The sequence below is a fragment of the Pseudopipra pipra genome, chromosome 3 (assembly GCF_036250125.1).
Source record: "Pseudopipra pipra isolate bDixPip1 chromosome 3, bDixPip1.hap1, whole genome shotgun sequence".
In the NCBI taxonomy this organism is placed as follows: Eukaryota; Metazoa; Chordata; class Aves; order Passeriformes; family Pipridae; genus Pseudopipra; species Pseudopipra pipra.
The window spans coordinates 81,283,397-81,423,043 of NC_087551.1; the positions used below are offsets into that span (position 1 = coordinate 81,283,397).

The window sequence follows — 139,647 nt, forward strand, 5'->3', positions numbered from 1 at the left end:
CTGTTGACATACGATTTGTTGAAAGTCAAAGCTAGTGGACACCAGTGTTTTACCTCCCCACCCCCACCCCCATTCTGGCATTATATTTGCATAGGGACCTTTACAAGGTTAATTAAACCATAATGGGGAAATCATTCATGGACAATGTGCTTTCCCAGTTTCCAGATTTTATAAACCTCACACCTGTTTTTCTTAGGTTTTTGTGCTACGTCAGCCTATAAATCCTCCTGTATTTCCCAGTGTAGTTTCTTATGAAATAAAACTTTTTTCCCTCCATTTGCTCAACTGTTTTCAATACTTGCAGTCAAGCCTGAAGTTGTCAATCAAGGAACAGCTTATCAGTCTGAGCTTTTCCTTTTCAAGCTTATACTCAGTGACTTTTGAGACCTGTCAACACCCAGTTGATTTTAGCCTTAACAATAAAGTCACACTCTATCTCCCACCTAGTAGCTTTAGATTAAATTCTGATGTCATATACGTCATATTTACATAGTTAAAACTCATAACAAAGCAACCCACAGGCAATAGGATGTAATAACCATGCAACAGAGCCATTTCCTGTCCCCTTTTTTCTCTCACACTATGTTTCGTGTAGTTTATTGGATGTGAATGTTTTGAAAATGAAAATCGTCTGGGAGAAAACTGCTAGCCAGGCGTGAGGTTTAGAAGAATTCAACTAAAAGAATATATAGAGTTGTAAATGCACGGCCACCTCTGGTATTGTAAAATAGAAACTCTTTCAATATTCCTTTCATTTCCACAAGAAGAATAGATGGGAGGCCACAATTATGTGCTTCAGCAGTCGATTTTTAATATCTTTAATTCTGCTCATATTAAAGGAAAACAATTAACTTGGAGTCAGAAAGCCTTAAACACCAAAAGTTTTACAGTTTTCATTTTAAAGCACAAAGGACCAACTTCAAATACAATGCAATGGGAACTTTAACCACGGGCTATGTTTAAAAGACAAATCCACCACGGTACTTTAAACAATCAATTAAGGCAAGTTTAACAATTTTTTTTCAGCCTCGCAAAATAGCCCCATTAAAAGTAAGAATATAAAAACCACTGTGTGCTTCTCTCTCTCTCTCTCACTCTCACATGCACACACACAGAGTATTCTTTAACCACGGTTGTATCAAGAGATTGTGTTTTATTTAAAACTAAAGAAAAGAGTAAGCCTTAAACAGTGAACTTTATGTAGAGCAGTGCAGTACTTTCTGCAAACTGTTGTTTCAAACTGAGAACAATTGAAATGTTGCCATTAATATGGTTATTGCTAGTTCTCTGACTGAAAGTAAAACATCACTTCAAACTACTTATTTTTCACTATACTGATTTATTTTAGAGTTTGAATCTATTGTCCAAATAAGAGACTAGAAAGAGTGAAGGAAAAAAGCCTCTGTTTCTACCAAAAGGCCAAAGAGTCTTCCTTTCTGGTGGCAAGAACCTGTGACTCTTCCCTTATACCCTTGCTGTGCCCTTCTCCATGATGTTCCATCACGGAAATCATGTGGTCCCTTAATGCTGGAGACACTCAAGGGGATCCTCCAATTGCTAAAAGCTTACATGTAGGCTGGGCTTAAATGCACATGTCTGTTTGCATTGCGCAGGGCTTGCATCACAGGTTGTGTGGAGTGGGCTTGCCCAGATGTATGGCCAGCATCCAGATCCTGCAAACCTCGCTGCTTCTGTTTTCCTCACTGCTACAGCTGCTACTATTGTTCCAGCAGCTCTCTTTGCTACAAGGGCCTGGCTAATGGAGGTTAAATCAAAATGGTTTGGGGGCCAGACAGATCTCCATGGGCTTAGGAGAAGTTTTATTTGTGCTGAGTTCCCCAGCTCTTGCTCAGAAAATAATGGTCCATTTCAAAATGAACCATGTGTCAAATCACTGGGTTTCTAGTTTGTCCTGAGTGCTTTATTCCTTAGCAATTGGCAGCTTAAATTCCTTAGGAGGGACAGCTTGTTACAGAGCAGGCCCAACAGAAAAAGGTCCGTATGGGTGACCCTGGCTTAGACATCAAATGTGAATGACTGGTGCTGGGAACTGCAGAAAAGGTGAATGCTGGAGATATAAACAGGAGTGACATTTGTGAGACACCCTTTGGCACACTTGGTGAACTTCTGCTGAAGTATTGAGTCTGGTCTTGGATGCAGCACTTCAAAATTATGTGAAGAGAGGGACTCAGAGACAGACAGTAAGAACAAGCAGAGATTGAGAAAACAAGGAGGGAGAAAAAATTTTGTAATGCTTAGCCGAGAAAAAAAAAGAAAACGGAGATGAGAAATTGTAATAGGTTTTGAAGGCTTTCAACAGCAGCTGCCAAAGGGAAAGGACTTATTCTCGCTTTTTTCACGTCCCTTTAGAAATGACAAGAAGTAACATGCTTAAATTGGAGCAGGGAATAATGAAGTCAGTTATTAGGAATCCGATGATGCAGCCATAAGGATCTTTAAGTACTGGAAGGTGTTCCTGAAGGATATTGTGCAATTTCTAGTACTAGAAGCCTTTTTAAGAAGAAGTGCATCTGTCAGATAGAGTTTCAGCACAGAAACTCTTGAGTCAAGACGATGGATAATGTCCTCCCACGGCTTCTCACACCCTTGTTATCTCAAAGTCTGTGCTTGGCCTTTGTCTATATTCCTGACTAAATCTCTATCAACACCTGTTTCTCCTGCTTAGCCATCCTGCTCAACCCCACCAACCCTCCTAAGGTGAAGTTAATCGTCAGCAGGCAGTAGCACCCATTGGAAGTAGCTACCTCTATCTCTCCAGGTCCTTCTGGTGTTTCCTAACAAGAGCTTACAATTGCAGGGAATGGATTGACCAACAGCAATAGCAGAGAAGGAAAGTCACCGGAGGTCAAGCACCGGTCACCAGCTCAGCACTTATCTTGGGCCTCCTGCGCCCACAGACTTGTGAAACCAGTGGATCACATTATGTCAGTCAACTGGCCTTCAATACCAGGGCTTGGCTATCTCTACAGAAGGAAAAAATATATGGGTATAGTTAACATGTGTAACTCTAACGCATAACACATGTAGCCATATATGTAGCCAGAAGGTGTTCATTGTGCTTGCTGGAGTGATGATTGCCTCAGCTTGCACCACATTTTTTGTGCCACTGCTGCATTTCCTCCATCAATTGCCTGTTTGGCCACAAAGCATGAGTGCTTTTTCCTTCCCACATATGAAACAACCAGTTTCATGCCAGCGTCAAACCCGCTGTGGACCTCCCTGTACCGCAGGAAACTTCAGGATGTCACGCAGCCAGTCTGACATTCAGCCTTGCTAAGCTCTTGCTGAGCTTTTGCACTGCGCACCAAAGTCAGCAATAACAACAGATGTTCAGCAACTTTGGAAATCAAGCCATGAGCATTTGCTGGGGCTGGTCTGATAGCAGAAGGATCCTATTCTGTGTATGTGATATAAAGCCTAAGCTGTAGACTCCTTCTCCTCAAACGTACATGCCATGTACAGTGGAACTGCAATCCAAGTTTCTTGACTGTTTCATTTCATAAGCAAGGATGTTCATATGAAGCCTTCAGAGAAAATATGAAGCCTACATACTGGAGGGCTTGATTGAGTGGACATAGACTACTTGGGCCTGTAGCAGGCAAATTTTTATGGGCAATGAGGCAGACTTGGTTTTTCTTTCATAGAAATTATATGTTCTCATAGAAATACATGAGATGCTGCTCATTAGAGAAGCATGAGGTCACTGAGCAGCATCTATCTCTGGACTCCTCGTGGATTGAGAGTAATGAAGGCGGGGTACGGGAGCTGGTGCCCCTCACAGACACCCCAATTATGACACTGTGGTTCCCATCTTCAGACCTTGCACCAGTCCTGATGCATGTCAGCCACAACCTGCTAAGTGCCAGCCTTGGCACTGGGGTTGAGGTTGTTGACCACCTAGGTGTAAGATACCTACAGGATACCAAATTCTTAAGGACTCAGTGGGGGAGCTTTTCAGCTAACCTGAAGCGGCACATGCATGCATGTGTGTGAGAAACAGCTACTTCTGTTCTTGGTTTTTGATCTTATTTAAGGCAATGAATCCCAACTAGAGCTCAAGTTAATACCTGTGTGTTTCAGTCCATAATGGCAATCAGCCATCGCAGCTTTGCAGACAGAACAATGCTGAGGAACCAAGTCCCTACTGCCCTCTCAGCTAACAGTGACCTGGTGCACAAGGGCTTGTCTCCAGCAGGTGGGACACTGGCCACATCTCTGCACTCTTGAGCCTCAGCTTTCAAAAGCCTCCCACATTGCCTTCTCTTCTTACTAATGAAGCTTTGTCACAACCTTTCAGAGAAAGTATATATTTCTTCTCAGTTTCCTTACCTTTTTGTTTATTTAATCAGAACATTTCCTCTTCTCATTTACCGAGATTTTCATTTGTCTATGATAGAGGCACTTTCTTCTAACATGTCACCTATTTGTAGAGTGGTTGAGACAACAGCGTTCTGAACCACTCCTATTCTTTAAATAATAAAAGTAATGCTGATGATAAGCATAATAAACACTTAAGGCTTTATATCTCAGGGAAACATGAATTGAGAGCTCCATGCTTGCAGGAAATATTGGGAAAATGAAGCTAGTGGTGTAGTAAACATATCCCTACATCTTCTTCTACAAGTGTTGCATCATACATTAGACTTTCTGATTCCTTGGAAAATGAAGTGTAGCACATACAATATGGAAAGAAGACATTGCACATAAGAAGTTTATGGTGGTTACAAAAGCAGAAGCCAGGGTGCAGTGTGAGTTTCCTTCAGCTAGTCTTCTACAAGACAGTCTAATGGGGGGAAATACAGGGTTAAAAAAGCAAGTAAAAGAGAGGAGTAACTGAAATGGAGAAACAAAGCAAACCGACATTCAGCTTGTCTCTATTAGATGTACAAGTGAAAAAATAATCAGGTTAACCAAACAGCCTCAGATACTGCAAACTATTACACAAGTCAACTCTTTGTGTCACATTACTGAGTATTTATGAAAATTAATATGAAACAATGGAAAAGATTAAAAAATGACCTTACAACTTCTTCTACCATTGTTTTCACTACACCCCATGAAACAAAGAACATTTGGAGCCCAGGCCTCTGTTTCATTTTCAGCTTGTCCCAAGCTTGTGATTTGTTTTTGCAATTTTGTCAAGATGCAAGAAAACAGCAGTTGGTTCCACAACCAGCGTCTTCCAGCAGGCTCTATAAGGACTTGCTTCTTTGCAGCAACTGTCACATGGAAGTGAACTGTTTCTTCTCAGAAGAGCATTGCATTCTCTAAAGTGGAACCATGGGTATTCTCTTGTCTTTACTTATGCAGGACAAATCCTGGGTTTTTTCCACTAGGAGCTAGGCCTGCAGACACTTATGTTATGAAATGGCAGAGCAGATGGTTAAAAGCCAATATCAAGGCTCAAGCTCTATCTCTACTGCAGCCGATCAGACCTAAGGACCTTACTTGGTATCATCAGCATTCGTCATGTATCTAGAATTCACACTCAAGGATATCTGAGATTAATATGTTTTTTCTTTAGACTTTGGCTAGAAGATATCTGTGGTCACAGTGAGGTAATGAAGGGTTGATGCTGATTTTCCAGTGACCTGTAAGGATGCTTGTTCTTGATCTCAATTCAGCACTTCTGCTGGTATGTTTTCTTACCCTTTTTTAACTTACAGTCTTGGACTGGCTCCCACACATCCACACTTAGTTCCCTCAGGCTACATGTAGCAAACACTGTACCCTTTCTGCAAGAGCCTTTTTTCTAAATTACAGTCTAGTCTTCAACAGGTTTTACTCCCTTTTTTGTTCACTTCCTTTCTCCCCTTTGTAAATTAGCTTTCCCCACTGAACAGACAGGTCTCAACTTGCCATTCAGCCTTCACTTCCACCTTGGGCTTTCTGCACTTGTTATGCTTTGCCATCCCTTGTCTTTGTCTGGGGGGCTCCTCTCTCCTTCACCATGCCCTGTTCAGGGCCACAGGAGGAAATCTCTGAGCAGTGCCAATTCCTCCACACCAGCTCTTTTGCTGTATCATATCCCATCCTTCCTATTTTCCAGAGCAAAGGATGAAAAACAGAGTTACAAATCATATTCTTGCCTTGGGGTTTTTCCCTCTCATGGTCCTGGCACCTTCCATTCTCCTTTAATCTTATCCATATGTCCTCCTCAAGCCATTTCAGAAGTAAATAAAATATGCAACATATGATCATAGAATCATAGAAGAGTTTGGGTTGGAAGGGACCTTAAAACCACCTAGTTCCTACCACCCTGGCATTGGCAGGGACACCTTCCACTAGACCAAGTTGCTCAAAATGCATCTTTTTTTTGCTTCCTGCTTTTGACAGCTTCCTTGCTCTCAGAATTTAAAGTGCCAGGACTCTCTTTTAATGTCTGAATCTCATTTTTATTGATTCCCCTCTTGCCTTCAAAAGTTTTGGGTGTGCTCTCTGGTCTTTGCCTATGCAATTTATCTTACAGACAATACTTGCCCTTATGAGGATAAAACTGAGATGAATGAAGAACTGGGCAACTGTAATCAAGTGAGAAAACTAATAATTTGAGAAAAATAATAACACAGACTTTTAGGAACTTTTGTGGAAAAAAAGTTGCTCTGCTTTTTACATAGCTCTTCCTTCCAAAGACAGCTGCAAAGGACAGCTGCAAAGACAGCGGGGCTTTTTTGTTTGTTTCCCTGTCTCAAATGGTAGATTTATAAAGTGACTTAAAAAAAGTTCATCTTGGCTTTAGATGCATTCAGTTGTCCCCTACTGTTTTCTCCAGAGATAAACTCAAACCAGTAACACAAGCACAGCTCTGAACACAGGTGGAACCTGAACATAAATCAGACTATGCCCAGCAATCCCAACGCCAGTTCTCCCCCATCTTGGGGTCCCATTGGCATCCCCAGCACAGGCAATGCATGGGGTTTAAATAAAACCAGGAGGGTTGGAGCCAGCCTGGATATTTCAAGTACCTGTTCATATTGCCTTGTGCAAGCTCATTGTCCTCCATAATTGCCATCATATGTTACTACGTGCAATGTGACTGAAAGATAGCTTTATATCCGTTCTGCTATTTGCTTATGCTGCATCACAGTATATACAGCAGAAGTCCCTCACAGCCACACAAGTCAGAACCAAAGCGTTCATAAACGAGCACAATCAGTAGCTTGGACTAATTTTCACTAGCAAGTATACTTTAGTTGTGTGTTTTGTAAGGGAAAATAGTTAAAATCAACTCTCTACTTCTACTGATAATAAATAAAGATATTATTTTCCCTGCCGTAATTTTGTCTCTTCATTTAACTGTAGTTTGGTTAAAGCAAAAGTGGACTATGTCACATTTTAAAGTAACATTCCTGTATTTTTTTTTTCAAATGTAGCAATAATACTAACTTAATATGGTAGGAAAAAAACCCACATTATTTAATTCTTAAAATGCTTATCATGGAATTGAAGCTATGTACATAATTTTTCTCCAGTTGTTTCACACTTTACTGACAATAGTGTTGTTTTTCTCACGTGTTTGTTCATTTTGTTTTTAATACTCTCTAATCTCAAAATTCCTATGAGGAAATTTCACAAAAAATCAGAATTTTTCAATCTCTAAATCACATGATCACCATGGTTCCCTACTTCCTCAACAAATTAATGAGATCCATCAAACAACAAATCTTCCACTGATAGGGAAGATTGTCTCCAGGCTCAGTAAATACATATCAGAAATGCAGTAATATCAAGAAGATCCTGTGTATAAATAGAGATTAGAAGTCACTTTGTCATAATTTTACACAGCATCACCTAGACAAAAGAAAATTTTTCACTGAAATCAAAGGACTTGAACTTTGCATCACTTGGAGAAGCATAGTTCATTCAGCTGGGGAACTGGGGACTTCAGTTGCCATTGAAATATTTATGCCTGCTACCCTGTGCATGGCTAATTATTGCCAAAGTACTCCATTAGACAGAGGTTTTAACTGATTAAACAATTCTGGAGGACTAGACAAACACGTCTGTGTGGATCTCCATCTGCTTCTCTTGGTCAACTCCTTCTAGATTTCAATGGAACTCTTTTCTTTCTGCATCAAACCATCAAAAGAGGCCAAACACAGTCAGGGAATCCATTAGAAACCTCAAATCATGGTCCAACCTGCTAAATATTTATTGAATTTGGAAAAAATGTGAGACAAATTTAGACTGAACTTAGGCTGATTTATTGTGTTTGGCAAAACATTGTTGTTTTGTATGATTATGATTCTCAAACCAGACAAAGCTAAGTGGTTTAATTTGAATGAAACTAAAGCTTAAATCAAAGCTGGAGAGACATTACTGGAACAAAAGATTTTGGGGTTTTGGGGGGGGGGGGTGTTTCTCTTTTTTTCCACAGGAACAAAAGTTGTTTTGGTTTGGATCTTTTTTCATCTTAAGCCAAACTCTATAAAATGTTTTATCTGTGCCTTGTGTCTGCCTGCACATATGCAAATGGAAAATCATGCTGATTTTCAGTACAAGTTTTTTCCTGATCATAATTTACCTATCTTCACCAGAACATAAGAAGTCCTACAATTTTGTCAAAGTTGATATCTTCACAGCAAATAGATTCTTCCAGAACTAAGAACTCTTTTTGCCTAAAATATGCAGAGACTCTCAACTAAAAAGACAGAGGGAAACTCTTATGGTTTCATTGAAAAGGTTAAAAGTAATTACTATTCCAAATGTTAAATTACAGGGAATAGGCATGTGAAAGCAACAATAAAATAGCAACAAAAAGATTAAGGAAAGAGGTTAAGTTTGCTATTCTGGAATTCTCATGGATTGCAAAATTTATAGCACTTCCTTATATCATCATCATTGTTGTTATTTGGAATCATCAAGTGGAATGTTGTTTTCCAGACAGAGATTTTGGAGAATGCAAGTTGCAAATAGTTTTATCTTTGTTTCATTGATATTTTTAAATATTTTTTTTTCCTAGTGAAATAAATATTTTGAAAATTAAATATATTCATATCTTGAAGCTTATGCAGGTACGTAGCCAACTACTCACAAAACCAGATATGAAATAGCAAAATTTAAAGAATTTGGACAGGTAGCACTACATTTTTTCCTCATATGTTTGCACAAAATAATTTTCTTTCAGGTTTGAATCATAAAATTCACCAAATCAAACACAACTTTTGCTCTGAAATGTAGATGTTTTCCTTGACAGAAGAATGCATTTAGTTTAATTTATAATGCAGTTGATGCTGGAATAAACATAGCAGCAGTTGTACTGCAATTTGTCTTAAGACAGAATTAAGATATATTTAATATTTTCATCACTGGAGGCTAAAGAAGAACATTTTCGTATCACCATGGTCATGTAAAGCAGAATATGATGTAATTATGAGTTCATTTACACAACTGGCTGTAGAATCAGGGCCCTTTGGGTGTAACTCTAGAAATTCTTAAGACTATGTTTGGTCTTAAAATCAATAAGGTTTTTATATAGATGATGAGACTGTGCAGAAGTGCAATGTGTAATGCTTAGGAAAGACATGGTGAGAAAAATGTACCTCAGAGCTTCATCCTGGGCTTGTTTATGCCTCTAATTCCATTACCAGAGCATGCCCTTTTTGGAGTTGGACCCTTGCATACAAGCTGGCTATGCTGCCCAAACTTTCCTGTGCTCTCCTGCAAGGCAGATGGGGAGCATGGGCAAGGCATACTGCTGGGACAGGGCCTATAAAATTAAAAACATGGTGTGGCAGTAGGGCCACATGAAGGCCAATGTAAAGAAAAGGCAATTTTATACTCCTCCACAAGTACATCTAAAATAATACCCACTCCCACTGTGGCGGGAGAGGAGGACTAGCTGTAATTAAGCTGCTGAAGTATAGCACTTTCATTCATTAAAAGCAATTCTTTGATTTAGCGCTCAACACAAAACACCCACAGACCACAGGAAATCTCTGGGCTAATTCTCCTGCCCTTTCACCTCTCACACATTCGAGCTTTCTGCTTTCTTCCTCCTGTCCATCTGCTTTAATCATTAGCAATAGCCTTGTGCAACAGCTCTAACAAGTAAAGTCAGCTGTCATCAGAGCATATTTAAACTCTGACTGTTACTTTCCAGTAAAGCAGTTCTATGCCCACAGGCCTCATTAAGCACAGAGAAGGGCAGTGGTGCAGGTCCCAAAAAGCTCCAAGGGGAACCAGCCTTTCCCAGACAAAATTGTGGTCCAAGCAGTCCTCGGACCAGGTTTATCCTTTCCTGAGTTTTCCAATAGCTTTGAAGTGGAAACGCAATTGCTGCAGAAAACAGTCGCTGCGTGATTGGCATGTTGGGGGCAGGTCTGAGGATGGTGGGTTTGCCTTGCAGGCATTTGTGTGCCGAAATATATTATCGTTGGGAGGGAAAAATAAGTGCAGCCCTTGACAGTGGTCTAATAGGGAAAGTACAGAGAGGACTGCAGTACAAGACCTTGAGAGGGCTTGGGAAATGAGCTCCCCTTTCCTAACCTGCTTGTCTTCCACAGCATGATGGCTGTAGGAAGAGAATGAAGGCAACATAAGAAGAAGCTCTTGATGACCATCCAGGAGAGACTCAAATCTCCAAAGAGATTTGAAAAAGTCACGATTTTTGCCCTTAAAGCAGCATTGGCATTCATAATAAAGCACATAATGTGAAGATGTAGTCCTACATTATGAAAACATTTACACAGTTGGATTAGCTGTGATGGAGAACAGCAAATGAAAATTCAGAAATGCAATTGAAACTACTGAATTAGTCCAAAGAAACAACTGGAAGCAAGTAATCAGGCAAGCTGAAGAGGTACCACGGCACTTTAGTATCCATTGTCTTGGAAGAAGCTTTGGATTTTTTTGCCTGTACTTTTAAGTGTACATATATCACAGAATCACAGAATTTGCTGAGATGGAAGGGATCCACAAGGATCATTGAGTCCAACCCTTAGCCCTGCACTGGAATATCCCCAAGAGTCACACCATGTGCCTGAGAATATTGTCCGAACTCTCCTTGAACTCTTTGGCCTCACAAATTTTCTCCCTACAGTGGCAAGCAGCATCTCCAAATTCTTCCCATGTCACTTGACCGTGCTTCCACTGGGCATACACCTTCTTCTTTTGCCTAATTTTCAAGAGAAGATTTCTGTTCAGCGAAGTTGGCCTTCTGCCTTGCCTGCTTGACTTCAGGCATTTGGGGTTTGCCTGCTCCTGTGCCCTTAGGAGGTGATGTTTATTATCTGCTTTGTACATATACTATCCACTGGAGTGTTAAATCAACCATTAGGCAGACCTGGAGAGAACATATCAGTGGAAAAAAATTAAGTAAAAAAACGAGGCATTGGTCCTCCATATTAATTTTAGGTGTATGGATAAGTACACATCTTTGGACCAGGTCCTCAAATGTTGTGCATCTATGTATTAAAATTAGAGAAAATACAAGGACAGACAACCAGAACAATTACACATAGAATCATTAGAATAATTTGGCTTGTTAGAGACCTTTAAAGGTCACCCAGTCCAACACCCCTGCAACAGAAGGGACATCAACTAGATCAGGTTGCTACAAGCCCTGTCCAATCTGATCTTGAATATTTACAAGGATGGGGCTTCCAGTGTTTCACTACCTTCATCGCCAAATATTTCTTCCTTAAATCTAGTTTAAATCTACCCTCTTTTACTTTAAAAACGTTACCCCAGTCGTATCACCACAGACCCTAATAAAAAGTCTATTTTCACAGCTTTCTTATAAGCCCTCATTAAGTATTGAAAGACCACAATAATGTCTCCCTAGAGCCTTCTCTTCTCCAGGCTGAAAAATCCCAGTTGTCCCAGCCTTTCTTCATCAGAAGGGTGTTCCAGCCCTTTGATCATCTTCCTGTCCCTCCTCTGGACCTGCTCCAACAGGTCCATGCCTTTCCTGGGTTGAGGACCCCAGAGCCAGACGCACTACTCCATAGTCACTTCTCTTTACCTGCTGGCCACTCTCCTTTTCATGCAGCCTGGGATATGTTTGGCTTTTTAGGCTGCAAGTGCTGGCTTATATCCATTTTTTCATCCACCAGCATCAGCAGGGCTGCTCTCAATCCCTTCATCCTGCAGCCTGTATCGATATCTGGAGCTGCTCTGACACAGGTGCAGCACTTAGCCTTGTGAACCTCATGATGTTCACATAAGCCAACTTCTCAAGCTTGTCCAGGTCTCTCTGAATGGCATCCCATCCTCTGGTGTGTCAACTGCGTCACTTACACAGCACCTGTCATTCAAGAGAATACATAGGTTACATGTCCTCAGTTTGGAAAAGTGGCAGCTGAAAAGTGGTATTACAGAGCAACCAACATTATGGTAAGTGGCTTGGCAAAGATGAATAAGAAATCATTATTTATTGCTTGAAGGTAGCCACAATGTCTTTGAACCTACTCTTTGCCCTGTTCTACCTGTGAAATTTTCAGATGCTTAAGATGCCTGTAGAGAAGTAGTTTTTAACAGTGCATGTGGTTAAGTGATGGAAGCCAAAAAGAATCAAACAGATTTATGGGAAGTAGGTCTGTCTCAGGTTATTAATTACAGAGGATATCAGTGTAGGGCATCACTAAGGCACTGATTACTAAAGACTGGAAGATTGGTGAAACTCTACATACCTTGTATTCTGTCCCTTCATGCCTGCTGCCAACCACTGTTGGAAACAAGATACGATGCTTGAGTGATCTTCAGCTTTCTGCAATGTCAAGACTGTGTTTATACTCTCTAGAGACCTTAACAACTCATAGGACATCTTGCCAGGCATTGAATCCAGACAATTGAAACAGTAAAAAGCAAACAAATGAATAAGCAGTGAAAACTTTTGTTCCCATTGCAGGATTGCCAAATTATCACCTGGTATCTCAAACAGTGTTTTTAATCTTCAGCATACTTTATTTATTAGCTGGTGCAAGGGTGGCAAGTTCTCAGAGGAAATTACCCTGAGCTTCAGAAAATAAGGTCTGCTTCGCTTAGCAACAGATTCAGGTTACCTGACTATGTCCTCTATAAATGGGTATATTTAATGAAATTACTTTAAATGTTTCAATAAAGTTGAATCACTAGCATTAAAATAAGCATAATTAAAGTTACATCAGCACCTTTGTTCTGAAATTGCATCTTAGAGGGTCAGTTTCAAAAGCATATTTCAGACTGAAGTTTCATCAAGTAAAAAAAAAATAAACCTGTGCTGCAGATGGTCCTAGAGAGACAGCTCCAGAAGGTGCAGCTACACTCACAGCTCCTGACTTCAGGCACCAAGCTTCTGCTCTCCACCTCCCTTTGGAGAAGCCTGAGGCTCTCAGTGGTTAGAGAGTGAAGGAGTGCCTTGGACCAGCCTTCGAATAAAGGCATCCTTCCACATGTCTGCTTAAATGAATCTGACTGTTTTCCACCTTCTTACACCTCTCTAAATGGCCACATTTTAAAACAAACACATACATAGCCCACACAAGAACATTTCACATTAGGCTTTTGCAGTGTAATGGTTTTGCTTTCTTTATGGTATCTTGCACCAGATGTCAGATCGCTGAGACAGCAAGAATGAGCTACCAGTCATCATTGCAGGTTTAGGTGAATAAGATTAAAATTATATCAACCAACTAGCAGAATGATTCTAAGGAGCACTAGCGTTACCTCTTTCATTATTAGCTCCCCCAGCCTAAAACAACATCATGCTTGCTTGGTTCCTCAAGGGAAACAATTCCAGAAAAAAATCTATTATAACAGCCAATAATTATACAATCTATTGTGAAAGTTGTAAGATGATAGCAATTAAAAGAAATTTAAGCCTCTTCACAGCCGAGTTTGGGTCTCTTCACCAAACAATTAGGGAGGTTTAATTGACCTTAGAAATGGTCCACACCACAAACATTAGCAGGCAAAGTTTTAAACTCTATACTGAGGGAAAACTTGGATGTAGGCTGAAAATGCTAGTGAGGATCTGCTTAGTCCTGGTTTACGACGTAGCACAGTGCCCTACACTGCATCCCCTTGCCTTACTAAATATCATCAGTTCCTCATCCCTGCCTGCCTGGGAGGCTCAGCAGAAACAACACACTTGAACTAGCTTTAATCTCACCAGCCTACTGATCTGTGGCTAGAGACCAGCACAGGCACTGTAATGCCTACAGAGAACTTGCTAGGGGTGCAGAAAACACCCACCGCTCTGACATCTGACCTGCTGTGCTGCTATCATCCCTGAGGTGGAGACATGTGGAGGAATGCCTCTTGCTGAGACAGCTGGCCAGAGTCTTTCTGCAGCACACCCCTGGTCCTCCTCCACTTCCTCTGTGTGGCAGCAGCATCAGGTAGTATTGCCAAGAAGCTCGGAGGTGGCATGATGCATACAAGCAGCTGTGGTGGTGCAGAGAGCAAGGTGGCTGCCTGCCCATGGTCTTAGCCAGCCTCTCTGTTGGGTTTCACAGCCCCATCCTCTGGCCTCCTTTCAATACCTCAGCCACCTTGCTTAAAACTGGCTTAAGTATGCCTGCACTGCATCATGCTTCCAGCCGCACTCGCCATCCCAAACTCACCGCAGACAGTCTTGGCTCCAGAGATAACCCACTGCCTGTGGTCATGCACAGAAAACTCTGTTTTTTGAAAGTGTTGACTCAACCCTTCAGGCAGGCATTAGGATCACTTACAGAAGCATACAGAATACTTTGTTTCAGCACTCAATGGTCTGTTTGTGTGTTTACCAACTGGAGGGGGTCATAGATGCAATTTTGCCAAAGCAAAAAGGTATTCCAAGAAGAGCAGCAGCAGCTGTAAGCAGGCTCTGGGAATTAAATAATGGCATCCTATAAAACTTCACAAATTGAGCCAATAAGTGTGCAATAAGTCAGTTTTGAAATTACTGTCTTATATCAAGTTTCTCTAATAAAAGTCAAATTTGTGCTTAGAAAAGCTTAAAGCCCATATGTAGGAAAATTTTATAACTCTAATGGGAGCCATGATAGAGCAGCATGTTAGTAAATACATGTGTAAGCAGCACAGTACAAAGAGAAAAGTAGCAATATGTTAATTATCTCCCTCCTGTATTATTTTTAGTTGTCACTGTGGATGTAACTGCAGTGAAACACATGCACGTTCTGACAGCTGCTCTGTTCCACAAGGAATAAAACGGCAGGAAGACTGGCAATGTGAAAGAGAGAAAACAGAGGCTTTTATTCTATGAGAATTCACTACGTGTACATTCAGAGGTAGAAATAACATCTTTATGTTCTCAGTGACTGATTCAGAGGCAACGTTTTTCTAAAGGAGATATATGCGTTAGAAAAGAAAGCTGTTTGATGCTGAGGAACTGGTCCATAGGGACAGGTTCCTTATTAACAGCCATAGGTTCTCACTTAGCTTGGATCTGTTGCAAATGGCCATGCCAGCATTGAAAGAGGGGTAATGTCTCACGTCCGAAAGGCCTCTGGCAGGTTCACCCAGCGAGCATGGAGCCAGCCTGGAATCCAGTTCTCCACAGATGATAGGTGAGCAAAGCTGATGTTGCTTTGCAGGTGTGAGACTTGGACACTATGCAGAAGATGTGTCCCACCACTGGAGAGGTTCCAGATATTCCGTGCGGAGCACCACTGAGTAATGACAACTCATCCAGTGGCTAACCGAATTTTCCAAATGAGTAAACTTTCCAGTGCCCTATATAGAGGTGAGCAAACTACTTGTGTTTTTCCTTAGCCACAATACAGCACCACTCTGTCCTGTCCAAATGAGGTAACCACTACTCTATCAGTTGAGGTATAATAATAAAAGTTCAGGTGAAATGATGTAGGCAAGGTCTTTGAGGACAGATACCAGTCCTCTCATTTGAGCTTTTAGAGACCAAAAGCACCTAACGGAGCACCAAGCTAACAGATGCTGTGGGCCTTTTTCCACTGAAAGACCACACCCTTAAATAGGAAAGGTGAAAAGACAAAGCACTGAGCAGTTTGACAAGGTGGTTTCACATGCTGAGTTAATCTAGTAAATTGTGGGATAAATAGAGCACATTTCCCATGCAGTCATCCCTGCACCCACCAAACCTCATCAATCTACCACAACACAGAATCACCTTCTCACCTAGAAGACATAAACCATGAGGCAAATAAACACAAATGCTTCCAAAGTTATTAAAATCTACTTTGGCTAATCCCCAAAGCTGCACATAACCGAACCAGAGATGTTGCATTAAAAGGGTGACATTAAAGGCTACAAGTCTTAACGAGTCCAGAGTTAATAATCTAAATTCCACACCAGGATGGGCCTTTAAGACATACCTCTCTCTTCACTATTTCTTAGTTTATATGATTCCAATTCAGCCTACTGGATTTTGTGATCTTGGTTCTCAGGCGGTTGACCCATGCATTCCACTGAACAAGCACCAATATTAATATCTTTATTAGATAGTGCCTAAAATCTGGGCAATTACAATGCCTAATTCTTTTTCAGGAGGTACATTTGGGCTTAATGTAGTAGATCTGGTCACCAGTTTAAATTTTGTTTTATAATTTAGAGTTACTAGACAAAGCCACTTCAAAGATTTCCTTTGCCTTTGAGAAAAAAAAAAAAAGGGAAAAAAAAAGTTGCTTATATAACCTTTCCTTATCACCAGGTCTCCTAAATACCTACTGCTCTTCAAATTATGGCACACTGTGCTTTTGGAAATGGACAAATTATATCCTCTTCCTATGATATGGTGACTAAAACCGTATAAACAAGTGTGTTTCAGATAGTATTGTGTAAACAACATGCCAGGTTGCCCCAGTCTGCAAATATAACAGGAACCCAACATTTGCTGGGCCACAGTGAGGGTGTAAGCAAAGCAATTCCCCAAATATGCAGAAACACTGGACTTGGACATCAGAAAAATCGCTTTACCTGTTATATTCCACATAACTTTGGTCATCACAAGAGTATGCAACTATGGAAGCCTCTTTCCTTAGGATGGTATCTGTAATATACGGCCCATTGTCTGGACAAGAGTTGCAGATGTGGCAGTCATTTATTTTGCTTGGGCTCTTCCTTTGCTTTGCTTTTGGGGTACAACAGAGAGGTTGGGTTTGTTGGAGCAAATGGTCATAGACAGATACCCTGCTCTTTGGTCAGGTGCAGATGATCCTCCTTTCCTGTAATGAGTTATTCCATGGACATGAAAGATCCCTGTCTCTCCAAGAGTCTTCAGGGAGAAGAGCAGCAGTTATCCATAGTCTTTGCTTCCTGGCCTCTTAGCCAGTCTTCTGGAAAACCTGTGCTCAGGTCCTGTCTTTTTTTGAAAACAAGCATCAACACCTTGAACCTGATTCATAACTCAGGGGAAAAACTGTTTTCCTGCCCATCCTTGAGATGGAAGAGCTCCCTACAGCTCCTTGGACCAGATTCGGGAAGCCTAATTTCACATAGATCCCTGCATTTAGGTTTTTCTGTGACTGGCTCTATGCCTTCAGGCATCCAAGGAAATACATAACCACTTAAAAATGGGTTGTGGAGATAAATGAGGCTGACTGACCCTCGGCCTCTAGACTTTCACTCCTAAAGGCATGGAGGGTTTTTCGATGTGTTATTGTACAGCATGATCAAGATGGGCAGGAAGCATCCTGGTTGACAGCAACTTACACAACATCCTGCTGCAACTAGCTTGAGCTAAAGCACTTGACTTTCAGTGGGACTTTCAACTCTAGCACTCGGGATCCAGCTGCTGCTTTTCCATTTTGGCTGCAACACAGCAGCGGAAAGCTGCAGCTTCAGTTGAGTGCAATGAGAGGAGCATCTGGAGATATTTTTGCCAGATGCTGTAAGAAGGGATAAGATAAACAAGAATTGCAAAAACCAGTACCTGAAACAGCCACTCTTGACTACACTTTCACACCATTTTACCTCTGACATTGCAGATTTTTCACTCATCCTCTTGATTTTTTTGTCTGTGCATGTATAGTATGAAATGAAAGAAGGTTCTGGAGCAAATAGTACAGTTTGGTTTTGTATAATAATTCATCCAAATTCATGAAGTTGTAGTAGAATTTGATTTGCTACAAATCATTCTGGTAGTACAATAAATACAAGGTGTTTTCAAAAATATTTATATTTTTCCATGAAAATAATATATTGTTTATCCCTAGCTTTAGAAGCTGTTTTGCCTTTGAGATGCTAACCCAGGAGTTTTTTCCTAGAATGTCACAACATGCTCTCTCCTAAACTGGAAAATATCACTGTCTACATATTTCATTATATTCTGGGGAATATGAAGTGAGCTTTTTTATGGACCAGGGCAGAGGGGCATTGGAATAGCATGTGCTGGAAGTCACAGTGCGACTACTGGGGATATGGTGAGATGCAAAAAACTCACATTTCTACTTACAGTTCTATCTGGGAAGCAATTTCCAAATAATATAAGAAGATATATGGATAGTCTGACCTATTTTTTGTAGAAACTCACTGCAGATGAGTATTTCCTGTACTGACCTGGATCCAATATCATAGAACCTAATAAATCACTTAATATTTCAGGTAACTAAAATATTAAAAGATGCCTTGAAGATTTAACATTTTTCCACACATCACACTCCAGTTTAACAAAGATAATGTGAAACATGTAAAAAGTCCCCTCCTTTTTCATTCTTTTTTTTTCTTGAAAGCTATCCAACTAAGAAAGGGGCAGACATGGCCTTAGAAAGAATTTTTCTCTTTACCAGAGTGTTCAATGTGTGGCACATTTAACTAATACATAATCCCCAGTTCTTCTCCTCAGCCTCTAAGGAATAAAGACAGAACCCCTTTTTGTGGTAAGAACTATTCCCCAGAATACAGATTTCATCTAAATGGTGCATCTAATGTTGCTCCAGTTATTAAACATCCTGTTTAGTTCTTATCTATCCCCAAATAGGGGATTTTTCTCTGTGATTTGACTCAAGAAACAAAATTTTCATTTGTGTCACATAGACTCTATGATGACCCTTCAGTTCTCCTGTGTGTGGGGACTCCACATAAGTATGCCAGGAATAAATACACTTGGAATAGACCCAACTCATTTCACTTTCTTAGGCTCTGCTGACCATGATGTAACTGCACAGGCATTACGCTGCTCAGCCCAGGAGAATCTGTCCATTAAAAACGAAATAAAAATGAAAAAAAAAAGAAGCCTTCTTATTGTTTTCCTAAAACAAAAGGATCACAGTTTCATAGAGCCAAGGGTTTTGTAATAATCCAGCCACTACATTTCCTGGAAGTTCAAGAAACAGTTAATTCAACATGATCTCTTAGAAAGAACCTAGTAGCAGAAAAGGGTTGGCTGAAGTCCTTTTGCTTTACTCAGGGTTTTAATTTTATACACAACAACCAGGATGACATGCTATTATGGAAAACTTCATAATTCATTCCAGTCCATTTGCAAGCCAGGAATTCTAGGATTTGTGTAATTCTTTTGTAAAGTGGCCAATTTCATGCAGAGCATGCAAACACTCAGAATTGCAACTGTCAGGAGACAAAATTTGCCAACAGCCAAATGGAATTAAACTCAAAAAACATTTCAGTTACTGTCTTCTATACTAGATAAGTAAAAAACAAAATTCTACAAAAAAATGGTTGTGACATCACAATATTTTGCCATTAATCCATAGATATGAATTCAACCCAAAATCCATAAAACTCAGGGCATTTTTCATGAACCTCTGATGCAGGTTCTTCAATTTATCCTGCATCTCCCAGCCCTTCAGAGAAACAAGAAAATGAAAAACCCTTTGTATAGCCATAGCTAACAGCCTAGTTACTGATTTTAGGTTCTTTGTTTTTTTCTATTTACAAGTCTACTAAGAACATGCTGTAATTTGAGTGCTTATTTATTTACTGTAAAGTAATTTCAGTTTCATGTTGCAGACTAGACACACAATATTCACTGCAAGTATCAAGCAAAACCTATCTAAGATTTGAGTTAAGATTTCAGGTCATCACTGATAAAGCAATAGACAAAGAGCTAAGTTTGTGTTTCTATGAAATTTAACCATAGTGTCATTATGTTTACAAATGTACCTAATGCTATACGATAAGTAGTTAAGCTTCCAGCTGGATCAAGGGACTTGTCACAGGAGGAACATCAAAATGTTCTTTGGCATTTTACTTTAGAATAATGAATAAAGGGAATTTTTATTGAATTTATTTGTTTTTTGGGGGGGGTTTAATAGATTTGGATCTGACAACAGAAGGTTTACGAACATATAGTTTATGAACACATTTCACTTTAAACAAATTGCTTATATACAGGGAAACATTAAAAAAATTGCTAATTGTTCACAGTGACATTTTATAAAAATATTCCAAAATATCTTTCCTTTTTTTTTTTTTGAAAAGTTTTTAAAGTCCACAGACCTATAGGCATTTCTAATGGTTTAGGATTTTAACTGTGTTATCCACCAAAAATATCTGAATGTTTTAGGTTTGGAGTAACTTCATCCCAACCCTGCCACTCCAGCTCCCCTCAATGCCATTAGCAGGGCAGGTGGTGCCCATGGGCTGCTGGTAGCACCTTCCCATAAGAAGCCAGCCCCCTCAGCCAGCCAGAGCACATGGCTGGGGGGCAGGATCCCCTTCAGCCACTCAATATTATTCCATTGCCACATGTGAGTCAGAGCCTGAAGACTCCCCAGGGCAGAATTGCTATTTCATAGCAACCTACCTCAGTACGCTCTGAATTTGGCTAAGTCAAGCAGCTGCAACCCTACATTAGTTATTTGGCAGGCAGGTTGATCCTGCAATTTGTTGAACACATATAGTAGTGCATTAATGTAGTGCATTAAACAAATCTTGATGCACGTGAAGAGTCCTCACATTCAGTGGGGATACTGCAGCAATTGATTTGGCTTCAAGAGTTCTATCCTTCCCAGTACTGGTCCATTCCCAGTTCGTGGGAATTTTGCCACTGAATTCCACTGGTGTGGTGGGGGGATACTCGAGAGTCAGGTCAACTCTGTAACAACATGAAGGAAAACACGTTTATAACCATGCCATCTGTGGTTTTACCCAGCATTGCTGTTCTGCTACAGAAAAGTTTTCTGCACACAAAATCTGTATTTTCATTTTGTAATGTTGCAATTACAGTCCTTGCAAGTATATGCTTGGATTCACTATGAAAGTGGGATAAAACTGAAACTACTTGAATTAAAGGTAGTTAATTTGGTTAATTTGTAATGGCTTAAAATGCCTTTGTCTCCTAATATCTCACAATCCACATCCTCCTGGTTAATCATGTGACTCCAGGAAACAAAAAGTCACTTCACACAGTCTGTTTCATCTCAATAATGCAGTATCCAGAGGAATTAGGTTTCTGATTCGCAGTTGTTCAAAGGCAGGACAAGTTAATAGTGTCACTGGTGAAGATAATCCAAGGGATTTGAGATAAACAGGAGCTGAAATGTTTCTGGTTTAATGTATAGCTGATATTGCACCTTGGTTTTCTTTCTAAAAATCTGCACTTATAAAGACTGTCAACAGCAATGGATACAGTGGACTTGAGCTTCCTCATATCCACCAGACAATCCTGTTCTATCCCAACTATTATATGTTCTTTGACTTGCAGTTACTTTTCAATGTATGCTGCTACACATCATTGCTGACCTACCTCAATTTTGGTGCACGTGGCTATTGCTGTTCCGTGAGCACTGATAGCTGGCTGGAGGCTCTACTGTGGAGCAGAAGGGAAGGTCACTACTGGAACAGCTTTCCAACTACAGGCCCTGTCTGCAGGGGCAGATTCATCTTCTCACACACGCCCTGCATGCCTCTGCGATCAGGGGGCTCCAGTAGGAGCAGCTGGGTCTACCTGTACGGAGAAACAGACAAAAAGTGCAGATACACCCCTGATAGGAAAGATGGGGAGATGAAGGGGAAATGAAAATGCATTGGAATAAGCCTTGCTCATTGCAAAGGTCTGCAGGGCAGTTTGGGTGATTTTTTTCCTCTGATTTGCAAATTCGTCTTTGAAAAGAACATATGCCATTTAGAAAAAGTGTATTTTAAGGAAGTGATTAAAAGAAAAGAATATGAAGACAAAGCCAGACAGTCACTACAGGCAAATGAGCCCATATTTATCTACGTTTTATTGGCAGAAAAAAAACAATACAATATTGGTCAAGTAATTTCTTCCCACTGAAGACACAAAAAAATTAATTGAATAACTTATGTGACAAAACCCTCTGCTATTATTTAGTCAACTGTAGTTACAGACTAATTTATGTCTGTTTCCAGTCTCATTTTTATGAGAGTATCCCTCAGGAACCAAAAAGGTAAGATAGCACAAAAAATGCTTTCAATTATTTTATTTTATTTTTTGTTTTATTGCCTATACCCAAATACTTGATAATTGTACTAGGTTTTCTCAATATGACAAGAAGACATGCTAAGTGAGAATTTTAATAGCAAAAATTATTTAAGAAACAAAAAATCTTGTTTTCTAAAACTCCCAACGTCTTGGACACCGGCCAATAACTGAGTAGAAGAATGCCAGCCAGAAGGAAGCATTCGTGACCTCAGTGGTACATTAACTGGCTTTAATGAGATGAGTAATGAGATAAGTACCCAGAATCTAGCTGTCTACAGCAAATCTTCCAGGTCATCAAGTTGAGGGTACTTCCAAGTCATAAAACTGAGTCTCTATACAGCAGGCTCTGGGATCCCCATTGCAAAGCATCCCTACAACCTCCTGTTTTCACATGCACACAAGGCACACACATAGTTTTTAAAATGGCCAGAAAAGTAACCATGGTATGAAACAAAAAATACAACAAAGCTGGCAGGTATTTGTGGACACTGGAGCATTTCTTCCCTTTACTGTTTCACTTTCTCCTTCTGCTTTTATTCTCCCCTTCCCCATGGCAGCAACCCTTTCTTGCTCTCCACTCTTAGCTATGCTACCCCTCTGCCACAGCACTCCTCCCACCCATCAAGCATTCTCCTACGTCCCTGTACATCCCTGTGCATTCCCACACATCCTGTGGCAACCAGCAAATACTCAGCAGCTGGCCATGGCCTGGCCACCCAAAAGAGAGCAGCTTAAATATTCCCTCCAGGGCTTCTCTTAAGCATCGCCATCAGGAAACCTGCCGCTGACAAAAGCTCTGTGCTGGCCCCAGGAATCAAACACTGACTGAAGGGCAGGGGCTCTTGCTGTAGCCCAAACACAACTTATTGTAATCCCTTCTGCCTCCTGTGCTTATACAGTACAGACCTTCTTGGATTACAAGACACTTTGAAGATCTCACCTTCTCCCATTACTTGTCTTTTACATAAAACGTCCACAGATGTGAGTCTGCTAGTGTGTCGGAGGGCTGTGGTTAATAATTTATAAACCAATACTTCCTATTGGGCATATTGTTTAACGTAGGGGCGTATGGCAGCGGGATCATGCTGCCTTGTTGCAGGAGCACCCTCTGCTGACTCCCGTGAGGGGCGACAGCCCTGTGGTGGGATGATGGTCACCATGGCTGCTCGGGGAGCTGCCCTCGGCTGCAGGATGCTGTGTCTCAGCTCTGCCAGGGTCATGGAGACTGCTAAACACCTTACTCTGCAGCAAATAGAAAAGCTTAATGTCCCAGCAAAGATCAAATGAAAAGGACTCCAGTGGGAATACACTAACATGTAATCCTCAGGAACCCCTTGTAATGCAACCCCAACTCGTGAAGCAGAAAACACAGCATTTTCATTGTGTGCATGCACTAGCAATCACACTGAAAAGGCTCCACTTGAGCCAAAGGCACAAACAAGTGGTCTAGACATACAACTGAAAATAGGCTATTGTGTGTAATGGTATATTCCTAATTCATCCCAGGTCTGAGTGAAGTATAGGAGAGGATGGGGACCAACTCTCTGTAGGCGGGACTGAAGCTCTGGACCAGCAGTCACAGCCTGAGAAGAAGAGTTCTAGGAATCTGCACTTGGTGGATCTTCAAATCCCTTCCTATCTGTGACAGCTCCAGAGCTGGAAATGCCAGTAATAACGGTGTGAACAGTCGAACAAAATCTTCCGTCAGGGACATGTGGACTAGATCCTCATAAATAAACAAGGTGGCATATCTAGCAATGGCTGCTAATAAAGAACCATTGTGGAGCTCAAGAATGCTGGTGGCAAGTACTTCCTACTCTTAGCACATCTATCTCTATGAACAGTAAGTCTATTTACTGTTTCACTTCTAAAAATATTTTTTTTAATGTTCCAAACACTTTCCAAGTATTTGCTAATTGGTGAGTTAATGGTTATTCACATTATCAGGAATCCATAAGAGATTTTAAAGTGATGATTAATTTCAGATTCCCAAAATGCAATAAGTGGTACAAGTGTTACAGAAAAGCTTTCTGGGGCGCTGTGCAATTTCAATTTGCTTTCAACTTTGCTTACATCTTAGGACACTTTTTTACTAAAAATGATTACAAACCCAAAACATTCATGGCTCTCTAGGCATGCCTTTACTGATCTGAGGAAGGGTATGTCTGTTGGAAGTTTGTCTGCTTTTTCAGACCACTGTAATAAAAGATATTGCCTCCCCTTACAAACCTGGCCTCTCTGATTGATCAAAATGTTGAAAACATCATTTCCAGCAGTGCTTTATTAATCAGATTAGACGGGCAGGTTTAGAAACCTGCACTAAGCTATGTACTAGCTAGAAAACAAACTGACATCCTCCTGCCTGAAACCTGTGACTGCTTATCTCCAATCTGTGGCACAGGAGCCCATTTTTGCTCCAGCAGAAACCATGAACAATTGCTGGACACCCTTCATGGTAGGATGGAGGCCAAGGCTTCAGTGTCTTCTCGCCACGCACCAAAGACCCTGGCTGGGCTGCCTCTCCCTTCACACTGCTGCTTGTGAGCCCCAGACCCTTTCCTGCTGTCCTCATGCTGGGATGCTGATGGTTGATGCACAGTTGGAGGTGTCACTGTGCAGTCTGGGCAAGTGGTGTGACACATGGAAGCTGCTGTGCTGATACACAGAGAACTGTCATAGACTCCTTCATATGCACAGCACAGACCTTCACCTCAGTTAAGGGCTACATGTCTCCACAGGCTGCTACACCACCAGGAATTCCTGCAAGGACTGCTGTTACCAAATTTCATTACACTCTGCTTTCTCAGATTATCATACAACATAGGGGGAATGGCTTCGAAGTGAAAGAGCGTAGATTTAGATTAGGTATTGGGAAGATATTCTTTACTGTGAGGGTGGTGAGGCACTGAAACAGGTTGCCCAGAGAAGCTGTGGATGCCCCATCCCTGGAAGTGTTCAAGGCCAGGTTTTGAGCAGCCTGGTCTAGTGAAAGGTGTCCCTGCCCATGACAAGGGAAGTTGGAGTAGGATGCTCTTTAAAGTCCCTTCCAACCCAAAACATTTTATGATTCTATGATAGAATTTATCTAATTGGTCTGCTATTAACAGGGCAGGGATACAGGCAGATTTGTGGTAAAGGCTGAATTCTTTCCCATTCACTCACCCAGGGACAACCAACACTTTCATGGAGGACAGCCTTGAACTGTTGCAAGGACAGACAGCAAGCCAAGACCAACCGCTATCAGAAATACTGTGCATGTTATACTGCATGGAGAGGCAATTTATTGATCCCTGCTTCTATGTATCAAGATATTTTATATTTTTAAAAGACGTGGAAAACATATAGACAGCCTTCTTCTGCCAAAAAGTACCTGTTAAGAGACCTTGGGCTATACTTAATTGGAAAAATGTTCTGGCTGATCTGACTTTTGGATTTTAATTTCAGTTCTTATTAGTGCATCAAAACCACACATACCATCTCTCTTCCACACCTATTGTGAACAGCCAGTGGTCAGGTATGGAAAAAGGGTCATTTTAAATACACATTGTTTCACTACTGCTTGTTACAAAGCAGTGTCTATTAAACTCCCTGACTCATTCAGATCAGCATCCGCAGAGAATGAGGGGCACACTGTCTGACATAACAACTCCTTTGCAACAGCAGTAAGAGAATTTGTTCTGAAGGTCTTTTATTTAAGAAGAATAGCAAAATGCTAAGAAGTGTCAAGGTTTTTCTTCTGCATATAAATCCCTTCCCTTTTTTTATTTCAGGGGTCATGCATCACTGAGGTATGTGGTGAGGAAATAGCATCTTGAATTTGCCTTATACTGAAAAATGAAACAGATTTTCAATATTCCATGAAGAAGAGGGTGTGCATATTTTCTTGAGAATAAGCCCTTTGTCTCTCTATTATTTTTACAATGCTCTTTAATGACCTGAAAGCATGTGTGTGTCTTCTTAAATCATCACATACAAAACTACATTTTGACTATAAAATATATTAAGAATCTTATAGAGGAAGTTATGCCATGTGTAGGGTTTTTTCCTCTTTTCAAAGATAGGATGAGTTTTGTCTGTATAACAAGGGCAAGCTCCAAAAACTAAAAAACTGAAGTGGGAAGGCCGGTTGTCTTTTTTTTTTTTTTTTGTAAAGAATAAATCCTAGCTCTAGACACCAGTGTTAGAAAAGTCACCCTTACCAGATGGCTAATACAGACAAGGGAAAATAGCCAACTTGATTTCAAATGTGAGAGTGATTTTTAAAATGAATGATAGAAACTACTTCAGATTCATTATTTTAAGCAGGGAAACTCATGTGTTTAGCTTATGGGTCTGGTTTGAATAAAAGTTTGTCTTTCTTGAATGGAAATCAGATGTGATTCCAGGCAGTGGCCTGGACCATTTGCTAATACTAATTGTTGAGGGTTGAAAGTAGGGTAGAAGATTGTTAAAGTCTTCCCTGGCAGTAACTTGATCCATGGAAATGTACTTTACAGGAACTGTGATGAGGTTTACAGCTGGCAGAAGCTTGTGATAGGATGGCCACATAACTTCACATCTCCCTTTTAATAATGGAATAAAAGCACACATGACACAAGTTTGGTAGGTAAAGGATGGCAGGGATAAACTGAAACAGGAATACATATTTTTATAAATATTTCACATCTTGAAAGACACTCAGTGATGTGACTATTTTAAAATAGTATTATCACAATATGCTGAAGTAAAGCTGGCAAGTTAGAAAACCACCAACTGTGGCCAGATGGGCTGCTGAAGTTCTCACATGGAGCACCAGTGGTGAAAAAAAAAGTGTGAGGTTTTAATCGTATCGCTTTGCCTTTGCCCAGTCTCAACAGAAACCTGGTCAGTTGGTAAACACTTCATTTGCTGATAAGAAAGAGCTCTAACCTTAGTTAAATAGACAAAATGTGATTATTCCACCTAATTTACATGTTAGCACCAGCATCCTGGTAAATTCCAGAGTGAAACATTATCTTCTGTTTCTGAAATGCCAGTGTTGCACTATATTCAACCTTCTGCCATAGCCCAGAGTGCAGCATTGCTATTCACATTCACATCCAAGCTAGCTGGATCTTACTGCAGTGTGAAACACCCAGGGCACGATTCGGCTGCCCAGTAAGTCTTGGTGCCCTTCAAAATGCCCTGCTGTGTCTGAGTCATCCCCAGTGGGCTGGCAGATATGGTGCACCACTCACTGCACTCCGTTATGTCCCTGACTCCCAGCCAGCTGCCTTGGGGACATCCTGCAGCATCGCAAACAGAGCCAGACACCAAAGGTTGAAACACTGAATCAAATCCTCTACATGTGTGGTGTAAACTTGCTAAGCCATCTCAGGATCAAGCTCTGCAGGGACCTGTAACAGATTTGTGGCTGGGGGGCAGAAAGGAGCTCTGGCTTTGATGCCTGATGAGATGCCATGGCTCCTTGCTCATGGGCAGCAAGAAAAGCTCAGCCCTGGTCAAAGGGATGAGTGGCTTTTTATAGTGTTCATACCAATATCATGTCATTCATGAGCTCATCCAGAAGAATTTCAGCCTGCAGTTTCAGTCAGAGAATCACACTCTTATTTTCATTGCACATCCAATCCGTATCACTGTGTTTCCTGAAGCTTTGTCATGCTTGGGTGGACAGAAACTATTCTTTTCACTAATGTTTGTATTGTTTCACATCTGGTTCATAATAATTCTCATGCTATTGTCAGTGGAATTGCTCTGCCATTTCCTTTCACGATATGCTTGATGGCTGCTCTGGAAAACAGTTTATTTACAGGTTCAAGAAGATGCCATTGGGTGTATTTTCCATTTGGCAAACTACAAAAGTAAAATTTACAGTTATAAATACCTGCATAAACTAACATATATGTTGCATAACTTTCTTCACAGAGAAGTATACAGCATAAATATCATGTAAACAGCTTTCCACGAATCAAAGTGAACACAGAAAAACGCCAAGACTCTTAGGGAAATAAAAAATACAGAACTGCAAGTTTTTTGAACTTTTTGACTTCCATTCCTTCCCAATCTTAGTCATGGTTACTTCAGATTTTTTCCACTGACTCTCTTTTGAAAGCAGTGAATATTGTGTAGACATTTTATATTCTACTGAAGAATCCCAAACTTTCACAGTCACTGTTTTTTTTAATTCATGATTTTACTTCTTTATCCATTTGCAGAGTAGCAGCTGGCTGTGAAAATGCTCTGTGCTGTGTCCTGTTCTGTGTGGTCCTATAAGAAGTTTCAGTATGCTCTTCTTTGTGAGATGCTGAGCTCCTTGGCTGAGTCACATCCACAGCCAAGGCTGGCACTAAGTTCTTTCACCTCTTGCTGCTTCTCACCTGAGCATTCTCTGGCATTTTCAGGCAGAACAGTGTCCTTGCCCTAAAAACAGCTAATCAGTTTTCAGAAATATTGTTCAGCTGGAAAGCAGATATGTAAATTTTTGAATTAATATTCCTGACATTAAAGGAGTGTCATCAGTCCTGTTGTCTGGCCTAAATCTTGCTCTTCCTTGATGGTTTGTTTGTGGATTCTTGGAAATATCTTGTGACAATGATGATAACCTTAAAACTCTAAAAGAAGACTCTTCTAATACCTTTACAATTGTCAGGTGGAAATAAATGTAATAGGGTGGGATGTACAAGAAAGTCAATATTTCCATTATTCTGATGTGTTTTGAGCAATATATTGCAGCATCACATATGTCTTTCATATCTGAGCACAAAACACTACCCATGCAACTACTATGTTTGGATATGTAATAGTCACTTGTGAATAAAGACTGCAGCACTCATGACTGTGGGGTTTCCAGAAGATTGTACCAAACAGTTACCCACAGTAAAAATACCTGAGAGAAAGTTCACCTCTTACACTTGTAAACCTGACTGAAATCTGCCTCTTGCCTGCATATCTCTTAAAAGGGATGGAGATGATTCAAAGAACAACATCTCATTTATTTACTTGACCCGCATATTCCTGAAGAAATGCACATTTTTTCTCCCTGCTTCTTGTATGTCCTTCAGTCTTCTTCCAATGGAGTCTACGAGGGAAAGAGGCAAAAAGGTCCAAGAAAACTCACATCCCTGGCTGTCGAAGGTGGACTGTTAGCCTGTAGAAATCCTGCCTCAGCTCCTGCACACTTCTAGAAGGTGCAAAGCAGCTCCAGTGGAGTGAAGAGACAGATCAAAAGACTAGCAATTCATAGCTGTTCATTACAGACAGGGCTACAGCATGGACCCCTGGGTAGGATCTTGGAAAGAACTTATTTAACTTAACCAGGTCTCCAGAACTGCCAATATTGTACAGAAGACCACTCAGGCCACTGAAAAGGAGAATAAGATAGAACAAGCCACCCGAGCCCCACACTTTGTAAGCCATGCCTGTGAGAGTTTCTGCACGTGTCAGCCTTTCACAGGCAGTTTGGTACAAACGCTGAGCAAATGTTGGCCTTTGCCAGGAATATGCTTTAGAGAACAGTGTGGACAAAGGCTAAGAAAAGCTTTCACAAACAGCACAGAAAACAGGAATTAGTGGAATTCCTTTCCCAGCTGTAATTCACATGTGTTTTAAGCACTATTAACACAGACAAAAACAAATTTTCAGATAGTTTCTCTAATAGTAAAAGTGGTTGCTATTATAACAGGTTATGATTCAACGTTTCATTTTCTTTTATGCACATTCAGCCATCTTTTAGCTGGCTCTGTCAGCAAGTCCTGACTCCCTGTTAAGCCTCAATCCCTGGCACTCATAACTAAAGCAGCAAGACCAAGTCCTTAAACTTATCCACTAAATGTGTTGGCTCTGAGAGCTTTTTCCAGAATTATGTCAACCCTCCACTTATCACCTATCTTCCTACCTCCTGCATGCACCCCTACTCACAAGACTTTGTATGTAGCCTGGGACTTTCAGAGATCATCATGCAACATATTAAAACCATTCTAATCTGCTGCTTCACACATAGCCCCTCAATCAGAGCTCATATTGATTCCAACCATCAGCCTTCAAAGTCTTCGTAGCACATTAGCCAAAAAAAAAAAAAAAAAGAGAGAGAGAAAATCCATTTTCATTCTATCTTATCCACAACATGTGCAAATATTACCTCATCCATCCTTGAGCTGGCTCCAGAGATTAACCCAAATTCGACATGATAGATGTATAATTTAAAAAATAGTCCATTTCCTGGCAGTGATTTTGTTGTCAGTTTTCAGTTTTGTTTTAAACATCAACTTTGGGTGTGACATTGCTACCAGAATTTCATATTTTTAAATACCATTTCACTTTCAAAGGTTGAAGCCAAGGATGATGTCATGTGCACTAGTAGCTTAGCAAATATCTGCAGCGTGACCTTGAAGATTAAAAAGAAAGTTTTCCTTGCAAAAACCAGAACAGGACACATAGGAAAAAGATTTTTGTATGAAAGCAACGTGACACTATTTAACCTTCTGATTAGGTAAAACATTACATGAGTCTTTTAATTGAGGGAACGTCACTTAAGCAGTTTACTAGGCAGGAAGTGGCTGCTGTGGAAAGCAGGCTGCATGAGGTTTGAAGCAGCACCCTTTGAAGTGAATGGAAAGAGTTTTACTGAGCTCAGTGGAGGTACTCTGCATTTGTACTAATGCAATTCTGAGTAAAATTTGACCCATGGGGATGAAGGGAATTGGCTAAATGAAAAAATAGCATGAATCTTTTGTTTATGTTACAGAAAAGCTCTTATTGTATGCAATATTACTAAGAAATAAAATATCCTTTGCAGTGAAAGAGTTTGTTATTCCTAATCCAGTATTATTGTTACGCATGTGCTAAATCATAGGATACACATGGTTGTAAAAGCTGATTTATTAACTACCTAAAAATCAGAGGCATACACCCAAGCATCACCCAGCATCTGCTGGCACTAATGTCCCTCAAAAATATCCCGTATATCAAGGGGGGTATAGGTTCAGAAAAACACTAATCCCAGCTTGTCAAAAGGAGCAAAAGAAAAACACGTTTAGCTTTATAGACTACAGTATTTTGTTTGTTTTCATTAAACACTCTTACTGATTTTAAACATCTGTATTTGTTAACTTGTCTAGTTCTTTCAAACTTAAAGAGTACAAACAGTGCCATATGTGCTCACTGTTGGCATTTCTGTTCCCCATGCTAACATTTGCCTCCAGAGACTGGCTTATCGCTGACAACTCAGTAAACACAACTCACGATGAAATCCGAACTATGTGAGGTAGTTAGCTGCCTAGAGAAGGCAGAAGGGACACGTGGAAATCCCTCTCTTAAAACCTACGACACCCCCTGTGGCAATGCCGGCTCAGCTGAAGCAAAGCTGACATACGGGGGGACTGCGTGTGGCCAGCTCTGCTGTGGCTGGTCGTCAGCTTTCTCATTGTTTGCGTTTGCTGCTCAGAGTCCACACGAGCAGGTGGAAGGGCAAACTCCAGTGACTTGCACATCCTGCTGTTATATTATCGTAGATGCTGGTTTCAAATGAAACGAGTAGTTTCCCACAGCAAGTCTGCTTGCCTCAAGTCACAGCTGGTCAAGACGTGGTTTGGCTTCAACGTATCAGTACTTTCACGGAGAAGAAATAGAGTGCACTCCAGAGCTCTTTAATCTAACAGCGGATGGTCTCACAAGTGAAAGGCTCAAGCCAAACACATTTAAGTGATGAATTAGATGGGTTCTTAACAAAAGGATAATCATTATTAGTGACCAGAACCAGTTACTAGGGAAAACAATGTCTTTATGGCTGCTTTCCGAAAGGGCAGGTCATAGTCACACAAGTTATCAGTCTCAGTACCGCAGTACTTCCAAAGATGGGACAACAGATCTATATATTCTGGGAATCCACCAAGCTGTGGATATGTTACTCACACTCCCCAGAACTGCAGAGAAATTACAATCATGCTTCTTCTTCCACTATGGGACAAACTGAGAAAAAAAAATTCCTTAAATTCTGCTGATTTTTGGCAATTTGAACAGCCTGCTCAGAACAAAAAAACAACAACAACAACAACAACAACAACAACAACAACAACAAAACAAACAAACAAAAAAAACCAACAAAAAACCATGGACTGCCCTCATTTTGAATAGTCAGGCCACTTTTTGCAACCATTACTCTAATTTCAGGTGAATCCCTTTTCTAGATTATTTTGATTTCAACATTTTTTCTCCCGTGATCAACTTGTCATGTCTCATTTCAGTTTCTATCATATGCCTTCCTGGTAGATATGTAATCTTGGAACCTGGCCTGGAATTATTCAACCTAATTTTTGGCACCTATATTTCCTGCAGAATAGCTAATACAAATAGGCACCTCTTTAGAAATTATTCTTAGCTTCTTTTCCTTAGGTGGTTTGCAGCTTTACACAGAGACTATAGATACTGACATTAAACATCTATCCATGTTCAGAATTACAGAAACATCTATCTTTTTTCCTCAAATGCTGTCCCTTTCGCATTCAAGACCTATATTGCATACTTTGTTTCTTCTAGACTGTGTCCATGCTATTGAAGCACAAGTCCATGCTCACCTCTCCCACTTCATTCTCCATGATCCAGGCAGCCATTCACTCCCCGAGATGGGGTGCACTTATACACAGGAGCATGTGTGTGCACACGTGTCCACACGCATGCACTCACATTTTAAATACATGCACAAGTCTGCCTGCCTCTCTCCAGAAGTGAGATGGGAAATACTGATACTATATAAAAACTTGGGGAGCAGAGGCAGAGAAAGGGGGGGTGATAGATACATGTGTGCATATATTTCCTCAAAGGAGAAGAGGAATGGTTAGTGTAATATATACAGGTTTTTAAATGGGAAGTGAGAGGGAAAAGCAAAGGAATGGCAAAGCTTATTTGTTAAAGGCAGAGGACACAGACAAATTACATTTGTGAACACAGGACTAGGGACAGCTTCTGCTGTTCACGTGCAAGTGTTTATACATGTTGGAGTGAGGGAGAATCAAAATGGGAATAGAGGAAAACTTCTCCTTATCCTCTCTGGACACACCCCATGTGGACCTAACAATAGCTGGATGAAGCAACTAACAGAAGGTGAGGCCAAACAAGTTACAGCCTTGGTTCAGTCTTGGTTCAGGGAACACTTCCCAAAGACAGGAATCCAGTGTTAGAAGAGGTGCATTACAGTCCTTCAGAAGTCTAGTAAACAATCTGTCAGAGCCCCTAAACATCACTACTAGAGACTTTCTGAAGCCTCATTCAACATTTCACTAACAAAAGTGTGTGAGATTGCCTCTTCTCCCCTTGTATGCTTCCCCATGCTTCTTCATACGCACCAGCAATAGGAGCTTATCAGAAATAGCACAGATTTATGTATATATGGTCAATACCTTCTTCTTGTTTTTCTTTTTCTTGCAACATCTCTTTCTCACCACTTCATTCTTTAATATGTATCTTTTTTGGATTATTAACATTTGCCGCCAGGACAGCTACTTCTTGGCACATCAGTAAGAATGGGTATGTTGAACTGACTAGACTTAAAGTCCCCTAAATAGGCAAAACAGCATCTGTTGAGATTATCAGAAGTTTCTAGGCAATGCAATATCTCATGAAATCACGCTTTACTCTCCTGGGTGTGGACTGTGGCTTTGTATACGTTTCTGAAATCAGGGGCAGGTGGCTAGGAATGCTACTGCAAAGAAAATATGCAGGGGGTTCTAATTCGTATCACTTTTCTAAATTTGCACCTCTTTCCACATCCAGCTATTGGGTGGGTTTTATCATTCATTATGTTTTGAACTCGACACTATGAAGATCAAATAAGCAGCCAGTCATCAATTAACTTTCCAGAGCAAATACTTCAATATTCACAACACATATGCATTGCAGGCATAAAGGGGGGTGGAAGGGGTAGCGCTGGGGGAGCAGTGAGGCGTGTGTGCACATGTAGAAAGAACCAGGGGAATGGGCTGCTCAGTTAACACATAGTTTCCCAAATACATGGATTATACATGCTTCTTGCACCGCTTTTCCTCACATCTCTTTCACTCCAAAAGTGGGCAGATACATGTACACACACACACATGCTCACCTTTGATATAAAATTAGGCCTGGCTCTTGCTGTGAATGCAAATTTCTTCTGCTCAGTGGCTCTTTTAACACTCTTCTGTAAGTGGTCTGATGGGGGCCACCAGGTAAGGAGAATTTTGGCCCACCATGTTTTAAATCTCATCATACATTACAGCCAGAAGCAGCAATAGCTTCTCATTGTAAATTGTGTCTGTTATTGTAATTTATCAGGATCAAACAGTTGCTGGCAGTCCTTTCCATGAGATCCGGTTGCAGTGTCTATAACAGCATTGAATAAAATCAAACATGGCTTGCGAACAGAGATTTAGCAAAATATAAATCACTCAAGGAGCTTTAGAGAAACAAGTCCTCACACACACCAATGTTATGGTATTTGTCTTTATTTCTCTTCCAGCTTTCCTTTCTTTTCTTTTTTTTTTTTTAATTTGATTCACAGTGTTCAGATGACATGTGTTTTGCCTTATTCAGCCATTTGGAGTACAGGTGCATGACTGTGTTTTTGATGGAGTGTTGCTATTCTGGAGTGCTCCATCCAAAACACAATCCCACACATGTAATCCAAACTGCAGAAGATGAGTCAACCATCTTCCCTTTTCCATGATAATTAGACATTTTTTTTATTCAAAGTTGCATAGTTATTAGTTGCAGATGCCATGCTTGAATAATATTGCTGAATCTTAGAAGGCTTTCACACTGGGTTATTTTATCCCTCAGAGCAGAGGAAATGAACAAAAAGCCCAAGCTTATCCAAACTTTAATAAAATCAAATATTATTGGACTGCAAGAAAACTGTGACACCTAAATACACTTAGTAGACATGTAAAAATCATATCTTAATATTCTATTAAATAAATATAGCAGCTTGCCAAGAAAGGTTTCTCATAATTAAGGGATTCACGGAACAGCAGCTTCCAGTCTTACTAATCCAGGCAGGCCACACATCTAAGTGTCTTTTCTGTGAAAACATTTCAGTTTCTTATCACATTAAGAAAATGACCACTTCCCAGAAGCCTGAAACAACAAAGAATGTCAATAGGTTTTAAATCCTTAAGCTAGGTATTATTTTCCAGACAAATGCTTGCAAAAGGCTGTTTTCACAGGTCTCAATATACGCTGTCTGAACCCTGGGACTGCTGGTGTTTATTTCTGGCACCTTAAGAGCTAATAGGTGATTAGTGGGGTAGATATGGAGAGAAAGAGAAGACATGGGAATGCAGGTGTCATAGTCCTTTGAGGCTAAGCTTTAAGGGCTATTTTAGTCCTTCGACAAGTCAATCTCTTGGTGGCATTTTCGGTACTAGGTGGGTGGTAGACAGACACCAAAGGTTCCACTGCTGGAAAACTCTAAGTAATGACAGGTGATATCCCTACCTAAAGCACTGTTTATAGAAAAAAAAAAAAATCTGCCTGTCCACATTTGAATTCCAGAGTAGTGAGGTTTTCTGTTCCACAGTACCTATCTGCTGGCTTTTGTTCCCTGTACACAGAACACTCGTTCAGATTACCTTTATTCCCAGATATGGAAAAATTAAACCAAAAAGCAGGCCATGTGCTGACTCCAGAAATATTGCTTCACCTGGTGCAGAATGAGATCTCCTTGTCAAGCTCTGCCAGCACAAGGCAACAAAGGCAGCATGCTAGAAATGTGCTGTAGGTGAGGGATCTGTATCTAATGGAAACATCCCCAAGTAGGCTGCAGAGAAGGAGACCTCAGATTTCCCTGACTTCCCCATCCCCCATGCCTATACTAACAGCATCTGTACAAACAGCGTGGGACTGGGCCCTCTGTCTCCATGAGCAAAAGTATAACAAGTGAGACAGCTACAGTAAATTGACAAAATATGTAAACTTGCTTCTCACAGAGAACAGACTTGCAATACTCATCCTGTCTCCCCCATCAATATTGGGCTTTTGTTATTACACGTGAACCTGGTTCTAAAGGGGTTATTCCTGCACTGGCCAAAGACAAAAAAGGGTATCCATGTCCACTTATCTACCTTCTTCTATTCAGAGGGAAAAAAGGCTTCCTTTGTGTTCACCTGGGCAGTCCATGGATCAGCCAGTGGAGCAGAACTTGTATAGGCAACAATTCCTGACAAGGATCTGGTTTTGCCCCCTCAGGTTTAAGATCTGATGCTCAATTCCCTGTATAGAAATGTAAGACTGAACCTCACAGAGAGATTTCAAAGAAAATAAAAAATGTGGAGCAGATTATTTTTTATGAAATTACAGTGAGAAAAAACTTGAGGAAAAAGATAATAGGGATAAATTTAACACTCCAGCTCTCCTGCCTAAATGTACACCGTAAATACCTCTGCCATGCTGAAAATGCCATAGAAATACCACTTACACGTGCTATTTCACAGGCATACTGTTTATAGCAGAGATGAAGTCAGGAAAACTGTGGATTACAATATTGGTTAAAAAGTTGAATAAAATTTTTGGCAAATAAATAAGTGGTCATTCCAAATTTTCTTTCTAAAACTGTAGGCTAGTATATGGCAAAGCAAGAAATCATCAAATAAAGAAATGACGTTTCAAGCCACTAGAAAATCTTGCCCAGTAATTGACTGCTTAATGAAATAAGTATTACCTTAGCAGCATAACTGCAACAAGCCTTTTGCCAGAAGATGCAAAAACTCATCCATCAAGCTTGAACTCCAGCGCTTACAGTTCCACTGCTCCATTTCAGTGCAAGGAGCCATGCAAGTGGCTGAACACCCTCAGCCTGGCAGCGGGGGCTGAACCACTGGAGCGATGCAAACTGGTATCTGATTAGCGTTAATTACCCTACCTTTATGGACCTACCATTACACACCCCGTCTGTCCCAGGGAAGACAGAGTTACCAGGGAAATGTTGGCAGCTACAGGCAGGGAAAGAGCAGGTTGGAGAGACTGTTCTCATACACCTCTAATAGAAAGAACAAGCAGCATGTTTCTCAGTGGGACACACTTAGTGGTGGGCTTCAAACAGGTAATGCTCCCAGCCTCTAACACAGACAAAGTTCAACATCCTGGATGCACAGCAACTTCAAAAACATTTTGACTGATTTTCCTGAGAAAATGCACAAATCTTTCTTTCAATCTCTTCCAACATAAAATAAGCATCCTACACCGAAAATAGGGAAACATAATCCTTAGCCGAGTGGGTGTTCCAGGGTTCCACCACTCCAATAACATATCATTTTTAAATCAACCTCCAAAAAAACTGAAGACTTCCCAGTTGCATTGAACACAACAGTTTGATCCTTTTTTGGACAGTAGGATGCAATGCAGTGTTATGACTAGCTTTATTTTAGGGAGAAATCTCCTAATGCGGCAATTCTTAAGCTAATTTACTTTCTGAGGAAAATGTTGAAAACTGCAAATCTATCCCTTTAAATCTTATACTGTTTCTGTACTGACAAATGTAATTGCAGTTGCCACACTGTGCTTTTTTGGTTTCTTATCCGTAGAGAAATGATGTTCCTCTAAACCAGCTTTTTAATATAAACACACATGCATGTGCTGTTTATTGTACTTTAAAAATGCAAAAAAAAAAAAAAAAAGTGGAGGCAGAGAAAGTTCTTCAAACTGCATTCGTAGAGTGACCTAAGATGTGGGAAAGTTGTCTATTGCTTATGTTATTTTTTCACCCACTTTTGAGTGCTTTGAGGCTACATTTCCCCTGAGTTATGACAGATATTGCCACCCACCTTAGTTCTTCCTGCCTCTGCCCTAACAGAACCTCTTTGTTGTTTTATCTAATCAGATTCAGAGGCCCTGCTAGAGTTGGCTCTTTCAGACTGTTCAAAGCGGTTATATTTCTTATTTCCCAGGCTTCAGAAGAACTAAAAATAACCAAGTGAAAATCTGAAATGCACAGCTAATATTCCTGCCAGTGTTAAGCAGATATGTTGTCAGGACCAATGAAAGATGTTATGGATCTGCAAAATTTGAATAAATCAAAACACTTAATTTTTCTTTGCAGAATTTTCTGAGTTTAATCTTTCCTAAGCCACCAAGAAATTTTTATAAAAATATTTACCTTAATTTTTTCTAAACCAAACATATGCAGCATGTCTTCACACAAAGAGAAAAATTTATTACAAAACTTTCTATATACAAAGGAGAATATTCATGGCAGAGGGTTTGCAGTTCAAATGACTCTGAGGTGGAAGCGACCCAAGTTGTTTCTCCAGTCCTGTTGAGTGGGATTTGTGATCATGTTGCCTGATGTCAAGAACCGAGAACATTCACTGGCAAAGAAGGACCTACGGTAGGCATAGGACAACATTAGTCTAGTTCAAAAATGTTACAGTTGGTCAAACCAGCTATGTTTGTATCTTTGTGCAACATTTTCCCAGGATTTGTCAAAAGTGAAAGGCTGCAAACAGGAGGGATCTTGCTCCACTAGCTGGATCACACAGTAGAGCAATGTTTTCGAACGAGTTTATGGAGAATCGGGAAATGAAAGGAAGACTAGTGTTAAACATCGGCAAATGCAGTTCTTTTAATCTGAGTAAGTGAGAAGCAGCTTTAATTATTGACTGCAAACATTTACCCTCTTGAAGGCACTTTTAAATGCTTACCGTTGATGATAGGAAAGTTTCCTTTATGATGGTGAAGGTTTTATTCCTGCAGCCACTAATTACAGCAACTTTGCACTCTTCCCGAGGAACTGAAAATTTGGCAGGACAGGGCACAACGTTAAGGCAATTAAACATTTACACAAATAAGACATAGGGAAGATCCACTTTCAAAAAGTATGAGAAACAGTGCATGTCTGTTAACTTGCCGAAAACAGGAAATGGCCAGAAATGTGACAGCCCAGCTTCCAAACTCCAAACTTTGCAGCTCCCTTCAAGGGACACAAGTGGAAATAAGATTCGCGACCAATCTGGGTCTCTGGGATAATTTGAAACACAGCACAGAATTCAGTTCTCAGCCCGTGGAGAAACTGCATGATGGAAAAAACCCGTAGGGTGAGAAGCCAAGTTCAGTCTAGCTACTGTAACACAGTCAACCATAAATCCAGCCCTTGGGATCCGAGGACTATGGTGATCAGTGGTAGAACAAAATAAGACCTGCAGTGAACCAAAAGTGAAAATATTAAAAACGTGCTTTCAAACTGAAATTATAGGGGGGTGAACTATTTTATAACTAATCCTAATTTAACTACCATTTTCTCTCACACAAAATACATTCCACGTGATTTTTCAATTTTCTGTGCAACTTGTAGTTAGGAAATCCTTTTTCTGATGCATATACTGGAAAGGGTTTTTATTGCATTGTCATTTAAGGAAGTATTATCACAGTGGGTATACACAGAGAATGCAGTTTTAACTTCTTAGTTCACCACTGTTTGTTTGCTTTTCATTCAGTAGAAAACTGTTAACCCTTAGAAAAACATAACCAAGAATATGGTTAAATATTTATTATCATAATCTCATATTTCACATATTTGCAAGTTCAGTACTGAAATACTATCTGATGCAAAGCTTCAGCCAAACTGAATGTGGCAGACATTTTTGTTTCTTTTTTATTTGATGTCTTTTTCCCCATTGACATTTATAGATGATACAAAACTGAAATTAGACAACGAAACAAAAGTGTGGATATATTATCCCTTTTAATTTTGCTGTTAATATTTTGAAATTACTATACTAACACATGAAGCCTTATATTTTTGCTGTTTTGGCAAGAAAAACATATGTGCTAAGTGCACGCATGCCACACATTTAAATGAGAAGCTAATGACTACAGCAGTGAAATCTGGTTTCATAGAAGTCAACAAAGGCTTCCCACACATGCCAGCAGAGCCACAATGTTACCTTATAATTTGGGGCTCTGTCCAGCAGGATCTATTTCAGAATTCATGTCCATCCTTCTGCTTTACTAGCATTGCCGCCCAAATTGCCATGTTCCTGGCTGAACTTTGTGGTTAGCCCTGCTCTCCCCTTTTTTAAGCTCCACTGTTAAGAGCTCTTGAGAAAACTGCTCCAACTGGTTGGCATTAGAAGGAAATGAAAATCTTTTTAAGTGGCTATTGTGCATGTTATTTGAATGCACTGGATGACATTTCAACACCAGGCTATGCCTCCTCTCCACCACAGTCATCAAGAGTGGTTTGAATTTTTTTTTTCTTTCCCATATGGGCACTGAGGTTTCCAACAGCATTGATCCCTCTGCACATTTTTCTATACTTTGTACAAGGCTCTTTGAACATATTTCTGCAAATAGAAAAGCTTCAATGTGCAACAGTTTTTTAGCAGCTTGAAGGACCAAGCCCTTGATGTGATTATTTGATCATATATGAAGTAACTCTCATGATCAATGAATGATGTCACAGCTATCACTTTGAAGTTAATAGCAAAATTTGCATTGGCTTAAATCTGAGCAAGGATCAAGGCATGCAGCATCAGACTGACATTCTTTTAATTAATTTCCATATTTCTCTTTAAATGCTCATGCCTCACTCCATGCTTTTTCATGCGACAAAAGGGTAAATGTTGGAAACTGATGTTTTCACCATCAGTAGGCTGTCACGTGTAACAAATTGTTCTAGTATATTAGTTCATGTGGGCGTCCTGTCCTTGATCAGATCCCACATTTTCTGTAGAGAGCAGCAGAAGTTGCCCACAAAGATGAAAAATAATACTTTGCAAATAGAAATACAATACTCCATCTGCAGACAATAGGCTTGATTGAAAGAAGTGCTGCAGCACCTTTAGCAAAGTAATTCCTGTAGACTTGTGTGGAAAATACAGAGCCCATATTTCTTTGCTTCTTTGAATTTAAACTATAATTTATACTAGCATAAAAAAAATCTGGGATACATAAAGACCATATTGGAAGCACTGTCTTTATCTCTCAAGCTAACAGGAAATGAGACAGTAATAGGACTTTAACTAGTTTCTCACTTGCGATGAGTATCCAACACTTACCAAAGAAAACTTCCTTTCAAAATCTTTTTGTTCCAAGTCTGTTGAAGAGAGAATCAAAATGTGTGTGTGTGTGTGTGTGTGTGTGTGTGTGTGTGTGTGTGTGTGTGTGAACAATGTTCATTTGTATTCTTAAGCGAACTTGTTTTATTTTGCCATTTACTAAATGTTGGCATAAAAATTCTTAAAGCAACGTGACTCTCACAACAAACACAACTGACAGTCCCTCACTGGAGAGCACATGCAAGCACAGACTGCAATTGTTCTGTGGTTATTTGAGAGACAGTGGTCAGGGAAACAGGGGTCATTAATTTCTCTGCCTATTTTAAACATTTCCAGAGATGTGCTAAAACGTATTAAAAGCACAAGGGTCGACAACCAAGGCTGAAACATTAGGAAAGCTCTAGGAGGGGATTTCTGTGTAAAAGCGAAAAGGTTTGCTTTGAGTTTGACCTTTGCATTAGGGAAAGCGACACACTTCTAACTTTTTCCTTGTTGCTTTCCCAAAGGATCACTTGAACGACTTCTGGAGAAGCGTGTGGGGTCGAGCCGGAAGGAAGCCCTGTCTGACTGTGTGAGTGTGGGGTGTTGTTGCTGTGGAGGGGCTTCGGTCCCAGCTCAGGTGGTGAGAGTGCGACCACCAGAGTGGCTCCTGGATGCTTGGACAGGGAAGTTTACCCAACACAATCCCGCCGTGGCTGCTCCCGTGGCCGCTCCCGGACCCGCCGGCGCTGCTAGCCCGCCGCCCGCCAGGGGGCGCCGCTCCGCACGCCCGGCCACTTCCGCGACTCCCTCCCGTCAGGGCTCTCCCGCGGCGGGAATGGCCAGTGGAGCCCGTCCCCTCCCGTCAGGGCTCTCCCGCGGCGGGAATGGCCGGTGGAGCCCGTCCCCTCCCGTCAGGGCTCTCCCGCGCCGGGAATGGCCGGTGGAGCCCGTCCCCTCCCGTCAGGGCTCTCCCGCGCCGGGAATGGCCGGTGGAGCCCGTCCCCTCCCGTCAGGGCTCTCCCGCGGCGGGAATGGCCGCCAGAGCCCGTTCGCTCCTGTCACGTGCGTCCCGCGGCGGGCAGAGCCGAGCCGGCAGATTTGGCGGGATCACGTGGCGCGGTCCCTGCTGGCGGGCGGGACGGTGGCCGGGAGGGTTTCCCAGGCAACCGCGCCGCCGGGGAGCGAGGCAGCCGTCGCCGACTGGGCCCGGCGCGGTCCAGGTGCGCTGCCGGGGCAGTGCCCCGCTCTGAACCGCGTCTCCCCCGTCCTCGCCGCTCCCCGGAGCGGCCCCTCGGGCCGCCGAGCCGAGCCGAGCCGAGCCGAGAATTGCCCGCCCGTGTCCGAGCCCCTGCGCTGCCGTGTGCCAGCCTGCGTGTGCTCCAGGGAAAGCCGCCGGAGGATCAAGTCACGGCTGCAATGATTAAAAGGTTACATGAAATGAGTTGGGCTGTTTTAAGCTTTCCCTCATCCCTGTGGTTTAGCCATGCCTCCTCAAAACTACTGCTTCCTGCGCTGCTGTGTTGTAGCATATATCCCAGCAAGTGCCGCCTTTGTTTTGCGCACAAAGCCATTTGTGAGCCTCCGAGTCTAAAAAGTGTATTTGTTAAGGGCAGTGTTTCTGATCTTCTGTTACGGAAATTTTCTGACGTATTTGTTGTCCGTTTGAAAAATAAAGCTTTATAATGTTAGTTTTTATAAAAGCCGTAGTTATAAGGTAGGCAGAAGTACAGATAATGTCAGAAGAATCACTTTGTTTTTCTGGCAAGGCTAGGATGAAGTATTCCCCACTTGCTGAATTAGTTGGCACAGCTAGTAAACTGCTAAAGCATCTTACATTTAGCGTCAAGTGTTCTTTGATGCAAAAGTATAAAAGGGTACTGGATTATGTGTGTCCTGAGAGGGAGCATTCTTAATCTCCTTACCATGTTTTCAGAGATATTGTCCAAATGCTTACATAAGGATATCTTATTCAATTCAAAGTCTGGGCAGTCTGCTATATAACTTTTTTTTTTTTTTAACTGCCAAAGCCAAAGTGTCGGGTGGTCTATGGATGCTTAAGGGGTGAAAGCAGGAAGCAGTTGTCACAGCTCGCCTGTCAAAATCAATTTACTAGGTAGGTAACAGTCCTGTGCACTGAGTGGGCTCCATATTGGGAGAAGTTTTTATTAATGGTAAAAGCATTTCTGCAAATGTTTAGCCCTTTTATGTTTACATAGCACTTCTCAGCCTGGAAGATGCTTGGGTAGTTTAATGCTGCGATACATATGCAGTTTTGAAGGCAGCCATATGTGTTTGAGCAGTGTGATACACAAAAGCTTTGTAGCCTTTTGAGCATGGGGCTTATTTTGTACCTGAAAAATCAATGCAGACTCTTGGGAATGGGAGGGAGGCAAGAGCCACTGGCTTTCTGTGTCACGGTAGATCAAAACAAATCTCATTCTCTAATCTTAAAAGATTTTCATATATTTATTGATAACCAAGTCCTAAGTACAGTAGAGATGATGAAACAAAACCTACAGTGCCAGATGTGTCCAGTCTTGGAGAAAAAAAGAAAGGAATTAAAAGCCCCTAAAATGGATGGGAAATATTACTGCAGAATATTACAAATATTCTTTTTTGATTACGGATAAAATGCTTAACTGTGGGTAGCCAAGAGTGCTGTTTTTTGAAGAAAAATGTAAAGTTGCTGAAGATAATCATATTTTATTTGTCCCTCAAAGTTTAATTGCTGAAGCTGTTGTTTTGGAAATGAGTACTTTGTTTATAAGAAATTTTGGTAATTTAGGTATATCTGCATTGATTGTCTCATTCAGTAAAAGTTTAATATGTCTCATTCAGTTTAGATTAAGGATGGGAGGAATGATGTTTCATACTTCAGGATTTTTTTTTTTTTTTGCTTATAGCTCTCTATTCAAGCAAATCACCAGGTTACATCTAATTTCAGAATGCATTCAATTAAGTTTGTTTTTATTTTAGATTTTAGTTTTTAAACTCAGTTGTGTGGAAGGTAACATCCAGTTGAAGATTATGGCTCATCGATTTTCAAAAGAAGATTTAGATGAGCAGTTTGAAGAGTTTCTGAAAGAGGTATGTTTGAGGGCAAGGTCACATCCCTTTTCTCTGTTAAAATACTGAGAAAATTTGAATCTGGAAGAATATGAAATTGGAGATTCAATGTGCTTTTATCACATAACTTACATAGCGGTCTTATGTGTGGATCTTTGCAAGGTTTTAATTGCTAAACTTAATTCATACTATTTTGCTGTATTGAAGTCAAGAGAACAGTTTTGTGATTAAATAAATATTTTGTAAGTACTAGGTTGTATCTTCAGAAAGATCCTTTGCTTCTTGATTTTTGCTTTGATTTTATTGCATGTGTTACTTAGTAATAGAAGCTTCAAATTGATATATAATTAAAAATGAGGTTTAAAACTCTTCCTGTGTATAGACACAAGCTATGTTTTAAAAATTTCCTTATTTTTCTATGCGATACTTACTTTCACTGAAGTCTAGTTAAAAATTCTTGTATAAAATGAAACACGTTGTAGTAATTAGAAAATTTGAATTAGATTAATTTCCTTCCTCATGGCACTTGATGATTTTGAGTACAGGCAAAATCATGCACGTCTGTGAGTTATGACTTAAGCTAAGACATGACCGAAATGCTCTGACTAGGTATGTTTTTTCACTGCAACTAGACCTGTAATTTCAGAACTAGCCCTCCAGTCTATCAGACAAACAGTGTTTAACTCTAAAATATATATACCACATACATAAGGCCTCTATTAGATTTTATACCTTATATAAGCATAGCTAGTGATGGCAGAGAATATTCTTGGAGTCTGTTATATATAATGTATGCCTGAAGTTTTTCTGATGTAGAGGCTGAGCTACAATTTAATGACTACTAAAAGTTATTTAATTTGATGATGTAGCTGAGTTAACACTCCTGAATTCACTGAAAATTATTAATATTAGTAGATTTTAAAAATTAGCCTGTGCAGTTCCTTCAGAAGTTCTTTACATTCTGTTGTTATGAAGGGAGTTGCTCTGGGGAAGAGAAAAAAGGTTTATTCTTTTATTTGTTTTGAGCATCTGTCAAAAATCTGCATATGATTGCTTCTTGTATTTGTTCCTCATTTTACATGCTCTTCTTGCTCCTCAGCTATTGCCCACATTGAGAATGCTTAAGTTAGAAAAAAAAATCACAATAGCTGTATTAACTTAGTCTAAGTGGTATTTGGCACGTTCCAGGTAATGTAACTTTTAACAACTCGTATCTTCATTTCAAACTAAAACTATTTTAAACCTGCAAAACGAGTCATTAAAAATGTGCATTGTTCTGTGTTTTGCCAGCTGGATACAGACTCACATAACAACGACAGTGTCTACTCTTTGTTACTTTTACACATGCATCCTCTTTTATGTTCCTGTCTTCGCTTTTTTTTTTTTTTTTTAATAAAAAGTGTGTGGCCTTTTAATGTGAGAAAGATGAGAAGCTGATGTGTTCCATTGTTTGAAATCTCTCTGTAGGTGATGTTTGTGTTTAGGGGATAATGGTGGGGAGAGTAATAAAAACTGTTTCTCAGTAATTTGGGGAAGACTTAATATTGTTTAAGCAAATCTCTCAGAAGTTGATTTATTTATTTATTTACTTTTTTTCTGAAGGAAGGGAAAAAATCTGGAAGTTTCACTATCAAGATAACTGACGTGTTGAGAAAAATGCACCAATATTTTTGTGTCAGCATTTCTTTCCCAACTGTCTGCAGTTGACAAGATGGGTGGACACAGAAAGTTTCCAGAACTTGAGACCAACCTGTGGGGGTTTCAGGTTCTTTAGTTACAATACACTAAGGCGTATGAGCATCACTGAAGTTCTGCTTGCAGAGCAGAGGATACTGTTAGTTGTAAAAGAAAGAGCAAGTGATAACAGAGCTTGCTGCAAGCACCTGTCAGTGCTTCTAGTGCAGGAGGCATTCTGACCTTCGGAGACACTGGCATTAGTACTTGTGTGGTGACTAGTGTAAGGAAGTTGTTATTTATAGGATATGTGTTAGGAACGTAAAGCTGTTTTGTTCTATGTCACTGAGCCAACTTAAAGAAATTGCAATATATCCGGTTGTCTAGCAGTTTCATAATTTATTAAAATTGTGTTTTATTAAAATGCAAGGCTCAGAGCACTTTTTTCTTTCTTAGTCTGTATGACAAGCATTTAATTTTCTCAAATGAAACCATAAGCTCTAAAGATGTTCTTGGTCAGAGATGTTAATAAGAATAGAATATACCACCTAAGGAGTTCTTCTGCTGTGCCTTTTGCAATCAGACATGTCTATCTCGTATTGGCCTTATTAGCCACCAGTGTGCCTGTAACAAATGTGGATAGAGCCTTTCCCAAATCTTTGTTCATGAAGCCTAGCCATGATGATGATGATGATGATGATATTATAATTTTTCTTAAATTATTGTTTTATGTAATTGTCATTTGATTTATGGATGTTCTTGTTAGGCATATATAGGTTGAAGCATTAATCATATAGTAAAGGTAGGCTTTTATGGTAGTGCTTTTATGTAATAGGAATCAGGCAGTGGACTGCAGAGGCTTGTTTTAATAAAATATACCCTTATGTTTTACGTATTAAGTACCCACAATCCTGTTGCCTCTAGCATTCTGTTTATACTATCACATTTTCTTATTTGTGACTATTACAAAAGTGAAGCTTTTGAAATTTTGCCATATGATACATTTGATTTGTGAATTTGTTGTTTCTTACTGTTTACGGCTTTTGCTGACTATTCACTGTGTTCTTTAAGACACTATAGGACAATTGGTTTCAGCAGTTATAGCTAAAAATTTAGATTAAAAATATTCCACTCCCCTTAACCCCAGTTTACTGCTCAAGCTTAATGAGTGTATTTCCTTGTTCAGTGTCTGGACATATAATTGTGATGCTGAGCCTGCTGTAGGCCACAAAGAGCTTTAATAAAGGAAAAGAGCAGAGGTTAGTTGTGTTTTCCTTCCTGTTACCCTTCAGTAACTTAAATTCGTAGGATGTTCATACTCATAGACCTTCTCTCCATTGATTTAAGCCATCAGTCAAAATCGGTGTGGATGACTAACACATAGAAAGCTTAATACACAGTTGGGTAGGAATGGCTCTGGCATTTCTATTATATTCCATGAATACGAAGTATAAAATTAATTTCTGAAATATGATTTGCTGGGAGCTAGAGTGTTTATTTTTCGAATATTAATAATGTTCATGTACAAAACAAGGCAAAACTGTTTCTGCTTTACTTTATTATCTTCAGGGATGTAGTCAGGATTTTGGGTTTTATGTGTTGTAACTGACTGAAAAAGAGCTGATTACGCTATTCATTTGAACATATACTCTATATTAGCTTTTAACATATTCAGACTTTGGCAGTGGGGTTATTATAATATTCAGTATTTATGCCACATGCATATAGTTATTCTTTCTTAACCAGCTTTGTCATGCATATACAGCAGACAGTGGGGAGTAAAGAAAGGCATCTGGACTCAAAAGTCCAGAATCGAGTGGCTGAAAAACAGTTAAACAATGTGAAAATATAAAAGCTCTCTTTAACCTTGTATGCAATTGATTCAGTCTCTTTCAGATGATTCACTTGGAAATTCAAAGAAAAAGTCCAGCATCCTTGAGACATTGGGACAGCCCAGGAAAAAAGGAAGGAAGAAAAAGAATTCAATGCCATGGTGGATATCTGAGGAAGATTTGGATGATGGTGGTAATACATAGTTTTGCGATATTTTGGCCACAGGGGGTCAGGCTAGTTCTTTCTCATACTGCATATTAGGCCTGGTTTCAGATCAAGCTGATGCCAGTCAAGTGTTTTAGAACATTACAATGCAAGTTTGTAAAGTATAAAACTCAAATAGAGTTGTATTTTTTAAAAGGGTTCATATTCAAGCTGTGAGCTGCTGTTTTTTTCTGTAGCTTTTGAATTACTGAAACTTTTAAAGAATAAGCACATTATAAATAGTAAAATAATTAGAAAACGTTACTTATGAATTCTGCTAAAATATTGGTAGATATGTTTTGTAGCCAACCTGTTCTTTATACTGCCTTTTTATATATTTCTGTTTTCAAAACTATAGAGGAGAAAGACCAGTTTGTATAGACTTATGCTAACTGCAACATTTGTAATAGGTTGGAAAACCATAGAAAAACTTTTCAACATCAGCTTGATGTATATGTCAGTATCCTCAACATTTGCCTTGCCAAGAGCCATGGCTTAAGGTGAAATGGGCTGTGGTGGCATGATTGTTCAGTACTGACATGGTCATATAGTTCTTGAAGAAAATATATTATTGTTTGCAAGGTCTCTGCCTCTGTTTTTTCATTTCTCCATTGTTTTCTTCTTGGATAGTAAAGTGCATGAGTAGTGAGTTTCCATAGGGTGATTGCCTCTTGTTCTTGTAGTAACTGGGGGCTTCTTAATTTTCATGATTTATATTTCTTATAACTGGAGCTTAACAGAAAGTTACAAAAATCAGTTTTTCATATGACAGAGTTAAAATACTGTTGGTAGTCTCTAATTTTTAGCATAGCTCTGTCCTGTCGGTGTTGTCCTGGTTAGGAATCAAATCCTAGTCACCACTTGTGCCATTTAGGCATAACCCTAATAGGTGGTGCCTGGACTTCTTATCTCTCTCTGGCCTTTTAAGATGTTGCTGTAAAACTCAGATGGATATGAGCAAGTTCTTATCAGGTAGTTATGAGCTTTTCAAAAAATGGAAGGACAGAGTGTTCTTGCTGGGCAGTGTGAGAATTAAGAGGTTAGCATGACCTCATCTGGTGATGTTAGAATTTCAGCATGTTTCCATGGTTTTTCTGAGATGCTTGAGGCAACCCAACTTTGATGCTTCTCATGGTACAAAACACACTGGAATGGGTTCTTAAAAGGCAATTGGAGGGCAATTAGCTTAGAGTCAAAAGAGAGACGTTTGCAGACACGAACTTGGCCACCTTTGGGATAAACTGAGTTTTCCTTGGCAGTTTTATCTGGCTATAACTGAAAATTATGAATTCCATACATAGAGGAGGATTTAGACGTGTGTACACACCACAAACTGTGCTATGATTTTAGTTCATGTAGATACATTTATGGTGTTTTAAATTGACAGGTCAGGTGACGATAAGAAATTCAGCGTGGATAGGCTTATAGAGCTGTTGATATTTTGCTCTGTGTGTCTCTCTGTTTGTCTTTTATGCTTCCAAGTACTTTATCAAATACAGTTTTGCCAGATCTGATATTCTTCTGCAGGTGTATGTTGCGTAGTGTATTGCTTAGATGTATTAATAGTGGATGAAGGCACAGCAGTTTGCAATGTAAGTTACTGCATGGGATGACTGAGAAGATGACAATTTAGATTTGTAGTTCTTCATAAGGTTATTAAATGTCCCCTAAATAGCAAAACAATTGTCCTATGGGAAAAAATAAAAATACTGATGTGATGGTTACAAATATGAAAATAAGCTGAATTTAACTTCTGAAAAGTGTAATGTTGGCATACTTTGAAATTTTGTGGAGATCCATGTGTATTCTCCTAGGCTTGAACCTCCGTGTTGGTTGCAGATAGGACATTATCAAAAATTAGTATAGAATTAGTATTTTTAAAGAGTTGCAGAATTAGTATTTTCAAAGAGTTTTATCATGGTGAATCAAACTTATGTAAATGTATAAATCCCAGCTCCACCCGCAGCGTGGCACTGCATTACAAATACATGCTCCATATCTATCAGTTGGTGTGTTTGGGTGTCACTGTACAGAGATATATTGTTATCCTAACAAAGTCTGTCTAATTAGCTTGTGCAGTACACCAAGCTGATAGGTTGTTTCCAGTTTGAGGTTTTAATTTTGAGTTGCTTTGGTATCTATATCATGCTTTCTTGAAAGGCAAAGAGAATAAGACTAAATATGTGCTGTACATTTATTTTTTGTCTTTTTTTCCCCCAACGCATCTTGTGCCAGGTTTTGTAGATTAATGGTAACACTGTAGATTACTTCTATTCATTTGGCTGAGAACTATAAAGTTCTTTTAAAACAATTCCATTTTAAGATAATTCCACTAGTTATTCTAGGCACATTTAAACTCTGTTCTTCAGCTTTAAACTGAAATGTGCAAATTATGATTCAAGACACTGTCTTCCATATTGGGCACATTAAAGACCTACCTCTAACTAATGTCCTTTCTACTTGCTTTTGTCGTTTAAATGATAAAAAAGAAATTGGATAATAAGAATTCCTGTCCTGTCTTGCTTGCCTGTCTGTTCCATTTGTCTTTTCAAGATTTTCAAACAAAATTTGTTAAAGTGAGAAAAGAGAAGAAACTGACAGAAAAGCATGCTGAAATAGTGGAAAATAGTGGACAAAAGAGTCCCCATTCAGATTCCCAGTCTGGTATTTGATTAAATATGTTTTGATATATTTATTTAGTACTAACCTTGTATTACTACTGTGTTTCCTATAGAAAACCCTTAGCAAATTGTCCATTTGACCATTGTGTTCTCACTGAAAACAAGCTGCCACTTACTTCTTTTGTCATTTCCAGAAAAAACTAATAACTGTGTGAACTTTTGCTCAGTTGTTGTAACATCCTATATCACTACCTATACTGATGTAGTAGGACAGACAGTGTTGAATGTAAGCCTGGGGAAGAGAGGGGGTAACTTTGAAAGTCTAAACAAAAATCTCTCACCTCTAGTAAATACCTGCTTACTAAACTTTCTGTATTACATACTCAAGAAATATTAATATTCATTGTTTTACTTGTTTAATTTCAAAGACCACAGTCAGATAAGCATTTTACTCATTTTCTACTGATGTGGTTCTTTTTGCTCTGCTGACCAGTGTGCTGCTCTGTGCATGCTGCCCCTGCAATGGAAACAGTGATTGGTGTAATAATGACAAACTTGAATTGTTTAATCTGTAGGATTATTTTAGTCAGTGTAACTTCAGATTCTGCCTTTCAAATGAAGTCACTTCTTATGCTATCCAAAGAGAAAGTCCAAAAAATGATTAAAAATTATAAGCATTGATCCATTACTTTTCTCTAAAAGACACTATCAATTAACTTGTACTAGTTTAAACATGGCGTTGGTGTTAAATTCAAGCAGATCAATAATGCTTTGGAGAGCCATGGCAATGAAATATTTGGCACTTGGTCTCTAGATCATGTTGGTGAGCTAGTATATAGCCTGTAAAATATTTCCCTGTGTTAGCTTTCTAGAATGTATGTGCTGCCCTGTTTTCATAAGCCTCACTTTCATAGAATAGCTATAAAGCATCTCGGTCTGGGAGATAAACACTAAAAATTAATATATTTCTCAAATTGGGATTAATATTTGAAATATGAGCAATGGTAAGACTTTGGTAGTTATTTCAAATTACTTTTAAATTTCAAATTACTTTTAAAAGGTGTCAGATGTTTGCATTATGTACAATGGAAGGCATGCTGTCAACGCTTTGTTTCCCAGTAAATGTTTAGTCATCTTCGATGTTGGAGTTGTGTTAGTTTCTGGTCACATATCCCCATGCTCCTGTTTCTAGGTGGCAGAGGTATGTAGCCTAATCTCCTAGACTACTCTGTCTGTTGTGCCAAGGTAAATTCAAAAGACCTGTAACTATGAGTTTTCTCTGAATTAGTCGGTTTAGAAGCCTCTTCCACCCTGACAATTTAAACAAGGAAAAAAGACTTCATACAAATCATCTGGCCAACCTAAGGTATATAAAGGATGTAGTGAGACTATCATCTAAGTTTCATGAGAGCACAGTTTTCAGCATAGGTACTGTTATCTAAAACTTAATTCTTCTAATGTGAATGGAAGGAGCTTGATTGTATTTGCTGCTCAGCAAGTCCCCACAAGGATTTGAGCAAACAGCATGCAGTTCTATACCTGACAGTGATAAAGTCAGTAGTAATTTACACTTATGTACCTATGTTTTTCCACTTTCCTTTGAGCTGATCTAGATGCTTGCTTCCAAAACCTGTTGAAGTAGTTTTACTGATTTCCTTTTCCTTCAGGTAAAATATTGAGCTCCTCGAACAGTATATTTGAATGCAAAGTATACATGGAGCAAGAAGGAATTTCTCTCTTTTAAAAATAAAAGAGAGAGAAAAGAATTTATATTCTCAGAAGTTATAAGTATTAACTTTAATTTTTAGTTATAGATAGAAAAATTAGACACAATTCAATCTACAAGAAACTAAACTGTATTACTTTTTCAGAAGTGTTAATTTGAAGTTTCACATCTTATTTTTCTCTTTATTCCCTGTCCATTGTGCATAAAAATGTTTAAATGTTTATGTACACTTAGAAGTAGTTCCCTCTAAACCTTCTTCTAGTGCATCTCGCAGCAAGGCTTTGTCTAAATTCAAAATATTGGAAAAATTTCATAAGGACAAGAAGGATCCATACTTAAACAAAGAAGAAGGAACCCTTGCTTCTGACAGTCCAGACAATTCTGAGGGTAACAAATCTACTGCATTCTATATGATATTAAAAAAATAAAATGGCTCAGTTCTGACAGTCTTGGTCAAATTGGGAAAAAGTTACTTTTTAAGTAGATATTTGTCATTGTCTGTTTGAGTTCTTTTTATTTGTTTTTCAACTTTTCAAATGTGGTGGTTAGAAATACTTTTCTAAGTGAAACTCAGGTTCTTATTTTAATTAATTACAAGTGGCAGGACTTTAAAAAAAGAATACTGTATATCACTAGCCTTACAAAATGTTGCATTTGAAGTAACAGGTAGGAATCTTTAGAGTTCAAGAAAACTGCTGCTTTAAGAAGTCTTTACAAAAAATAACAAATACCCTTCTCCTCAAAAAAAAAAATCACTCTTGCTAGCTCCCCAGAAACAAGTAGAACTGTTCAAACAGCCAAAACACAGTGAAGTTACTTCAAAATCCATACAAGTTGATATTTTTTTCCAAGTTTGATAGGTTTCTCAAAGTTCAGATTGTGTAGGGTGAAGGAAAACAAACAGTCTTACTTTTATTAGCAACAGTAGAGTCCCCTGTAATCTGGGGTGTGTGTCTGGGTGTTGAGAGTGGCTAAATTGCAAAGTTTAATGGCTACAAAAACAGTATTTGTTTTTCAGATTATTATGGGAGGTGCTTTTTTAAAAAAAACTGATTTGACTCAAACACTGACTGGAAAAATAGTTAAAAATTTTTAGATAGCTTACATAAATCCAAGGAAGCCTTTAAGATCAATGTACATCTGTTCAGAAATGTCATTGAATTTGAGATTATTTAAATAAAACAACACGGGAAAATGTGGGGGGGTTTAATATTTTATTCTATTAAACATTCTAATTGGGTTTTTACTGACTTATATTCACTTCTCCTTTCTTGCAAATCTCTACATAGGAGGTCAGTCACAGTTTATCATTTGATTCTGCTAACATATTCTCATTCAAAAATCAGGTGTTTGGGGTCTGGTGAGATTATGGCTAATCTAAAGCTCTGCAAAAAACTTGTGACCCTGCTGCAAACAGACTCCTATTTGCTGCCTTGATAACTAGAACAGAGTTCCATCTGGGTAAATCGCTTTGAATTACTGCATTTGGCTACCTGAGAAATGGGCTATTTGCAGTTTTTTGCCTCTGTTCAGCACTTTGAGCTTTCCATTTTATACTTTTCAGTGTAGTAGCAATATGTATTTATTTAGGCATTTAGCAGTATGTCTTTATTTAGGCATTAACTTGTATGCGTGTGGAGCATCAGATAATGTCTCTGACATTTATTTGTTGCTTGCAAGGGAAATCAGTCAGAGCTCTGTAGTGAGGACAGAGCTGAAGTTAGATAAAGTAATGTGGATTTCTAAGATATAGAATCTTAGACTCCCAATAAAATATGCAAGGGGACTTTGTCATTGAAATAAAGGAAATAAACCTATTCTACTTCTTAGAATAATCATGCTGAGGGCTGCCCAGTAGAGATGGAAAAGGTGTTGAGACTCTTGCTTTCCCCACATTTTCAGTACCAAAGGGAAAGGGCTCTCTCCATTGTCATGATATAGGCAAGTATGGCATTTTTTAAAAGGGACTTGTATGAACCTCTGTAGAGGACAGAGGAAGAGCCCAGAGCCAAAGCACTTGGTCAGCACGTGGAAGACTGGTTTAGTGTTATTGATGCATGTATCTCCTCCAGTCTCCTGCAGCAGGAAATGACCTGTTGTCAATCTCTTTACCATTCCTGGTATTTTCAGTACAAGGACACAGTCTGAACATCATGTGGCCAGGCAGAACAACAAATTCTGAGTCTTTTACCAACTGAAGATTCATATTGGAAAAGACTGACTTAGATTCTGTTCCCTTCTGTGAGAACTGTTAAATAATTTCATATGTTATTTGATAAAATGCATAAGTAGCTTTTCTCCTACCCGTCCTCCAACAAGAACTTATACAGAATCTGAGTATAAACATGTGTGTTTTACGGGTAAGCAGAAGGGAGTTTTTGAATTAGTAATGTCCTGCAATATCTGGCTTTTAATCTTCCTTAAGGAAGTAGATAAGGCAGTGTTGTGCCTGAGACCCAGCATAAAGTTGGTAAAGTGATGTTGAACGCTCACAAGAATGAAATTACAATAAGGAGAGCAACTGCAAGTTGTAGTTGCATAAACATGGAAGAACTGGGTGTTCATCAGTGACCTTTAAGTAAATGTGAGTACTATTTTTTTCCTTAAAGCATTCAAGCAACGAATGAAATGTAGCTGCTAAGGCAATGGCTACAATTTTAAAAAACCTGTGGGGATCTGAGGTAGTAGATCAAATAAAATTAACAGGCTTTTAACAAAGAAATGTAATTTTTGTATAGGGACCTGTGTGTGTGATTGTCTTCAATGAGTAATGTGACAGTAAGTCAGTTTTTACAGTTTCTGCATTTGCTTCATGCTGAGCTTTAGGTTCATGTGCAGATGTGAAGGATAGGAAGACAATATATATAATAGCTTAATTAATTAAACAAGATTTACATATAGAATTATAGCAGTGGAAATAAGGTGAATGTGATTTGTGAGCCTGCATATCTTTGCAGTTGCAACATGACATTTAAACTGGTTCTGGAAGGTGACCGAAAGACTGAAGTGTCATACAAATAGCTTTTGGATGGTAGTCAAGAATATTGCAACTTTTTTCCTAGGAGTTCTTGGAGCCAATGGAAACTTTGCCAAGATACAGAACACTTCACAGCCTATGGGAGAAAGCTATGAGAATATGCATGTGGAAAAGATGCAGCTTCAGAAAAGTAATGGGGTTGCTGTCTCCTTGAGTAGCGACAGCCTGGAAAAAAATGGTGAGAACTGAGTGCCCAACCATTTCATGAAGTTAGGTATATCTAAATAAATTACTATTAAAAGCAGTTTACCATAATTCATTGCAAGATGGGATTCTTCACTTCCCTCAGCTGGATCTCGTGAAGTCTCCTAGTACTAGTTTGTGATTATTTGATACTGTTAATATTTTATGTCTGTCTGTAATTGTTGCTAACTGTTATGGCTATTCTGTGTGGACATTGAGCATAGACAGAGTTTATTCTTTGTTTTGAAATTTAGATTCAGTTTTAGCTTCTGGGCCTAATCAAAGTATTATGGGAGTTGGATTGGATACCTTGGAAGAAAAAGAAGAAAAAGAGATCTTCTTTGCCAAACTTGAACAGGAAGCTTCCTCTACTATTGATTATTCAAGATTAAATAAAGAGCTGGATTCTAATGATTCTTTCATGCTAGCACCATTTGTACGGTAATGTCAAGGGACTAAAAGTTGTGGGCTGTGTTAGTGGGCATGTGTGACTTGGGTATGGCCACTGAACTTTCGTGGGGACAACATCCTGTATGATTTCCATCATTTTTTTGTTTGTTTATGGAGGTTTGGCGTCTTTTTTTTTTTAAGACGGGGCAGAAATGAGCTTAATAAATAGAAGAAAGGAGTAAGGTGGAAGCACAACTTGGTGATGAGTCAACATAGCTGCACAGTTTGTGCCTAATTTGATAGTAACAAGTCAGTTTAACATTCTTAATTGTAAGGTGTAACTAAATGAAGAGGAAACAACTGATAGCAACAAGGAAATAGATCAGGAAAGATTCTGTGTCCCTTCAGACATAATATTACAAATTAATCTAGAGGAAGGATATAAATTCATGGACTGGGTCACTCCATTTATAATCAGTTATGTGAAAATAATGTCCAAACATCTGTGAGAGAAATGGATGAAAGGGAAGTTCAGGCTGCTGTTGCTGAAAATGGTGAGCTCAAAGGCAACTTCTGATATGAAAACAGTTGAGGGGCAGAATTCGGGAGAGTTTTAGGTAAGGGAAAAACTTTAATTTTATGGGAAAAGGGGAAAGAAAGGAGAGGGTTTATTTTTTATTTATTTTGTTAACACAGAATAAGAAGGTCACAACAGGAGGCAAACCAGATGGTAAAATATTTTTTGAGAAGCTGATGTAGATTGTTGAAGAGAATGCAGAAAGAGAGTGATTTTAAGAGATAGATTGAGAATTTTAACTATGGGTAGTTTTAAAATCTGAAATACTATGTTTTAATAATTGCTGACATTTTTCCACCTTTCTTACGTATGATTTGCTATGTTGGACAAATTCAGTTTTTTTATTTTATTAATAATTGTAAGAAGTATCAGAGTGTAGAGTTCCAAGAAAAAAAGTATATTTATTTGCTGTTCAAAATGAGAGTAGAATTTTCATTTTGTTTCTCAGAAATGAAAAAACTGAAAAAGGAGAAGAAGAACCTGCATATGAAGAGAAATCTGGTAATACAATCATTTTTCTTATCAGTAGTTTTTACATCAGCCTCTTAGTCTGCCTTTACATCATGACTGTGCAGCTGTTATTCAGACACAGGGGCTTGGGTATTAACTTCTGCTTTTGTCCTTCTTTATTTTTAAGTGGATTTTTAATCTGTTGTAACCCAAAACACAAACAAAAAAGAAAAGGAAAAAAAATTGTATAAAACCTCTATCAATCATAAGTGAAAAAAAATACTTTGAATGTTTTAATGTTTACTCCAGTGTCTTAACAGTCATCTGTATTTTTGTGCCATCTTCTCATGCCTGAGTTTAATCTCTGTCATCTGCAGTATTACTCTTATTTTTTTCCTCAAAATTTCCAGGCTAGACTCCTTCCATCTTGCTTATTTGCCTTTCCCTTGTCATCTCCCTTTGTTTCATACTTCATTGATAGCATATGATAGAATGTATTTCTGTAATTTAACAGATTGTATTTTCAAATTCATACATTTAGCTGAACTTTTGAGATGTCCTGTTGTCAGGCTTGTATTTCCCAAACATATTTGTAAACCGTAATCACAGGAAGTCTCCTCTTCTTGAAAACTTGATTACTCTGTCGACTGCAAGAAATCATGATAGTTGTAGCCTTTTTCCTAACAAAACAGTTGAAATTACTTGATTGTTAAGGTTATTTTTATGAAATTGACACTTCTGATTTTTAGGAAAAAGTTGCCATGGAATACCTGGAATTACCAGTCTGTGTGCTGTGCATGGTTTGGTTTAGTCTTTGTCAAACTGGTATTTCATGAAATAGCAAGCAAAATAGTGGGTAATAGGTGTGCAGGAACAGTATAAGCACTGTGTTTGCCTTAAGTCAGTATGAGAAAGCTGTTTTCAGCTGATATTGTGGTCCAAAACCAAAGAGAATGCTGAAATAGTGATTCTTCATAGAGCAGTTTTTGCATACAAATTAAACTGTGTGTCAGTTGTATTGGTGACAAAACACAGAAAGGACACATTATGAACCAGTTTTTTGCAATGCTTCTAGATTTAAGTGTTACAGATAATGCAGACACTGAAGCCTGTAATCACAGGAGCTGAGTGGGAGGGATACAGTAAAAGGGAACTGAAACTTGTGGAAGGATCTAGATAACTGAAGGAAAAGCCTTTGGCTTGCTTCTAAAGTTCATTCCCTGACACACTTGCGTTTTTAAATAATGGTTACCCTTGAGGGTGGCTGTTTGCCCACCACAGCAGGTCAGAAGAAGCCAAATTACAGATTCTGAGCCTAAAAACTGCTGGAGTTGTCAAAGTGCATGTACAGAGTACTTCATCTACTGGGTAGGAATTGCATCATTTTAACCCTAGGTGAGAGAAAGTGATTGAGTAAAAGGGGTCAATTCAAGTACACCTTGAAGAGACAGAGGTAAACCATATCTGATTGTAAAACAAACTTCATTTGAATTTAGAGAGATTATGTGTGACTTCCACTGTAGTTTTAGTATCACACCCAGTTCTGGAACCTTTCTGTTGCCCTTGTAAAAGGAGTAATATTAGCAGTAGCTGTTCTTAGATGGGGTATTGAGGAAAAGGAAACAGCTTGCTCTTGCTGCTTTATCTTCAGTGAATATTCATTCTCTTTGATGTTTATTTTACTCTTCAGGTAGCTACAGTGAAGATTTTGAAGAAACAGATGATAATCCTGCCCTTAAAGCTGAGGGAAATGAAGTGAATCAAAACATCACCTCAGAAGTTGATTTAAGTCCTCAAGAACAGGTATATCTTACCAAATGTTTCTATTACTTGCGTGAATTTTAAAAGCTCTGCAATGTATAACTGTAAATATAGTAAACCTTTATATAATATGTACTGTCTGAAAGAGTATCATTCTATTAAGGATATACTTTTTCTTGTGAGATATCACTGAAAGAGTTAAGTTCTTCATGGGGTTTCCTGCTTACTCCTTTGAATTAAGAAATGTGGATGAGATGGCGTAAATGATGAGCTCAGGTTGGAGACTCAGCCTCAGAATGGGTAGTGAATTATCTCTCTGAGCTGTTAAGGTGGTGTCTATACCAGCAAGTGGTAGACAGATGAAAGTAGTTCTGTACAAAGAAGCACTTTGGGCAGAGGACCCAAAAATCCACCCTGTATGAGATTGCTGTCCACTGGCTTAGTCAGGTGTTTTGATGTATAGCACATGTGGCTGAAGCACATAGGTGCATCCCTCAAGCTCATTCAGATTTGGGTTTTTTACAAAAGAAGTCTATAGAGTACCATGTATTCCTCTTCACTAGGGAAACTTTTTTTTTCTTTTTTTTTAGTTCTTTTTAAGTAAACTTATTAGAGTGCTATTTCTAATAAATGTTTGAAAAGAAAAAGTAGAATGTAAGTAATGTACTTACTGCTACTTTCTTTTCTTTTCTCAAACTATGATAAAAGAAAACTAGGAAGGTGCAAAAATGTTCAATTTATGCAGAGTAGCATTTAATTCTTATTCACTTGTAAGAGGGTTTACAGAGTACAGGAACCTTTTGGCATCCCAAGAAGGGTTTTAGAGAAGTTCATATTCTTGGAGCATGAAGAACTGCTTAGTTCTGAGATCTAAAAACTGTTTTTAGGTTTTGAAACAACTTCTAAAGTTTGTCCATTTTTTTCCCCTGATATTCAAAAAGAGGTTTTTTTCTTTATTTTTGTTAGGAAGAAGCAAACACTGGCATGCTGGCTAAAGGTAAAATATAAACTTTGATCAATGGGAGAAGACTAAATGCAACTTTTTGAAAGTTGCTTATCTGATTTTTACTATTTGGATATTTTTCACCTGATTTTATTGTGTTCTGTGTACTGGAAATCCGTTGGATTCAAGTAATTAAAAAATAATCTACATGTTGACACTTCAGAGTGATCATCAATGTATTTTTATACTTATTATATCTAGTCAGAACTCAGATTTGCAATCAGAGTTCATCAGTTTACCATTAGTGGCATTAGAATAATCTGTATAGAATTTTTTTGTATGTTTAGGACATCAAGATAAGTTTTGGTGTACTTCTAATTCCAATGCAGACAGAGTATAAATAGGAGAATTGTGCTTTAACATTTATCTTCTTGCTCTTAGTTGTGTTACTTGATTCACAAGATTCAACAGAACTTCAGAAGGCCATTGAAACATCAGATGTAGCTCCAGGCAAACATGATCACCCTGAAGAAGTCAGTGGAATTGAAATGAATGATGCAGGTAAAGGGGTGCTTAAAAAAAAAGGAAAAACAAGAAAAAAATCCACCACACAACAAAACCAAAACCCTAAAACCTTACTTTATTATAACAGGTAACTGATGTCTTCATTTGTTCTTAAGTTATTGGGGAACATGAAACCCTTTTAGCAACAAATCTTGAAAGCAGGAGGACATATTTCAGGAAAAAGTCATGTTTCTGCTAAAAAGATACCTTTTTACACTTGATTACTGCAAAGTAGTTTTTGACATTGCAGTTTTGTATTTAAATAGCATCTCCTCTGGTTGTTCATCATAGCTAAAATTCTTCTTTGACTGCATTGAACACAATTATTAAATACATTCTCTTATCAAACTTTGCACAACAGCGTAGGCCACTTACATCCAGAGTATGGCTCTGATGGCTTCTGTTAAAATAGTTATATCACATACACTGTTAGCTTTAGCACTGATAAAATATTGATGTGAGGGAGGATGGTGGAGAGGCATGCAAACTGTAGATGGGACTGTTCAGTAGGTACTGATTACCTTGGCAACTGTTTATAGTAAAATTGAGATTTTCAGGGGATTTTTTAAGTAACTGAAATCACTGTTTTCACTACGATAGACCAAGCTAGTTACTGAAACACAGGTTCCAGTGGGATGTTCCCCAAAACAGAAAATCCAGTAGTGTCTCTTATGAGCCTGCATTTTTACAGGTACTTCCTATGGACAAACCACCAGTGACATCGAAGCGTTACACCAAGCATATCATCATGTTGATCAGTCCTTGGGAGACACTGATGAGCAGAAATTGCACAATTCTGCAATGGCAGTCTCAGAAGGCTTAGGGCAAAGCATTTCACAAAATAATGACATCTACTCAAAAAACATGTCAACTATTGATTCAGGTAAATAGCTGAAAGGAAGGCATGTATTGTACAAGCATGTAGAATGAGTGAGCTAGTAAAATCTTTAACACTCCATTTATGAAACATTTTTAAGTGTTGTCCTTTTAACAAGTATTTTTCCTAAGTTTCTTTGTATTTATTTATATTTATCACTAATTAGATTTACCTACTGTGGAAGAATTGATGAAAACAATTAAAGGACATTCATGTAATATCAGAAGTTTTGATGTGGAACCTGAAAGGTATTTATTTCAAGAAGCATTTTAAGAATTGTAGTAACTTAAACCCACTGTTTGTGGAAAACAGCTTACTAAATAACTCATCTGTCTTTTTTCCTAATTAAGTACTGAAATTTCGTTATGTCATTATGGCATTTGTAGGGAACTGTAAAATGAATATACAGTGTTAATAGGTTTAGACCAGGGATTCCCAAACTTACTTGAGTGATATGCAGCGATGTTTGCCAGATCATTTGGAGGAGTGTTCCTTACTCTCACAGCTAGGATCTTTGCTTTCCCAGTCTTCTGCTCTTTACCCTTCTCCATACATGTATTTCAGCCCACACCCTATCTTAGCTCTCCAACTTTCATAATCTTAAGATCAAATCCTCTTATTTTGCCTACTTTTGTGATTCTTACTGACCTATGCTCCATATCTCCTCCTTGTTTGCTGCAACTGTTGTGTCTAGAGCAGAAAGCACAGGCCTTGGATCTGTTAGAAATACAGGTTATACTTAGCAAATAAGTTTTGGGAACTTGTGGAGCTGCACCCAGCAGAAATTACCATTCATTGGTTTATTAGTGTTTGCATGCTTACAGGTGTTCGTCTGGTAGTCGAGTTTGGTACCTCCACAAAAACAGTCACTGCTGGGAAGTGGCTCTTTTTCCACAGTGTGGGAGCAAATCTGTATGACTAAATCTGCAGGATTGTTCTTAAAAGAAGCCTAGTAGCTCCTTGAAGTTCAGGCAGTCTTTACAGCTGATACCTAAAAAAAAAAAAGCCCTGTTTTTTCCAGAGTGATAGAAAAGCAAATGGCAAAAGTCTTATTATATATGACTTTTATTCATTTCTCTTATAGTCCTGTGAAACTGATAGGCAGCACAGAAAATGACCTTGTCAGCCACTCACCCTTTGAAGACCCCCAGAGTGATACAGTTTGGGAGACAAACTTAGTTGAGAAGTTCAGCAGAGAAAAAAGCATCTTTCTACAGACAAGTGTGAATGATGATAACTTTCAGAGGGTGACTGAGAAAGAAACTCAGACCAGTGAAGTACAGCCTGGCATGCCAAGAGAAAAGGTAGTACAAGACTCTCTGCTTTCACAAGGCAGCAAAACTAAACAAGTAAGTATTATCAGCCAGATTTTTGCTTTGTAGAAGTAAATTTTAAATGTATAGATTTTTAGACTTTGTGTCATTTGATTATGCTCTGATGTTTAGAAATGAGACACTGTTACTCTTTTTCTTGAAACTCTTATGTTGCCATTGCTCTTGTTAGAGATGGCCAAATCCAGTGGACTTCAGGACCAGTGGGATCCTTCCTGTCCCAGCCTAACATGTGCAAGGCTGCTGCAGTGCCATGTTCCCAGCTTAAGCTAGTAATGGGTCTGATCATGTGAACGTTGGAGGGGCATGTATAAACACACAACAGGCTCAGAATAGGGAGCATATGTACATAAATAAAGTTCAATAAGAATATAGGAGAGACTGCAATGATCAGTGTCGAGCTCAGTCAGAAAAGTGTACTGACCAACACCTCGGTCATGTCATCAGCTTTTTTTGTCAGATTTTTCCCTCTATTTCCCAAACTTGCTTCTTTACCTATTTTTTGTTCTTTCCCTAAACTTTCTGCAAGTTTCGCACATTCTTACAATCCTCTCAGACATTCCATAACAAGATTTACACAATCCCAGATCTTCTTCCTGCACCCACAAATTCTTTTCTCTTTGCATCCCCTAAACTAGCTTCACACTTCTTTAGATAATCACCTCTTCTGTCTGCAAGGCATTGCAGGAAGAGAGGTTTGGCTGATTTATCCTGATGGATTTCCCACCAGGGCAAACAGGCTTGGGAGCTGGGTGCTCTGTTTTTGATGATCAAGTTTAGCAGGGTTCCTCTGCCTGCCACTGTTTCTCTCTTCATCGCCAGGTTTCTGTGTTCGCTGTCTTTAGTCATGACCTACCTGCTTTTTTAAGCAAAAGATCCTGTAATGTAATACAATTTCCCAAAACAATTAAACTGTCAGCACAAAATACTTGCCCTATGTGTACTTCTGAAGTAATGCAATTCTGCAAATTTACATACTGGTAATTTGGTTAAAAATAATGCTTCCCATCATCCTGAGTCTTACAGCTGTGTAGTTTTGGTAAATGGTTCTATGGGTTTTTTATTAGTGAAGGCTACCTTGAGATTACAGTAGAACCTAAAGCTTGTTTTAAACAAATGTGTTCTATCACAGGCTCTTCGGTCTTGTTCCTTGAAGAATGAAAGATCAGAATCAACTAAACCAATGTCATACAATATCAGAACTCCAGCACCCTTACATAGAAAGAAACCTTCATATGGTCCTCATGGGCTGGTTAGAAGTTCTGCCTATGGGAAACCCAGTTCTCTCTCAAAACAGTCTTTTCCAGTTAGTGAGAAGAAAACACCAAAAGAAACTTTCAGAAAGACGTGTATGAAAGCCAAAAGTCCTGCAGATAGAGCAAAGTCTAAAGGTAATTCTATGGTAAGAAGTCTTGAGTTTTAAGAGACAGAGATCTTTGCTGGTCATGCTTCACATTAAAAAAAAAAAAAAGGAAAAAAATCCAAATTCCAAATGTTGTAGAAGAAATCTAAACCCTGATGCAGGTAAGTACTGATTATTTTTTTTTTTTATTAGTGTGAAGTTGCTGGGAGAGAGACTTTCAAATAAATCTTTGCATTGTAGTCTTGTTTCATTTCCACTCTCATATACCACCACTATGTTTGAAACTTCTCTACTATTCACTAGTAGGACCAAAACAATAGAAAAAACTGATGTTTAAAAATTAATACCTACAAGTGGCATTTTTCATTACAGTAAAGATTTGCTGACACACTAACTTCTGCGTTTGAAGCCAAATTTCTGTTCTCAGCTTCTTTTGATCTTTGCTATTCTAGAGCACAAAGAAAATACTAAAAAGGAAGTCCTATTTTTTGTTCATGTCTCTTGTAACACTGTGGAGGGGAGAATACCAATATAGTCCTGTGAAAACTGAGTTGCAAGTAAAGGTCTGAACCTTTTTATTTTGGGATAAAGTTTGAAGAGTTTCATGAGATAATTCAGCTTAGCGTCTTTGCAGACGATGTTTGCTATCTCTGAGGCACGGGAAAGTAACTCTACAGATACCCAAGTTTTAGTGCATTTTGAGCATGCAATGCTTTTAAAAACCCTTAAAATAGTGTTGGGAAAAGCAGTTTAGGATTATGTTACCTGTCTTAGGGAGATGCTTCGGTGGCAGCAGTCAAACTGAGGTCCTCAGTGTATTGTTGTGTCATTCCCTGGGGACAGAAGGTTGTACATCCTGGTGAAATTGGTGAAGTGAATGATGAGTACCAAGAAAATCACAGAATCATAGAATGAGGCCACTAGCCTCATTCAAACATGCTCTTCCCTCTCTAGCTGTAACCATTCACCATAGCAATTTCAGGTGATTTCAGAAGTTAATCTCACTTGGCTGCATTCTGCAGGGGCCTCTGTAGCTAAGAAGAGAATGGCATTGAATCAGACAATCCTCATTATCAGCACTAAGGGAGCACCTTTGGGAGGGGATAGTGTGAGAGATGTAAAAAGTATTAAATTTGAAAAAGGATCATTGTCTGGTTTTTTTCAGGTATAGCATTCCTAAGCAGGAGCTCTTTGCTTAAATTAATAGGCAGAAATGAAATGGTAGTTGTAATTACTATCTGTATTTCAGAGAACTGAGAAGTAAATATTTCATTTATGTTAGTTACTCTAGGGTGAACTTTCCTGATTTTTAACTCCATTCAAGTTGCTATTTGATGCAGAAAGTAAATGTTGCATTTCTTTGTATGCTGTCTGCACTCCAAAGTCCATTTTGAAAATTGCTGTGCCTTATCTTCATCATAGCTTGAAATATGTTGTGTTTATGTATACTTAGAGAATTGGCCACTTCTCAAACAGAGAAGTTAACTTTGTTTCATGAAGTATTTATTATCCAGATACTTTTTTCAGTTGTTCCATTTGGTTTTATTTTATCTTGTCATCAGTACAAGTCATTCCTTACTTCAAAAAAAAACAAACCTCCAGTTTTTCCATAGTATCTCATTGCTCTCAAGTTTTTATATTTAATTAAAAATTGATGTTGTAGAATACTTAATTTATATACCTACAGGGTGGATCACATGAACAGATTTTTTCTTTAAGGACATTAAATTCTGTATTTAATTTTGTTCTATTTTACTTTCTGCCTAAATGAAGAAGCCTTATTTGCTACTAGGACAATCAGATCTGCAACGAATGAACCAACTTTGGAGAGAAGTATTAACAGAGTTTTGTCTGGCCAATCAGTTGTTAATAGTCTTGGACACCAGGCTGGGGATTATAAGAGGCATGTAAGTAAAAACCAGTGATGCTCCTAATTATAGTACGTACAGCTTCATTTGCAAGCCTATTTTGTCAAGACTTTTACCAATTATCAAAAGATTGACTAAAGGGAAGTCTTTATTCAATATTTCAGTATTTGCCAAACACCAGTTTTTGCCTTTAAAATACGCAAGTATAATCATACTGGTTTTCAATTGATTGCATAATTCTGTTGCTTGGGTGGTTCTATATAATTAAAGTTGCTTATTAAATTCTAAAAATTACTATTTTGGGGTAAAATAAGGTTAAATAAAACTTCTACTTAAAATATTCTGTTATGAGTGTCAAACAGTACTACTGTTTGGGGTTTTTTCCTATTTGCATTGCATTAAATATTTAATAGTATCTTCTGACTTCTCCAAGATGACTGAATTTTTGGCACCATGATGGAGTTTCATTCTCCCTTATCAAATGTGTAAAAAAAATTATTCATTGAATACCTAAAGCATTAGTGCTTTTCAAAAAGTAAGATGCATAATAAAATAATTCTGGTAGCAATGTAGTGGCCTCATATGCAAGGTATTTTTCTTGTTGGTTTTTTGATTTGTTTTCCTCATATATAATTTGGAAATGAGAAAGTAGCTCAGTAAAGTAAATACAGGATGTCTTGCTGTTAGAATGTTGGGGAGTTTGTGTTTTGAGTTGTTTTCTGGGTTTTTTTTTCAAGTGCTTTATGTGGGTGCTGAGAGCCAGACAAACAAGTTAAGTGAACTTGATGAGCAGAGTTCTGGTAAACAATCAGCTGAGTGTAACATTTCCCTGAATTCTCTTCACTAGGAGTTATCATTTTCTCCTATCAAAAGTTGTGATAAAGAACTGTATTTGTTAAAACGAGTACAAGCTGCAGAGGAGGACCTGAACACAGCTCGTGATTTGATTCAACAACTGTCCAGCAAGGTTTCACAAAAAGAGAAGGAAATGGAGACAAAGATAGTAGAATTGAAAACACAGCATGAAAAAGAACTTTCTCATCTGGGTCAGGAAAATTATGTTCTTCAGAGTAAGGTACTTTATCAGCTTGTATCCTGTCCCTATAGAAGAGGAGGAACATTGCTTCTGAAAATTAAATTATTGTTACTTTACATGAGTCATTCATGAGCAGAAAATCGAGATTTGCACAGACACTGCTACTTTATAAATGCATACCTGCAGTTATATTTATTGCCTTGGTTTTTTTCTTCATAGATAAACTAGGTTATCCTCAGTTCCTTTACTTTGCTATTTTGACAGTTCTACAGCAAGGTTTTTTGCAAATATTTATCTCACTCTCACAGAGATTACCAGATTTGACTTGTTATAAATAAGTACTATATTTTGAGATACTGTTTTTAGTTTTCAATGCATTTTTCAGTGTTGTCTTTTGTCTGTAAGAAATATTCCCAGAGTTATTCCACTATACCCTCCTGTCTAGATACATAAGAACAAAAGAGGGAGTGTAACACTTTAACTTTTCCAAGCATTTTACACCTTGTTTCTGTTTTGTAATGCTTCTGTAAAACTCCAGTAATAAGAGTGGCTCATGGGTCTGCTGTCATACCTTAATGAAGAGATTGAACTATTACTATTATAAAAGTGTAGTCTTGTAGAGAATTCCATATCACTAACAAAAATTTTTTATTGCTTGTGTGTTCCTTTTCTTTCTGAAAGTTAAGAAGCATGGAAGAGATGGCTCAAGAAAAGAGATGGATCCACCATACAGCAACAATTCCTGTAACTCAAGAAAAACTAACACAAATACAAAAAGAAATTGAAGACCAAGAGGTCATTATTCAAGGTTATCAACAGGTATACCACACTGCATGTTGAGCTGTGTTCTAGCCAGTGTCAGAAACAAATTGTTTAATGGTTATTACTTTTACATGAAAACAGTTGTCTTGCTGTCTAAAAAGTAGATGAAATTTGTGTGTGATGGGCAAACATATTGCATGTTTTAAAAGTATTTTACATGTGTCTAGTTTGGGCTCAGTTTTTCCACAGTGCTATGTAAAAATCCATTGTAAAAATCACTGACTTGTCAGTTGAGAACTGGGAAAATACTTTATGGCAAATAAATAGCCACAAGCTCTTTTCCCCAAATGTAGAGGAAAAGTAGTATTTTTAAGCAATATTAGAAATCCAGAGCGTTCTGTTTTTAAGATGTTTTTCTCAAAATCTGAGCAGCTGATTTCAAGGTAACTTTATTAAGGTGTCTGATTCTTATTACTTAGTCAAGTGGAGAATAGACAATGCACGCTTAATAATCCTTTTGAATGCTTGCAAATCCAATAGGTAGTTTAACCACCTTCCAGCTGGTGCTCAACAGAGTTTCTTGGTGTAGAAACAAAGTCTTATCAGTGTGGCTGTGAGCATCTCAAATTGGTGATGGTTTGTGTCCACGAGATTGGAGAATGGGCAGGCTGAGCTCTGGTCTATCAGCACCCACTCATGAATGTGGGTTTTAGAATATAGTTTAGAATATAGTTGGGATAGCTTTGGAGAGGAACTGGCTTAGATCCTCCGGAGCGAGCACATGTTTGGACGAAATTGTAGATAATGAAAGTAGATATCCATTTTAGAAGCTTAGTAACGAAATATTTAGTGTTTGCTTCCACTGTTTCAGTAGGCAAACTATGCAAGTCATAGACAATTGTTTTAGAACTGGAGAAAACAGTAATTTATTACCATTCTTTACCTTTGTCTGTCTCAACTTAGGAAAATGAGAGGTTATACAAACAAATGAAAGATCTACAAATCCAAAACAAAAAAAATGAGGAACGAATGTTTAAGGAGAATCAGTGTTTAATGTCTGAATTAAGAGACCTAAGGTAGGCCCTTTTACACATCTGACCTAAAATCTCTGGAGTTTTCAGCTATTTATTATTTTATATATGAAGAACCATTGCAGAGTCTGTCAAGTGCATATTTTCAAGTTTTTCTTGGGTTTGTGGTTTGTTTCTTCTTTTGAGAAATTATTTATGTTGATTATTGGCACTTAATTCTTAGTTTTCTTGATGATGTTGCAAACCTGTTGGAAGACTAGAGTCTCCCACTTGGGGAATATTTAAATTCATACTCATATCAGAATGTGTGACACATACACTACATTTGTTCTGGTATTATGACTCTGCTGATGTGTCAAAATGTTTTGATACTGCTGTAAGATACACAGTAGATTAGGAGACACAAGTGATCCTGGTAGTGGAGGAACCATTCAATTCACTGCACTGTAGGTCCTGTAAGATTTTCATCCTGTGAGGAAAATGACCTAGCAATCATGTGTACTCCTAATCTACAAATCTTTGCTCTGGAGAGGCCCACAGATGAGTTCCACTGATGCAGGGTAGATTTTTATTTGCCTCCCTTGTGTTGTCCCAACAAACAAGTTTGTGTGAGGTGAGAAGATTTCACCTTATAGGTGAATTTTTTTGTATAAAAATGTTGTGCACCTTTGCTTCTTTCTTTCTTTTGAAGCTGTACGGACTGACTTTGTGGTACCATTTGGGGGGATTGTGTTTGTTTTTCAGTCACCACACTGCATAACTGTTTTTGCTGTTGCTGTTTAGAGAAAAGATAGAGAAGAGTAATAACCAGTCACGAATTGTACAGGATTCTGAACCAGCCAGCAATCGGAGTTTCACAGAATTGATTTCAGAGCTTCGAGCAGCACAGGTAGTTACATACCAAGCCTTATTTTTATTAAAAAAACCTGCATGACCATCCATACTGTAGACTAATAATGTAAATTAAGTAGTGGAGCATGCTACTCTTCTATAGCGTTAATTATTTTCCACACATCACAAATATCAAACAAACTTTCAGAAGTAATCCTCTAAGACACAGATTCACTGAAAGAAGTTCAGTGTTTCCATGTTTACTGGCATTTCTGAAAGACCTTGTGAGAGCTTGCAGAAACTAGTGATATACCTCTATAGCTTTCCTGCATAAGACAAAGCCAGAAGATTGCTTATCCTTGCTGTGTACCAAGTAAGTTCTAGAAAAGAACATTGGAGTAAAAAGAATCTTTTGTTATTCTCTCATGTAACTTTTTTTGTAGCCCTACAGATGCTTCTGGTTATGAAGGGACTATGTTACATAAGCTTCATGCTAAAATTAAAGGTTTTCTGGAATTTCTATTGCTCTGCTTACTGCAAGGGGGGGGACTGTTCTGGTACACACTTCCTTTGATAGTTAGACCAGAAAATTAAAATCTGCTTCTTCCATTTTTTGTTGTTGTTTGTTGTTGTTATAAACAATAACTGGTTAAGCAAGTGAAAAGATGTTCTGGATCCTGTGAGTTGCAGGACCAGTGGAGACATTCCTGCTCTGGCAAAGCTGGCTTTGAGCTCTTAAGGCACAAGGGGCTACTCTAGTCGTGACCTCAGAGGTGATGCTGTTACACTTCCCTGTTCCTTAGGTCCAGCCTGTAATGAGACTGAACAAAAGATCCAAAGATGGAGAGAGACACACGGACAACACTAACGTGGTCAGGCACACAGATAACAGAGTAGTGCCTTTGCTTGCACCACAGAAATACAAATAATACTGTTGGAAACATGAGGAGCACATGCAGCCTGATATTGTTCAGCAGATCAGAATGGGAGTTCAGTAGCAGTAACACACATTACATGCACATGCTGGTCCTAGATATCGGTCTGTTTACTGGCTGGCCCCAAAATCTCAGCCCCGCAGTCACTGGTTGCTGTACCTGTGGATCCCTTGGACCAAGGGGCTCCATCTCCAGATGTGACACTGGCACTGAGACCTTTCATCCCATTTTGTCCTGAAGTTTGCTAGTGATCATGTGTAGACAAACAGAAGAGAGAGTGTGTGTGCAGAAAATGGCAAGAAATAGACTGTAATGAGGTGAACCGTTGGACAATACCTCTGTCCATTTAACCAACAGTCTTAAGTCTTAGAAATAAGTTAAGCCATTTTCTTTATTGACCCTCTCAAAAGGCAGAGGTTTTCTACTTCTACAACAGTTATGTAAGACTTAAAAAATCTGTTGGGGGGGTTTTTAATGTTTAGCTTAAGTTTTCCCATGCTCTGCTATAGCAAGGCTGAGAATAATACCAAAATTATAAGACCTTATGGTTACTGTGGTCTGACACAACTGTTGCGATTTAATCGTTTTATGGTGAAAAAGCATGTTCAGGTTTCTTTGTGTGACATTACGTGTTTAGTTTTTCTTGTTTTACTGTTTTCTCTAAAATCCAGAAAGAAGAAGCTAAATTACAAGAAGAGATAAGACATCTCAAACAAGATAAGCAAGCTCTTGAGGTAGACTTGGTACAAGCAAAGAAGGAGAGAGACTTAGCAAAAATCCAGATTACATCTGCATCAAGTAAAGCACCTTGATTTTGCTGAATAATTTTATCTATTTTGCATATATAACAAAAACTTGTTTCTTATTAAAATATTACTTAGTGAAAGGCATCTAGACCATTTCCAAATATTGTCTAAACTTCTAATAAAAGCATACAGTGAAGGACATGTTACAATACTTTTGGAACTCTATTAGAAAGTGTTTTCCTGTATGGAACCAAACTCTTTGTTGTTGCCTGTTAAGTTTGATTTCTTGCCCATCTTTCACTGGACATGGAAAACAGAAGATTCCAGTTGTATGACAGCTCTGTTCAAAAGAAAATATTCACTATGTCGCATCTTAGTCTCCCGTTTAGGTCTTGCTCATTTTTTTACCTATAGTTTATGTCTTGGGACTTTTTTCAGCATTCTTATCAGAGCTTTTTCCAGTTTGAAATAATGAGAAAGGGCCAGAAACTGGACTCTCTCATTTTCAATATCAGGCATCACTAATGCTAAGAGTAGATACTTACCTCGATGTCTCTTCTCAAAGTATGATCTGCTAAATGGGAGGAGTATGATCAATACACATCTAAGAATATATTCTATGTTGTCATTCATCTTGTGGCTGAAAATTTGTTTACTGGAGTCTGATCAAGAATATCCCTGAGATTGTTTTAAATACTTTCCATGGCAAACTGTAAGCCATTGAGTACTACTATGTATGAGAGAAGAAAAGGTTTTTTTTCAAATATAGTTGCTTTTAAAATTCTAATTAGGATCTGGTTTAAAAATTTTACTGCAGTAACAGGATTGTTAAAATAGGAAATGTGCTGAGGAGGATAGTATTGACTAATTACTCCTTCAATACATAATTACTAATAAAACAATTCTAAGGATTTTTTTATTCTTGTAGGTGATAAATCTTATGAATTTAAAGTTATGGAAGAATCATACAAACAGGAAATTACTCATTTAAAAAGAAGACTTCAGTGGTATGCAGAAAATCAAGATCTTCTGGATAAAGATGCAGCCCGTCTTAAAGATGCAAGACAAGAAATTGAGAAACTAAGACTAGAGGTGATAATATTTGGTTTTATCTAAGAAGCTGGAACTTGAAATTGTTTCTTTTACTAGTGATGAGTATAATGTAATTCTGTCCTTCATAATAATCCCTTTTTTTTCATGTATTAGTTTTGTTTTATTGGACATCTTGATGATGCTTCTGGAAACAAAAGTAATGTGGTTCCCTAAAACCTGCAAATTTCTTGACCTAAGGAAAAGAAGTATATTATTACATTAAGAACTAGGCTCATTCTCTTTTTCTCTCTTTTTGCTCCATGGTAGCATAGGCAACACTTATTTTTTTCTCTCAAGTACTAGTTCTAAATTCTTTCTTAGAAAAAATCTCTGGTTCCTACAGTAGGAAGGAAAAAGCCAAAACACTCAAAATATAAACAAAACTAATACATGAATCTTGAATACTGCTGGGATTTGCATTGCTGACCTGTCAGTACATTGGATTTAGGATTCACAGAAATAGAGAATTTTACCAGTGATAAAATACATACCTGATCCTGGAATTTTTTCATGATGTTTTATTAGAGAGATCACAGATGAAAGGACGTGCTTCTGAAGGAGCAACCAGGAAAGGAGATCCCTTAAACACCACTGTACCAAACTTTGATCAGCATATCACTGCTGTGAAAAAAAATATTTTTATTTGCATTTTCTCCAGGATGGACCAGTGCCTAAAAACAGTGAAGAGCTTTGACTTCATAGACACAATCAAATTAGTTAAACTATGCTGGCATAAAAGCATTACTTATGCTAATATTGCCAGTGTGGGAGAGAAATCAAGATAGGAATACTTCCAAATGTTCAGGATGTAATATTGCTGTACAGAGATCATAGTGGCTGATAAGGGTAGGAAATTCAGTTATAGATTATAGCTTTGAGACTTCATGGCCAGACTTCATGGGACTGCAGGAGCATTACAGTTCCTTCCCCTGATTCTGGGAGTCAGCATTTATTTAGGCACAGCATAATGTTGCCTTTTGGCTATTTCTGTATCTCATCACAGAGCATAGCCTTGGAAATCATGAACTATCTCGTAAGCTCACCCTGAATTCATGGAATGCACTGTAGTACTTTATATTATAGCTTATTAACCAAGCCAGCATACTGAAAGTATGAGAGAAAGAAACAGTTCTACTGGTATGAAGACAAGAATGTCCCAGAGCTGATTTCCGTAGCTAGTTTCAGCTGTCACTTAGGTTAAGAACCTGAAGAATGAGTTAGTACAGAAATTACTGTTACCAGTTTTTAAGTGGCAGAATACTTCCATTATATTATATTGTGCATGTTTGAAATGCTTTTGTACTATAGAACAATGTCTCTGAATATATATTTCAATTTATCTTCTCATAAATTGAATAGGTTGAGAAGCTGAGAGCTGAAGCAGGAGATCAGTGTGTGCAACAGAAGAAACGTTTCCAACATAGAGCAGCAGATGCTAAAAGAATTCAGGATCTTGAGCGACAGGTATGCAATAATATAACTGTATTTCATTTAACCTTTATTTTAGATAAGGTCTCTTAAAACACCAGTGCTTTCACAGGATAAAACATTGCATGAAGTCCTATGATAAGGTAACTTGTGTTGTTGAACACTCATAAACACAAAAAGCTGCAATTATTTACTTAGAAAGACCTCTTCTTGCTACTGTCTTCTAACAACCTGATATCCCTTTTAAAATCCTTTAAAATACTGTTTAGAATTTCTTGGAAAGGGGCAACAGGGCAAAAGCCAAAACTTGCTATTTATCATGTAAGACTCCTTCTGTCCATGTTCAGTAATCCCTTAACATTATGACCAATTTCAAATAAGTTGATTCAAGAGTAGGATTGGATTCCTACAAGATTCATGAAAACTAGGGGAGTGGAGACCTTAAAATTCATGTTTCTACTGAGGAAGTGTCAGGTGGAAGTGGGTCTTCCTGAGTTTTAAGAGGTGGCAGCTGCATTAGTTAGGGATGTGGGACTCATGGGAAAGAGCCTCTGCAGAATTTTAATGCAAAGAATATCTTATCCATATATAAGAGAGGAGTGTGTTATTAATCTTGTATGCAAGGTGTTAGTCTTACTTTATTGCAGACTCCAAAATAAAAGGCATATAATCTGTTATTGGGAGAATAATTTCAATACTGCTATGAAGTATCTCTGTAACAGTTGAAAAAGTACAATGTGAATGCAAATCCAGAGGAAAAGCAAACATATTCACAGCATTGAGTCATATTCCACTTAAAGCTCTTTTATTTACTTTCTTAGTACTTCTGACATAAGGCACTCTAAAGACCAGAGCAATACTTTGTTTTAAGATTATGCATAAGTCAATCAGTAAGAGATGATGAGTCTTACTTTTCTATAAACAGTAGCATAAATGTAAAGAATGTAAAATAATTCTCAATATATTAATCTCTAGTTTTCTTTCTTCACCAACATGGATGAAATTTGTTAACATTCTATCACTTACTTCTGTTCACTTTTCTTTAGAACTTTATTCTTTTTGACTTCTGACTTAATTTTCTAATTGATAGATCAGAGAAATGGAAGGAATTCTAAAAAGAAGGTATCCAAATTCTTTGCCTGCTTTGATTTATGCTGCTGCTGCTGCTGAGAAAACGGCTAAAACAAACACAGTTGAATTTTTGGAGAGAAGAATAAAGAAATTAGAAACAGAACTTGAAGGTAAAGATGATGAAGCTAAGAAAAGTCTCCGTGCCATGGAACAACAATTTCAAAAAATAAAGGTAAAAGTTGGAACCTTGTAGAATAGTCCACTTTGCAAGTAACAATCACAAGGTAACGGGGGTCTAACACAGGGCAGTGGTTAAAACTAAAGGCAGAGACATTCAAGGGAAAACAAAAATATTCAAAGAATTTATAACCAGAATTTCAGTACCTTCAGCATCTAAGATAAAAATAGCATTGAAATCATTAGGGTAGTATTGAGACTGAGAGGACAGGTTCTTGAGGCCTAATAATTTAATTCTTACAATTAAGACAGGTGGTTTTCACTCTGTGGGTCAGAGTAGCTGCTTACCTAATTCCTTGCTGTACCAAAGGCTGTGCTTTCAAAGGTCTGCTGACAGAGCATTTCTGCAGGGAACGTCTGGGAACACTAAACATTCTATCAAAAAATTACCTGATCGTGAGCCTAAAGACTTGAGTTAGCAAGCATGGAAATCTGGCATTTTACTACAAGGAAAAAGTGAACTGCACAGGTTCTTAATGAGCAAGAAAGGAAAGCACTGGCCAGTTGTTCCACCTCTTCTCCATATGAATCACTCATCATACTTTCCTCAAAGGCCATCCAGGCTATTAAGAAGAGTCAGGTTTTCCTCAGTTCATTAGGAAGAAAGATTCTGTGTCTCTCTGAATTCATACTTCTATATTCATACTTACAAATAAATAAAAATGAAGACCTGTTCTGTTAAAATTTAAGATGTTTTGAAATATGTACAAGTTTGAGCGTGTGACAGGAATGTTTGCAAACTGACACATGGCAAATACATAATGACAAAATTAACTACTTCTTGCTGTACTAAAATAAGATGTTACTTTGCCTTTCTGAGTTGGAAACATCTGAAGAGAACTCAATTATATAAAAATGAAATAGCTTCTTGTCAATACAATTTTTGTCCCATGGTTACTGCATCCATTGTGATAAGATGACTTTGTAGTAAATGTTTTGAGAAAGTCTGTTTTACCACAGACTTTTTTCACTCACTAATTTCTGAACTGATTGAGTAGTGTTGTTAGTAATACTGAATAGCAATATTTGAAATCTTACTTCAGATGTGCAGTAACTTTAAAGAATAATAGGAAGAGCTAATAATAAAAGTACACTTACGAAACTGCTTTTTGTTCCCCTCTTTCTACTCCTCTCCTAGATACAGTATGAGCAAAGACTTTCAGAGCTTGAGCAACTGCTTGCCTATGAATTTATGAGTGAAACACCAAAACTGAATGGCAATAAAGCTGGTTCTACAGAACTTCAGCAGGAGCTTCAGAATCTAAAGAAGACCCATCAAATCACTGTTAGAAACCTCCAGACAGAAATTGAAAAACTTAAAAGTCAAAATTCCCAATTAAAACTCAGAAGTAAAAATGATAATAAAGACTTAGAGTGCACAGACTCTAAAATGAAACAAGGTAACGCAAAAGACAGATTGTTAAAACTAAATGAAGAACTGGTCACCAAAAATAAAGAAATACAAGACCTTACAAAAACTGTAGAGAAACTTCAAAAAGAAAGGATGGTGATGCTATCTGATAATAATTTGAGAAACATAACCAATAATAAGGAAAACTGTACAGAAGTCGTGAAAAAGAATACCTCAGCAAGAGATGAAAGGAATTCCCACTACAGTGAACCCTTTCTAAGCATTTTCAATGATGACAAAATATACCAACCACATACCTTTTCTGATTCTCATCTCTCAGAAGTTCTGAAAGAAAATGCACAGCTGAAAGAGGAGCTAGAGAGATTGTCTCTAGAAATGAGCCAGCAGCGGGTGAAGTCTCAAGCAGCACTGGCTTATTCTGAAAATAACATACGAAGGTAAATGCTCAACATGTTCCTTTAAAACCTTGTCGAAGTGTTGGCTGATGCACAGTTGAAGTGGCACATTAACATGTCAGCCATGTGTGAAACTAGCTTATAGTTTTATTAGTACTGTTTATTTTGAGAGTGTTTCAGAGGGTTTTTTGATGTTTTGGGTTTTGTTTTAAGCAGTGCACTGTCACAGTTCTTTCTACAGGCAAACCTATATTAATGCTTTTATTAATACTACAATTTGTTATGCTTTTAAGTAAAAATATCTCAATGTAAATCATCTGCTGGAGCTCCCCTGGGAGGGTAGTTGTAGTAGGTGACTCCCTTCTGAGGGGAACTGAGGGCCGTATATGTCAACCAGACCCATCCCACAGGGAGGTCTGCTGCCTTCCAGGGCCCAGGTGAGGGATATTAGTAGGAGACTCCCTCAGCTAATTCAGCCCTCAGATTATTATCCACTGTTGGTAGCCCAGGCTGGCAGTGATGACATTAATGGAAGAAGTACCAGGGCGATTAAAAAGGACTTCAAGGCGCTGGGTCGATTAGTTAATGGGACAGGAGCACAGGTGGTGTTCGCCTCAATTCCTGCAGTAGCAGGGATGAATGAGGAGAGGAGTAGGAAAGCCCATCTTATCAATAGGTGACTAAAGGATTGGTGCCACCAGCAGAATTTTGGTTTTTTTGACCATGGGGCAAATTCTAGCAGGTCCAGGGAGGTGATTCTTCCCTTGTACTCAGCGCTGGTGAGGCCACACCTGGAATACTATGTCCAGTTCTGGGCCCCTCAGTTCAGGAAGGATATTGAGGTGCTGCAGCAGGTCCAGAGAAGAGTAACAAGGCTGGTGAAGGAACTCGAACACAAGTCTTATGAGAAGAGGCTGAGGGAGCTGGGGCTGTTCAGCCTGGAGAAGAGGAGGCTCAGGGGAGACCTCATCACTCTCTACAACTCCCTGAAAGGAGAGTGTAGCCAGGTGGGGGTTGGTCTCTTCTCCCAGGCAGCTATCAGAAAGACAAGAGGGCATGGTCTTAAGCTCTGCCAGGGGAGGTTTAGGTTAGATATTAGGAAGAAATTCTTTACAAAGATGGTAATCAGGCATTGGAATGGGCTGCCCAGGGAAGTGGTGGATTCTCCGTCCCTGGAGGTTTTTAAGATGAGACTGGATGTGGCACTTAGTGCCATGGTCTAGTAACCACAGCGGTGTTGGATCAAGGGTTGGACTTGATGATCTCAGAGGTCTTTTCCAACCCGGCTGATTCTGTGATTCTGTGATTATATCTTAGATGCTTTGTGTTGTGTACCATTAATATTTGGTACCCATACTTTCCTTCAAACTGAGATATGCTTTCAGCAGGATTTACTTGGCCAACTGTAGATACCTTATATTTATACTTCACCTGGTCTCTCTTAGGTCTGTTCATAGTCAAAGTAGAAGTAAATTGGCATATTTATATTGCAAAACATTCTTTTCTAAAATAGATACTTAAAAGAGAAAGTGGCATTATGATTTAGAAGCACATATTTTCTCTCCTTTTTTTTTATAAAAGCAGCTAAAAAAGGTAATTGACTGAATTTTCTGTATCCTAGCTGCCTCTAGTTAAATGAGGCACATATACAACATTTTTGGCTTCCCACTCTGTCATCCCTCCAGAGCAAGTAATGAAGTGATGGTGCTGGTATCTTGCAAGGTTTTGTTATGAAATATCAAAGACCTGCTGCCTTTACCATTTTTGATATTTTGTATGTTCAAGTGAGAAACTTTACTGCATTTTTGAAGAACTCTCTGTAGCTGTTTTATTACATATTATTTTCGCCTTGCTCTGTCCAGAATACAGGAGGACACAGCAGAATACATTGCATCTCTGAAAGCTTCCCATCAGAGGGAAGTGGAGAAGATTGTTTGCCAGCATGCAAAGGAGCACTCTACTTCTAAAGTAGCTGAACTAAACAACAGAATTTCAACACAAGAGGTAGGATACAGTAGACACATTGATTACATATAGATACATCCTGAAGTTATTTCTTTCTATAGTACTGTAAACTTTATCTTTCTTTGAAGCAGGACCTACTGTTTTAAAAATCAGCTTGTGCCACTGTATTCACAGAATCACAGAATGGCTGAGGTTGGAAGGAACCTCTGAAGTTCATCTTGTCCAACCCCCCTGCTCAGGAGGGTCTTCCAGAGGCAGTTGCTCAGGACCATGTCCAGATGGCTTTTGAGTATCCCCAAGGAGGGAGATTCCACAGGCTTTCTGGGCTTAGTTTTACACACAATATGAAGGTAGAAGGAGCTATTGCATTTAGATTATTTAAGAACTTTTTTAATTGAGGAAAGTTACTCGAAGACTGAGACTTGTTTTCATATACTATATATGTAGCTGTGTGCTATTTAACAGTCCATGCAGAGGACTATTATCTGGCATGCACACATGTTAGAGGCTGTATCGTTAACACACACATCACTTACACCTGCAGTACTACAACACTGTTTATATTTTTGCCGTACTTCTCCTTCATAGGTTTGCAGATGTCATCATGGGTATTTATGTTAATGACCAACTATTTTTAATCTTTTTTGTGTAGGTGTTAATAAAACATCTTCAAGAACAAATCAGTGAACAACAGAGACAGCAGGAAGCTCTTTTAGTTTCACAGATACGAGAGCAACTCCTACAAAAAGAGGTATATTTAAATTTGGATTGGAGGTACCTTACTCTAGTAAGAGTTTTCACTTTCATCCTTAAAAAGCCTCAAATAATATATAGTAAAATAAGTCTTAGAAACCGTATCTTTGTCAGTTGCTTCTACATCCATTATACCTGAGAATGCAATATGTTATTTTAATGTGAGAGAACAACATAGAACAGAAGTAGCACCTTGACTTTTTTGAATTTTTTTTTGTTGTTATAATCCTTAATTTGTTAAGAAAAGTCTGATATATCTATGAAAGTTGATCAGCAGGTTAATCCAAGCTTTCATAGCCTCTACCTTGAGAATTATGATGGGTAGTAAATAGACCACAGGACTTTTTCCTTATTGAGAGGATTTTTTTATTATTGTTTTCAAGTTCTGTGTTCAGATTAAGCCTTCCTTTTTCAATTCCTTCATTGCCATAAAACTCACTTAGGCAATTATATTCTTGGTTTTCTCCTCCGCTATCTATGAAAGTTAAGGTCTCTTAGGAAGGGAAAGTTAGTTGTAATAGTTCTGAAATTCACTGGGTTTTTTTCTGATCTTCTATTTCTATTAATAGCATATAACCTATAAATTACATTTGTTCTTATTTTTTCTTTTGGGTTAATGTTGTGTCAAATTGCTATCTATCTTTTAGCTCAAGTGTTTTTTTAATGTATGCTTTTGTTATTCTTGAAGTACTGCCAGTCTTTTTGTTACCACCTCCTGTTCAGGAAGAGGATATAGCCTGTCTGAGCATTGTGCCTATACTTAATTCACCATCTCCTTGATGTAAGAACATTACTAAGTTTAACTTAATTTTAATAATACTCTAATCTGCAAGGGCTATTAAAAGCAATTGATCTTAATCTCACTAAAGCCACTCAGTATTTATTTTACCCATGCAAAATTCCACCTCTGCTGTGACATATTTATATAAAAGTGAGGGTTTGTAGGGGGACAAAAAAGGTGTTGTATTAACTAAGTTCTGTATTTGCAGCATAAAGGTTGAGACTTCGGGTTTATATTAAGAATCTAATGATAGATGTTTCCCTTCCATATAAAGCTTGTTTCATTCCAGTGATCTCAGTATATATAATAGTTCTTCCTGGGAAAACAGGGCAAGAGTGCAGTGAAACAAATATTATAAATTTGTTTCCTCTATGACTGTTTTACAGATTATTAATGACAGTGATGATTTAAGAGAGTGGTCATCCAATATGACCCCCATTTTACAGGCCAAATTCAAAGTGCTGGCATTTAAGGAAATGTAAATGAGTGTCTTTGTTACAGAAATCATTGCACGACTATACAGACAGAAATGTCTACATGAAGCCTTGCTTTTGCCCTTGCTGTGCTGCTTATAAAATACATTTTAAGCATTGAATGGTTAAATAAGTTGAGCTGAAAAAAGAAGACAACAAAACCTGCAAATTGAGTTAGTAATGATAGGGAAAAGCACCATTATTGGTAACAGGATGAAGTCCTCTATCTAAAATGATGGTACCTCAAAAAAGGCATATTTTTTCCTGAGGCTTCCTGGAAGATTGTTATTTGAATAGTAATTTCAGAAATGCTGTTTATGGATGTTTTCCATTTACTATGTACTTCTCTTCCATAACAGCTTGCACGCAGCACAGCTTGTATTTGACAAGGTTCTGTTGGCAGAATACACGGAGCCCATTTTTCCTGGGGCTTTTTTGCCTCATAACATCTTTCCAGCATAATTTTTAAATTATATTTAATTATATATGTGAGATCATGCATCAGCCCTTCCTTTCAGTGTGGCAACTTAGCAGTCAAGCAGCAGACACTCACTTTCATGGACCTTATGAAACGAAGACTTCTGCTCCCAAATGTGGCTGAACTCGGCCCACAGGTTCAAAGCTGCTGGAATAATGGACAGGCAAAAATGCACTAACATAGGCCATGTTATTTTAGAAAGCTACCTTAAAAAATGGAAATAATAGAAGCCAACTTAGAGTCACTTCTCAGTAAGAGTGACAACATCTTATGAAGACACAATGCTTCCAGCTACTTGAATTCAGCAGCAGAGAGCCAAGGATTGGCTGAGTGCTTGAAGAAGGTTAGAAGTTCTCAAATGTAATGGTTAAGGGGAGCAAAGGGCTGTCATTAAGGATAAAGACTTCAGTGTTTTCATTTGAGTTTATGTATAACATATTAAAAGTGACCAAAAAATACCTAGGATGTTAAATGAAGAAATATCAAGTTACTTAAAATAGGCAAAGAATGAGAATAAACCAGTAGGGCTTTATAAGAAAACTTACCTTATCTTCTGGAGGATGAGGAAATCAGTTTTAAGTCATTGGTTGAGTTGATTTGACCTGGTAATTGTTAGACCAAAGGAGGCTTGTAGTCATGTCTGTTAGCAGTGTGTCTTTCCTCAATTTAGTCCTTAGAAATACACTGGTACATTTTATATTTGGTCTTTATCCAGGGTGTAAGAAGATATAATTATAATATTCTTTTTTTTTAATGAAGTATAAAAATTGACTGAATACAATCACTTCATAACATTATGAACAAGATTGGATTTATCAAAGAGGACTAGACTTTCATATTCTCAGGCTACTTCTTAGATGTGAAAAATCTTAATCTAAGTCCCTGAACCCCTGTAAAAGCTTTTGAATAAAGAAGATTTCTCTTTTATGTCTTCTGTTCTGCAGCTTTTGAATGGAATGATTAAACAATGTAAATACATTTTGAAAGGAATCTGTTTTTTATACACTGCATAACACAATAGCAATTTTCATAATTTCTCTTTAACTGTAGGTGACAAAATTGTTGGAAGAACTGAGAGAGGCTAAGGAGAGCCAGAGTCCTGAAATGAAACATTTCTTGTGCCTGGAAAAGAAAATCAAGCATATAGAGACCAGACATGCAGAAAGAGAGCAAGAAATTCAAAAGGTACACCAGAGTATAACTGCATTTATTTCCAAGAGCAATTTATTGGTTTAACTGTAATTTTATGGTATTTGCACAGGCTCATTTAGCTCGCACTGCAGGGAGGGCAAGTACTTTTTCTACAGCCGTGGTTTTGTCTTTGCTGCCTGATGATGCAAGTGAATGTAGATGCAGTCCTGGTCAGCCCATCCTTGGTGTGGTAATTAAAATTACTTGTGCATGACTTGCATATCAGGTGTGTAACTTCCTTGCAACCTGATCTGAAAAGGCCTTGATATTATTGTAGAGGTCTAGATCACATGACCTCTGGAAGCCCCTTGTATCATTTGGTTATCTCATATTTCAGTTACACAAGGAAAGCAAGGTATTGAAAAACTGATAAGAGTTTGTAATGCAGAGTTTGTTAAGCTATGATATATTCCTCAGTTGAACTGTCATTTTATTTTCTAGTCCCAGCAATGCTATTCAGAAAAGCTGCATTAAAAGTGTAGACACATCTTATAGCAGTCTAGCTCATACTGGTTTTAATACCCAAAACAATGAAAAAAGGCCTTTATCCTCCAAAAACTAAAAGTTTGTGATTTTGAAGGTTGGATCTTTGTGATACAGTTTTTTGTAGCTTGAATGGGTAAAACAATTTTTCATTGCTTTTTTTCATCTTTATTCTATGTCATGGTCTCCATCCTGATTTATTATCTTTCGGGGGAGTTTCTATCATCTGGAAGAAGTTTTCTTGTTCACATAGATTTTTTTTTTTCAACGCTTGTATCACTTAAATATGTTACTGTCTTTTGTTAGTATTTTAACTTAGGTTTTATTAAATATACAAAGTCAAAATAGGGAAGTTGGACAGGAAGATTGTCAAACCTGTAGTACTTAGTTTGGGGGGGTTGTTCTACAATTCTATAACCAGATCTCAAGGAATACACTTTTATGTACACAATTTTTTGTGGTAAAGGTTTTACTCTTACACATTTCTACATCAGATATTTCATTTTCTTTCCAAAAAGAGCTCTGCATAAAACAAGTCATTGGATTAAGAACAAACCCTGTTGCTACTAAAGATTTTATTATTTTTGTTCATGTTATGTCCTGCTAAACGCAACAGTAAGACAGTTCATTTTTATGCTATTCATTTGCTTTTGTATAATGTGAGGATTTCTTTACCATTTCTGTAAAGTGTTTGCTGCTGCCTATTCTGAGATCTAACTCCATTGAATACCTATAGTACTTACCAAGATATTTTATAATGTATTGTTTTAAAAAATAGAAATAATAGTATACATAATTACTACTAAGTAATTTCATCTTTCCTCCTGCTGCTGCCCTTATTATGTATTAAGCTTTGGGTTTTGTTTATCCGAGTTTTGCACCTTTAACCATCTCTACTGGGGCATCGAACAGTCCCCCAAATGAATGATATAAAAATGAACAATGTAGAAAAGGTAATTGCTGAGCAAGGAATTAACAGGCTATCCTTAGTATCAAACTGCAGATATAATTATGGCCTTTAAGTGGTACAGCTTTCCTTGAAGAATCTGTTACAATTAATAGCAGTACAGAGATTTTGATACCTTATGACACTTCTTATTTTGTGTAATTTAATAGGATTATGTCAGGGATTCATGTCAAAGTTAATTCAGACTTTTATCTGCAGCAGCATCAGATCTTTGTGACTACAGGACATTTTCTAATAATCCATAGGACTTTTGTTTTTTAAAAGTACAGTAGTAGCCTACAATATGTCATCAGATTTCATTTGTTTGTCTTGCAGAGCATTCTTTTAATTAGCACTTTAATTTAAATAGAAATTTAAAAAGTTAATTTTTATTATAGGGGATTGATTTTATGTTATATGCTCAGCTTTGTCTTAAATATTCAAACTTTTATTTGCCACTTTGGGGAGGATAAGTTAAATTCTCCTGAGGCTCACTAGTCAATAATCAGTTCTACCCTAGTGTCATTAATGGAACTATTTAAAGGAATTTATTGCTATCAGAATGATTTTTGCAATATTCAGAACAATTTGTTTCCACATGATGTCAGCCTTTCCCTGTGAGACTCAGCATCAAATATAATGAAGTGGTGTATTTTTGCAAAGGGGCAATGGTGGCTGAGTACTGGACTAGGAAGTGGCAACACTGGCTTGCTTCTAATTTACAGGCAACCCAACTAACACATCATGTTACTGAAGCAAGGCAAACCCATGAGGCTCAGAAGTGGCGAAGACTGGCACAGCAGAAAAATCAAGAACTGGAGAAATTTCGAGTGGAATTGGATTCAATATTGGATGTTTTACGTGAACTGCAGAAACAAGGGGTTGTTATTCCTGCACCTGATTCCAGTGGATTCAGAATGACAGACAGCTGCTGGAAGACATGATTAGGTAGTAACTGATTAGAGAAGTAGAATTTTAATATTCAAAGTTCTGTGTAGAAAATGTTACTGAAAATCATTAATGTAACACACATAAATTGAATTGCATTCTGATCTTATCTGTAATCTTGCATGTCCAAAGGTAGATTTGCATCGAGCAATACTCCAGTCATTTTGTATGTCTTATATTTTGTTAGTAATAAAGCTACATACAATTTTTTTAAAATAATGGGAATATTGAGGTTATTCCATAAATTCAGTTACCACTGAAAAATTCCTTTTCAGATACTGTACTGCATGCCTGAATATTTTTAACTTTTGTTTATAACTTGTGTTATTGTGATTCCTTTGTGAACAATTTGAGTAACTAGCTCAACTACTGAGTAACTATTTGTATGTTTAGTATATAATGAATTTCATTCTGTAGGGCAGGAAAATCATCTTTTTCCAGCATTTTGCTTCTCTCCCTCCAATTCATATAATATTCCTTCCCTTCTCTTTAAAATCCCTTCCAGCTTAGTGAATGATTGGAGGGCTGGAGCAGACCAGACATTCCCTGGTGATGCTCAGATTCAAACTGTTCTTTGTTTACTTCTCTGGTATTTCCAACTGTGCTGGTCAGAATGATGGCAGAGTGGGTCTAGCCGAATTGTTATGGGGCAGATTTAAAACAGGTTATAAAATACAGTGTGAGAGTAGTCACTGGTATCCCTTTTAAAAGGGAAGGCCATATTGATAAGGTTTTTACAATGGGCTGTTCAGAATCTGACATAGCAATATCTTTATAGACAATCTTGACAGACCAAAGAGGCCAGTCAGATGTGAAGACAGTGTGCTAAAGCTCAGACTGCAGGGATGTGTCAGTGGGCAAATTCAGAGTTAAAATACTGAGCAACTTACAAAAGGGGCCAGAGAAAAAAATCCAATGAACTACTATTGTCCTTGAGAGTGACAAAAGAGACAAGTATGCTTAAGCAGGAGTAATCCACTACCCAAATACCAAATATGGATGTAACTTTCTGCTGAACTGACAGGCATCATGGCAGGTAACAAGCAATGTTAGAGACTACTGCCTTCTCCCTCTCCTCAGGCCCTGCTGGAGTTACACACCTGTGCTGTAGAGCAAGCAATTCCTACTGCATCACCAACATGTACCTTCGTGTGCTAAGCTTTTGGTCTCCTATTTCAAGAAATGGACCCAGTGGAGGGAAAAGAAAAATCATCCCACTAAAAAACGTAGCCTTAGGAATCTCTGAAGCCACAGGGGCTGCCCTGTTCCAGAGAGGAGACTGGGGAGGGAATATGAGCATGGCTATTATACTTGATATATATGAAAAACCTGCTGCTAAAAGGAAGAAGCAGTAAGTTAAAATAAAGAAAATTCAAGATAGCTATTTGGTGGTTGGAAGGGATGGGTGTCCAATAAATCAGTAAATTATTAGAAACTTTGAAGTTTCAGTGCTGCAAGTCCTTAAGAATCCCATAGCACATATATTGAGGTTGTAGCTCAATCAACTATACTCATTTAGGGCAAAGAGAAGATAAAAGCTAGAATGTACTCTTCAGGTCCCTGTGGTATTGGCTGAAGCTATCATTTAAATCAAATGTGAAATAGTTCAGGCCTGTGCATGTGTATTTATGTGTCATGTTCTTCAGGGACCAGCAGTAAACATGCACTTTCTCTCATACGAGCATGGGACTGAGCATGCATAAGAACAGCAGAGTGTAACAAATTATACCCAAGTGCAAGGTTTATTATTTTTTTTGGCCCATACACAAACATGAGACTGTATACACACATATCTATATATATTAAAAAAGTTTGGCCAGTTGCCAATTAATATAGTAATCTTGGTTTTTTCCTATTCAGATATTTTCAGTATTTCTACCATGGATATTTTGATCATATCTAAAAAATACTAGTGTATGTTCATAAAATGTGTAAATATAATAATGCTTTGTATATAAAATATCAGCTCTGTGTAAATATGCTGTATTTTATTGAGTCTGTTTTGCAAATAAAAAGGATAAAATTGAATAATATTGCAACTTACCATTTACTTCCTGTACAATTTGCTACACATGTAAGACTGTATTAAAGTGTGTGATCTGAAGTGTGAACTTTTTAAAAATTAGAGCAACCCTTGTGTTCCCAGAGAGGTCAGTTCCTGGATGGGGGTACTCTAGGGCACTGCCTGGGACAGGAATCCGAGGGGGAGTATTTCTGCTTATTGGAAATTCTCTCAAATGTTTAATGCTTAGGTCATCAAAAGAGTGCCTTAGTATAAACCCCATTATATCTTACAGTAATGATAAATAATACTGTCCCTGCTCAGTAAAACAGACAGAGAATTTAATTCAAACTATGTAGGATAACAGCATTTGCTGAGAACTGACTATACGAATTGTTTTAAAAAGTGTTTGAATGCCATGAACACTGTGTTCTTACATGTATTTATGTAGTTGTACACTCACTGAAGTTTTTAAGGCATTTAGCATGAAGTGGGCACTCCACACAGTAACAGACTCTCTCTGGGCCTGAATGACTGTAGTTGGGGTGTTCCTTTTGGAGAACTAAGGTCCAAGCTTTAAGTTCTCTGCTACAGTTATTAGTTATTTACTCTCCAGCAGTCTTCACAGTACAGAAAGGGGAAAATACCCTGAAATTGCGCAAAGGCTGACAAAACAAGTGATTAGCTTTTACTAATTATTTCAGTGAGATGGTTCCAGGAGTTACATAATTCTATACTCCTTATGTATGTATTTCCTCTTCTTGTGCTGTCCTATTTCATCATGCATTTCCAGGAGGCAGCATGACGGAGGGATTAAAAGAATCAAACATAATGTCTTTAAATCATTGTCTAATGCTTAGCTGGAATTCGTCTGTTTATAGCAAAGCAGGTGGAGTTTAATAATTTGAATTCTCATGTTTGAAGCTTTTAAGAAATCGAGTGAGCAGCTGGCTAGGTGACTCAGTGACCCAGATTACAGAGAATGCATTGCTTCAACAGAGGTAAACAGGATGTGCAGAAAAGGACCAGATCTCATCATGGCACTTGGGGCAGAGACAGCAGCAATGTGTTCCATTTCAGGTTCTCTGAAATACATGTCAAAATTGTTCATGTAGCAAATTAAACAGGTTATCATGTATGAAGACTTTATTTGATAGCACATAATACATTTTGAAGTCAGCCACTCTATCCCATATTTCACCTGTTTTGGAAAATATAAGGATAAATAATGGGTATACTAGCACTAGCTGTGCAAATCCACTTCTGCAGGGAGGGGAGGACCTTGCATCAAGTGCTGCCCTGACTCTCTTGAACAGAAAGTTCCATGATAACTGAATTATAATTAGCCTTTCATAAAGCTAACCACATACCTCTTGTCCAAAAACAAGAAAGCACATGCCTCCAACTCTTGCTCTTGTTGGAGAACGTGTGGTAGAAGGTTCTGCCTTCTGCTGTCCTGGCTACCTGTCACTACCCAGTGTGGGAACAAGCTGAGTCAGATGCATCTTCATTCAGTTAATTGGAACCAAAAGGGAGTGTTTCGGCCTTGGAGCTGAGAGGGAGTGTGTGAATCAAAACACTGAGTGTGCAAGAAGTCCTGGGAATTCTAGTTAACTGAATGGCAACAGCAGGCTCTGTTTACCTGAAGAGGTTAATAAAAGGGGAATGCAGAGATTTGTGGAGAAAATCCGAAATCGAATTGTGTGTGTGTGTGTGCAGCCTCATTTCTTCAGCGCCCATATCTGCCATACCTGAGGCTAAAAAGTGGCAAAAAACGTGTTACAGTATTCAAGATCTGGAGCTCAGGTGAATAAATACGTAACTGCATGACAAACATGTATCATTTACTTCACCTTTTAGTCTCAACTACTGTATAGCACTAGATTTTAGTATAGAAGTTTACAGTTTTACCTTTCCCTTTCTTTTCTATATTGAGCAGGCATTTTCTGATTTTGCATTTTAGGTTTTGGGTTTTTTTTTTTAAAAAAGGTACACAGCTAAAACTTGTTTACATAGAAGAACATTTTGCAAGTATTCACCTTTGAAAATTGGAATAAATAACTCAACCTAGTAAGTTCTTAAAGAATACAAGACATGTTTATGCATGTAGTTATCTTAGAGGAGCTGTCTATCTCTGCAGTTAAATCTACTCACTCATTTATAGTGAGTTTTGAGAAGAGGCTTGAGGCCAAACAATACAAAAACTTACAAAAATTCCATTTTCAAACACCATTAAATTCCAACTATTCATTTTGAAGGATTACTCTGGTCAGAACACTTTCTATTCACTTCATAATGAATGCATTTATTGGTTTTCTGGATAACGATGAATTTTTTTAAACATGTTATATATCACCCTTTCCCCTGAGGCAAAGTATCTCTGTTAGTTCCTAAAAAGAAAAAGAAAGGAAAGAAACCTTTAAAATAACTGTTTTTGAAGACTGCAGAACGTTTCTGCATTTGCCTTTGACTCTAATGCAGAGGCAGAACGAAAAACTGAATCAGACTGTGTTGCTGCCACTGTGTCTCTGAAGTGGTGTGAGAGCTTTGCAGTGGGGACTGCCAGGTTATTTTTCTGTAAAAAGCAACATGAAGGACTTTAAAAATAGAAGGGAAATAAGGTGTAAAAAGTATAACCATCATCGGGGAATAACAGAGGCAGGAACCAAACACTTAAATAGCTTTACAGGATTAATACATGCTTCAGAAGGACACTTAGAATACAATTCAAATGTGGCATTAGTTAAGTTGACATTATCTCTTTGTCATTTTATTAAATACCTTTCATCTAGGCACTGTCACCAGCATCCATACACAAAATGCTTCCCCCTTTTCTCCCCAAAGTAGCACTTATACACCCAAAGAAAAGCCACAAAGGTTTAAGGTAGCAGAAGAAAAACTTAGGCTAGCCTATTGGGAATGGCAGCATTTTCTTTTTCTAAAATCAGACCTGCATTTTTTGAAACATCTGAAACTTTTGAGATTTCTTCCCCAAAAGGCTTGTCAAGCACTGGAACAGGCTTGCTTGGGGAAGTGGTGGAGTCACCATCCCTGGAGGATTTAAAATGACACATAGATGTGGCACCTGGGGACATGGTTTAGTTGTGGCAGTGCTGAGTTAATGGCTGGACTCAGAAAGATCTTTTTCCAACCTAAATGGTTCTAGGAAGCAGAGTTTTAAATGCTTTTAAAAAACCCTTCATTTCTTGATTGCAGAAGAGAGGGATTCTACACAGATTTTTCTCTCCTTTAAGCAGCATTTCTGCTTTGAAACATGGCAAAGGAAGAAAAAAAAATTAAGAAGAATGGCTCAATCATTACTGAAGGCAGCTCACTAATTCAGAAATAGGCTATAAAAGCCACGCTTAGTAAAAGTCCCAGAACTTGTTAGCAAGAACAATGTTGAGCTTCAGTTCAGATAGCTAGCAGTTATTTGAAATGCCTCAGCAGGAAGTAGTTGCCACATTTGGAGGCATATTTCCCAAATTTCTTAATTTGGGAAGAGAGCAGTCCACAGCTGCAGCCTTCAAACTTGTAGTTAACTACTTCCTGTGAAAGAAGGCCTTTTCTGCACTTGAAATGTTTTACTGGAGATCTGCAGCCCATGGAGCCGTGCTCATTTAGAACAGGGTTCACTTCACTCTTCTCCTGGAATATTTTCAACAAAAATCTGCTAGTTTAAAACAGTCTCTGCTTTGTTTTAACTATAATCCCATTACTTTAAACAACCAGCAAGTAGTGTAAGAATTACATTTGAAAACAGGAAATTTAGCAATAACTGGTTTATAACAAGGGCACAGAAGATAAAAACCAAATATGTTTCCCACACGTTTTTAATTCTTTAAATATTCAACCCATTCACTACTTTTTCCTATCTGTAAGGTGAAGGAAGAATTAATTAATCAGCATTTAAGTGTCTGGAGAATGTATCAGCAGGCCACTACTACATTTTCCCTCCGACACAGACATGTTGTGTACAAACTAGGTCAGTTTCAGAAAAAAAAAATAAAAAACAGGCACAGTATCTGGCATCCACTTATTTTCATTTCAATTAAGAATTTCCTGCAGAGCATACTCCAAATCAAGCAAAAGATTTGAACCTGGTCCCTCTGTATCTTCTGTGCTTGCTCTAAAACCATTTGGTCATTAATTACCATCTTTTGAGGAGAGCTGAAATATAATTTAAGTACTCTCTAAGGTTCAGAACCTTATTCTGTCTCTAAAAAATAAAGGCTGAAACTACACATTCAATTCCTTGACAAACCTTTAATTGGGAGAGTAGCTGAGGTTGCAACACCATCCCAATTGAGTACAAAAAGAAGATGGAGCAAGCAGAGCTTAGCTTCACATTTGGAGCTGGTGCTCTCAACAATTCAAAGCCTGCTAGCCCTTCCATGGCCCATGAATAAAGAAAGGGCTGTTTATAAAGCCAAAAAGTGTAGGAAGGTTCAGCCTATAAGCAACATATAACACCAGCTTAATGTTACATTTGCATGTAGTAACTGCACTGGCAAAAGAAAAATAGTTTTTTTCTTATTTCCTGTGATTAAGCTATTGAATCCTACACTTACTGAACTGGAAGTTCACATCAGCAATTAAAACAACCAAAAAAAAAAAAAAAAGAGTCAAATCACGGTCTGTGTTTGTGTGTAGAATACTAATTCCTCATCATCACTGGGCAGCTGTTGGAATGTCACTCTGAAGTACTGTAAGTACAGGCACCAATTTGCTTTTAGTCAGCAGCATGTGGTGATGGCATTTTGTAAACACTGTAGCCAAACAATTTAATTTGCAAGGTATTCCCTCTGGAAGCTTTGTAAATTGGCTTTAACCTACACCAAAACCAGTTAGGAATCAGAAACTGAAGCTAATCCCAAGCAGATATTTATTGTGCTGCTTAGTTTCAGGCATCGTTACTGGAAGTAGCAGAAGCTACAGAACCTCCCCAGAGGCTGCCTGTTTATTCCTTACTTCAGTCTCACTTTGAGATTTACACTTTTCTTGGCCAAGGAATTTTCATACACTTCCCAGTACCAGGCTCCAGCCTTCACAGTCCTCATAAATTGTTACAGGATCCTTCAGAAGCTGGTCATAAGCAGTCCTTTAAAATCCAAAAACAAAACAAGAAACAAAAAAATCACGAAGCAAAAATAAAGCTGGCTGGGCAAAAAGTTTAGACCACAGAAAACATCATAATAAAGCATTTAGTGTTTTACTTCTTGTCTAAACTGAGTTCTAGTAGCACAGCCAGTCTTACATACAATAAAAAGCACAGGTCTGAAATACCTTCTGTCAAAACAGCAGAAGGCCAAGAAAGGGTTCAAACTGGACAATCTTTTACCTTAACATAAAAGGTTTTTTCAGTCAAGGATCCGATGGGAAGATTGCATGACCAATTTGCTTTCTAAAATGATTGGTGGCTCTGAGATGAGGAGATCATCCTCACCTAATGAAGAGTTCTGCTCAGTGTTCACAAAGTTAGGAATGTTAAATTTTGGAAGACAATGTAGGTCTTCCTCGAACACTCCACTGCTTCTGGGAACCTCCTGGAAGTGGATATTGCTCTCCAGACCTGGACCTTTCTGACTCTCTTTTGCTTTGTTCATATGTTCCACTTCATTAATACAGAAATGGAAAAGTGACTGGGATTCTTCAGCCATTTGACGAGAAAAGACCCTCTCAGACTCCAGAGGTCTTCCAAAATCTGCCACAAAGCTATTCATGCGAAATCTTTTTTCAGAAGGCTCTGCATTGCTAGGGAGGAAAAAGAAAAATACAGTAAACATGAAAGTAGAACTATTTGAGTCCCTATCAGCAAATTTGGGATAGTGGTTTCAACAACCACTATGTGGTTGTTTCAACAACCACTATGATCAGGAAGAAAGGAAACCCTATGGTTTATCTACCACAAACTTTTAAAGCCAGCAATATTGATTATTTTCTGCTGAAGCTGTTTTAAGTCTTGATTTGTCATGATAATTTTCCATGGGAATAAGTTAATGCCAGCACTCTTAAATGGCACTTCCAGTAAATATACTGTAATAATCACCTCACTGAATGAGTTTAGAAATACTCTTCAGGATTTCCTCTTGATATCAAGTAGTATCAAGTAATAACATTTTTTTAAATGGCTTATAAGAACACTTTGAGAAAAAAATCCTTGATAGATAAAATCTTTCTGAGGCACAGGCAGCACTGCTCTCACTAAGGCATAGCTTGAGTACTTGGTTGTCCAGACATCAAACCATCTTTTCTCCCGACTTCAATTGATGACATTCAGATTTACAAATTAGAAGGGCTGGAACTAAAGACTGCTTCAAAGACAATTCAGGCACACAGCCCAGGAAGGACAGTGAAACATATTTCTTTGGAGTTTTCTATATAAATCTTAGCTCAAATCAGCACCAATCTGCATGGACTTTGCAGGAGCCATAAACACGTGGGGGTGAGAAAAGCTCAAGCTAGATGGAAGTCATACAGATAGTAATACATTCTTTTTCAGGCTGATTTTATATGCTATCATCACAAAATGCAAGTTATTTGCATCTGAAATGCAGTAGAGGTATTCAGAGGATGAGCAATGAAAATCTAAACCTATTCTCAGAATATAGAATTTGTTAAAAAATCATACTGTTTACATCTGAACATGTAGCAAATGACACTGGAGTCAGATAATTGGACACCTAAAGGTGCACCCAGCACTTAGAGTTTTTCAGAAAAATGCTGTAATTTAATTCTCTCAAGCCTGCAGTGAGAGATAAGTGCCTACATGCTTTTGAAAGCCTCAGATGACACCTTCAGAAATCTACCCTTAAAACCTTCGAGTTCACAGAATGCCTACCATTAGTCTTTCAGGCATAGTTAACCTTAAAGATCTCTGCTTCTTAAATGCTAATTTACTTCCATTAGATGATAGAATCCTGTCCTAACAAAATCACTTCCACTAGCCTTCAAATCAAAGCAGTTCTCTAGTTTGTCAAAACTGTATTAGCTCATTCTGCATGTCAAAGTGAAGCATGTAGAAGAATAACATTTAAACTGATGCAAGACAGACCAGTAACTAATAATCTACTGTATATACACCAGCATGCAAACAGACTGGAATAATTTTGCAATAGCCTTCAGAACTAACTGACATTTATATCTTTGTAATGCAATAAAAAGCACCACTATATGTCTCCTCCATAGTTTTGCAAATCTGTCCCACGAGTTTCTATGCAGTACTGTGGCACAAACAGGGGAGGTGGCAAATAAGCACAGAAAGAAGAACAAGCACTGTAAGCCTAGGAAGAAGTGACTGCAGAAGAAAGCTTAAAATGCATCCACTAGAGAAGCAAAATTTCTTCCTAGGTGCAGAAAGTGCTTTATAATCCAGTGAGCTATGAAGGAGCAAAGGCTGACAGTGCAGAGGGGCACACAAGACTGGCAACAGCAACCTAATCTAAATGGAAGAATAGAAGATGTCAATAAATTTTACAATGACCCAGAATGCTGAGGACATACTATAAGGAATAATCCTGTATTCATGAGCAGGGAACACGTGGTCTAATATACAGTGATATTTTTGGATTCTGAAATTCAAAAACACCATCTCGGTATTTTGGAGAGGAATTTTTAACTAGACTAGAAACTTGCATAGTCTTGCTCATTACAATATGCAAGAACACTTCAGCAGATACCTTTTCAGAACACTTAAAATAAGAAAAGTAGCCTCAGAAATCCTAGTTTTACTGTGTAAGGGAGCACAGCCACCTGGACAATCAAATTCCTTTTGCAATATTTGAGCCAACACAACCCTCTGAATTCCAAAAGTTGCCAACAGGAAAGCAGAAAGGTGAATGACTTATTCAGGGAGACACCTTGAGCAACATACATACTGAAAACCACTCAAAACAAGCAGTTGCCACTGAACTTACCCAACCTCCCTTTTATGGGAATCTTCCAGCCTATGGGTTCTGGTCTGCTGGACTCAGCATTAAGCTCTCGACTCTGCCCACTGGACTTGAGTGCACTGTCAGGGTACAGACCATTCTGCCCAGTATATCATTCTAACAGAAGCATACTAGATTGGGACTGACATTTGAGATTCTTCTATAGCTTAAATATCCCTTCTCTCAACAGTCTCTGAAGTGAGGTACTTGGGGTACAAGGGGTACTTGGCAAACGATGGAAAGGAATAAGGAGCCAATCCTCCAAAACAGCAGGGTTTGGTATCCTAAGGGAACTTGGGCATCTGAACATATCCTTAGTAGCAATCCTGAAGTGCTACCCTGAACCTGAGAAATCTCCCTGAATAAGTATTCAGCAAAAACATACATATATCTGTAGAAGTTTTTGTTTCAATGAGTCTGCATTTCTCTGACTGGGTATCACCTTAGAATCCTTAACCAAAACCAACTGATTTCTTGGGAAAAAAAAAATTCTCTGTCATTTTTTTACTGCAAGTAGTGGTACAACTTGCCTAAATTGCTGCACGAAGCTTTGACATTACACCAGCCAATATCTTTTACAGATAGGTTACACAAACTCTTGCACTTATTGCACAAATGTATTTTTAAGGACATTTTCACATGCAGAAACAAAGAAAGCATACTAGCTACTCCTGAGTGATGAATGAGAGCATTTCTCAGATAGAAATTCAGTAAGATTTTCAACAAAATTTTTTTGTCGCACAAGCAAATCTTCTACACATCCTAATATACAGGCAAACAAAAGAGAAATGCAACAGACAAAATTTCCATAACTGATTAAATTTCTGCCTCTCCCCATCGAAATCCTGACCCTTCTGGTCTGAGAATGTATCCAATTCTGAACATCTTTTATAATTCTGGAAAATACATCCTATCATGCCCATTTATATTAAGCCAAGAAAAGCATATTACTAGAAAAATCAGAGTATTCTACCTCGGATCCATCCATCTGAGCCCAGTTACACTTATCTCTCACATTAATGGTACTTTAAAGAACAGCCAAATAGCCTTGCTGAAGTCAGAGGCACATCCATCAATCAAGCTGGCTTTCTCCCAAGACCTAGGAATCCCATTAACATCTATCTAAAGGAGGGCTGCAAGACAGCCCGCTAATGAAACGCCAGGTCATGAAGAATCCAGTCAGGTGTAAAAACAGAAGATGCAGGCAAACTAAAATCACACTCCGCACTGGTTTTACAGGTAGGTGTTCTCCAGTTTTTACATACATGTATCAGAAATAAGAGGACACAGGATTCCCTGCACTTAGTGTATTCCTGGATGATCCATGTTCAATACCACACACATTTGATTATCAAACGTCAAAAAAATAGTGCTCAGATTTGCTGAGTGGCAACTCAGCGTAACTAGTAAGTGGGTGAGCACTCAAGCACACAGATCCCAAAGCTGCAAAGAGGATTAAGGCAAATACAGAAAGGAATAATTGGGCTCGCTTCAGAAACTGAAGAAAAATTATATTAAGGTTTAGAAAGGAAGGGACTTCTGGAGGTCTCTAGCCTGATGATAAAGGCAAGGCCTGAATTCAGATCAGTTTATCTGGATGTAGAAGCTGACCAGAGATGGAGGTTTCACAAACTCTCTAGACAACCTGTTCAAGAAAATTGATGAAAAACATAGAAAAACAGTGGGAGACACTAAGCAGGCCTCTGCTACCTAGAAGTACATTTTTACAAGTGTAAAAACTTTTGACAAATATTCATATTAAATTCTCTGTGTTGTATATTTGACTTAATTACTTCTTCCCCTCTCAAATTATTCACGTGGGATACAGATTCAGATGCTCAGCTAATTAACAAGGTCTTTAGGGGAAAGGGGCAGCACACCAACACCTACAAGGACTTTGAATTTGTTTGGGAGCAAGGTTTGTCTGCTTTACAATAGTCTGTAAGGGAAACAAAAATACCAACAAGTCCGATCTGGTAACCTCAATTCTTCTGCCTCTATTTTCTTCTCACAGAAACAAAACTTCAGGAGCACAGAAGAAGCTCACAATATACATATGCCCTCTCTAATGTGTCCCTGTCTTTAGAGATGTGCTATTATGTGAAGTTTCAGAGCCAGTCTACATATGATTAAATAGCAAAGGGCCTCCAGTAGGCAGAGACAGGCTGCTTTAGGAAGCAATAAGCACTAACAATTGCCTTTCACAATCAGCTTCTCATCATTGCTACCTGTCTGCAAGTGTTCTCACCTCCAGAGAGGCTTTTTATTTCTACTTTATGGCACACAAGTCTGAGAGGAGATGTGGCTTCAAACTTTCTCATACAAAGGAACAATGGCAGCCTGGGTGCTGTGCAAATGCAGATAAATCATTGAGGCAAGGCACAGTCTACACATAATTATCAGCCAGAAAGAATAAGAAATAAAGGATTTTCAAGGCACCCTGGCTTTAAACAAACATGGAACTGATCTGTACTTCAGCATCTATTGGAATTTCTCAGCAGAAACTAAGACACTCTGAGACCTTGGGGGTTAAGGGAAGATTTTGTACAGACTACTGATATCCCTTTTGGATTTGAACACACAAACGTGGAAACCTGCCAGATTTCAGCTTCCTTCATTTAGCATCTGCACTATATTTTATTTGTATATACTCCATCAATATTCACACTTTCACTCCAAGATAAATTGAGCTCACCTAGAGCTCGCCATTTATGTGCAGAACAGTAATCTAAAAGCACCTGTACCTGTTTGGCAGCCTACTCACAAACTTCCTTTTAGCATGAGTATGCTCAGATTGTTTGAAATGAAGATAGACCGCACTGATTCATAAGAACGGACTAGAACAAGACCGTGCTGAGCCAGTACAATGTCAGCATTGTCACTGCTTGTTTGGGGGCTGCAAGAGACCAGATGTGCCACTTAGTAGGCTGGATTTCTTATTCCCATTTTCAAACTCACTCTTGATGAGGTGCTCCTGTCTTCGTCAGCAGGGTCAGGACAAAAAACATGAAGATGACAAAAACTGCAAGACCAACCCAAAATCCAATCACAATGGAATCTGGTGAAAAAAGAGAAAACAAGATGATCAGTATTTTACCTGCACTTGCAGAAAGCTGCCTTCAACATACACCATGACTGCAAATCCAAAATAATTTGCAGCTTATTCCTGGGCGGCAAAGAGGAAGAATGATCAAATTTATCATTATCTATGTTTAAACAGAAAGTTGCCATTGAAATTCTCATTTCTAGCCTGAATTTTACTGATATCTAGACAAACTAGAAAGAAAATTAAAGAGGGAAGATACTTATTTCTCTTGGTTAGTAAAATAAGAGCAGCTACCTTTGTGATGCCTGGCCCATTTCCAAGCATTGTGCTTTGGAAACAACTTCAGTCCTAGAACTCAGAAGAGAGGTTTATCTGATTTGCAGCAAAATCCTTTGTCTTTGTAAAACTGAACTCCTGCTATTTTAAATTATTTCTGCCCCAGACCATTAGGTTTCTGACCTTTAATGGATTTCTTTGACACAGTATGTTTAGGAAGACCTAGCTTTCTTTTAGTGGCAAGACAGAGGGTTTTGAAATAAACAGAACCACAGATAAAACTATTTGCTACTCCAACAAACGTCAATAATCAACATATAAACGATAATTTTGGATAATTTTTGAGTTTCCAACTTGAGTAAAGAAAACTGCAATAAAACGTCAGAGGAGCCAAGTGAATGTGGACAAAAAAGTCAAACCACCAGTTAATCAAAAGGAAAACACCAATGCAGTAGCCAAATACAGAAGTCATTGGGAAGAGCATAGCTTTTTACCTGTGTGCATAAAACGTACCTACTGTTCTCATTTGTACCAAATGGACCACAGATAAATTTGCCAGTCCTACTTAAAACAAATCTATGTCCACTTACGACTTCAGAGTTGTCTCAGTTTAACGACACGAAAGTGTTTGCTAAGGAGGGGGGGACAGGCGCAGGGAGGGCCGGGGGAGCGGGGCCGACCTCCAGACGAGCCCCGCGCGGCAAATGGCGGATCTCAGCGGCGGCAGCTGCTCTGAGACTCCAGAACGAGCCCCAACACCCGCCCTCCACGGACTATCTTGCTGTATCCCAGAGGGGGGGTGGTCGGAAGCTCCTCCGCGGATGGTGCCGGCTACAGGCCAGCCGTCTCCGAAAAAATGCTCGCTCCAGGCACTCCACGCCGGGCCCGGGCCCGGCCCCCACCCCTCAGCCATGGACGCGGCGGCTGGCGAGAGACGGAGCTGCTGGTCCGTCCAGCGAAGAGCAGGGAGACCCTAAAAAAAAAACCGCACAAGGGAGTGGCAGCCCCTGTGACAACAGAGTGGTGTGCGACCACCCTCTACAGCAAGCACCGCAAGGACTCTCTCACCGGGGGACGAACAGGAGGCTCCTCTGGGCCTCGGCAGCTCCCAAGGGCGCCCAGCCAGTGCTGGCAGTCCGCACAGGAAAAAAAACAAACAAAAACTCCAGTCTCCCTCTCCCCCAGTCTAAAAGGCTCACTGCCTAATGTTCCCCTCCGCCCCCACCCCCCAACTGTGACTGCAGAGGGGATGGAGTTTCCCTTACGCAATTTATGTGGTGTGGCGAGGTTATTTAGCATTAAGGCCCGAGCTAGACAAACAATGAAGTCTAAGCCTACTAGCAAGAGACTTGGTATGGGAAATTTCACTAGGAAAAATAAAAAAGTATAAAACTATAACAAAAGCTGATCCACAATTGCTCCTGAGGGAAGTTCAAAGTTTCCAGAAGCTTGATTTAGAGAGGTCCAAGTGGGACAAACATATCTCCAGACAACAATCAACTGATAATCAAGGTCCAAAGATGCAGAACACCAACACAAAATATGACCTGGTCCAGCTACTTTTTCAACTATCAGTTAGTTATTTTTTGTTTATGCAAGTTTTCAAAACTTCCACCGTAGAAGTTCAAAACAATTAACACACAAACATGCAAGAAGGAAGTCTTGGTCAGGACTGGAATCCTTTCTACCCTTAACCCCTCATTACACAGCCACTACCAAACCTCAGAGATCCTCGCTGGCTGTAAAGCTACACGATGATCTGTCTGACCCAGTGCAGCAGGCACAGCACAGAACTGTTGAATTTCCTACAGCACTAACTAAAGAGAACAAAAACGCAAGGAATCAGCTATCCTGCCTGGTACTTGACCCCAGCTGTTAATCACACTCCCATTGTGAAATATCTTCCATGCTAAAAGGCATATGTGAAAATTGGAAATCAACTCAAATCATTTGTTCTTTCCCTGCAAAGTCAAAATGCCTGCTGCAACCTGAGATTTTTCTCCCTGTGAAAATCAAGTCGCTCCTTAATTCCTTTCTCTAGTAAAGTAAGGAGGTTAAGTTTCAAGTCTCCCACTGCAATATTTATTCCATCTCTCCTATGCCACATCTTCCCCTCTCAACACCCTGTGTAAAATAACTAGAGGGCGGTGCAAGTATAGGTCTCCGTGATGGGGGAGTTGAGTTTGTAATACCCCTTTTTATTTAAAGTATACTGAAATGAGTTTATTTCTGTTAATTGTGTGCCCTACTTTCCTTTCAGAACCATTCTGTAAGTATAGCCTGTATGCAGTGGTTCAAGATGCACCTTGTGTTGGACCTTACTAATAGAAAATAATTCATGATTATCTACCATCCTGCTGGACTTCGTAATACCCGAAAATTTCCTCTAAAAAGAAATACTCCCATTAAAAAATTTACCACTTAACCAGCTACTAGTAATGACCAGTTAGTCAGACATCCTTGAATTATATGCAACTGCATTGATAACCAGAATGTAAAGTGTGACGAAGATGACTAAAAAATATGCACATAGATTATATTGATCGAGCTGCAAAACTTAAGCCATTAACTAAGGTGGCAGGGGGAATTTAAAAAAAAAATAATTCTGATAAACTACTACTCCCCACAAAACTCACACCCACCAGCATTATGTGATGAATAACAAGCCTGTCTTGTGGTTTGTTTGTTGTTCCTCCCCCACAAAGGAATTCCTAAATTTACTGAGCATAAAGCTACATCTGCCTTGCTTAATTGTGCCTCCTGCCACACTTCCAACCCTCTGCTGTATCAGTTACATTATTTGGATTTGTTGAAAATACAAGATGACGACCTGATTTCTCTTCAGTATTTCATTTAGGTCTCACTCAAGTGCAAATTATCCAAATCTACTAACTTCTGAACACTTACTCAAAATAAACAGTACATAACACAACTTCTGTTCAAAAAATATGGCATGAAGCACTTACGTTTATAATACTGCCCTAATTTATGAATAGATTGTAAAAGTATACCAAGACTTTCTCAAGTTGCAGTTTCAACCTTCCTTTTCTTTATAATAGACTCATAACATCCTGACAGCAGATCTGACTGCCCTGATCATTCCTACCTATCTTACCTCTCCAATGTTTCTGAGGTTGTCTCTGTTTCAAAGGCACAAAAAAGGATTTTGTTCTTTTCTCTGCCAGTCACAAGTATCTCTTAATATATTTGTCTATTTACTTTCTAAAGCTTTAATTTACAAAACATCTGGTCTCTACTCTTGTAGATTTTCTGATTTCTAGTTCCTGCTTTCAATCCTCCTCAGACAGAACATCCTTTTTGGTTTGTTTTTTTTTTTTTCCAGTCATATATTTGAAAAGTCACTGTGGCATTTGAATACCTCATCTTCTCCCCACCTCCACTTTTTTTAAGAAATGTATTTTTGTGTATTAGATTATTTTGTCAATCCTTTTCTTCACAGGTCACTTTGAATAATTTTTCTCTGCTTTCAGAAACTGTCTTCTGAGTTCCTTTATATATACATCAAATATTAGCAATCTCCCCTTGCTTACAGTTAATTAAATCAACGTTAATCCAAAAGTGTCCTCCAGATCTCTCTTGTAGAGTTCCTCCTATGTTATGGTTGAAAACAGTGCCCTCTCATTTTGGGTTGAATACAGTGTATATCAAATAAATAAGTAATAATAAGAAAAAAATCATACACCTCTATCTTTAAGAAGAGCCAATGATGTTTTACAGCTGGTCAAGTGTTACTGCCAGCCTGCCTCACCTAGACTGGAGTCCATTCCCCATTGAGATCTCCAACATAAAAGTTACAGGCGTTCATTAACATCTCTTATTTGTAAATATCCAAGGTGTCCCTCCTAATACAACCCCGTGTAATCTCCTCCCCTCCTTCCTCCTCATCTTAGGATTTCAGAGAACTTCATGTCTGATCATATCACCTCCATATTTCACAACAGTCTCAACCCAGCTGCTAATAGCCAGAACAAGACACATTCCAAGAACACACCGTGTCAAGAAATATCATCACATACACAACACAGACATAGACTGTTCCTTTACTAGATTAAACTCTGCCCTCAGAGGAATGCGTGCAGTAACACTGAAGGTAACAGAGCCAACTCCATTCTATCAGTTAAAACAGACACACAAACCTAAAAAACAGAAACAAAAGAAAACCACCAAAAAAACAACCAGAAGGGATTTCCTAGGTCACTGATTCAGTACTACTAACAACATCTTTCATCAAGCTCCACCTGAAAAGCAGTTGTTACTTCTGTCCTGTTCTCTAGTAAGAGCTGTCCAGAATGTTCCTGCTCTATGAACGACACAGCCGGACAGGGAAGCTCAGCTGCCACACTTAGCATGGCAATCACTTCAATGGCAATCCAAGATCTGATTTGCAGCTATGCCTTTCACAATCCAGAGACAACTATCATTTATATTTTTTCTCCCATCATGCTGGTTGACACACCGAGCTAAAAAGAAGGTATGTACATAACACTGCAGCTAATCTTTGCAATTGGTAATATTTGCAATCAGTTTTGGCCTCTGATTAAGTGGAAGTATGGAAGATAATTTAGAAACATGACAAAAGCTAACCTAAGTTTTTCAGGTACCGCTCATTTGTAAAAATACAGACACTAACCAGCAGACTTTTTTTCAGAAAGTAAAAAAAAGGTTAAGTACAATTCAGACTAAAAACCAAATTCTACTTTTTTCTTTTTTTTTTCTTTTTTTTTTTAGCATTAATAACTTTAACAAGTATGTATCCCACCCTGGACCAGTGCTCCAGCGCTGAAGAGACCCTTTCCCAGTACTTTGATGACTGATGCTCAAACCCTCTCACAGTGTATCCAGATCAGAAACAAAGAAACAAGATTGTTTGTTTCTCTTTGACAAAGTGCTTGCAAACCATCAGGTAATTCTGAGTTGGTCTCTCTTACTTTTTCCCCCCTCTTTATTTGTTTTTCCCCCCCACAACCATCTCCTCTAAAAAAATAAATCATAAAATCCAAAGCCATTGTCTAGATTTTAGATAAATGTTGGTCTAGCTCTACTAGCTTGTCCTAGCTAAATTTTCTCCCAATTCCAACCCATATTTTTCATCTCTCTGGTCCCCATTGTCCACTTATTACTTCTACTGTAAAAAAGTATTATTAGAACACTGAATTTAGCACACTCCTCCCATGAGGAAAGTCCCAATGATAAAAGTTTGCTCAGAAGGAGAAAATTCTTCTTTTATTTTAGATCTTATAAAAGCCTTACATTTATTTTCCATGAAGAAAAACAAAAGCAGTAAGGCTGTCCACCACTGCCTTTTTACCATTAAAAGGAGCAAGAGCAAAGCAACACAGATCATACCGAGTAGTCACCAGAAGCAGCAGTGGCTGTGTCTGCTGTTGTAAACTTTTCTGACAGTATTAGTATCGACAAATTTCTACCACAGCATTGGTTCTTTCATGCACAAGAAAAACAGTCAACAAAAGGACACAGAATAATAAACAATTATAATAATCTAATAAATAGAGTAATACCTCTAATTGCAGAAAATCTTAAGAATTAGGAGAGAGAGATTTTTGTGCAATAATCAGTCACAAATGAAGAGTAGGAACATTAAGACAGGAAGCTCAGCTGCAATAAAATATGTCTCTACTGAACTTACATTTATGAGCCTTCAGGCCTTCAAATGACACTGGTCCGTACTCATAGTACTCGTAGTCCCAGGTGTAATCAGAGTTAGACGTGGCCTGCTGGGAAGTTCTATTAGAAGTCAGCCTCAGGGCAGACATCTTGCATCTCAATAAATATGTATCTGTGGATATGAACTGTGTTAATAGAGACTACATACTTCTAGCACATCTTTTGGTTTTATAAAGAATGTTTTCTTATCTATTGGAGCAGCCACTGCCTCATCCAGACAAGGCTATCACATCCCCTCCCATTCCTTCACCCGTCTTGGCTGGCTAACCAACAGTTAACACAGATCTTCTCTTCAGTGGAAAGAAGAAAACTTATTTTCACCTCCACAGAGATGTGTGTAAGTGTACAGAATATCAAAACCAGGTTCCTCTGATTGAATATAGATTTCATAGCTTGAAAATAATACATAATGAACACCACCAACCTCTGCATCTTAGGATGAATCCTGAGTGGAGAATTAGCCAGACTACTACTATGTTATCCATACAAAGCCCAGCTGGCCATTGGTTGTCAGTGGTACCCCTCAGGGACTGATACTGTGCTGAAATGGAGCGGACATGTACCAAGTTCACAAATTATGTGGGGGACAGTCAAGAGGCTGGAGGGCAGACTGCTGCTTAGAGAGACCAGGACAAGCTGGAGAAAGGGAGCAACAGGAACCTCATGAGGATCATCACTGCAAATGCAAAGTCCTGCATCCAGGAGGGAATAACCCCACACAGCAGTGCAGGCTGGAGGTTGACTGATGGGGAGTAGCTCTGCAGAGAAGGACCTGCAATGAACAACTAGCTGACACGAGTCAGCCGTGTGCCTTGTGGCAAAGACCACCAAGTGTGTACTGGGCTGAATTAACAGGAGTGTACCAGCAGGTCAGGAGAAGTGTTTACTCTTCTCTACTCACCACTGGGAAGACCATATACCAGTTGGTATCCTAATTATAGAAAGACATAGGTACACTGGGGCAAGTCCAGTGAAAGGCCACGAGGATGGTTAGGGAGCTGAAGCACAGGATGCATGAAAGCTTAAGGATTTGTTCAACCTGGAGAAGAGATGGCTCCAGGGAGACTTTAGTGCTGTCTACAGTTAGAGTTGGAGGGTGCAGATATGATGGTGCCAGGCTCTTCTCAGAAGTGCAGAGTAAGAGGACAAGAGGCAATGGACAAAAAATTGGGAAACAGGAAATTCAAATTAGATACAAATTAAAATTTACCTATCTAGTCAAACATGCTTTGTGTAGGAGGTTGGACCAAATGACACCAAAGGTCCCTTCCAACCTAAATTTCTCTATGCTGATAAATGGGCTCAATATGTCACTAAAGAAGGAAAATAAAATGAGTGATTTCCCCCATGGATTAACAAAAACCGCAATACAACCCTAAGCATCATTAAATTATCTGGATAGATATTTCTGTCATTACCACCACTCTGTATTAGGGACTTGCATTTTGCAGAGTAATTTTTTCAGAATATGAGACTGTTTTATGCACACCAAAAAAGAGCACATCTCTGTACAAAACATCTGCTGCTGCAGCAGCTGGAGTCAGGACATCCAACTTAAAACATATTACAAAATACTATTTGTAAAAGCAAGTTGAGCTTTGGGTAATTTTGCATTCAGTTAAAACTGAATTGACCAAGGCTTCAAGTGCTAGGAGAACCATACATAAAGAACAAAAATGAGGCACAAAATGAGAAACGCATTCACCCAGGGAATATGAACAGCATTTCAAATTTAAAAAAATTGTTCTTTCTGCAACTATTTTACCATGAGCAAATGCTGGCAGTAATGCCTCAAAACAATTTTAAATACATATTATGCCTGAAAAAGTAAAACTTCATCCCTAGTTACAATGTTCATAACCTTAAACACATACCAAAACTTTACTTGTGATAAATCCTTTAAAACAATAAATGGACCTATATTTCAACCCAAACCAGTTTAGTTTTCACAATAAGCAACCTGACAGCGGGAAAGGTCAGGGGGACAGGGAGAGAAATGACCAACCCTATTCTTGGGTCAGGACAAGAAGATTCTCCACTTTATGCTCACCTCCCTCCTAACCACCCAGAAAGCCTTCAGCAAAAATAAGTAGCCCAAAGCACAGAGGAGAAAGAAAGATGGCTATAATGGACAACCCAGTTCATGGGATTCCTGTCCTAGTTTGTTCCCATCTCAGCTCTGCCAGTTGTTTCTTACAAGAGTTTGTATTTCATTTTGTGACTGCACTCCAAGAGACTACATGGTGCTACACAAGGTTCCCACCATTTTTCTTCCCCTTCTCCTTGCTGTTTTGTTGATGATGTCTTGACAAATTTTATTAGCCCAGTCCTGTTTAAGGGCTGCTTTTCTCTTTTAGAGCCTTCCAGACAAGCCTGTCATTCATATATCCCTCATAGGGCATCACTAATATTCAGTCACCTCCCTCCTTTTAGTATCATAAAAAGAGCTGAAATCTACAGGCAGTAAATTTCAGAGTAGGATACATGAACAGTCTGAAAAATTTTGTTTCTTCCGTCTCAGGTGCAGGTAGATGGGATTAATTGGGCTACATGGAAATCTCTCTCCCAGTCTAGTCTCTAGTGCCCAATTATGGTTTATGGTGAGTATAGCCACCTCCAGAACACAAAGAATCTGTCCCACTTCAGTATGCAGTTTGGACTGGGTGCTCCAGAGTTTCACCACTGACTGCCAGCGTTTCAAGATTTACTTCCACTGTAGACAAGCCACTATCAGAGGGAGAGCTGCTAACTGAAACCTGGGTCACCAGCTCCCAGGCTAATCTGTGCTTTGAGGGACACACAAAATATCCCTCTAAATCAACCAGTACAGCTAAGCATTAGCATTGTCCCAAAACAGTTTACAGCTCACTTGTAAGCTCTGTCTGTCCAAATACCTCCAAAACCTCAGCCTGAAGCATGTGAATACCAACCTTTCATTCTACTTAAAAAGCCAGTCTAGCATGGTGGTACAAGGAGCACCACAGTGAAAGTAATGAACACTCAGACCTTGCATCTCCTGGGGAGGAGCAAAGCAGGAAGAGCTGGCATGCTAGCCACTTGTCAGGTGCATTTGCCAGGCTGCAGCAGGTCACAGAGGGACTTCAGGCAAGGGTTTCAAGGAATTAATTCCTCCAGGAGATGCACTAAAACACACTTTCTGCCAGGCGTGGAAAGCAGTGATTCATCCCACAGTCTGAAGCATGACAGAGGGCTTCTCCAAATGACTTTGCTGAGGGTTTTTCGGGGGGGCACAAGAATTGTTTAAGGTAAACATGAAAGCCCCTCTGTTGACTTAGATGTGTATGGAGGCACACAGTCTTTCCTCACTCCAGCTCACTTCTTTCAGGAGCAAGTAAGTAAGCAACACAAAGCTTCACTTTGACTACTCAAGAAACCCCAAAGCAGGGCTGTGTTCAGTGCTGCAAACCAGGAGATTCAGGCAGATCAGTTTCCTGGAAACTAAAAAGGGCAAGTGCTCATGGCCTTTTCCTGGAGCATTGGATTGCTCTCTGCAGATGTCAACAGATACCCAGACACTCCCCATGGAGACCCAACTGCAACTCCTGGAGTTAAATTATACCTTCATGAAAACTTGTTTGTAACCTGTGGGAAAGTTTGTAAGGCTACAAGCTTGCCTGAGAGCTGCCAGTGGTCCTGAGTTAGTTTGACTGTTGGGCTATATTTGCACCGCGTCCACAACTTTGAACTGCAGCAGCAGGGCATCAAACACTGTGCAGTTTGACTATTTGCTTCATCTGGACATCATCCATGCAATTGCATGAGGGTCTCAGCCACTTACCTTTCAAAATGAGTCACTGTAAAAGCAAAACTGAGCACACATCACATCTGCAACACAACTCCATGGCTTGCACCATCACTGGGGCCACAAAGGCATATCTGGTTTTGCGTATATCTGAAATTGGCCTTGTATGTAACCAGCAACAACTACCTCTGAAGCTGACCTGCATGCACAAAATAAAACCATGTGGACTGATCATGTGCTGTTCATTTTTGGAGCAAGAGAAATTACCAGTATGGTAGACACAAACAACTTTTCAATCAAAAAATTTCAATGAAAAACTACATTTATTTTCTACATACTTCTATTCTGCTTACTGCCATGGAATCTAAGCACTTCATAGTCTTCACAGAAGTTGCCCCCTTGCAAATTCTGAAGATCCCAAGAGCTAGACATGGGAAAAAAAGTAGCAACATTTCAAACTGTGAGAAGCCCCAGCCTGAGAAAGCTTAGCACTACAGCCTGATGCATCAGCTCCATCATCTGGGCAGTACAATTAAACCAGAAGTTATTGGCTATGAGAAGTTAACAACACAGGCTGTTCCCATATCCCCTGAGTCCCCAGACCAACAACAATATTCTGCAGGGAGGAATATTGCAGCCGCCCCCACATTCCTTTTTATTCCATCCCAAAGACTAAGAGGTGAAGTCAGAGAAAAAGCAAATAAAAAAACAAGCACAAACTTATTTACTCTGCTGCATTGCATCAGCTGAAAAGTAATACAGACCCCATCTTTCTACAACTCTACCACACGGCTATCGCTTTGAACAAGCTGTGCCACTCCCAACCACAGACAAGGAGGTAGTCTGTAGCAAATTCTTACCCTAATGGTCCTTGCTTCTTTCTAATTCTCAAGATCCTAGGTGGGCATGATTTGAGATCAAACTTGTGGTCTTTTCAGGGGAATACCCAATCCTACCTGCAATAAAAGAGAGAAAAGCAAGCTATAAAAAAGAAGTGAAATTTAGCAAAAAAAAAAAAAAAAGATATCTGGAAACTGATAGTACAATTTAAAATCAATCATACATGCCAACTCTGAGTGCATGACACCTAGGTCTTTCCTTGGAGAGAAAAGGAAGTACAATGGTGACAGTGGTTATGTTTATGACCGATGTTCACAAACAGCATTATCTGCATGGGCTATTGCACTAAAATAACAAGAATAATGTTGGATTCATCACAAAAGGACTTTATAACAATGGAAAGGAAAAAAGCTGGTTTAGTCACTGTTTAACCTGGGAACTAAGGATGAGAAAGGTAACAGAGTTACAGACATCTGCGCTTCATACTACTATATTACACATCATATAACATACATTTTATTATCCTTATAACTGTGCAATGTAAACTAGACTCCAACAGTTAACTATTTATGCATCACACACGAATTCTTATTAAAATATCTTACTTTCCATGTACTAATGCTTAATATCTTGGTACTAACACTTAATATCCTGCATTATGTGCGCTGTAAAAAGTTTCCATACCATTATACACAATTTGCATGCTAATTGTATCGATACTGTTTGTGCTTAGTTTAAAAGTGATAACATTATGACTTTAAAGTAAAATTTAACAAAGACCAAAACAGTTTGCCAACTATTTTCCTAAAGTCAATAACAATATATGCAAACATTAATGCCTACTTAGCAGCTCAATTCAGTAGGGGCCACATGGAAATTAAGGCAGAAACTAATATGAAATAATATCATAGTATGAGTTCACAGGCAACTGTATGGATCTAAAAACAAATAAAGCAAATACTGTGTAAGATCACTCATAAGCCTTTCTGAGAAGACAAGGAATTATATACCTAACATAGCATCACAGAAGCTCTGTATTCCTTTTGCTCTTAAAAAGCTTCAGTCCTGCACTAACAGTAAAGGGACATGGAACAGTTAGTATAGAGCTAGTGGGACTTGCTCCCAAAACACACTGAAGCTTAGCTTAACTCCAGCACCAAAAGCTTTAAAAATTACAGCTGGCATGCACAGTCTTAAGAGACAGTATTATCTAAAAGTAAAAAGGATTAGCCATAATTCCATTTATTTCCTGCATCTAGGGCAGGATTACACTATCAGTACTGAGCTCATTTTCCTTTCCTCACTAGAAGTCAACCTTCTCATAGATGTGCAGGTATGGCAGCTGCAAACCCAAGTTCCCTCAAGATCAACCAGACTGGAAGAAGCCCTATTAGTGAGCACTAAAATACTGAGGCTTTTTCAGTCCTATAGTGTTACAAATGCTGACATTAATGTTATATATAAGTATATTCAACACTTTCCAAGAGAAAGGCTGCCTTTCCCTCAGCTGTTTATAATATTGCCCATTTTAACCTTTCTCACTACAAATTTTTCACCTTTCAGTAATATCACAGAGATCCCAGGCTGACTTGTTATAGAAAACCCTGAAGTGAAAGAGCCCTGGCATATCCACTGATGAGGTAAGAGTGAACTGTAATGCAAGTTTGCAACTGGCCTGCCCCAAAAGTTTCTGCTTTTGGGCTGTATTGTTTTCCTTCATTTTCCTGGCTTAGCAAAGTACTTTTTTTTTTTTTTTTTTTTTAATTTTTTAAAAATTTCTCTTTCTGTTAGCTTTATTCTCACAGAAAGCTCAGTGCTTAGACGATCTTCTGATTTCCTTGCTAACCCTGAAGTCTGTCAATATGAAGCCTTATTCTGAGCAGAGAGAAAGGAAAGCATCTCCCCACCACACTCTTACTGAACAGCACACTGCAGGTCAACTGGAATGGCTCCATCAGAATACGAGTACCTATAAATTGCTTTTAAAATAACTTCTACTTGTTTTATCATGTAAGAACCTATAAAAAATAGCAGCCTCCACAGTAGAGACAGAACAAGTACTATCATACCTTTAATAACTAAAAGATGAAATTAACTTTTAAAGTAAAAAAATCTCAATGAGAATTTATCTCAATGCATAAGGTTACTAGACTAGATTTACCCAAACTGGCTAGACTACAAGTCATGAAGAAACACTGGAAGCATAGTCTTGCATGTAGCCAGAAAAACGACTGAATCCAAGAACAGGAGACACTCAGGAATATTTCAAATAGCCACAACTAAACTGACCATTTTTAATAGGGGCAAGGCTGAAAGAAGGAACTACTCTTGTGTGATTGTTCCTGGGAAACTCAGCATTGATAAACAGCTAGAATTCCCTGGGCTCCCTTCCTGCCAATGACCTGGGCCTGCAGATGTCCCGTGCCCTGCAGCAGCTGCTGCTGCACAGGCCTCTCTTACCAACCCCACAGGGAGCCCCACCACAATGTGCAAGGCCCAGGTTTAAATGCAGAGCAGATGTTCGTAGGGTTGCACAGCCCAGAAAATGGAAGCGTGTGTTCAGGCACCATTTAAGAGCTCTGTTTTAGCTTTGCATCAGTGAAAAAGCCACCGCAGCGCTGAGGCTGACAAGCAGAGTGGAAGCAGAGTACAATTTCCTCTCTCTCATTACAAAATTAAACCCTAATCTTCACGTAACGTTCATCTGGTCTGAAGTACAGGCCACAGCACTCCTCCCATAGCACCTATTTACTTCTTGGTGGTTCTCCCTGCAAGAAATAGTTCTGTTCCCAGGTACAAAAGACCATTTGTCAGAGCTACGCCCACACTTGGGTATCTCACAGCTGGGGTCTGACAGTGCTGTGGTGGAAAAATCTTCAGCTGATGCTCTCACCCACACAGGGTCTGTAAAGCGTAATCTCTCTGATGCAAAATAACGCTTAAGCTTTTATATTTGAAAATACGTAATTCAATTTGAATTATGTATTACATTTCCTCAAGAACTAATAAAATAAAATTATGCAACTTTTCTTGAAAACTTCCACACCTGTATGACAAGCACTTTCTGAACTTTTGTAGTTAGCCTACGACACGATGCAGAAATTTTGCCTTAATTGGTTCAGTGACAATTTCAAGCACTCACTGAAATGGAGCTGTTCATTAAAAGTCAAATTGCCTTGGGATTTTTCTGAACAAGAACTGGGTTTTTTCCCTGTCTTTAATCTAATTCTTCCCTCCACTGCTGCTTAAGAAGACGACAATTTATTGTAGTGCCTCAAATGCAGATTTCGTCCCAGGTAAATCAGACAGCAGTACACAACTCACAGGCACACACCTGAATGTTCCCATTCTTAATCCCTGCCACATTTCTGTGTTACACTAGGCTATAAAAAAGTAACTAGATGCCAGGGAAACATCACTAAAACAGTACAACCATGGCCCATTGCAGTAAGTATGCAGAATAAAGCCTTCATCTATTTGTAATAAGATTTGTAATAAAATTTTACCAGCAATAGCTGCTATTACAGGTTCAAAGACTGGAAATTTGATTTAAACTGTTGAAAAAGTGCAGGAGTATCATCTGTGCTTGACTCAAAACCTCTTCCACCATAATGTGTACATGGATGATCAGCAAAAGAATATGCAGTAAATGATTTTGTCCAGATCATCATATTCTGGATTTTATTTTCTTAAAAAAAAAATTATTTTCTTGCAATAGCTTGATTTATTTTATACATATTTGGTTGTGATTCATACACAGAATATCTCCTTATTTTTGTGAAGAATGGAGTGACACTGTCCTCAGCCAATGGAGATCTGCAGTTCCCTTGGCATCTTTCCAGGTATTTACTCCTGTTGTCAAAATTATCGTGACTCTCTGATTAGGAGCCTGAATAGAAAACCACAAATGGACAAGAAAAACAAGCTGAGTGTGAGACCATTGCCTGATTATCTCCAAGCAGAAGCCAAAACATCTATTTATTTCCACAGCACTTACGTAAATCTGCATCCCTGTGAATACAGCCTCTGGAAAGCTCAAATGAGAGGAATGGAGCAAAACAGGAGCAGTTCCAAGACAGAGCAATGGGCTGGGAAACACACCTGGAAACAGAACCTGCTCTCTTCAGTGAAGCCCGACCAGCCTTGCCGAGGCAGTTTGAGACAGCACTGCCACTGCTGCCCCATCCCTCTACCAGCTATGCCTGTCACAGCAAAAGTGCCAAACCAGCTTTCAGTTACCGTCCAGTTTTAAGTGCCAAACAAGGCTGGTATGATAGGATGAACAAGGCAAATGTCAGAGAACAGAGGCTGCTCAGAGAGTTTTGCCAGCTCGTCACTGAGGTGATCCTCTCCAGCAAAAAGAATGGCAGACAGTTCAGGAGAGGGACCTGAACTGCCGTGAACAGTCACTGTCAACAGAGAGGGCTCACCAGAGTAGGAGACCACTGAGATGACAACTATTAAAAAAAGAGACAGTTAAGGGAGAAGGAAGAAAAGGGGGGGGGGGGGGAAGGAGTATGAGAATCAACAGAAGACTAGGGAAGAGCAGGTAGGGAAAGGGAAGAAGGCAAGACAGAACAGAAGTAATCAAAGGCTGTATGGTATGGAGAAGAGGTGTCATCCCTTCAGCCTGAAAGTACAATGGGAAGGAGATGCCATCTGGAAAAAAAAAAAAAAAAAAAAAAAAAAAAGGAAAAAACACCACAAGAAACATACAATAAACTTATCTTGCCTTTTTTTTCTTCCCCCCTAAACGTTTTACGTTCAATTTTTAAGTTCATTCAAATGCTCAGCAGTCAGAGCAAAACACAACATACAATTTGAGAACACTGAAAATAATCTCTATGTATTTCAAGCAAGCTCGTGCTTTGTAGCTGTTTTGCTTTTGAATACAGAAGAAATCTCTCCGTTGCAAATTCAGAAAGGAAACACAAGCGTTTCTACAGCCGGCATTTTCCATGTCACCCAAATGAACAGTGCCATCTCATCCTTTTTTTTAATTATTATTGTTACTTAACATAAAAGCGCAGCACTCCAGACCTTAAGGCTTGCGGGAGCCGACTGGTCTCTGTTCCAAAACGCTTCAGACACCTGTTAACCGCAGGCTGAACTACGGGCGCTCGGAGCTTCCCAAGCCGCCCAGGCTGGAGAACGCACCAACATGAGCCGTACTGCGGGGCGGGAAGGGGCGGAAAGGGACGGGAAAGGACAGGGCAGGGAAGGCGGGGCCGTCCCCTCCCAGCTCCGCTCCCTCACCCCCTGCCCCGCAGCGACGTCCCCTCTCCGCGCTTACCGCACCGGGCACGGCCGCGCTGCCGGCTCCCGAAACGCCGCTTCGTCCCGTGCGCAAGGCGCAGCCTCCCGGGAGCTCCCTGGCCCCGCCAGCCCGAGACAAGCCGGCGCTGCGGGGGAGCCGGGCGGGATGCTGCGGGCGGGATGCTGCGGGCGGGATGCTGCGGGCGGGATGCTGCGGGCGGGATGCTGCGGGCGGGATGCTGCCGGCGGGTGGGATGCTGCGGGCTCGCGCCCCGCCACAGCCAGTGAATCATCAGCAGCCGCGGCTTCCCGGCCCGCGCGCGCGGCATGGATCGGGCGCGTGACGCTCCTGGTCCAATGGGCAGTGCGGGCGGGAGCGACCCCGCGGGCGGCCGCAGGTGCGGGCAGGGCGCGGCGCCAGGAGGAGACGTGGGTGCGGCCGCGGGCAGCGAGCTCCAGGCAGAGCACCAGTTGGGAGTAACCCCTGCGTGTCGCTTGCCTGGCAGGAACTCACACATTCCAAAGGGGAATATCAGTTTTGGAAGGAGAGGAATGGCCGGTCCGCACTGGAGGTGCTTGCACAGAGGGAGCCATTGACGGTGGGACCTGGTCGGGGGCAGGGGAGCTTGTGAGAAGTGCTGTCTCGGCTGCCAGGATGTGAAGGGCAGTGCCCTAAATCTATCGGGATTCAGTTCAGGCCTCTTGAACCATTTCACAGAATCACAGAATGGGTAAGGTTGGAAGAGACCAGATGGGTCACATGGTCCAACCTCCCTGCTCAAGCAGGGTTATCCCAGAGCACATGTCACAGAACTGCATCCAGACAGTTCTTGAACATCTCCAGTGAGAGAGGCTCCACAACCTCTCTGGGCAACCCATCCTGACATCTGATCAGCCTCGCTGCAAAAAACCTCAATTTTTCTTATGTTCAATGGTAGTGTCATCTACTTCAATTTGTGTTTAATGCTTCTTGTCCTGTCACTGGACACCTCTAAGAGCAATCCTATCCCACCTTCTTTACTCCCACCATCAATTCTTCATAAACATTGATAAGAGCACCCTGAGCCTTGTCTAAACGAAGCAATCACAGCTCCCTTAGTCTTTTCTCATACATCTCTTGCCCAGTCCCTTCACCATCTTCATGCTTTTGATCATCCTCATAGTGATCAAGTGTTGTAATGAACAACATGACTTCATTTTTCTATCCGTGGCGAGGAAACAAGTCTCACACACCTGTCCAATGAAGTAACTGGTCTAATGTTACAGAAGATCTTTGATAGTGCTCTGGCACTTACTCATTAGCCCTGTTTTCATCTACTTCTTGATAGGCAGGACTTTGATCTTGGACAGTACTGTCCCTCTCCAGCAATGGTCATAAAAGATATGAATACTGTCATCTTCATCTCAAAAATATAGAACTGACACCTATACATGTTCATGATTATGAACAGGAATGTGATAAGCACAATGGCAAGTTGGGAACATCCCATTTCCTGCTATTTCCACTGTGATTGAAAAGTCAGAATGACTCAGGCTTTTATTCATTTTTCTGTGCCTTAAAAAAATCTGGCATTCAAATTCCCTCTAAAAGAAAAAAGCCTCGTGAAGCCACTATGTCACTTCTAGCACAACTCCTGTGCTTTGTCCTTTAAGATTTTAGAGCTTTTATACCAAATGCAGAAGAATCCAAACAAAAACCACAGATTAATGAACCAGAATTGTAGCATTTTCTGAAGATTCCTAATTTTGTTTCTAACACTTCTGATTAGTGAAAATGCAGAATTAATGACTCTCATTAACAGCAACATGACTGATATTGCAGTGGAAGAAACAGTGTTTTTGCCTGATGAGATGTGGAACTGCAGGTGCTCAACTCCCAAGTGTAGATAAGGGTGCTGCACAATGTTTTTTCCATTCCTCCTGTCATTTCGTTTTCTGACTCTTCATGCACATCATTAGTGTCTCTTCCACCTAATAGAGACAGCAGTGGGAATTTTTAAAAGGCAAAGGAATTCAGCTGAGGGAAGAGGAGAGGCAGTGCAGGCATTCACATTGTGGCTGACCAGAATGAGGATGGAGCTTCATCTGCAGCAGCTGCCCTCGTATGGCTCAGCAGCTGCGGCATCAGCCCTGGTTTTAGTGAAACAGAGTTAGAAACAGTATCTACAATTAAAGGACGAATTCTACAGAAATTCATTCTGCCATTCATTCTCACTTGCCGAATCTTTAGATTCATGTGTAGTCAGTAGCTGCCTGGGGTTCAGCAGCCATCTAGAAAGCAACAACAAAGCAAAAAAGCAACTCTTCTCACTGTAGCTTATTTAGAATTGACAAATAAAAAAAGCAGTCTTGAAAAGGAACATTATTACAGAGTGAAGAGCTCTGCAGTTCTTCCAGATTTCTGGTGTTTTAAACAGAAGGCAATAGGGGGATTTTCCTGTGCCACTTGTGACAAGTGTAAGTATGTTACAAGAATAAAGTTGTTTGGTTGCATTTGTACGGTAATAAAAATGATATAAAGAAAGAAAACTTCAGCATTTTTATAATTTTTTCATACTACACTATGAAAATCTTCTCAGAGTTGCAGATCTGCAACAGGCTGCCCAAGTTATCTTCCCAGTGCTGTTGATAGACAATTGTACGTACAAGTTCAGGGTTCAAAGTTGCCAAAAATTGATTTTGATTTTTCCTCAAACTCTGCTGAATTCCTCTCTTTGTCATGTTTTAGGAGAAATATTATAGGGCAAAGCATATTTTATTCACCTTTCAACATGAAAGTAAATTGGAAGGTAAGACTAAAATATCTATGAATGTAGAGTGAAGTTTTAACAGAATCCCCCTGTGCAAATCTACAATGAATAAAAAGTGTGTTACTCTCACACTGTGTTCATGTCTTGTAGCCATATCACTTTCACAAGTGATAATTTTTAAGATTGAATTAATAGCTTTAATAGATTTAAGTTAAGGTTGCAGAAAAACTATGGGAAAATGCCATGTTGTACAAGTGGAATAGCTTCTGAGAGACCCTCCTTGCCCACAGTGGCAGTAGAGAATTAACCTTCTGCTATCAGAGCTCTGTTCCAGTGTTCTTACACTCAATTATTGAAAATGCTGTCTCCTTTCCCACTGGAGTTTGAAGCTCTTAGTACCATTTCTGTGAGTTGTTTCCTAGTATATTCTTACGGTAGCTGTGTAATTATAATTAGCATTCTTTGAATAAGGTTCCTAGTCCTGAACACTGAATCTCTTTTTTGCTTTTAGTAACCCATTTTAATTTTTCAATGAAGATAGATCAGAATGTGGGCATTATGCCAGTATCAGCCACAGAAAAAGTAATTATCACCTCTCTACTGATTCTGCATATTCTCCTTTTAAGTAAGGCATAGAGTTGACATATCTCCTTCATAACAGCCTTTATGTCCTTTACTGATAATTTAAAACTGTCTTTAAAACATCTTCAGAATCATAATTTCTAGCATATACTCCTTTTTTCTCTATGTGTGACCTGGAGTCCATGTTCCTCTCTACAGGCTCCATGTTCTAAAGTACCTTTTAATAATAAAATAAAAAAATAGCCAAATAAGTTTATGCCTGTGCCAACTCGCCACTGATAGGTGTTTAAATCTGAACAAGCACCCCACCTGATATAAGCTTATTTGCATTTTAATGTGATTATCTGAACATGGAGCAGATATTACATGTAACTTGCAGTTACTTTTATGAGCCAAACTTGTAATTCAATGTTAAAACTTATTTATAGTTGTTACATATACCCTAATTCCCTCAAAAATACTAAGTGATTGTTAGGCTTTGAATAACCTCATCCCTCGATTTACTGTCACAGGTTAAAACAAACAACTCCCTCTGACAGCCAGCAAATATCAGTAATCAAATGTTGGACAATTGTACTCCAACACTTGCAGTTACTTCTCAGTCAAGTACAACTTCTGAAAAGAAAGAATAAGTTGCCCCCAATACTTGCAGTCTATACTTGAATTTAATAGATTAATCCTTTGCCAGTCTTTATGCTCTTTTGCCCAGCTGTGGTAACTTATCTAGGTTGTGCCTGCACAGATCCTCTCATCTAGTCCTTTTGTTCATGCATTAGCACAGCATCCCTTTCATTTGGTATTTTGACCACAGAATAAATTCTTTTCAGCTATCACATTACACCCTTTCTTGTTCCTGGAACAGCTACTGTTTCTGCGAGTTGGAGAGGGGTAAAAAAGCCCTCAAAGGTTTCCAGGTCAATCTTGTAAGCCAAGCAAGGAAAGAGGAACAGGCGGACTTAATTCCAATAGAATCCAGATATGGTTTTCTAAATATTGTGTTGGATATGAAGGAGCTTTATTCCCATGAAACTACTCATGAGTCACAGGCATTATATCCTAGTTCATTCTACAGATTATGGTTCTGTCATACTTCAACAAAATGATCTGCAGCGACTGCCGAGCCTAGCATTCATTAGTAAGTAACAAAACAGAAATGTGCTCCATGTCACTAAGATTTGCAGAGCTGCAGCGTGCAAAGCATTACCAGAAAGTCACATTCACCCTCTGTAACTGATAAGACATGTTAACTTGTGAAAATCACGAGTATGTCTAACTGCCCAAAGCAAGAGCTCTTCCAGGTTATGCTTACTTGATTTTGCAGTCTGAGTTGTGCTTTTACTGCATGGATTCTGCTGTGCTGCGCAAAAGAGCCCTTCTGCAGTGGAAGCCAAAGCAGCTTTATCTTGGGGGGTGGGACCCTCTTTAAAGGGAGGGAGTGACCCCAAGTTCAGTTCTGCCTTCAGACATCAGGCTCACAAGTGCTCACAGACCTTTGAACTGAAATTCAACTGTCCCTGAAGTTGCCTGTAAGGAACTGGCTGCTATGAGGCTGGAGGAAAGGAAATCTTTCACTGTAAGTATCCCCAGCCTTTCTGGCAAGGGCTGCTCTCTCTGCAGTTCTTCTGTTCTCTTTTCACAGATTCATGTTTTTCCCTAGACAGGGATGATCTACCAAGCATATTAATATTGGTATGCCTTGCAGGTGTTGACACAGAAGTTTAGGTTATCATAGGCTCTACTTGACCTACTACCTTACGCAGTCTGTGTTCTCCCTCTGGTAGCTCAAGTCATAGCTCGGGTGGGCCTGGGAGTGGTGCATTCTCTCCTGCAGGGAGTAAATGGGCATGTGCTCAGATAGGTGAAGGCCACAAAGGCAGAACATGAAAATGATTCCTCATTCCCTTAGACATGAGAGAGGTCATATTCAGATATTCATTCTCTGGTCCAAGGGACCTTGGAGCAGTTTGTGAATCTTCAGTCTATCCCAGAATTTGTAGTATTTTCCTTCCCGCTGGCTCCTCCTTAGTAGAGGAGGATACCTACAGCAGGTATCGCTCTCTGCCAGAAATGTGTTTTCCCACAGAAGATTCACAATCACATGTTCACTACTGAAGAGAAGATCTTGATCAATCAGGGCTGCACCTCTCAAGAAACATTGTCATTGAACTACTATGCAACTCACCATAAAAAATTATTACACTGCTTTCTGTGTTGCATTGTTTACTGTGAGTCACAATGTCTTTTATTAAATAAACCAAGAGAAACTAATATAGTTAGACAGGCAAACTAATGTGCACCCAGTCCTTCTTCTGGTCTGAAGGAGAAGCTACATCCTCAAAGCCAAGTACAATTTGAATGAGATTTTAACTTGATATATGTTAATCTATTAAGTAGTTTGAAAGAAAAGGTGGCTGAAACCTGTAAAGCAGAAGTGGATTCTAGAAAGACATATGACTGTAAGGTTGATAGCTCCAAAAAAGCTGCCTGCTGTGCCAGAGAGAGGCCACACACTGTTTTTTCTCTGCATGATGAGATTTAAAGTGCTTCAGAGGTCTCCACTCAGCAGGTGGAGAACATGGAGACCAAGGATGATCGATACAGGAATCTCACTGGCCAGCACAAGAACAGGAGGTCAGAACTTTTCATCATCAAGTAAGTGAGGCATATATATATCTGTTCTTTTGGATGAGGCTGACCCCACATCACAGAGGGCTTACTAGTAAATAGAAAAGGCTGCACTTGCTAACCTGCAGGCCTTTCTTCCCTGAGGGTCTTGCACTTGCAGAATTGAACAGTTCAAAGATAATTTCACAGTCTGAACAAGTATTTCTCTACAGCATTGAAGACCTTGATGGGTAGCATGCAGCCTTACTTCAGTGAAAGTCTCTTGTGTCAGAGGCTGTAGGAGTATGGAATTTATAAGTCTGTACTCAATAAGGAGTAGGGGAAAAAAACCTCTTTTCTGCTCACTTAGGTAAAAAATTCAGTCCATGATTCTACCAGGCCTAATACAAGCCACACTGTTTTCAAAGTCAGCACTGTTCCTGAGATCCCCACTGGCAACTTGTTCTCAGATGGAACTTAGTGGGACAGAAAAGAGAAGGACAGAGGTGGGTGCCACCAGGCTCAAGCACCAGCCCTCTGTGTAATCTGAACAAACACATGCATGACCATTCTGAAGAAAGAGTAAAACAAACACCATTGCTACAAGAACATGCTATAATTAAACATATGATTTAGAAAGCTAAGCTAAAATGAGGACACCAGGTATGTTTAAACCATCAAATATGAAAAAGCCCTTCAGTAACAATAGGCCTGATAAGCTAGTTCTCTTGCTAGGCTGGTGTTTCAGAAGGGAGTGAAGTTCAAACAGCTCAGTAATATAAATAATAGACAGCTTTATGGAATGATACCTCATAATGAAGCTAACTGGTCTTATCTGTATAGATCAAAACAAAATAAGAGTTCAGTATTTAAAAAGAACATAACAGTCATAAATTGGCATCAGCTTGATACGGATATAACCGTGAAACAATTCACAGTACTGTTTTTATGGTCAGTGTGGGTGGAAGTGATATACCTGAAGTCTCCCTACTGAGAGACACAATTAATACTGAGATGCTTCTCTACAGCAAGAGCTGATTATTAACTTCACGTCACTTTTGCTTATCTTCAAGAAGAATAGTTTTTGGATTACATGTGAGGGAATGAAAATAAAATTGATAATATCCCTACATCTTTCTTGTAACTCAAGTTCCTGGTAAGCAACTTATCATATTTTAAGTGCATTAGGATAATCCAAAGGGACTGATGTCCTCTGAGCTTGTAGGGTACAACAATCCTTATGTCTAATTTAGAAGTTTTTTACAATGAGAGTGGTAAAACCCTGTAAACTTTCAGACTGGACAGGGCTCTGAGCAACCTGATCTAGTTGAAGATGTCTCTGCTCACTGCAAGGGGATTGGACTAGGTGACATTTAAAGATCACTTCCAATCCAAACTGTTTTATGTTTCTATGATTCTAACATCAGAAAAAAAAAAGTTTGAAATACAAGAAAGCTAAGGAACTCCAAATGAAATGGAAGAACTTAAGTTCTTCATTTCCTTTTTTTTTTTTCTTTTAATGTATCCCTTGGCAGTAGCTCCAGATATTGAAGTTTCATTGTAAGAAGCATAGTACAATTCCAAATAATGAGGAAGGCCCTGTCCTGAAGCATGTAGTGGTTAAATGGGGGAGGGCAAGATATCCAAAAAGAGATTTGAGAAGCCCAAAGCAGAAAAATATCATTACATATTGTGTCCAGGAACGACATCCCAGATATCTGTACCAAGGAGATATATAAAAATGCACTAGAAAGCCTGTTCCCAGCTCTTACCTTATGACTATTATTAAATCCTCCATCATTAGCAGTGAAAAAGTAAACTCTGGTGAATTGCTGATGGATTTTTCCTGTCACTGTGCTACACTGATTGGTTTCAAATATTTCCGTGACTTTCCAGGAGAAAAAAAAAAGCCAACAAGCAAAACAAGACAAATACAGGAATAAAATATAATTGAATTTCATTTTCTTGCCATCTTTATAGAAGAAACAAGGGTGTAAAGGCAAGGTACGTAGGGAAAGCATACGGCTGGAGATACCAATACAATCCCATGGTTAAGAATAACTCTCCCAGATTTTTGGGACAGACAGGCCATCCTTTCTGTTATCTAAATGATGACACACAAAACTGCAAGCCAAGCGTGATGGCTCAGGAAGCCTGTCTACCTCAAACCTTAGAGCACTGACCTTTACCCTCCAAGTCTGAAGCATAGCCTCAAGCTCACTTTAGAGTCTCTTTGGACAGTGAAAGCTCTGTTTAGGCAGTCAAATGCCCACTAGAAATTTCACTCCAATATGTTGTGGGTTAGCCCTGATAGGCAGCTTAGTCCCACAGATCCACTTGCTCACTCTCCCAGAGGGACTGGGGAGAGAATGGAAAAGGTATAGGTGAGAAAACCTATGGGATGAGATAAGTGCAGTGTGATGGGAAAAGCAAAAGTTGCCAACACAAGTGAGGCAAAATAAAAGAATCATTCTGTACTTCCATGGGCAGGCAGATGTTCCGCCATCCCTGAGCAAGCAGGACTCCATTACACATAGAGGTTACTTGGGAAGACAAACATCTTAACTCTGAACATTTCCCCCTTCTTCCTTTTTCCTCCAGCTTTATATGCTGATCATGATGCCATATGCCTAGGAATGTCCCTTTGTTCTGTTGGGGTCAGCTGTCCCGGCTGTGTCCCCTCCCAGCTTTGTGTGCACCCCCAGCCTCCTTGCTGGTGGGGCAGTGTGAGAAGCAGAAGAAGAGAGACCTTGATGCTGCCTAAGTACTGCTCAGCAAGAACAGTCACAAATTCAAAACATAGAGTATGAGCTGCTATGAAGACAATTAACTCTATCCCAGCCAAAAGCAGTATGCATGGAGAGAAGATTAGGTGGATTAAATTCATGTCCATATGCTTTTTGCATGCAAAAAGATATTCTGTCTGCTCCCTAAGTCAACCAGAAGTTATTTGGCCATGACAGTATTATCAGTGAACATGTAGCTAGGAACTACATAGATATAGGGTAAAGTGAGCAGTTCACACACAGTCTGCAGAATAATATATCTTTCAGGAAGAAGATACAGATGAATTTCCATGTGTTGGATTGCAAAGCAGACTTTTCACAGTTCTGAAGATGCCTCCAGACAACGTCTCTATTTGACAAGGATTCAGACAGTTACAGACTCCACTAAAATGCTCTCTCAACAAGAACTGATTTGAACTTACTCTTATACTCCTTCCTTGCATCTTTTTAGATACATACATATTTTTGGGAACGGTCTTTTCAGACCTTGCATTTGATATCAGAAAAGAAACAAATGCGGTGGCTGAACTAGTCATGATACTACTAGCTAGTGGTGAAAATTCTGGGACTGATGGCATTAAGTCTGCTTCTTTGCTGAGAAGCTGATTCAAAGGTTTCCAAAGTTCATGGATAACACTGGGAAGAATTTATGTCATGAAAACTACTTCATAAGCAAAATACTGGACAGCAGCCAAGAAAGATGGAGAAAAGATTGCTAAAGCTGGGAAATACCATGTTTACTAAGTATAAAATAGCAGGAGAGTGAAGGGAGCTAGTGAGTCAGACAATAAACAAGTGATAAGTGGAGCTCTAAATTAATTTGATCAGACAGTAAAAATCATAACAAATTTTGAAGAATGGTGAAAGGAAAATTTCAAGAGGCTGAAAATGAAATAAAGGTGCAGAGAAAGAGCAATGGATTAAAATTGCCTTAATTTAAAAATGAAACCATAGCAAGAAAATTTATCATTGTACTGGGGAAAAGGACAAAGAGCTCTCTATCCTCTTTCATTCAGCTTCAGATTGGGCAAGTCAGCTTCAAAACATGGGAGAAAATTACTTGTAGCCACAGTGTGTATGGTTATTTAAGCTTGACAGTAAGCTTTTCTGTGACAACTTCCCACTGCCACAGCACTGGAGCAGATGTGTGGAGCCAAGGCACAGATTTGAAGGGTCTTGCCCAAGCAGTCCATTGCTAAGCCAGGAACTGAAACCAGATGGTACCTGAAAAACTATGAGCCAAACCCATCTGGTACTTGAGACCATTCTTTCTTGCTCATGTGCCCACATTCTCACGCTTGTTTTTTTTTCAGAAGCTCTATGACTTTCACTGAAGACAGCTGCTTAGTGTATTCACTGGTTAGATCCGTCCTGTAAGAGTTGATTGGCTTTGGTGGCTTCAGAGACTTGCTATATACATGCTAATGATTACTATTCCATCCAAAGTCATAGAGAACATGTACTGTTAGGTCTGGAATGAGTTACCTTTGGTAGATGAAAACTCACAGCCATGCTAGTGTGGCTTTGTGTTAGAAGTGATGAGCCTTAGTAAGAGACATAGCAAACAAGTCATCTTCAGGGTCATGCAGACACAGTTTTGGGGATATACTCTAGTGCTCTGTGTACTTTGCAGCTCAGCTGGTGCTAGCTGAAATACACTTAGTATGGGCAGCAGACACATAGTGATGGAGGGCTCATAACCTGGGATCAACATTATTAGCTTCTTTGTTCTTTCTACTCGTTTCAATTCTTATGTGGCATGGAATATCTCTTTGCTTAGTTTGGGACATCTGCCTGGCTGTGTCCCCTCCCCACCTCTAAACTATTCCCTGGCAGGGGTGGATATGAAGAGTGAGAAACCAAGAAGGCCTTGATGCCGTGCAGACACTGTTCAGCAATAGCAAAAACATCATCATCATCATCATCATGGCAAGGCTTCCCAAAGGAAGATTTGGGAAGGGCTCTACCCACGTTTGTTGCAAGCGCGTTGGTGGCTGAAAAGGCCAATACAAGATAGAATAGCGAAAACATTAGTGTGTTATCAACACTGTTTGATCACCAACCCAAAACAAAGCATCATATGAGCTGCTATGAAGAAAACAAAGTACATTCCAGCCAGACTCCATACAGGGAAAGGGGAGGAAATGATGGGACTCTATGCCTACAGGAAATGTGTCTGCAATTAAGTGAAACGTGCTCTTTCCCATCCTTCTCCCCCTGACTATAGGCATGTTATAGGTTTTAAATCCAGGAGTGGAATTTTTCTTCCCCTGCTCCGCTGTGGGAAGAATGATGATCGAATAGGGAAGGGGGAAGGGAGTCAATTAGCTTTACGAAGGGTCTAGCCAGCAAGGCCACATTCCTAGCTAATGGCCCATTGAAGGCTGGAGTGAGGGCGGGGAAGGAGTTTGGGATTTCGGTAGCTGGCCCGGCTCACGGGGGGAGTTGCTGGCCTCGACTTGCGGGCAGGCTGTCTTTGTCTCCAGCCCGGACCTGCTGCGTTCTCATCGGAGAGTTTTTGTGCTCACTGGGAGAAGAAAGGAGGAGTCTTGGGACACCGTAATCTGAGGACAACAGTGAGTTTCGTGGGGGTGGACTGTTTTCCTTTCCCCCTTTCTTCCATTTTTTCCACACTTCCTCGATTAAAGCCCCTTGATTTTTGAATTTACAATTGCTGAGAGAGAGGAGTTTGGTCTGTCTTATAACTCATCCTCTTTAGCAAACATTCCAGTCTCTTCAAACTGAGACAAGGCAGTAGTGAGCTGAACACCCTACATTTGATTTCTGGTTATGGAGTGTGAACCGTGCCTCTCACCTTTCTGTTACCCCACTACATATAAAGGTAGAACACCTTTCTCTTCACTAATGCTTTTGTTTGAAGGCAGATCAACAATTGCAATTACTGGAAAAGACAAATGCTTGATGAGGGTTGTCCCAGTTTTGAGACTCTCATAATCAGAAGCTGAATGAAAAATTCAGATCACACATCATGTGATAACAAGTAAATTACATTGCTATGCAACTCATGAGAAAGAGTTTAAGTTCAAATCTTAGCCTCACAGCAGGGGACAGTAATATTAGGTTTACTTCTAGATGAGCCCTTTTTTTTTTCCCTTGCTGTTAGGGATGTGATAACACTTAAAAAGGAACAGGGTGTGTTTTACAGCTTAAAATTTTCCCATCTCAAGTTTGGGCTTTTCAGCTATTAAATCATACAAAGATTTTCTATCCAATTTAAGAGCAAACAGCATTTGCCCACTCCTCTGCTTGCTGAACATGATCATTTGTCAACCAAGTTAATGGACAGTGTCTGGGTACTGCTTAACGTCTAAGGAATGTCAGATTTATAAGTATTAGCTGTCAGAAATAACTACAGGATACAACTCACAATAAAAAAGAAAAGTCTTGGCAGAGGCAGTGGAACTAGATGACCTTTAAGGTTCCTTCCAACCCAAACTATTCTATAATTCTGTGTCAAAACCAGCTGATAAAAAAGTGTGTCCTGGCACATTTTCACTTGTTCAGGCTTTTCTTGCATACAACCCATCTCCTGTCCAGATTGGTCTGTTATGTAATTATCCTTTTTACTCTGGAGAAGATTGTTAAAATTACAGCTGAGAAGGGAACATGGAAATCAGAAGCAATATCCAGAAGACCCAGGAAAACTGTGATGGTTGAAAAGCTACACCAAGCTAAAGTTCACCTTGTCATTGAAGGCTCACTGGGGAAGAGACTTACCGAACAGTCAGCTCCAGGTTGGCAGGACTCAATAAAGACACTATCAGTAGTCCATACTACAGGACAATGATCACTTTGGAAAAAATACCTTATTTTTAAAGAGGACAGAAAAAGATAGCTAAAAGGAAACTTCTTGATGATGCCACTCTACAGTGTCAACGTACCAGAGTGGTTTAAAAGAGTATCATGCTGCATAGCAGATAAAATAACAATTTAAATATCAAGCCAGTGTTTCTTTAAAAGAACTAATGGCAATACCAGCCAAACAGTTTATTTTACTAGATATTTCAGAAAGCAACTTAAAAAGACAGGATAGCTCCTTTGTGTCAGTAATAACTCTTCAATGGCAGGTTGCAGAAGCAAAGAGCAGTGTAAACAGGGTCTTGACATATTTGCTCTCTTATGTAAAGTATCTTACCAAGAGACACATAGACTAATTGGAATAAATATAAGACAGCTTTTCAGGAGATGTAGTTGGAAGGCAAAATAAAGATGTTTTGATTTAGCCCCTTGCAGAGACCAGAGACCAAGGACCAGGCAGGCGGGACACACAAGATGTTCACCTCAGACTTCCAGGCCCTTTGAACAGATCAGAATTTCTTGGAAAAAAAAAATATATCCATGAATAGATTTGAAGGGAAGATGGGGACATATTCCATAAAGAAATCTTCCATCTGTCAGCTCAAACATTCCTTACTGGCAGCTCTGGCCCTAGGCCGCCGATTATCCAGGAGAACATGGTTTACTTTCAGAACACTAGCAGAGACTGCTTTAGAAGATGATGTGCACAGAGACTGTTTTCTGCAGATAGTGCATATGCATTCGGATCCTCACATTTACCTCAAACAAAAGCTAAAACAAAGGCCCCACACCCGTGTCTCCCTGGGGTTTACACAGACAAGCCTTGCAATGCTCCTTGGGATGAGTTGAGTCACCACCAAAAAACTGGATTTCTTTCAAGAAGTTTGCTCTTCCTAAATGATGGGAATGCTTTTAGTAATTAGTTCCTTTTCTTCCATGGGATAAAGGACTTAAATCATGCAATTCTGATGGTGCCTGTGGTAATTATACCTCTGCGATACAGGACAGATTATTTTAACAGACAAGGCAGTTCTTATTAAAAAAAAAAACAGTTTCAGTATTTGTTTTCAGCAGCAGCCCAGACTTGAATAAACTACTATGTTTACAGAAGAAGCAGGAAAACATGAAACAAAATAGCTATTTTATTAAATTCTGTCCATTGCAGACATATTTTTTGCCCAATGTGAAGAGAGGAAGGAGAAGACATACATTTACTGCTTATGTTCATCAAAAGAGCAACCTGCAGGTCCGGATGACAACAGGAATCACAGAATCAGAATCACAGAATATGCCAGGTTGGAAGGATCACACAAGGATCATCAAGTCCAACTCCTGGCCCTGCACAGGACTATTCCCAAATGTCACACCATGTGCCTGAGAATATCATCCAAATGCTTCTTGAACTCTGTCAGGCTTGGTGCTGTGACCACTTCCCTCAGAAGCCTGTTCCAGTGCCCAACCACCCTCTGGGTAAAGAACTTTTTCCTAATATCCAACCTAAACCTCCCCTGATTCAACTTAAAGCCATTACCTTGGGTCCTATCACTGGTCACCACAGAGAAGAGATCAGTGCCTGCCCCTCCTCTTCCCCTCACAAGAAGTTTTAGACCGCAATGAGGTGTCCTCTCAGTCTCCTCCAGGCCTTGCCTGCTTGACTTCCAACATTTGGGAATTGCCTGCTCCTGTGCCCTTAGGAGGTGATGTTTGAGAATTGACCAGCACTGTTGGACCCCAGCACCTGCAAAAACATTTTCCCAGGGGACCTTACTTACTAATTCCCTGAGCAGCCTGAAGTTTGCTCTCCTCACTTGAGGTTTGCTCTCCAGAGTTGAGGTTTTGCTGGCACTTTTCCTCCTGTCAGCAGAGATTTTAAACTTGATCCCTTCATGGTCACTGTGGCCAAGACAGCCACCAATCTCCACTTCACTCATGAGATCTGCTCTGTTGACAAGCAGCAGATCAAGGAGGGCATCTTTCTGAGTCAGCTCCCTTAGGACCTGTTCCATAAAGTTGTAATCCAGGTTTTTTAGGAATCTTCTGGCCCAGGTCGTACCAGCTGTGTGATGCTCCCAGTTAATTTCTGGCGAGTGGAAATCCCCCATAAAGACAAGGACAGATGACTTGGAAGTGTCCTTTAGTTCCTCAAAGAATAATTCATCAGCGTCATCATCCTGGCTGGGAGGTCTATAGCAGACTCTCATGATGACATCTGCATTATTTGTTTACTCTTTGACTCTTATCCAGGGCTCTCAACTGTGCCATTGCCAACTGTGAGCTCCATACATTCTAACCCTCCTATTACATGCAGTGTCACCCCTCCACTGCTTCTTCCCTGCTTATCCCTCCTGAACAGCCTGTAACCATCCAACAGGGAACTTCAGTCACAGGTCTCATTCCACCAGGTTTCACTTATGCTAATGATGTCAAAACTCTGAGACTGAGCCAAAACTTAGAGCTCCTCTTGTTTGTTCCTCATGCTGTGTGCATTGGTGTAGAAGCACTTCAGGTGTGGTACATTGTAGTCAATACCTCTTGAGGCAGACTGAGGGATCCCATGAGTTTTCTCAAGTTTTGGCACACCATCCCATCACTCACCACTGGCAAGCCTGGTTTTGCCCCTTTCCGCCTTCCAAGTTAGTTTAAAGCTCTGTCAAAGCCACACTAGCTCCTGTGCTAGAACTCTTTTCTCCCTCTGAAGTAGATGCATCCTGTCAGGTGTCAGTAGACCAGGTGTTGAGTAGATCATCCCATGGTCAAAAAACCCCCAATTTTTCCTATTACACCAACCCCAGAGCCAGTCATTGACCTGATGGATCTGCCTACTCTTATCAATATTATTCCTTACTAGAAGGATCAAGGAGATTGATCCTGATCCTGATCCCTCCACCAATTATCCCCAGGCTCTGAAGTCTCTTTGGATTGCCCTCAGACTTCTCTTTGTTATTTTGTTAGTGCCAGTTTGAATAACCAATAGTGGATACTAATCAAAGGGCCTTACTAGACTGAAGAGTTTTTCAGTAATGTCCCTTACCCAAGCACCTGGGAGACAGCAGACTTCCCTGTGAATTGGATCTGTTCTGGATATTGGGCCCTCCATTCCCCTTAGAAGGGAGTCTCCTATTATAACTACCATTCTCTTCCTGTTGACAGAGGAGGTCTTGATGTGGGGTACAGGTGGTATTGTTTTAGGAGGCCCCACTACCCCAGAAGGACCTTCGGCCACCTAATCAGTTGTCTGACCTTCTAGTTCGAGAGCCTCATACTGGTTGTAGAAGGTACCGGTCCTACCTCTCAAAGTCTGAGATGGAGGAAGAACCTTCCTCCTTGTACATACAGTGACCTGCTTCCAGCCTTCTGGGACAATATGTCTTCAAGGCCTGACCTTGGGCTCATTGAAACCAAAGGAAAAAAGAAGGTAACACTTTGCACCTTGGGATCACCCCTGGATTTCTGCAGGCACATTACAGAATTTCATGCTGGTTTCATTTTCGTTTTCAAACCCTTCTTAAGACATCACATTCCCATCTCTAAATACTCTTGTGAACATGTCAGTAAAATAACACCTGCCAGTCAAAACATTTACAAGCACGATTGTTTTCTCTGGTTATTTAGCTTGGCATTTTTCAAGCTATGCTCTGAGGCACTCTGAAATTTCGGGTTGTGTCAAGTTCATGTCCTCCTTAACACCTGTGTTTCTCTATTATGCTGCCATTTCTTCTCTTCAGCAAATGTTGAGGTGAGGAAGAGAGAAGGAATAAAGTGTTTGCTGCCCTCCACCTCCACCAACATATGAAATTATCTCAAGCTAGTAATAAGACAGTGGGCCCTATTTTCAAGTCCACATTTTTGTAAGTGACAGATACTGAAGAGCCCAAGTCAACTTCCAATAAAGCATTGCAACTCTCATTGTTGTTTCATTCCAGTTTTAAGTACCACCCAGGCTAGGCAGTACATTCACTCCCAGCACAGACATCTATACAGACAATTACGTTTCTCCAAAAAATGATCGACCAAAATCAGCGTGCTCAGCAGGAAATGAGGTAGCTGATGATCCCACAGGTGCACATAAAGCAAATCCCTCTCAAAAAGGCACTAAATGATGGAATACCATGTCCGCCAAGGTGTCATTGCCAAGGTGCCTCACCTGAATGTGGTTCTCCACATCTAAGCCAGCACAGTCTCAGGGCAGAAGCCACACTTGGACTGTTTTAAGGTCACTGTTGCCCCACAGCTCAGTGGCCAGGACTGCTATGAGAAGTAGGGCATGTTAATCCTGTTCCTGCACAAGAAGAAGGGACTGAAAGTCTCCGACATTTATGGATGCTGCCCTGCTCAGTAGTGGCTAATAGGTTTCTTATCCCAAAGGATAAGCATTTTTCAAACTAAGCAGTTTCACAAGTATTAGGATAGACTATCGCAGCGTCAGCCAGCAGTGGGGGTTTTTTCAGTGCCTAGGAGTACACATTGTAGTTGCTGGTGCCACCATTGCTAAAACTGTTTTCAGCACTTTGCAACACGCAAATCTGTGTTGGAAAGAAGAGTTCACTCACTAAACCTTATGACCAGGAGAATCTTTTAGTTCCAAAGGGATAGATGATTAGTGGATGTAGAAGTAGGCTAAGCCAGTTGTACCCTGCGTGCTTTTACATTCTTGGCATCCTGGCAAAGCTCCTCAACAATTGCTGGGCAAGGGATGGCCAGCAGTTTTCTATTTTGTGAGGAACAAATAGCCAATTTGATGAGAGAAATATAAGAAGACTGAAGCATCTTTATCAAACCAAGTTCTCAATATAGTTGAGTCTCTTAAATCTGAGGTAAGAGCAGAAGGTCAGGACTGAGAATGAAAGAGGAACGTCCTGCTGATGCTGTGACCTCAAAAAGGACCATCAAGGTCAGAAAACCCCATCAGAGTGGGGATGAGCCCTGCTTCCTAGACTTGACATTCATTGAACTGAACGTGCATAGAGCCTAAACAACAAGGGGTCTTTCTGCAGTTGCAGGATCAGTTATCTCCAGTGTCTAATGGAAAGGAAGTAACCCCTGTGCCTGAGTGATGGATTTATCCTGCTCACCTGTCAAGCAGCACACATTAATAGATACTCCCAGATAACCCCACTTCTCTGGGTCTTGATCAGGCAGTTACTTTTTCAAGTGTTCAAGGTTTTGTGAGGATCCCAATACACAATTCACAAGCATTGTTTCCGTGCTTAGAATTAGATTAAGAGCTTTACCAAAAAGAGATTCCACTGCACTAAAAAATTTATATAATCATTATTTATTGAGTAAATATTTTAAAAATTTATATAATCATCATTTACTGAGTAAAACTTCACTGTCTCTGGTTTTCACTGTACATAGCCTAGAAGGATATAAATTCTGAATTTGCCTCATACTCTCTTGAGCACATAAAATTTATTTGCAAACACTGTGATACCAGTCTGTTTGAAAGGGGAAATAAAAGTAAACATGCTTTCACTTAGGAAGCCGCCTCGACTGCCAAAAGCACTGTATGCTATTAGTGATACAACTCTGTGTGGAATACAGACAAAAACTGTATTCTGTACCTCTTTCTGTAGGATTTTACCCACCTGAGACATACTCTGGTCTTGTTATTGTCCTGTTTTATTAAGCATGACATTGTTCTGTTGGCTTTATTCCCGGGGAGTGGAATCTGAATTAAGTGCTGTAGCAAACCACCCGTGGCAGGGTCCAACAGTCCAGCTATTTTTTCTCTCGTGCTCAGCAACAGTTTCATTACTATGGTAACTATCCAGTTGTTGCAGGATTACGGTACCAAATCACTTTAGGTAATTATTTTTTAATTCCTCAAATCCAAGGGACCTCCTGCTTATTCTGCTATACCTACATCTGTTTTGGGGAGCATAGATATTCACTGATGACTGAACCTCTATATAGCCATGTCTGTAAATGGAAAAAAGCACCCCTGCAACTGGCAAGATGCCCACACCCTATGCTGTCAAAGGGATCTCTGCTATATGCAGAGAAGAAAGACTACACGCATTTTTCAGGTTCATGGCATAAGCTGGTTTTCAGGGCTGGACTACAGAAACTAATATAGAGAATCAAAGCCAGGCACCTCAAAGAAAAAAGACTCTGATGCATTCAGCTTGCATGTCAGATCGGGATACCTCACTGCCTTGTTCTAATACATTGTTTGGCTTTTTAATAGATTAAACTGTTTTAGCAAAATCTAAGCCATTCATCAGTCTTAGTTTACGGCTTTTGGTATAACAACTATGGTTCAATGACACCACAAAACCAACCACTATGACGCAGCACAGACAAAACCAGAAGCATTAAATCTGCTGCACGATTTTGCCGGGGGACATGTTGGGATATCGAAGTAGAGTTCACTGTAAGTTCTCTTAATAGCAACTGATGGGCTGAGGAAGCTGAAAACGGTGTCTTTAGTACTAGTAGTCAACAAAAGGTTAATAACTGATGAAAACGTATTTCAAGCAGTTATTTTTAATCATCCTTAGCTTGCAGTATAAAAATTTAGTTAACTTTTCTGCTAACTTGAAGAATATACAAAACTAGAATTTCTAGTTGAAAATATAAGCAGTTATGCACAGGATTCATGGGTTTTCTTGATTTCTGGCAAAGGATAAAAAAGGAAAGGAGCCACACTCAATTTTTTTTACAGTCACTTCAAAGTAGTCATAGTAATAATAAACAGGAAGAGACTATATAAAAGTTTGGCCTCTAGTTACAAGCTTTGTTGCCAGATCTTTATTAGTTATGAATGTTTAAGAAATTATTTTCCAAAGCAATTATTTGCTGGGCTGGGAGAAGTTCTTTAGTAGCTATAGATACACTGAGACATTTTATTACTAAATTATTCTTATTTTACTAAAAGAATGCCAGGGAATGCTACACAGATTTAAGTGCTCACCAAGATAAGTTACACCTTCATTACAAGGCCTTATCAAGAGAGATTGGCAAATCTCTCCCTTACATAGGAAAGACACCATGTTCTTATGTCCTCAACATGTGCTAAAGGGTTGTGGTTTTTTTAATCTTAACAAGATGTGGTTTGCTGGGAGATGCTGTTTCTTGTCTTAGACAAACTTAAATAGGGAAAAAAAAGGAGGGCACACCAGCTTTATGTCTGAAACAGAAAGAAGAGACTTACAGCTGAAATTTGTGATGGTTGATCTGAGTTTAATTTGATTCTGTTTGATTTTGTTTGATTCTGTTTATCAGTTTCTCAGCTTAAGGGGAGAGGAAAGAGAGCAGCATGGAGCAGAGGAGCATGATGCCGAGGAGAATGGTGAGCATAGTGTTAGGCACAGGGGACAGATACACACACATAAGTCATAATTGCTGTGGAGTATATAAGCTATGTTCATGCATATGAGGTGGTTTGAGACCTTAAATTGAAGGGAGTAATGTAGAGAGACATTTTGAGACAACAGCACTGATGAGGAAACCTAAACTAGAGATTAGTCTCACTGGACAAAGAGATGTACAAACAAGTCTGAAAAACAATTCACCAAACATCCTATATAAGCAGAAACTGGTATGTTATCGATACAGAATTCCCTTCCTTGCCCTTGTTCAATGACCATCTGCAGTTCTGCATAGTGCTGCTGTCCTACAAAAAAGAGGAGAAGAAAGGTAAACAAATTTCTTCCAAAACTGGACTGATACGACTCAGAAACCATGGTGCACTGCTCAGACAGTCCAGTCTGCCTCCTCTCCTGCACAGCACATAAAACACTTTCAGCAACTCTGGCCTACCCCAACAGGACTCAGCCAGAGAAATCCTACTACTGAAATTCCCTAGATTTTGTTACTTAATATTAGGTAAACAGTATAAAGTTTGCAAAAACATTTTTGCAGGGTCCATCTTTACTATATTCACAAAGTCCAAAGCTAGTAGAGCACCAGTCCTATAGTACCAGTATCCCTCACATTAAGTGCCTGAACAGAGACAAAGCAGCCTACACCAAGCTTCGTGGTTTCCAGGATGCAAGTTTGGGAGGGCTGGTCAAGTCCCTGGTTGTTTCTCAAGAAGAGGACATGGGAATAATTCAGCATGTAAACTCTGAAGCTTTGCTGGCAAGTTTTCTACAGTTTGTGAAAAAACAACAGGGAAGATACTAAATTATTAAAATTGTTTCACTGGTTTCAATATATGCAGAGGAATTTCTGCATATTAGTATGACTTACCCAGGAAATTTGTTATTTAAGATTTCACTATTCAGTATTCTTTACAGGAAAATAATTTCACAGGAATCTCTGCACCAAAAAAGAACATTGTTCATTTGACTAGTGCACCAAAATCCTGTTATTAAACTTATTTTTCCTGGAAGGAATGATGTAGAATCTTGAGGGGATAGTAGATGGATTTAAGATGGTTATTTAAACACTTTTTGGACTTAAAACATGCCTGCCACAACAAATCTACTCTGCTTTTATTCACGCATCTTATTGAATGGCTAAGGGGAGGTGACAGGTGAAGACTACCTTACTTAAGACTCATGGTGACTGCGGTATTTAGGAGCACAAACAGCCTGAGATATCAGAGGCTTTGGATGCAATTTTCAGTGGTTCATCCTGCTGTGAATGTAGAAGATGGCTCTTCCTTAAGACACACATGACAACGACACATGCTCACACTGGTGGGCACTGAGGCACTCAGCTGCTCTTTCTGCCTCTAAGACTTAGTTTTCATGCCCCTGTATTTAGGTACCTACCTTCAGGTTCCTAATTTTTAGAAGTCTTCCGCCAAAAATTTAACACAGTTACACTGTATATACACACTCCTTTCTCTCCCCTCCCTGTAGTCTAGGAGCATTTAGATCTGAATGGATCATTCAAAACATAAAGGCTTTCTTTCATTTTATAGTTAACAGAAGCAACTAGATTATTACCTTCCTGGACATAATTTCTTTCTTTTCATCACCCAAGCAGCCTACATTTAGAGCTGTCACTCACATCTCCTGTATTGCCATTTTGGAGCATCCATCAGAGCAGAACCTCCCTGGAACACTTTTCTTGCAATGATCACCATTCAGGGTGTAGTTTTCACAATTTTAACTGAAATAGATGATCCTTCTCTAAAATGGTTTGTCTCCTCTTCATCTCTTTTGGAGATGATTCTCAAAGTTTGACTTTGTATTCCGCACTGACCTTTCTTTGATCAAGAGGGACACAGTTCAGAGCACAGATCAATAAGACCAAAGGAGAAGCAAGATGACTCCCTTCTCCCCATCCTAATCTGGTCAATTGGTTTAGCAACCTGTCTTTCTCCTTTTTGGAAATGAGCCAGACACCACTTTTGACTTAGTGAGGAGAAAGATCCTATCATACTGTGCTTTAGCTAACACACCTGTCTTTAAATATACATTGCTAAAAGTTTCTCTTGCATGACTAACAGTTTAGTCAATTCGAGCAGCATGCAGTTAGTTATCCCTCTATCACATTATCTCAAGTCTCCTTCCCGAACCCCATTTTCTGCCATGTGAATATGTACCTATCTTTGTATCTTCTGTAAGTGTCCTAGTTAGAACAGCTGGGACCAGTTCATCACTGGATGGGTGTAACCCAAAACTGTGTATTCTATAGCCCTCCATGCCATTTCCAAGAAACTGTTATCAATAGACCATTTACACCATCTGCCCAGAGCAGCCTGACTCCTCAGGCTATGAACCGGGTGTTAAGAGGCCTGCGAGATGCTCCTCACACCCACTGTGGAACTCCCCGCCCTGAGGGAGTGTCGTAGTTCCTGCCTGAACTGGAGGATATATAATCTTGGGGTCTTGGGACTTTTTTAACCACTCGTGGGATCCAGAGGAAGACTGCAGATCACCACTCTCAACTGGACTGCAACCACCACTCTCGACTGGACTGCAGTCACCACTCTTGACCAGACTGCAACAGCACTCTCACCAACAGGTTTTCCCCTCTCCTTTTACTTTGGACTCAGGGGGCCCAAAGAACACCACTCTGTTCATGCCCCAGGGTGCCGGGTTATACGTTTGTGTTTTGTGGGTTAAAACCAATTGTTTGTCTGTATAATCATACTTATTGTATTATTTTATTAAATTGTTATTCTGACTTAAAATCTCTCTTTTGAGTTGGGTTCATTTCCCCTGCTGGTTTACCTTTAAACCAGCACAGTAAGTGATTCAAACTTCTTTTTTAAATCTACAATGACTAGATCTTCCTTGCCTCTTCTCACTGCATTTGAAATGCATTCCGTATTTCAAATAGGAGAAAATATTTCCAACAGGACCCTGTTTTCTATCTCCAGATGCAAATATAGGTAGGATTGCCAGACGGTACATTTCAATTAGAAACATTTGCAAGTTGGTGACAAAAACCAGACATTCCTGTTTGATCTCTACAAGCCCAATCATCAATAACAGAATCTATAAATCCCCTGGGAAGCTACAAAACACACAATACAAGTGCATTTCTCATGGTTAAATGCAGAAAGATATGCAAGCTGGGAGGAAGATTCTGCCATTTTAAAGGCTTAAGGCCATCATCTGCATCCTAGAGTCCTCTCCACTCCCTTCTGGGGCATCCAGCACCTGCTACTGGCAGATGCCAGATGCTCAGACTTAGCAGTCAACACAGACTCAACATTTTCTACACCTACTAGAATTTCTTACCTGTGTTGCCACAGCAACTCAGCATGTCCAGTTTGTGTGAAGACATTAGTCTGTTTCCATAGGAACTAAGCACCCAGGCCTGCCCTGAAACTTCTGCTGGCAAAACATGAAATTTGTCCAATAACAGGAAAATCAAAGAATGAAAGGCAGGTAGTTAACTGAGAGAATCTGTATTGCATACGACTGTATGGCAAAACAGCAAGGGAATATTTACTCTGGCCCATGACTAAGTAAATTTGGATTCTGACTAGAGTGTTAATCCACTGATCACACACTCCAAGACAGATCTGTAAAAACATGAATTGAGTTTTTTTTCCTTCGGTGATTGGCAATTTTAATATTTATATCTGCTCAAGAAGTTGAAAGGGCAGAGATACAGAGAATTTGGAGTTTTTTTCAATCTAAATTTCTCCAGACTAGCCTAGAAAATGGCATAACCCCTCCTACAAGTAGATTTAAATATCTGTAGAAAGGAATAAAATGAAGCAGGATTATTCTTGCTGATGATTGTGTGAAAACAGTTATTTTAATAAGACCACTTAAAGTAATATCAGGAAAATCATAAAACTATTAATCCTTTAGGAGTCAATATGTATATATTTAATAAAAATATACAGGAAAAACCTGAAGACAGTTAAAAAAAATTAAAACCTACACCTGTTTTCACAGCACTTTATTACTATTGTCACAGAAAGACTCCAAAGGATAGAGCCAAAGGATGTAAAATGCAAAGGATTTTTCCAGACTGTTGGAAAAACCTCTACTTCAGTTCCAGTCAGATATTGTTGCGTTACATCACCAGTGATCAAAGACCTAAATAGTGAGATAGGAGATTTAGGCAGTGAACTGGGCTTCAGATGTATAGCAAACATCTCAGCAGAAAGTCCACTTTGGAACTTGGAAAAGAGTGTCCCTCCACTTAACTCCATTACAGATATCAAATTATTGCTGCTCGCAATTACTGTCTTGGATGTGATCTGGATTTCAATTGTTGCAAAAAGATACTTAAACAGGTATTTTCTCAATTGAAAAAATAGAATTCCACGCTAAAGGAGGTTGTCCTGAAGCAGTCTAGAAGGAATCCCCATAGAGATATCATCCTTGACAAAGTCAGAGCAATGAGGACTGTGCGTAGAATCAAAAATATTCTCCTTTTCCCACACCATGCAGCTGGAAGAACCATCTTACAGATCTATCTGCAAGAGAAGAATGAGACATTGTAATTTAATGTGCAGATTTTGTGGGTGTAACTTCCACACATCTGTGTGGAGGGTTAAGGTTTTCGTTTGGTTATGGTTGGTTGTTTTCAAAACAGCAAAATTAGGGTGCAACAGGCAGATTTATTTCCAAGATATTGACAATATACCTTGTGAGGGAGGAGATGAAACTTTATTTCAGCTGCACGCAGCATAAGCCACTGAAGAGGTTACCAATGCACTAAGTTTGTGACCGTGACAAGGTGCGTGTTGCACAGGTCTGTAACGCAGGAATTTTCCTAAAAAAAGGTTAGTATGATAAAAGATACACCTACATGGTGGTTTCCGTGGCTTCTCCCAAATATCAATTTTGCTTAGGAAAAAAATGCATGCGAGGAGACAATGAACACTGTTCTGTTCTTGTCCCAGGGGACTGGGTTATACATCTGTCTTTGTGGATTAAAATCAGTTTTTCTCTGTATCATTGCATCTATTGTAATTTACTTTTAGTAAATTGTAACTGACTTATAATCTCTCTAGAGTTGGGTTCATTTCTCCCACTGGTTTACTTTTAAACCAGCACAAGGTCCCTTCCAACCCAAGCCATTGTATGATTCTACGATCATCCCAAAAGAAAGTAAAAATGGTCACTCACTATTTAACATGTCACACCTCAGGATCATCAGCCTTTTTCTCTCCCCCTGTGTAATTGTGTCCTCGCAGCACACTGGTCCAAGTGACAACTTCATGTTGATTCATGGATGATATCGTGCAGGAATCTCCAGCCTGTTCCCTTAACCAGGCCAGATTTAGATATTCCATTTTTATGACAAACAGAAACACTTCTGAATTCAGTGCTTGTTAGTGACTGACAATGAACGAATCAGAAGCTAACTAGGAGCAGCAGTCATTCAAAAGTTTTCAAAGGTAAAACATTTGCATATTGAGACCTCCAAGGATGTATCTTTTGCATGTCAGTCATCTTTTGCTCTTCATCAGTAACATCAGCATCTCAGTATCACTCAGGTTTTGAGTAGGAATATTTTTAGGAAAAAATAATAAAAGTCAAAAGTGTTTTCTTTTTCCAGCATATCACTGATGCTTCTGCTCTGAGGAAGAGAAACCTGTTCAGAACTTTATAGTAGAAATATCCACAAATATGGCATTGCAAAATTATAACTGAAAACATTTAGATCCTTCTAGATGACTAAATTATGACAATACCACCATCTCTTCTGAAATAACATTGGTGTTTTGTGTCACTGAGACCCCACGAAACCCCCACGACATGTAAATCAGGTTTAACCCCTTAAAAAGAGTCCAGTTCAGCTGCAGCCATCAGCATCTTGCCATGGCTTTTTAATCTTCCCTTGGTCACAGAACTGGTAACTTGATCACAATCCAGTCACCAGAGACCCCAGTGGTGCTTCCTCAGCCCCTTCTGTGGGCACTGGGATTTGGGGAGTCTCTAATGCCATTTCAGTGCTGGGCTGCTGAGGTACCACCTCAAATGCTGTGTCCAGTTCTGGGCCCTCACTGCAAGAGAGACATTGAGGGGCTGCAGAGCGTCCAGAGAAGGGAACAGAGCTGGGAAAGGGGCTGGGGCAGCTGAGTGAGCTGGGAGGGCTCAGCTTGGAGAAAAGGAGGCTCAGGGGGGACCTTCTCGCTCTCTGCAACTCTCTGACAGGAAGGTGGAGCCAGGTGGGGCTCAGGCT

General features: G+C 39.3%; 3 protein-coding genes and 1 long non-coding RNA gene across 19 annotated transcripts; 2 read left to right on the forward strand and 2 right to left on the reverse strand.

Annotated features, from left to right (window-relative positions):
• Nucleotides 1–38,462: 38,462 nt before the first annotated feature.
• Nucleotides 38,463–42,401, reverse strand: LOC135412387 (uncharacterized). 3 transcript variants are annotated; one of them, XR_010429623.1, is made up of 3 exons: nt 42,001–42,401; nt 38,971–41,363; nt 38,463–38,652 (listed from the first exon to the last, which is right to left on the reverse strand). It is a non-coding gene; the product is annotated as an uncharacterized LOC135412387 (long non-coding RNA). The 3 variants fall into 3 exon arrangements; XR_010429622.1 differs by having other exon boundaries at nt 38,971–39,465; nt 41,326–42,380; XR_010429621.1 differs by having other exon boundaries at nt 38,971–42,226.
• Nucleotides 42,402–42,532: 131 nt separating this feature from the next.
• On the forward strand, nt 42,533–86,833 carry CEP162 (centrosomal protein 162). Of its 3 annotated transcripts, none has more exons than XM_064651105.1 (28): nt 42,533–42,734; nt 43,335–43,420; nt 44,284–44,394; nt 47,934–48,072; nt 55,494–55,646; nt 55,906–56,092; nt 57,067–57,119; nt 58,759–58,871; nt 59,796–59,826; nt 60,214–60,333; nt 61,028–61,219; nt 61,380–61,461; nt 62,298–62,562; nt 63,677–63,935; nt 65,681–65,814; nt 66,623–66,850; nt 67,493–67,630; nt 68,537–68,649; nt 69,388–69,493; nt 71,042–71,168; nt 72,045–72,208; nt 73,568–73,672; nt 74,727–74,939; nt 76,083–76,753; nt 78,574–78,715; nt 79,329–79,427; nt 80,118–80,210; nt 82,212–82,323. In XM_064651105.1, exons 3-27 carry the CDS (start codon nt 44,335–44,337, stop codon nt 80,163–80,165), a joined length of 3,942 nt encoding a protein of 1,313 aa, XP_064507175.1. In that variant the 5' UTR covers nt 42,533–42,734; nt 43,335–43,420; nt 44,284–44,334; the 3' UTR covers nt 80,166–80,210; nt 82,212–82,323. The 3 variants fall into 3 exon arrangements, with proteins under 3 accessions (XP_064507175.1, XP_064507173.1, XP_064507174.1); XM_064651103.1 differs by lacking the exon at nt 80,118–80,210 and adding an exon at nt 84,507–86,833 and having other exon boundaries at nt 42,538–42,734; nt 82,212–82,346; XM_064651104.1 differs by lacking the exon at nt 80,118–80,210 and adding an exon at nt 84,507–86,833 and having other exon boundaries at nt 42,538–42,734; nt 44,291–44,394; nt 82,212–82,346.
• A 1,026-nt stretch (nt 86,834–87,859) lies between these two features.
• On the reverse strand, nt 87,860–113,690 carry MRAP2 (melanocortin 2 receptor accessory protein 2). Of its 11 annotated transcripts, none has more exons than XM_064651128.1 (7): nt 113,587–113,690; nt 108,314–108,409; nt 107,792–107,877; nt 107,490–107,652; nt 103,653–103,802; nt 97,621–97,720; nt 87,860–92,485 (listed from the first exon to the last, which is right to left on the reverse strand). In XM_064651128.1, the coding sequence occupies exons 5-7, from the start codon at nt 103,777–103,779 to the stop codon at nt 92,092–92,094; spliced, it is 621 nt and encodes a 206-aa protein (XP_064507198.1). In that variant the 5' UTR covers nt 103,780–103,802; nt 107,490–107,652; nt 107,792–107,877; nt 108,314–108,409; nt 113,587–113,690; the 3' UTR covers nt 87,860–92,091. The 11 variants fall into 11 exon arrangements, with proteins under 11 accessions (XP_064507198.1, XP_064507199.1, XP_064507200.1 ...); XM_064651129.1 differs by lacking the exon at nt 113,587–113,690 and adding an exon at nt 113,334–113,468; XM_064651130.1 differs by lacking the exon at nt 107,792–107,877.
• On the forward strand, nt 99,043–114,799 carry LOC135412384 (EP300-interacting inhibitor of differentiation 2-like). 2 transcript variants are annotated; one of them, XM_064651138.1, is made up of 5 exons: nt 99,043–102,476; nt 102,734–102,908; nt 109,857–109,933; nt 112,054–112,135; nt 112,284–114,799. In XM_064651138.1, exon 5 carries the CDS (start codon nt 113,455–113,457, stop codon nt 114,028–114,030), a length of 576 nt encoding a protein of 191 aa, XP_064507208.1. In that variant the 5' UTR covers nt 99,043–102,476; nt 102,734–102,908; nt 109,857–109,933; nt 112,054–112,135; nt 112,284–113,454; the 3' UTR covers nt 114,031–114,799. The 2 variants fall into 2 exon arrangements, with proteins under 2 accessions (XP_064507208.1, XP_064507207.1); XM_064651137.1 differs by having other exon boundaries at nt 109,857–112,135.
• The last annotated feature ends 24,848 nt before the right edge of the window (nt 114,800–139,647 follow it).

Bases quoted from the DNA above. Each gene is read 5' to 3' on its own strand.
- CEP162 (XM_064651103.1), top strand. From the start codon at position 44,335: ATGGCTCATCGATTTTCAAAAGAAGATTTAGATGAGCAGTTTGAAGAG. The intron at 60,334-61,027 runs GTAAAGGGGTGC...GCATTTTTACAG, and splicing joins AATTGAAATGAATGATGCAG to GTACTTCCTATGGACAAACC. The intron at 82,347-84,506 runs GTACACCAGAGT...TCTAATTTACAG, and splicing joins GAGAGCAAGAAATTCAAAAG to GCAACCCAACTAACACATCA.
- MRAP2 (XM_064651126.1), bottom strand. From the start codon at position 107,885: ATGTCTAGCTCTTGGGATCTTCAGAATTTGCAAGGGGGCAACTTCTGT. The intron at 103,803-107,791 runs GTATGTAGAAAA...TCATATCCACAG, and splicing joins TGGCAGTAAGCAGAATAGAA to ATACATATTTATTGAGATGC. The intron at 97,721-103,652 runs GTAAGTTCAGTA...TTTTTTCACCAG, and splicing joins AGGCCTGAAGGCTCATAAAT to ATTCCATTGTGATTGGATTT.
- LOC135412384 (XM_064651137.1), top strand. From the start codon at position 113,455: ATGAGCCGTACTGCGGGGCGGGAAGGGGCGGAAAGGGACGGGAAAGGA.